The sequence below is a fragment of the Mastacembelus armatus genome, chromosome 3 (genome assembly GCF_900324485.2).
Source record: "Mastacembelus armatus chromosome 3, fMasArm1.2, whole genome shotgun sequence".
NCBI lineage: Eukaryota > Metazoa > Chordata > Actinopteri > Synbranchiformes > Mastacembelidae > Mastacembelus > Mastacembelus armatus.
In genome coordinates, this window is record NC_046635.1 from 13273768 (window position 1) to 13417946 (window position 144179).

Here is a 144179-nt window from a genome sequence, read left to right on the forward strand (position 1 = left end):
GTAGCAGAATTTTCTGTCAAGACTAGCATTTCTCAGTTGTGGTATTAGACATTGTGGGGCCCGCATAATACAATACATACACAGTTGGAAGTGATGTCAACTTCTATCTTTTTTTTTTATCAGATTTCTCCTCAGTGGGCATGAAATGTAATCTGTAAAGCTAAGAGGATTTATTATTTTACCTTCTTAATCATCGAAGATACAAACAAGGCTCAATTATGAACATCTCTATACCAAAGATGGCATGCATGGTTATTTTATTGCTGTGTATCAGCATTAAGATCCCTGATCCCTGAGCACTCCAGACCCTCTTGCTGTAATTACCTGCCTCTCACATTGTTCTGGAAGAGTTGAGGTGAGGTTCCTCCTGCTCCTCCTGCACACTTTGGGCATTATCATAAATACGGCACATTAACACTTGTTCCTGACTTGTCAGGATATAAATTAAGTCTGCAGGTGTCCCACCGAGGTTTACCCTTGATACTAATTAAGGCATGATAATTAGGTTTGTTAAATTCAGTCCTTTCAGCCCTGATACCCCCTTGGAATACAACAATCGCAGATTGCAGACAAGAGAAGAGCTTAGAGGATCCTCCCTTAGCTAACATACTAGAACAGACCAATGAGTCTGATAAATTCGTTCCTGAGTGCTGGAGGGAATATGTGGGCTTGTAATTATGATTTTGCATGTGGCAGTTCTCATTCATCTGACTTGAATGTGGTCCTGTTTTGTGAAGTGAAGAGAAAACATTTTGATGAGGCTCTTCCTCTTCATCTAGAGAGAGAGATAGAACTGCTCGTTTACACCAGAGAAATCACCACACCCCCCCTCTTCCTCCTCTCTTCTGTCTCCGTATGACCTTGGCGACTGGCTTGCCTTATCAAGGCAGAGACAAGAACAAAGAGCCAGAAGAATAACAGAAGGTTATGGCAGCTCTTTAGAGCATTTCAGAGGCTTAAGCATAAGTTGTGTCTCTTATAAGACTGAAAACAAAGCCTGTGTAGCCAGTGATGCTGAGCTCATTAGGTAAAGCCAAGATGTAGGCGGAGGACTGCACACCTTTACAAAGAGGTCAATAAAGGACAAAGTTCTGACTATCATTAATCATTAGTTTGCTTCCACAAAGAGGATCCTCACTATTATGTAGCCCTTAATATCTACTGAAAGGTGCTTTCGTTTTGATGTAATAATAGAGAATTTTTACTTTTATTTTCTGTATTACATTCCAGCGCAAACAGATTTAAAAAAACTTTATTTTTCAGTAGAATTTTCATTCATGAAAACACTCTGACAGTCAGCACTGATTAATGACCTAAATGTTGTTGTGATGTGTCATTTCAAATCTTGTCTGAGTGTCCCTGAGCTCCCTCACTCTGTAGCTCTGCCAAGACTGGAATGAGGAAGAGGTGAATTAAAGAGAAAGATTAAAGGGAGAAAGGGAGGAAAGGGAAGAGAGCTGAGAAGAACAAGGGGACACTCCTGGTGCTGAAGAGTCAACTGGCTCTGTTGTAGAGTGTTCTTTCCCCTGTGAATGGGATCTGTGAATGGGATCTGTGGACCTTTCCGTGGACGGTCACAGAAAGATGATGAGAGTAGAGAGGATGGAGAGTTGGAGTTACACATAAAGACAGAGAGAGAGAGAATGAGAATAAAAGGATCTGAAAATTGCAATAATACCTTGGTCCTATGTTGTCCAGATGTCAGACCATGTGCTGGCCTCCGCAGTACAGGCCTTTGGGACAGGCCCAGCTTGGTGAAGCCTACTTACAGCACGAGGAGAACAGCTGTGCACAGGTCCTCAGCTCTGTTGCTCACAGCTCAGATGTGCGACAAACAGATACCCCTCTTTGTTTATACATGGTTGTCGTTGTGTACCTATTGTGCTTGTTTACTTGCTTTCTGTGTACGTGTTGTTTTTTGATGGTCTCCCATGACAGCCATTGTTCTTGCATGGTCATCATTTTTTTAAGTTTTAGCATCTGGCAGCTGATGGCCCTCCTGAGATGTTGTGGGTGTATGCCACACTGAGCATTTTTAAGAGACTGTCACATTTTAGGCCTCTTACTGAGCAAAACTGCACCTGATGTCTGGACCTGTAATTCTTCTACCTGAAATGTGCTGTCATTGACTGCAGTCCACACCCTGTGCTATGTTTTAAATTCTGTTGCATCATTTTAGTTACATTCAGGGTTAAACTCATACAAGTAGACTGGTTAGGAAGTCATCTGGCCTCTGTAACCTTAGTTTTCTTAAGTTTTTAACTTAATTTGTTCTTACAATGAGCACCACAATGAGCACCACAATTAGCGTATTTTATGTCTGGAAGTGACTACTCCATAGCTGGATTTTCAGTCACTGACACTGATTTCAGTTACTTGATGACACCAACACAAAGAGCTATCCATTATGAATGAAGCCACGAGAAAGAAGACTGAGTTGAGTGAAACTGAAGAAGGCCAGGCAGAGTGCTTCACATGACTACGTGTTTGACTGAGACCAGAGACAGTATTGCTTTAGTAATGTCATACGAAGTACAGTGAATGTCTACATGTTCCCATTATGTAGTGGATGGTGATGGGGTCAGACTGTTTTCTGTTACAGCGTTGCCTCCTGGGATTCCTCTTGAATGCCAAAGTAGTATATGCAAGTATTAAAACTGAAATACTGCTTTGGTTATTTTTGTTTTATTTGATGATTTACAGAAGACAATGAGTGAGGAAAGAAAATTGGAAGTCGAGGTAAGTTGCAGCAAAAGCCCTAGGGTGAACTTGTGTTATGATTTGACAAACGGAGGACCCAAGTGCGGATTCAGTCTTAAGAAAGGTTTATCGTGAAACAGAAAATCACTGGAGGTAACCACAGGTAACTAAAAACTCCAGGTGGGACTGAGGTGAAGGTGAGCCAGGCGGGACAAGGCACACTGCTCATGGCAACTGGAACCAAGATACGTGGGTAACTATAGCAGGGTGTGAACAGATGAACCGGCATGAGACAAAGGAATGAGGCAGGTATATATAGAGACACGAGAAGAGGGAGGCAGAGCGGGGACAGGTGAAACTAATCAAAGGCGATTAACACAAAGCTACTAAGGACTACAAGAGGAGAAACAGAAACCATATACAATATAAAAGTCCTTAGTAGGAAGTCCCAATGTTATAAAGTCCCAAAGTTATACAATATTTGCAACAAATAACAGATGATGCCTCAGGGCTAGGACAGAACTTACCATTTCTTTAGGGGTTTTAACATTTAATGTAAAAAATACCTGCCTGTTTCATATTTTTAGTTTTTGTCTGACTTAACTTGAGTGCACACTGTATAGCATCTGTGGGCCTACTGTATGTGTATATTGTAGCACATTTTACATAGTGCACAAGTACATACAGTATACAGCCACACAATAAGTGGCTTGGAGAGCAAGAGAGAGAGAGAGAGAGACCAAGTACATTGTTGCAGCTTAATAGCCTCACTAACCATATTATCAGTGTGTGTGCAGGACCTGAGTGGTTCCTGGCTTTTTCCCCTTCAAATGCGATAACCTGTCCCAATCCCCCTCCTGATAACTCCAAGGTCCAAAGGGGTCTGCCAGCACTGCATCCTTGCAAGAGGAGGGGGAGTGGGGCCACAGGCATCCTGAAGACTGTCTTTATGGAGGGAAAGCACAAGCAAACAAACAAAGGGGTCTGCAGCCAGGAAGCCTTAATCACTGCCACTACCATTAGAGTAATGAGGCCTGATGGACACACAATCTAGTAAGAGATGGGGGGAATGAGGGAGCTTTCCTCACAGATGAGGGCTGATAACCCCTTCTCATTCTTCTTCTTCTGCCACTGTACTCTCAGGGGCATATTAATGAAACAACAGTGTCCCTCTCTTTGTTTCTTTTAAGGGTTTCCTTTTCTTCCTGAGATTGTTGTTTTAAAAGAGAACCTGATGTCATGTGTCAGTGTAGAGTTGGTAGGAGGTGCATATGAGAGAAAAGGTTGCACCTGTTACATTCAAATCACCTTCAGATGGTTGTGTCCATTAAATATATTAGTCACGATTAAAAACTAAAATCCAGAGTTACATTAATTACATTAATTAAACCACCATCTCATAAAAATGTCATGTCAAAATTGGACCAGTATATTAAAGATACTATTGATTTTAATACCAAGCATCATAAATCATGTTTGGCTGTGGTTATGTGTAACTGTAAGTCTTTGTGAGCTGTACTGTGGTCATCACTATCCAGGGACTGCCTGTTGTGTACTCTCCTGTTTATGGATCTCATAGCTCTTTACAACACACTTCAAAAATTAATCACCTCAGAGTCCCATACAAGTCTGTGGCATGCATCTGCTGAACTGCTCTGGCCAGGCTCACTTGCACTGGAAGCAGCCACCATTGAACAAACTGCTGCAGTACCTCCAAGCCTTTGTTAGATAATAAGCAAGAAAAAAATCTAGATACAGTATGGCTTGTCATGACACTGTTTGCTAATGCTGTGAGCTGCTGAACATCCTGTCTGCCTGTGTTGGCTAATATTTCCAGCAGGTTTCGGTTTTAAAGCTCTCAGGTGGGCCTTTAAATGGTTGCTCAGACGACGGTGAAGGCCTCCCTCTGATTTTCCATCTCTCTCTCCTCCTGTCCACTGTCCTTTTCAGCGCCTGATTTATGGCCCACATAAGTGTGCAAGAGACGAAAAGATTTCAGAGGAAGTCATAAATAGAACAAAACCAAGGAAGGGAAAGAGGAAAGAGGAAACAGACTGAAGCAGTGACATGCAGAGTGAAAAGTAGAGAGAGAACCTCTGACTGATTATTTCAGTCAGCTGGTTTTCTCTGCTGCTGTATCTACTGTACTTGCTGTCTGTCTAGTTGCCCTTTTTTCTTTCCTTCCTGTCAGCTGACCTTTGAACTCCTGATCGAGGGTATGCCTCCCTGTGGTTTGTTCTCCTAATTGGTGTCAGGATGCAGATGCTCTGACAGCTTGAGAGTGGTATATTATACACACCTTCTTTTTGAGATTGAACAAACATGGGGAAGGGAGAAGGAACTGAGGGAAGTAAGTGTTGGAGGGAAAGTCAAAAAACAGTGGGATATGTTGGTTTGTTTACAATAGCGGGGACTTTCCTTTGCATATAATATAGGTAATGCAACTGTTTTGAAAGCATTTGGCTTTCCAAGAAATTGTACTAAAGCTCACTTATAAAAAAATGAAAAGCCAATGACATTAAGAAAACTCTGCAAAACAATTTAGAAAATGTGAAGTTGAATTTTTCATTTAGTTTTAAGAAGAAGCATATTCACCTTGCACAACCCTTCAAAATGGGTTGTGCGTCAGTGTTAGACACAGTTGGTAACACTACTCTCACTACTCTGAGAAGGAGTCTCACCATAAGATAACTGCTTCATCCTAACGATGAGGAAGTTACTGCTCCTATGTGTCCAATAAAACCATAACTAGGCCTTAATCCAGGGTGGTGATTAATACATTAACCGGTAATGCCACACACACACACACACACACACACACACACACAGTACATTAATTTGTACCTAGTAGAGAGACTTGTACATAAATGTTTTTACAATTTTTTGGAAGCAGTGGATTTTGTCAAATTAGAAGTGGTTACTAATTTTTAAACAGCCTTTTTCGTGAGTTATACCCTACTGTAATGCTTTATGTGCAGAGGTAAAGAGGTTTAAATACTGTACTCTACCATAAGCTCTAACCAGTTGTAAAGAGGGTGTTACTGTATGTGTAGTCCTGTGATATTCAGTGTAATACCACAGTCTTTTTACTACTTATTTACTTGAAAGCAAAATTACTTGTGCAAATCAAGAGGGAGAGATGTTTCTGGCATACCAACACCTTGCTTATGAATGTGTAAATGACCTTTTTATTCATCCTACATGAGAGAAAACTGCTAATTCTTTTCTTATCTGATTCATTTGGAGCTGTTAAGTCTGTAGCTTGGTCAAAACAACGTTGCACAGATCTGCTTTCTCTATCTCTCATTACTCTGACTAAAAGAACTTCTGCATCTTACCAACTGTGTGCTGAATGCATTTATGGATTTGTATGTGCATTGTGTGAATGTCTCTCTAGCATCTTGATTTATTGTATTACACTCTAATCAACCACATTCCCTGCAGAGAACTGTTTCAAAGAGAAAAGATTTCATGAGAAATTATATTGTAACAGTGATTACTGTAAGATTAAGCACAATGCATGGACAGCACCAATCTAACATCCCTTATAGTGTCAAACATCAGGTAATGTATTTCATTTATATTGTTAATTATAGGAGGAAGAATAAAAAATGACAACTTCTGTAGGTTGTTCTGTGAGCTATTGTTTCTTGTTTGTGTGTTAGTTTTTGTGGTGTATGTGTGTTTGTGGTGTACAGACGACCCATACATCACATCCTCTTTACAGTGTTTCCCTGTGAGTCATTTGCATGTCATTACAGCTTTGTTTTATAAGTGAGTGGCTATTAAGGGAGCTGCTCCATAAAATGCCTGTTAAAATGGAGGAAGCGCAGCAATACGGATCTTAAAAAGCCAGGAGCATTCTCCATTTTCTCACCTTATGTGGTTGATGAAAAGTCTGTGTGTGAGAGAGAGTGTGAGCCCAGATGTCTTTCCTTTGGGATGCACACATCTGTTGGTTTTTTTTAATGCCAGCAAAATTCATGCACTCCCATTTCTCTTCCCACTTTTTCTACTCTCACTCCTGCTGCAGTCCCTCTGTTCTTCTTCTTTTCACACATCTGGACTTAGTTGTGCAAGCCCTGGTGTGGTCCCCATCTGTGAAGTACGGCACAACTGTTGGCAGGATTCTTATGAGCTGAGCCCAGTATTGGACAGGCCTTCCAGGAAGTCTGTGCATTCAAACTGTTTCTCCTTGACAATATAGTTGTGTGACTGCATCAACCTGATAATCTGTTCTTTGTGTTGACTTTCCTGTGATTGTTATGATTGAAATTCTTCTTAAAAATGAAAAAAAAAATCCACATATTTTTAGTATTATTTTGTTCATAAATGTTTTATTTAAGAATACACAGGAATAATAAAAATTATTTAAGCTAATTTCAGGAGTTAAATGACTTGCCGATGACTTTTCAATACATTTATACAATAACAAAGGTCAGTATAAGAATAGTATGACAAAATATTTGCATGGTTTCTTGTGAAAGGTGAAACCCTTTTGCTAATGAAACACCACCGCCTGAATTGGTAGACCTGATTCCAGTTGTTAAGGGTTAGGTGATTTGAGGTGCAGAAACCAAACCTCATCTTGGGATTGGAAGCATATAGTTCACATCTGGATCTGCTTACAGTGTCAAGAGGGGAGCTTTCCTGACAGCCAGACACGTGGCAACAACGTAGAACCTTTGCAGAGAGGAAAAAACATATCCCTGTAACTCACTTGTGAAAGAAATGTTAGTTTGGCAAGCAATTTTGACAAGTTGAGCATTGTAGTTACAACAGACAGAGGAGGAGAGGTTGTGCAAAGTTTAACAACTTTTGGCATAGGAGAACAGCTCTCCACTGCCAATACAGAGACAAGAGGTGTCATTTTTGATTTCCATAACAAATTGTACTTCCATCACACTCACATCTAGCACACTAATTAAAATGTACTTAATCCACAACTCCTTATAAATCTCTGGATATAGATTTCAAAAGTTATTACAACAGTGATGCCGAGTAAAAAAAGTTGAAAATTTATGTATAACCAGTTGCTTGCTGCCCAATACATGTTATATACATTTATATGTGTTACCAGGTATAAATTGTTATCATTTGAATGTTTCAAAGTGCTGCTTTTGGCTTAATGTGCCAGTAGACTATCCTCTTTGCAATTTCTGTCTTGTCAAATGGTTAGTAGGGGAGCTGTGGTCAGAACAACTGGTTCTCATTTAGCACAAAGACTGGTCTGTTTGCAAAGGGTGTATTTGTGAAATTAAATTCCTTTCCATCGTTATATTTGTATTGTGTACTGAACGAGGGTTACTTCCCCCACATATTTTCCTGGCCTTGTTCAAATGAAAAAACTTGTTTATGTCTGTCAGGCTGATGCACTGCATCTTATTCATATGTCCAGTTTGCACTTTGTCCTTCATAACTGTTCTTCACTAGCACTTTTTCCTTCTAACTCCTCTGTCCCTCTCTCAGTTCGCTCTCACTGAACACTGTTTCTCACAGCTATTTCTCTCCTACCCTCTGCCCCACTCTCTCTCATGGACATGACAGTGCGGGGGGGATAAGGGAAGAGTAATTATGGTTCAGTGAAGCTGCCAGGTGTGATAAATGACTAATAAGGGGAGCGGAGCCCTGGGTCCTCTAAGGAGGACTATTACAGTCTTATCAGCACAGGGCTGCAGCTCACAGCTTGGCCCGGGACAGAGGCCCTTGTAGCTGTGCTCACTCCTCTCCTAACCCCTCTCCTAACCCCTTCACCTCAGTCATCCTCCACAGCCAGCATCACTCCAGCCCACCCCAGAGACAAGATCCAGCATTAACACCTTAGCTGCTGGGTCTGAAAAGCTTCTTGTAGTACACATTTATTCTTTATCAGTGAATTTTCACACCCTATACATCATCGTACAAGCCAATTTGAGGAGACAGTTTGGTTGTTGTGCTTTTGCATATAAACTCAAGAAAATGCAGTTTCTAAATGTATTTGTTTTAAAAGAACAACCTTCAAAACTATGTGTGTTTGTTTGTTAAAGTTTACCATATTCACAGTTTTTACCATATTCAAAGTTTTCCCCAAAACCACCAATATTTCTGGTAAATAGAGAGACCACCCTCTGTGGCATGTGGACCTCCAACAAAGCATCACTAACATTTTTACTGGATTTTTAAGTTTTAAGTTTGCTTGCTGATACAGTATATAAAGTGTAATCTACAGTACTAGTGGTACTTATAAGTGACCTATTTTTTCCCACTGGATAGTTATCGTTCTGCTCCATGGAATTGCTAAGTTGAATCTCTGTTTATAATAGTTGAGAGTTTTGCAGCTTGTAGCCCTAAAAGGAGATTTATACTGACTGTATTGAATAAGAATCAAGTAAACTCAGGCTACTGAACATTTTTCCACAGTGACCTATTCCATACAGTCAAAGCATTGGAATACTTTCACATTCAGCCAATTGCAAAAGCTGATACATTTTAATGACAAGTTTCCTCTTTATTGCCGTCAAATTTTAATCTCAACTCATGGTAAACAGCTGGAAGAAATTTTGTCTCCTTGTGCTCTTACACAAATAAACCATACAAGCTGTCAATGCAACATGTTCATGAAGGCCTTGCTGCTCTGGGTGCACAATGCGTACATTTTTAGGCAGCTGAATGATATCACTTTCAGCTTAAATCTGGTTGAAATTGCCTTGCACCCAGTTTTATCTGATGGTAATATGGTTTTCTCTATGCATTACAACAGAAAGTGGGTATTAAAACATGATAAGGCCTCACTAAAACCTTCAATGTGACCAATTCAGCTATATGCTCCTGTTGCATTGACATCTTGTATGTCTTCTCCCTCCAGCCCTTACGATAAATAATTTCATATTCTAAAACAGCAGAAGCATTCTTTAATGATGTAATTTTCTGTCATTAGTCTTGACCCTTGCCCCACCAACATTTCTTACTCCTGAAAGCAAAAATGAGTTCTATAGGTGATAAAACCAATTTTTTTTTTATTTCTACCTTTTTTAAAAAATAATTTTGTGTAGAGAGGCTGCAAGTGATGCATGTATAAGACTGAAATAGATAAAGAGACAGCTACAACATTGACCAGCATTGACTGCTTATATGTAGTCTTAATGGCTACACATTAAGATGGCACCACACTAAACAAAGACAGCTCAGGAAGAACTGCAATAGTCCCCTCCTCTTCTTGGTCTGTCCTTGGGTTGAGAATATTGCAGCCTCAGATTAGAACGTGCAAATGCTGATCCCAGCAGATTCACACATGGCTACAAACCGCCATGAAAATAAAAGCCTGAGAAAGGCCATAAGATAGTATTTCAGTAAAGGACAGAGATGTAAGCCTGTGGCCACCAAACACTGCCACCAGACATTGCTTTACCACAGCCTGAATAACAGAATATGGGACAAATATGAAACCCACTGAGAATGAGTAAAGTACTATTGAGTACGTTGATACATCTCCCATTCATTGCTCAGTAGGTTTTAGCAGCATACCCCACAGGGGACACACCAAGGGAGAGAGGCAGTCTTTTGCCAAATCCATACAGTTAAATACAAATAGACTGGATGCATAAACTCTCATTACCCATTTTGTATAAAAAGAGCAATGATCAAGACTAAAAATAATAATAGCCACTGGTCTGGCTTTTGGGTCAGAGATTTCACAGGCAGTCAGATTTTTGAGTAGAGTTAAGCTGGCTTAAGCTTTCCCAAGCAGGTGAACAGCATATCATATCCATCCACTCTTATAACATTGGATCTGCCCACCTTCAGGCTAAATGTGCGCAAATTCTGGATAGATTTAGGATACAGGATAGTTAAAGGTCACTTGCAGATATTGCAATCAAGTGCAATTTTTAACTTTTTAACTGTAGGTTGGCCAGCATGAAGCTGCTCATAGCATCCACTCTGGAATGATGTTTTCAGAAAGAATGAACAACAAATGAGTTAAACGTGCACCCAATCCCCCCCCATCTCACTCACTCACGGCTAATTCATAGCCCCGTTGATTACCCAGGGGAATTCTTTTATCTCCCCCATTTCATTCCTGAAGCGCTCAGAGGACATTTTAATGGCTCCACTTTCATCATCTGTCAGATATTTAAATGGAGAAGTGCGTGTGTGTGGTGAGGACTAAGGAAGCATGGGGGCCCTCTCAGATTCTGCATGTCAATCTTTAATGCCTAGAGATATGGATGAGCTCTGACCTCTCGCTCTGTCATTTTGCCTCTCCCTTGCATAAATTGACCTCCTAATAATCATTTCCTGCTCCTGACTGCTGTAACAAGTGTTTCATGCTACTCTTCAGTCACATGACATAAAGAGAGCCATTAGGGCTGGACGAGTGACCCCTCTGCAATAGGCCACTGAGCCTCTGCCTGGTATGACCATGAACATTACAAAATCGCATGTAATAGAAGATGGATCCATTGACACAATGAACCTGCAAGAGGAAGTTATTTGCCATCACTGAAATCTGTTGGTAGTTAGAGCTAAAGCAATTTGTATCTGAAGAAGCAGGGTTCAAAAATGTTCAATTCTTTGTTAAATTTCTGCACATATTCATACAGTTTGAGGTAATTAAAATATTTTGGCTTGAAACCACAAGTATGTTAAGAAATTGTGCCTCGATGGTGCTACCTATTGAGCGCTGCTGCTTACCTGGTTTAACACCAATTTAATGAGGCTCCAGTTTCCTGTCTTTCTCCTTCCCAGGCCACACTGCTGCAGCCGTGTGCATATGGCTATGCACCTGCTCACAGCAGGGCTTGTTCACAGATGACCAGACAATTCCAACAGGGACTACAGCCAATACAGCCAGTAATAACGCTGCTTTATTTTTTCATAACAACTAATCTCTTTTTCTCCCTAATGATATCCTCTACTTTTCACATCATCTAATCCACAAGGGTTTTCATGTGCCCTGTTTGACAATTTTGATGATTAATTTAATCATATTTCTTACCTGATTCTTACCATCATTCTGACTGTAAGAATTTAAAATCGCACAATTATATTCCATGTAAATAGATGTATAAAACAAATCCCTGACCTTGTAAAGCTCTCCAATTCACTAAACCTATATATCCAATTAGCTCCAGATGCATATTTTGCTTAATTAGTTTACTTGATCCTTTCAGGAGTAATGGCCACATGCCAGTGGTCTTCAAATGAACATTTAATCCATTTGGGGGTACCTCTAATCTTTTCATATTAAAAGCTAAATAGTCAAATGTGAGTATCGATCTAATTACACATATATTTCTGTGGAGAACTGAAAATCAAATCTCTTCCACTTGTGGTACCCAGCCCATGCTGACAGATGTAGTAATACTGAGACAAACCAAGTTTTATTTTAATTTAGATGCTGGTGCTTTTGCTTTTTATAGTTGATAGTTGATGAGGCCATCACAGTTATTACAGTTATTTCACTGTATTTTATATGTTTTTACTTTGTTTTAACAAGGTTAAATTAAGTGTTGCACATGTAAGATAAACCTTCATAAAGTGTATCCCTTTGGCAATGCAGTTTCACTACATGCAGCCCAAACATTGCTAGGCAGTTGCTATATCAATTATGATAACTATGTTGCTAGTTGCCAGTATTCCGTGTTCCCTGCTGTTTTTATTTTTTACTGTTATTTGTAGAAACCTTCCAGTCAGTACAATCACTGTTCTGCTTTAGTTTATTGATTCAGTGAATTCAATGATAGGACCACATTGTATTGTGATGTTTCTAAAATTAAATTTTTATAAATAGAACAGTTTTCACAAAACATGTTTATTACAAGATTGTTGTAGTCGATTTCATAAGTAAGCTGGTGTTTTGTTTTTCTAGTCAGTCAATATAAAGCCTAAGCACAAGGGACACTCACCTCTGCTTCTCACAGATTTCACCAACACATTTTTACATCATTTAATGTTATTAGACAATATATGATGTTGCATGTTTTATATTCCTATATGAAGCTTTGAATAGCTAAGGAAAGAGTGGGACTTCTTTGTGAGAAATACATTCCACATAAAAACAAACATTAAATGACAGGATCTTTACATTGTGAATTTTAATTCCTATTTGCTATCATCCTGCAGGTAAAGACTTTTGCTAGACATTCAGAAACTTTTTAACCTTTCATTGCATGGGGGAAAGTAGCTTATTTTACTTGAAGACCTGAACCACCCAAATTAAGCTTTTTCTTAGTTTATGAAAGTGATTTTATTTTCTCAGTAAATTAGAGATAATGTTTGAAATATTATATTTGCTGAAGTGATCTTTAAGGGATTAAATTTCACTCTCTGTGGCAACCATCTGTGTCACAGAACGTAATGAGATCTCTGTTGTAGCTTTTATGAAAATAACAGTGTTTATTACATGAGGGTGACATGTTAAATTTAAAAGGGTTCATGTCTGAAAAGTGCTTAATGTTTTCATCTTTGAAATTTGTCAATATATTGGTACTGTAAACAAACCTGGATTCAAATATCTTGGGATGTACAGACAGTACAGATTTTTTTTCCTGTTAAACATTTTGTGTAGCGCTAAAGGGCACATGTTTTGTACCCTTGGTGGGAAGTGCACTGGAATGGAAATGTAATTGGTTTTGTTTATTTTGGAAGTAAATGCAGTTTTGTGCTTATGTAAGTGAATAATTTTTAGACAAATATGTACCCCAACTTGGCTGGCTCACAGGAATACCACAGCTGTGGTGCTGAAAAATAGATGGTTGATATAATCGCTGAGTAAGTATAATGCGTGGAGGCAAAGCTCAAAATCTTTTTAAGCAACTGTGTTTGTTCTTAGCAAGAGGGCCAAATACACCTATATATCTTGTACCAGTATTTGAAAGGATATTTAGTTTTTTTTTCACTTGATCTGATAAGTGTTTCCTGTCATGTAATCATGTATAGGTGTGTTTTTGTCTGTGATTAACTTAGTGGTGAAGTGGCAAACAGTCAAAACATGCTGTGCTAGGTTGCAGAATTACCAACACAGTCCTTTAAAGAAATGGAATGCTGATGAGGTCTGGGGGGAGTTCTGAGAAGGAGCACCAAACTGTTGATTCCTCCAGCTTATGAGTGCTCCAGAGCTGTCAGTGTGTTATCTGTTTCTCTCTGGTGGGGGGAGACATGCTCCAAGGGAAGGGCTGCACCATGGTCTGCTGCTGTGGAATCAGATTCTCCTATCACAGCCCCTGACCTCACTGTTATATGATAGAATGTGAAAGTTAACCTGGATAAGTGCCTGGGGACAGTGTCTGCCTTTGTCAAGGGAATATGATGTTTCACTGCATTCTAAGACTTTTCTCTCCTCACACTGTCAGCCTTGCATTTGTGTAAGCGTACTGTACACACTTCCACACATAAAATGCTAGAAGCAAAGCCAGTCGGAGGAATGGTTGGAGTCACTGCAGGCCACATACACTTTTCTGGCCACTGTTGTTTTTTTGTTGTTTTTTTGTCAAATCATATTTCTTATGTCATCACTCCCCATGTTTAATCACCAAATGACACACCTGTTTCACAAAATCTTTGCTCATGAAAAACTGATGAAATAAAGAGAGAAATTGATAGAACAAACTTGTGTCTTAGGAAATTATTTTCCTAATAGTGACAGCTAAATATTCCTATATGAAGCTTTGAATAGCTAAGGTAAGAGTGGGACTTCTTTGTGAGAAACACATTCCACAAAAAGAGACTGTAAAAGTTGATCCAGCTTTATTTTATTCTGTTGGTTTGATTATTATTTGATAGCTGTTGCCTTCACTTAGTACAGCTATATATGTTGAGCAAATGCCAATATTTAGTGCAAAAATTTAAAGTGATCAAGGTTATCACCAAAGCTGTACCCAAAATCTAGGAAAACAAGAAAGTTACTGATTATCACCTTAAACATTACACAACACAGTTGTAATTTTCAGCTGATGCATTAGAGGACTTGCTGCATACAATCCACTGGGAAGATCCATACATGCACTGTTCTGCATAAAGGTTAATGAAATTACGCAGGGGGTTACTACCACAGCTGCAGGTGTGCTCTCTCACACACAAAGGCACACCAAACTAACAGTGGAAAACAGAACAAGCATAGTTCCTTGACTGAGAATAAACTCCGTTCACTTGCATTTCGAGATTTCCAGTCTCTATGTCATTATTATTAAGCACAATGGGCAATATTGGCAAAAGTTAAAACACTGAACTGCAACTACCCAACTATGAATTGGAAGTATCATACTGGTCATTCACAACATAAAGTTTAATTTACATGAATTCAGTGATTAGCTGACCCTAATCTTTACCTCTATTTATTTATTTACAATTATAGGCTATATGTTTGATGTTTTTTCTTAATATCTTGGTCAAATAATGGTCAAAGGTCAAATAATAATGCCTGATTCTGTGCTTTGGTAGCCATAAGTGATCCAAGAATTAAAAGGAGCCTAAAATGACAGCAGGAAAACAGAAAAAGAAGTTTTGGTGTCTTCAGTCTGCTCTCTATTCTTAAAGCGCTTTCCAACTATGTCTGATCCCAGGGAACAGATGGTACTCCCCCCATTTACTCAAGCATGTTCAAATGCTCATTTTTGTGTGTATGTGTTATTTATTTATTTATTTATTAATTGTTGTTTGCATTTTTAAATGATTACTTGTCCAATGTTGATTGCAGCTTCTTTTTGAGGTGATTTTTTTTTTCAGAGTCTATGTAACTTCAACTTTGTTGAAGAAAATTATAATTAGCTACTACAACAAACCTGCTAAAAACTTTTATGGTTGAATCCCAGGTATAGTTTATTAGTCGAAAAAAAAAAGGCTTACACTTGATGACATGAGGTCCAGAGCAGGTGGGAAGCAAGTTTGATAACATGCAACACACAAGTCTCTGATAGTGTATAAAGCTATACTGTAACTGTTGATGAATTCAAACTAAAACAGATATTGTCATGGCATTGCAAGAAAAGAAATGAGACTGCGAAAAGAAAAAAATAAATCGATGGAGGGGGCAAAAGCAAAAACAAATGAGATAGAGAGATCGAGTTAGAGACAGGGAGGGCCGGGGGATACAGGCAGTGTTCTAATGACTTCACACCCCATTAGCCACTTAGTCTGATGCGTCACACCTCATTATGCTGCTGGAGCAGCAGTGCATGAATGCGTGAAACCATCTACTCAGCCAGACCTGTCCACCCACTCCAAGCACTCACTCACTTACAACAATTAGAGAGTGTCTGTGTGTGTGATTGTATTTGAGCTTCTGTGCAGTTTGCATGTGTGTATGTGTTTGTAAAGGTAAAATCCAACTGGTGTGCCTGTTTTGGAACAGACAGTTAAAAGTGATTGTTTAAATTCGAGTAAGGTCCTTCTCAGCAGAGATGTAGTGGCTCCCACTATGTGGCATTTCAACATAGGTTCGCCATGGTGACACCACAGCTCATGCTGGAAATGCTGTAAATAGGCCAGAGCAGTGCTTTCATTGTCAGCCTACATAAGAGAGGAGGGCCGTGTGCCGTGCTCCTTTTTCACTCTCCCTTAAACACGCGAGTGTATGTGCACATCCTCCTGCACAATGATGAATGTGCATGCACGCACACACCAGGACAAAGGGACGGGAGAAAAAAAAGAGGTCTCCCCATGCCATTCCCTTCACGGGAAGCCCCAGTTGGCAGAGTGTGAAGTGTTCCTCTCCAGGACAAGGCCTGCTAACTAAATCCCTGGCCAGCAGCCACACTCCTCTCCATTACAAACACTGGGCTCATTTATCCCTGTGTCCCCGCTCTCCAGTCACACTGCCACCCCAGAGGGAATGCCACATAATGACTCTGTAGCCACTGTAACTGACATCTCAATTCAGCTAATGTTTATTGTTTTGAGGGCTTGGATTGTTGATATTGAACAAAAATGAACAGCACAAGAAAAACATATTAAAGAAATAATTGTATCACTGGGCCAAGCTTTGTATAATTCATGAATCCCAGACAAATATTTCATATTTAATCAGAGTAGTCGTCTGTTTCCAGCCAAGTTAGACTATGTTAATACCCAGCAGATAAAGGAGCTGCTGCATTATGCAATTTCCCTCTGACTGGCATTTCACTATGAAGCTTGGATTGTCTTTTATCTCTTAAATTATTTGTTCTTTCTCATTATTGTCCATTGTCCATTCTTTCTCCATGTCAGATCTGAACTTGGCTTTGTTCATGCTTGATAATATTTAAGCATTGTTTACCTGACGTCAGCAGCCTTTGCTTGCTTTATGTTCCCTGTTCCTGCTGTGAGCAGAATTCTTCTCTGTCAGGTTCCTCCCAAGGTGACTTTTTGCAAGAGATTTTGTGAATCTGTTTCTTCATTTTAATTTGATATCCAGGGTCTCGGTATCCTTTGTATTTGTTTCCTGTAAAAACATTAAATACAACTGTTAGCTGTAACAAGAGCAAGTTCACCCCATCTGTTGATGCTGGTTCCTTCCAGGAGTGACGGTTAAGTTCAGAAGTTGAGAAGTCAGTTCACATTGTACATTTTTTTGTTAAGTCTGCATTATGGATAGTGTTTCATAGCAACATCCTCAGCAGTGTGTGTGTCAGTATATATAGCAGACTGAGTCATTAGTATCATCACATTCCTGACTGTATCAAAATAGGGCATTTCTAAATTTGTCACATTATGTCAAGTGAATCCAATCAAAACTCAGAAAACTTTATGATGATTTGAATTCTTTCTTGTGGTAACACTAAGATTTGCTCACTAGCTAGGGCTCTCCCCTGACCTTCAGCAGTACACCAAGAGATAATGTAATCATGGTTAGGGAGTAGCTGCTGTCAAGCACGTCTCCTGCCTGTGATGAACGCATGCTGTGTGAGCGTGTCAGACATCACACACCTAAACACCTGTCTGTTTCTGTCTCTTTCTCCCTACCTCGCCCTCATCATATAGAGTGAGTGAGGGGAAAGGACAAAACCAGGGGATGGGTTGTTCAAAAGTGCTGCGAAAGAGGTGAAATTGTCTTGCGCACTCCAAGCCAAAAGGATAGATTACAACTCATAAAAATAATAGTCTTTATCAGTGTGTGGTTCACATGCCAGGGTACATGAGCATCATTATTTGTTAGTTATCAAACCAGGCTGACTGGCAGCTGTGAAGCTGTGGGCACAGCTTGCAGTGTGTTGGCACCTGCAGTGTCCTATTACTGGGTCACCAAGGCCTTGCTGCAACTCTGTGTACCTCAGACAGGGGCTGGACTTCAGTGTAACAGACTTGTGTGACCTCTCTCTTGTATCATCCCCTCTTCATCCTCAACCTGTCCTCAAGGATTAAACAGAAGTTATGTATATATATGTATACTGCAGGAACTAGCATGCAAAATATGTCTCATGTTTCATGCTGGGACAACAGTGTAGAGGCAGTGGATTGATAACAGAGGCATACATATTGATGTTATTGTGTGTGTGTTGAATTGTGAGTGTAAAAGGAAAACAGTCTCGATAAATTGTATCACACTCTGCCATCCCTAAAAATTCTTAACAGGGGCAGGAGGTGACTTCTCAACCTGAACTTAACCCTCGCTCCTGGAAGGAACCAGCATCAACAAACGTGATGAACGTACATGAAATAAATATTACACTTTATTTTGTCACAGGCACTTGGGGGAGGGGTGGTAGCACAATACGGTCAAATATTCTCATTATCTCTCAGTTCATTACTGCCTCCATTCTTCCACCCTCTCTTTCTCTGCCTTCCTTCCTCTCTCACATTCACTCTCTCCTAGTCTTTCTCTCACTTACTCCCTCTTCTCTTTTGGCCAGAAGTATGGGTGAGATCATAATTATGTTTTGACACATGGCGTTAGCCCCTAGAGCTCTTGGTTTTTAACTCAAAGTGGGAGTTGTCAGTGCAACAGCCCTTACTGCTCTTAATTGAAGGGGAGGACCAAGAGGCCCACCCACAGACCAGGGTGGCAATTTTAATGAGGTTATGTTTGTACAGGAAGTCTGAGTTGTGACAGGAGGAAACTGTCACTGGCCCGTTAAAGAGAGAGGCTGACATCTTAAAGCCTACTGTGTTCATCAGTAGGAGGGGAAAAACCTCTGCACTCCTCTCTCTACAGGTAGAGGCAGGCAATTAAAACAGAAATGAGTAACTAAAAACACCCATGGCAGACACACCAATCTGAGTACATCGCCAATAAACACCAATCAGAAGGGGAAAGCTGCTGATAGAATAATAATTGCTAAATGAAATACTTATTAACCTCCTTGGCCTCACTTCAGCGGGAGTGAGTTGAAAAGGAGCAATAATTACCCCAGCTAAATGGCAATCAACACAAATCAGCATCAGTATGTGTGTGTTTCTCTCTCTGGGCATGTGTGCACACATTTGCAGTATCCATTGTTGCATGTATATCTACTTAAGTCTATACAGTAAGTCTGTTTGTTTGTGAATGTGCAGTCCAGTGGTAGTGTGTGCTAATGTTTTCCAGCCTTTGCTTCAGTGTTAGGAAGGGGGGGAGAAAAGGTGTTGAAAGCAAAGTTACAGACTTCTCTAGCCAAAACATTGGCCTCACAGTTCTCCAGGTGCACCCTGTTGAGAAAGGGAGCTATTGCCAGAGTTATGTGGCTGTTGGTATTCTGCCCTAACAAACAAGCAGTACATAACCATTGATCTGCACCACCCTTATAGTGAGAATTCCCCAAGTTCCCACTTCTAGGAAATGTCCATTTAGAAAATGTATTCCATTCTTTCTCTAAATAATAACCAAAGCCAGAATATTGGCCCAACATTTAATTTTAAACAGACATTTATTTGGAATAAGACCTGTGTTTATTTTCCTATGCAGTTTTTGAACAGGTTTGAGTTTCGCTGTGGCTTTTAAGCACACATGCAATACATGCTGGAGTCCAGTAAAAAATCATCACAGCCATTTCTTCTCGGTCTGTCCCTCCATGAAACTCTGCATGTTTTATACATATCAATTGTTTTGAAGACAAGAGTAATGTTGCAGGCAGGGAATTTTGTGGGAGAAAAGTGTTTTTATAAAAGAAAAAAAGATAAAATATGGTGCTACAGCTTTTACACTGTAAGGTGTATTGTTGGCTGTAATTCATTTTGTGCCTTTTCATACCAATAGTTTCATTTGCACTACCTTAACTATATAAGACCATTTACAAATTTGTGTGACACATGTTTCTAGGGCAGACACACACTGGCTTCTTTTTGACACCTCAGTCTTGGGTGTGCTTCACCTGGACCTTCTGTCATGAACTTAATAGACTGTATTTGTACACCATGACAATATGTGGCTTCACACAATTAGAGAGGACTCATTCCTGTCATACTATAGATAAGCATCACCTGCTAGTTATATAGATTGGAACAGGCTCTTCAAGGTTGTCTGGAGGTCTTTCCGTGTTCAGCTCCGCATTCACACAGAGCCTTGCTTCACTGAGGACCATGAAAGGAACACAGGAGGATCTGTCACAACCTTGCACTGCATGGGTCATGAGGAGTAAGATGGGGATGAGGTAGAACATTTAAAAGGTCAGTGTTTTTCGATTAGCTGGAGAGGTTGGTGACATGGACCACAACAAATGGGCTTATCAGGAGAAGTGGACACCAAGGTGAGAAATGGCCATATCCTATTTAAATGTAATATGAATTTAATCCCATGGGAACATGATTCCTTTTCATGCTGCACATCTAAGTCCTTCTGTGAATGTTTTCTTCTGATTTAGTCAGACAAGCAAGCAAGAATAACTACTTTACATTGGATTTCTATGATCTAATGAGTATACTGAATGGCTGCCCCTCTATGGCACACAGGATTGTTTGTTTTCAGCTTGTGACCATTGTTCTGCTGTTGGCCTAATCTGTGAGAACTAAGAAATGTGAAGGTGTGACTTTTCAAGTGAAACTGCAGCAGGAGAAGGATACATTTGTCCGTTGATTGGATGTGTGTAAAATGAAAAAATGAGTGTGCATGTAAAATGAATGTTTGTGTGTGTGTGTGTGTGTGTGTGTGTCTGTCTGTCTGTCTGTCTGTCTGTCTGTCTGTCTGTCTGTGCGTACGTTGTGTGCATATGTGTAAGCGTGCCTGTGGAGCTCAGAACTCATCCGACCTATGAGGTCTCCGTGCTGTGATCAGGTTTGACTGTGATCTTACCACAAGTCGGGCTCGCTCTGCACACATTCACCTCCAGAGCATTGTCATGAGTTTCGATGGGGAGCACTATTACCTAACTGAGTGAAAAGACTAATGCTTTTTGTGAGAGCTGCTTGATCGTGAGAACTGACATGTTAGTGCTGTTACACAGTACTTCCTCTGTGTGTTGAAGGTGGAAACAACTGTACTAGAAAATTGAACATGCACACTTTGCCAATACAATGGAAAGTTCTGAAAATAAAGATTCTCAGCTTTTTCTCACATATTTTGTTGTTTTCCATTATCATGAAACTGTCAAAATGTCATAACTTAGCAATTGCAGTTGAAAAAAAGACATTATACTTGACTAAATGTAAAATTCTTTTCTTATCAAGAGTAAAACCTGAATTGCAGAATCATTACTTTGAAGCTTTCCCATAAATCCTTCTGTCACACTGTTGTATAATCATGTTGTCCATAGACTTTGTGAGTCTCTACAGTGATCACCCCTGGTTAAACCAAGAATCTGTAATGCTCTACGGTCCACTTAGCCCTGCTTCTCTAACATTAATAATGCAGAACATTTTCCTAATGAAGGAACATATTTTTTCTTTTCCATTTTTCTTTCAACATGTTGGGTAACTGTGTTAATCAAGGTTTTACTTTCAAATTTTCTCTAATGGCATATCTACTGGAAGGAAAAGGTCATGGTGGTAATACACTGATCTGTAGTCCTCAGGGAAATTCTTTCTCTCTCCTGCACACTCTTTCTTTGCTGTTCCTTTGTCTCTTCACCTCTGTCTCTCTTCTTAGTCCCAGACAGACAGTCTCAATCCCACACATCCTCATCTGCCTCCCACTGCACTCAGACCTGCTTGCCATGATTTCAATCACAGGACCAAACGAAATTATTAAGAGGTGTTAAACTTATTAATCATTAAATTAGCTAAATGATTCTCCAAGTACAGCCCAGATCAATGACATGTCATTCTGTAATGCAATTTGCTTCTCCAGCAGGTGAAGTTCAGGAGAGGGCCCCCCGCATGTTATGGTATGGTTTTTTCTAAATTCTTATTGGTCTTCCTCGTGTTTCCTTGTGCTTAGAAGACTATGAATGGTACACAGTATGCTTTAAAAATTCAAAATGTAAAACATAATATAGAGAAACAAAAACATAAACAAAAGCTGCTAGAAACAAACTAATTCGTTTTATGTATACCTGCCACTTCCTGTCGTCATTTCCCCTTTGGTAATAGACACGTACCAAACCAGCTCTAAAGTTTCGGTTTCCTTCTTATCTTGATTTGATTGGTGGGAAAGTAGGCAAGCATATGTGCAACACACCTCCTACATAACACCTACTGTATGTTCTCTGTGTTCAGTATGCAGTGAGATTCTCTTGATATATTACAAGTAAACATCCCATGAGAACTAGGTAACAGATACTATGGTGTTGATGTCAGCTATATCTCACAGACTGATTCATCTTTCAGTGTCACCATGTATGATGTAGATTTAAGTGGTTTTGATATGAATATGTAAATTTAGAGTCTCTGCCCATAGTATCATTGTTACATACATTTTGTTTCTTAGTTTGATTACATCTATGTGTTTAGCATTTACATAGTCGTGTTTCATTTAGTCATTTATACAGTAATATTATGGGACTTTTCTCCTTTTAGTACCAGCACACCTTCCCTTTTTTGATTTATCTTCACTGTAACATAGCAGAGTCATTCAAAATATGACAGGCAATCAGCACCGTTATTACAGAATTTACAGAAGGCTAACAAAGCGTACCTCAGGTCCAGCAATTATAGCTGGAGTTAAGGTCAGTGCTGTGGATGAGCAGGCTGAGTGGATGGAGGATTGCAGTGGGACACACAAGGTCAAATCAGCTAAACATACGATGAAAGACTTTTTTTAAAGTTCAATCAAAATTTTTATGCCAGTGTCAATGCAACAAATCATAAAGTCTTGCATATCAAACACAGGCATGGTAAAATATGTGTTTGTGCATTCAGATCCAATGAGTTTTTCTATGATAGCTAACACTGAGGCAGAACTCCATAGCTCCGCAGATGCTTTGGGGTTACATGAATGTTTCTGCTGCCTGCAAATTACACACCTTGTCATCACCAAACATTTTAATGTAATATTTACTGCTATATGTGTGTGTTTGACATACACACCATTAGCGCAGGTTACAGTCCTGAATGGTTTAAATACAATTATAATGGATCCATTCACCTGGATTTAATGAAACGTCCAGGTGTTTGCATGAATATGTGTCCATGTATAAATGTGACTGAAGTTTGTGTACTGCATGTGCATCTATACAGTATGTAATTAATGTAGTTCTTTGCTGGACTTCAATTTGTCTTGAACATTTACATATATTACCTGTAACTTAGTCAGGAAGACACAAGAAACAGGATAAAACTGGAATCAATAACAAGGAGAATTTCTGTGTTTACTTAAAAATATGAGCTCCTTCATGTGAAAAAATACACTACTTTTATATAACAAAGGAGAAGAAATGAGAAATAATTCAATCTAATATAAATACTAGTATGATTATATAATTAGGCTGTGATCAATATGACATTGATTCCAATGCAAACAAGGGATTAGAGCTTTCTGTGTTCTCTGGACAGTCCAGCTGACATGATCTGAATGGCTAGCCGGTCTGTACAATCTTGTCCAAGTTTATATCAATATGTGATTGAACAGAACACAGAGGTTATGGGAAAATATAGAGTTGGAAGTTATCAAAAACAAATGTCCTTTAACATTATGTCAAGCAAATTCATAGTTTAACAAAATCATGTTATTTTTACTGATTAGATGGTGTAGGCCTATAGTAAATAGGATAGTACAAACCATGTTGAAATAGTCACAACATGTGAGAAGTTGTAATGCAGCTCATTCCGGGCATCTGCATGATTTCAACTAACACTGGCTTGTTTATGTTATATTAGAAAAACATAAACCTCTGGGATCTGCTGTATTTTGTGTGGAATTTTCTCTCTACAGCATTTCTGTGTCTGTATTTTGTGTGTTTCTCTGTTTGTGTTGAGGGTGACTGTTGTCTGAAAGCGGTTGTCAGGGTAAAAGTCGACAACAAACATTCAAGCACATTGCCAGATATTACACAATAGGCATACAGAAAACCCTCCCTCCCTCTATCACAGTTGCTTGTTTCTTTCTGTTCTGCTTTTGTTTCGTCCAGCCTCATTTGTGATGGTATTTATTTCAGTAAAGGATATAAAAACCTCGCTCCGGTCTGAAAGAAGAGTCATTTACAGTCATTTACATTAACAAAAACTGTATTTTACCATTACAATAAACTCTGACAATAGCATATATCCACCTCATTCATTTTTTGCAACAAATGAACAGAGGTACACACACTTCTATTGTTCTGCACAAAATGTGCCACAGTCTCTCCCTGTACAGTGTGTATTAGATAATGAGAAGATTCTGGTAAGTTCCTCTGTACAATCTGCTCCCCATTGGCTAATCTACATCATTCGGTATTGTGAGGATCACAGTGATGGTTTATTATTGCTCATTCAGAGCTCAACAAATTTAAACATTCACAATATGGGAACAAATAAACTGTCTCAGATCACTCATCCACTTAAGAGGGTGCCAGTTCTCCTTAGAGCAGCTGTGTGCTGCTTTTAGGGAACAGATCATTGTTAGTCTCACAGCTCTGCAGACGATACCACCTTTTGAAAAGATGTACTGTATAATGGACCAAGAAAATGTGTTTTAAGTCTGTTGAAAATATACAGAAGATGCCTGACATACTGTAGAGTAGGTGTGCGGTTGATAAGAAATACAAGCAAGCTTAATCATATACTTGAATGCATGTATGTTTACAGTGAATGGAGAAACAGAAAATGAAATGAGAATGGAACTTGGACATGATGTGGCCGCAGTAAATATTCCTATTTCCCCAGGATCTTATAAAGAGAGAACATCTTCTGTTTAGCTCATCTATCCCCTCTTCTGTCAAGCACCTGGGGTATTGAATTTCACTGACACTCAGGCCCTTAATGAGAAGCAGAACGACACCTTCATATTATAGCTTGTGCCCTACCTCTCTCCATTTCTATGACTTGCTTTAATAAATTACTGTCCAATAAGAACTTTTATGATCTTGGCATATGTTGCCTTTTATAGGTGAAAATAATTGCGTTCCCAGATCACCCTGCCCAGTCCCAACATGAGAACGAGACTAGCAGAGCCTACAAAATAAGATAGTTTTACAGTGTCTGCACTGGTCCTTCTCATTTAGGTCGTTATGCCTCCCCCTTCTTCTTTTTCAGTTTCCTGGCATATCTTCAAAAGCACCATCCCCCCATCACCACTCTCAGCTCCACTCATGCCTAGAGAGCCCTGCGCATGCATGCCAACAGGCACTCTTAAACCCACAATAGCATCCCCCAATTGACTTCACGCACACACATACACACAGTCCTGTTTTTGAGTTCCTACTGAAGTGTGACAGAAGCCAGTTGACAGGTGACACACACACTTGATGTTATCGGGTCAGGGCCAGAGATTCAGCCTCTTGAGTGATGAGAGACTGTCACTCGTGTTGTTTATCTATGCTACAGGAGGGGAGTGGAGGGACTGAGAGAAAAAGCGAGCACTTCTTTCTATGCCATATATTGCTCATGGAGAAAAGGTAGGGGGGAGAGAAAAACAGAACATACATGTGGAATTTCAGGCCACAACCAATGACTCAAACAATTTTTGAACCCTAAAATCTAAAAAGATTCCCTTGGTATATATGATAATATGGTTCATAATGTAGGTTTCTGCTCAAAGCAAATAAGGACTCACAGGGGCCTAAAATAGAAGTGCCATTCAACCATTTAGAGAAATGTGCTGGAGTCGTCTCATAAATTGATGTGGCTTTGTTATTGGCGCTGTCAATTGATTATATCTAGGGCAATAATGAAACAACCAATTGTATGTGTCCTCTTGTAGACAATTTGTTGAACCGTACAAAACACAAACAGCCATGTCTAGCCTCGCTCTGTGAGTGAGTGTGAGTGGTTTTTAATTGAATAAGGACTGAATCTGAACCTTCAGAAAACTATTAGGAGTGTCTGAAGTTGCAGGCATGGAGCAGTGAAAAACTCTTAAATACAACAACAAATATCATACACACCACTATAGATATCTGGATGATAATCTACTGTATGGGGTCATATTTTGTATTTGAGGAGTAAGAAGTGAGATATAATAACCAACTATGGTCTGTTAGGCCAAAGTAAAGTGAAACTGAACCCTTGAAGGAGCAGCTGGCAGCCACAGGTTAACTGTCATTGTGTCTGAGACTGTGGTTTCTTTGCATTTCATCATGGATGTAATGAGTGAAAAGACCAAGCACTTAAGTAGAAAAGAACTCATACTCTTCTACTCTTTAGTTCCTCTTTGTCTGTCTTCATTAATTTTGTCTTCTGAACACAATAATGGCAAATGTTAAGAGACAGAACAGAATATGACACAAAAAATCTTCTTATAATAATTATTTATTAAATTTAAAATATCTTTAGCACAGGTTAAAAATTAGACACTTCCATCTACCATGAGTGCCTTGGGATTTAACATGGTTCTAACATTGTTGAAAATAAACACTCTTAGAAACCATAAAGATTTTCTTTTTATGTCCTCCGTTGATCTCATCATGAAATGTCTCACATTAGACTTACTAGGGCAGAGGCAAATTTAACATACAGATAATCATTTTGACTGGTCATAGTATCAGAAATGAGAAAAACAAATCTGAAACGTTTCAAAATCTCTCCCTTGCAAATCATCATTTGGACAATTTGGAATGAGTCAAAATTGCTTATTGTACCAGCTTCATAGTTTATTTAATGGTTTTGCATGTTATTTATCAGAAACAAATGTATGCCATTTTAAAATAACAGCACACTTCAAAGCTGGTGATATATTGTTTTGGTGAGATAACTCAAATAGCAGCCAAGTCTCTGCTGCTTCTAAGCTAAATTGTTTTGCCATGGCATTGGCTGTGTTTGACACCAGGGATATGTCATTAATTATTACATGTATGCATGTGAATATGCAGTGGCAATGGAAATGGTCACATTGCCATCTTTCCCCACACCTTCTTACTCCCTAATTCAACTTTTATACAAACCAGTGATTTACGGTCTTTATGGATTATGGCCTCAGCCCTACCTTATGAAACATAAAAAAGATAACATGTAACATGAGCAGAGCATTGTAGTAAATGGCAGGGCAATACATTGGTTATCAGTAAGAAAACATTAACAGTAAACACATATATTTTCTAGATTTGAAGTTGTTTACAAACCATATCTGTGTTCACAATTTATTCTATTTTTTCATGTTTGCTTTTTTCACTTCATGCCATATGAGAAGTCTGGGTTACAAAAGTACCTGAACAAATTGCTTGTATATTAGCATGCATAGCTGTTTGGTATTTACAGTACATCCTATTTACAGACTTGAACTAAGAAGAGAAGGCTCTACAATATGTTTTTCTTTCATATGTTTCATTTACATTTCTAGGATGGAGAACAAAACATAGCCTCATATTTTCAGAGTACATGGGACATGCACATAAAGTAGAATGTGTGCTTGAATGAACAATGTATGTTGTTTTATTCCCTATCCAAAAAGCTAAAAACAGAAATAGCCTATATCTCTGATCAGTGCTACTGCATTGCATAACACAGATCTATTTTTTTTCCCTGTCTGTATTGCGCACCAGTCTCTGAGCACGGGGGCTTGGAAAGGTTAATTTACGATGTTAACCGTGCCGTGAAGGGAAAAGCAAATAGGAAAGAGCATGCACAGCACCAGAGGACATTAAGCTGCGGCTACATCTTTCTCTTTCTCACTCCCTCTGTCTGTCCAGTGACAACAATAGAGGCCCCTGATGTGTGCAAAGACACAGGGCTATCATCATCCATCTTTGCAGACATACTGAAAGGATCTTTCACCAGTGATCAGGATGTAAGCACGTGCACACCACTGACATCTCAATATTTTTTAGCCTTGTTTCGCTCATAACCACATGAAAATGTCCACATCAACAACTGCGAGGGAAAAAAGGACATCCGTTTGACAATTTAGTTAGTAGCATCAATATAACAAAAAGAAGACACTAAAGAAAGACTGTGTAACATATAGGATACAATAGTACTAATATAATTAATAACTCCAAAATGCTGTGTCATCTATAAACACATTTTACATCTCTTCTGTTACAGTAGTGTCAGTTTTTGTAGAAAGAATGGAAGACATGGATATATTTATACTGCAGACAATATTTGTAATCCAGCGGTTAGTAAACTGCTCATGGGGTCTTGCAGTCATTAAAGATATTGCTCATTTAGTAAGAATAACATCAGTATCACATCCTTAGTTCTCCTCACTACGAAAGGTCCTTTGTCCACCTTCAGCTCATTTACACTCAACCTCTAATATAGGCAATCAGCAGCACTATACCCTCACTGGGGGTCCATAAACACTTGATTTCACAGAACTGCCTTTGATAAAGTAGGAAGGTGACTGCCAGAGCATGTTAATGTGCTTTCCCATAAAGCTTATCTCTGACTGCGGTCATGGAGGCCAAGTGGCAAGGGGCTGATCGCCATAGCAATAAGACCCTAGTAGCAGTTACTGCAGCTTACGACCCCTCTGACAATAACAGAGCCAACCAAGGCCTAGCATTGGATAATCAACCCCCACAGCCAGGCCCATGTGGGAAATAATGTGGACATTTACTACAGTACAATTGAAATGAGGGGCAAGCACAATTTAACCTCTAGTAACAGAGAAGGGGCTCATTGTGATAGAAATTATAAAATTGTAATTGTTCACCAGCAACAGTCTTTCAAAAGCACGTAAATACGAAATCATGAGCTGACCCACACTAATGGGACACAGCCAACAAAGTCATTTCAAATAAAAGCAACTTGTTTCTTAACACCTGCTTTTTTTCAATTCAATTCAATTCAATTTTATTTGTATAGCGCCAAATCACAATACAAATCATCTCAAGGCACTTTACAAAAACTAAAACTAAAAACCCAACAATTCCCTTATGAGCAAGCACTTGGCGATAGTGGAGAGGAAAAACTCCCTTTAACAGAAGAAAAAACCTCCAGCAGAACTTTCTGTTTTGTTTCTGTCAGAACATTGAGTTTCATAATTATATTTCTTTTGTATTTACTAGGTATACCTGATGATACAGTCTAATTTAGTCGACTAAAGATGGGATCTTTGAAGAACACTTTGATAGCATATGGTCATCCCCTGCTGTCTCACATACTCTGCTCTGTAGGTGGCTCAGAAAAAAATGTATGTGTAACTTTCTGGACTCCACAAACTTTTCACTTCTCTAAAACTGAAAGATTACAACCAGTTCACAGCAGGGAGAGCAGCATGCATCCTAGCACATACCCTTGAGCCACTTTAATCTCTGTTTTGCACCCTAACGACAAACCCTAATGTCCCCCAAAGACAGACCCCGAGCAAGGGCAAATCCCATTAGTGCTATTACCTTTCTGACTGTTCCCTGCACCTGACCCTGAAGGAGTGCATACACTCTTTGGTTGATCACGATAAACGTGGTACAGCTACCAAAAAGTCCATTAGCTTCATCAATTGTGTTTGAAAGCAGGCAAATTGGAATCTAGTTAAGCTGTTTTTCCTGCAGTTAATTTTCTCTCTTGTTTCTGGCTCAGGTGCAGGAGACTAAATCAAGCTGTCAGAAACCAGACTGCACAGCTAAACGGTGCAGGCTGAAATGCCACCTGTCCATAGCTTAGGGCAATTTATTATTTCCACTATTTATTTATTGCTATAGTGGCAACCTGGGTATTTGTAAAAGCCCCCACTACTTGTAACAGTCTCAGTTTGCATGTAGTTTGGAACAGTAACATATATTCCTTACATGAAGACTTGGGACATCTCTCCACAACCAATGATCGTTAAAAGGATATGTATGATATAACGTTCCTAATCAGAAGGTAAAGATTTGGCACACAGCATTTTCAGCAGCATTTATTTTAACTGAGGCATTTTGGTTAAGCCGATTCTCTCCAACCCCCTTTAATCATCTTGGGAGGCCATCCCATTAGAATGACGGACTTGATAGCTAACTGCTCACCCTGAAATCAAGCTTATGTGGTTAGGTGGGAGTAGGGGCTTTAAAGGCTCTATTATTCATCCATGTCATTAGTGATGTGACATAAGGTGGTTTGCTCTGTCTTTGCTGCTGTCTGGCTGTTAGAGCAGTCGTCATCAGTATAGCTTCACATCAAAATCCTTTTTGCTTCATATGCTAAGTTTTAAGCATTTTTAGTTTCAACTCAATTTTTAATTGAAATGCCCTGTGATTTAGTATTACGTGACTAACGTGGTGAGCTCATACATGTGAATAATTTTTTCCAGTCTTCTTTTGGTCTGAAGGTCAGGATTTAAAGGATGGCTGTTGACATAGGTTTCCTCAATATAATCCCTTTAACCTTTGTCCCTACTGCCATGTCTATGTCTGACTTGAGGTAACTGTTAATAATACAAACACAGGAAAAGCATGTGTTTATGTGTGTGTATGTAGGTGTAGGGGTATGTGTGGTTGGAAGAGATATTAGTTCAATAAGTTTTTCTCCCATTTAATACTCCCCTTTCAATTTTCAATCCTCAATATTACACAACATGGAAAAATAATGTTATAAATAATGTTATCCTTGTGATCATGTTTATGCACCTCCATGACCACACTTTATTTTGTATGAGTGGCCCATCAAATAGTGTTGGACCACATCTTAAGCCCAACACCCTCCTTGTGCATATTGTCTACCTTGCAGGTTGTTTTCTCCCATGTTCTGCGTGTTTATTCTGTCACTTGGCCCCAGTGTGTATCTGCTTCAGTGGCCCACAGATGTATGCAGTATGTACCCAAGCTAGGCAGTGATGGCACTAATGGAGTGTTTAAACAAGAGGACATGGACTTATTAGCCAGTTCTGACAGTGGGCTAGATGGTAATCAAATAAAGCAGAGATAAGTTAATAAGTTCAAGGTGCAGTGGCATTAGCTACACACAGGACCTTTCCTGACTGATGCTGCACTCATATGCTGCTCCTCACTCGGATGCAGGAGCATGGTGCTTTCAACTAGGTTAAACGGAGTTTAGATTCATTTTTGTTGAGCTATATAGCTAACCTGTTGTCCCTATCACATTGTAAATATATATATATGTGGATATCTCCGATTTGATACTGCAAATTGCTGTCGTTCCTCCTGCTCCTTCCACTTGCCCCTTCCTCTTGCCTCTTTCTTTTCTATAAATCCGACATGGGTGAAACACCCCTCGAACTTTGAAACAAGATTTTGGAGCTGCTTAATCCTGCTACTGCAATGAGCACTGAACTTTGCTGACAGATTATTTCTCTCCAGAACAAGATGAATGGGAGGAGGATGGAATGAAAAAGACAATTATGAGGTATTAGAATGAGGCAAAGAAAGGAAGGAATCTGGTAGTGGGGCAAAAGGGGAAGAAGCAAGGAGCAAGAGAGGCTGAGGAAAGAAATGCAGTGGATGGGCCTCAACAGGGGGTAAATCTGAGTGAGTAGAGCTGTGTATCCTTCATATGCCTGACCCCCTCTTCTCTCCCACATATCCATCATGTTAATATACCTACAGCGTGGCCCTCTGGGTAATATATCTTTGACCTGTGATTACACTAACAGCTTATTGTTTGCACACTGAACAATCCCATTATGTTGACGATCTGTTTACATACAGCCTCGCTGTTTAGATTAGCATTGTGTTGGGTGTGTGTATATGTGTGTGTCTGTGTGTGTTTGAGAGAGAAAGAGAGAGAGAGAGAGTGAATGAATGAGTGAAACCTCTGTATTTGTGTGTACTCTGTATATGAGCATGTATGCATGTATGTATGTAAGGACATGTATGTTTCCATACATGTCCTTATCCTGGTCAGGGTCATTGCCAAATAAAAGGATACTCGTAACCTGAACACTTTACATTTAAAAAGACAGAAAACAAATCAACCTGTCAGATATTGCCTTCAGCTGCAGTTCTAAGAAAGTGGAACACCTTGAGGCTCAGAGAAGATCAACACTTGCTCAACAACTTGTTTCTTACCACATACAATGTCTCATATTTTCATGACATTTTCATCCTTCCTGTATTTTAAATCTTCTTTAACTAATCACTGCTAAGTCATACGTCCTAATTTTGTTTACACGTTGACTGTGAATATGTTTATGTAATACAGTGTGCTCTGTCAGCATTTGATTTAAGAAGATTTTCTCAAATAAATTGGCCAAACAAGGAGCATACAAAGTAGGTAACCACTTGTATTCTGCTGTTTTCTATGATATATTGAATGACTTTAATCCAACTATCTTTTTTTATTATAAATGGAAACACATCTGTTTAGAGTTTAGAGTATAAGATCCTTTATATATTCAAAATCATCTTTCACTTGGTGAGAGCATAGGTGTTTCTAGAAAGTACATCTGCACTAGGCAAGCATTAAAGAATTGCTGGGCTAGAAGGGTAACGGGTATTTAACCACAACGCTGAACATCTGGTTGAGCTGATGGCCACGCTCATTAACACAAGGTTAACCTCAGACAGGACATGAGGTCATGACAGCTCAAAGAGCTGAATGATGGTGTAACAGTTTGAGGTGAGGGGGTTATTGAACTCTCCAGGGTGGCTAAATACCAGAAACTAAAAATTTTTGCTTTTTAGCTCTTTTTTACCTCTCCCATCTTGTCTGCAGAGTCCCACTTCCATTCACTGCTGTCCTTTGCTCTGATCTAAGATTTCTTTGGCAGCATATAGACTCATTGAAATGTGAAAATCCCTTTGACATAGAATGAATGGACAGTTGCTGGCAGGATGCCTCATGCCACTTTCTGTGTTGCCACTTAATTGGAGCGCCCTAGTTTGCCTTCCTTCTTATCTTCTCCTATACCCACACTCACTGTGGTCAGGTTTTGACATCAAAGATAAGGTTATGTGTCCATTCAGCACTGCTGTTTGTCTGAAGTGGACCTTGCACAATAGGACCAGGAGAGGTAAAATTATTTCTGAGATTTGATTATACATTTTCTCAAACTGATTTAAGGAGATGTAAAGCTGACAAAGAGCTTGCATTGGTTTAGAGAGTCAATTCACTGACTAGGCCTACCTGTAGAACCTCTTCTATGAAGAATGGTCATGTTACATCTATTGTACAAGTCAACATGCAAATTACAGCATATGAGACTATTTATAGTGGATATACTGTACATATATACAGCCACATATTTCAGTGGTGCTGTGTATGATTGTGCATCTGTATGCATGCGCTAATATGCAAGAGTATGTTAATGTCAAACTGGACTAGCATTCAATTCAGAGCAACACTCTCCTCACAATGCCCTGGAATCATCAGTCCCCTCTACTGTCTTCACAGTACAGGGGTTTGAGAAAATCTTCTTCATAGTCCATGGAAGATTGAGGTCAAAGTCCTTATGTTTACTGTGAAGAGAGTAGAGGGGTCTACTGAAAAGTCATGGTTATCCTCAATTCACAATACACACTAAGAGGTAGAGGATGCGTTATGGTTGACATGAGGTGTTCAAAAAGCTTGCATTATTTCTGTTGTCCATGCAAAGGTTTTCTGTCTTTATCACTAGGGAGGGTAACCTTTGAAGTTGTCTTTTCATTGGCTTGGCATAATAGCAGTTCATTTGGTTAGCTTCATAGTCCATGGAAGATTGAGGTCAAAGTCCTTATGTCTACATTGCAATCAGCAAGGTGTTGTTTTCCCTATGTGTAGTCTCAGGACCAGAGTACAGTTTTATACAATACAATTAAAAAGAAAAACAAAAAAAATCACATGGAGAGGGAGAGGACAATTTTGAAATGAAAATAATAAAAGGTAGATATTCTGAGAAAGCTATAAATAGCAATATAAATGAAAATATCAAATGTTAATAATATCTAGATATTCCCAGGCTGACTCATTGCTTGGCTGAGTTGCCTGCTTTTTCCCCTCAGTTTGAGCTTTTATTTCATGCTGGGACTGATTGACTATACCAAAGAAATTGCTGCATTATAATCCTTGTAGTCAAATATTACCTATAGCTACTGCCTTTATGCATCTATTAAAATACATAGGAAAAATATCCAGATGCCTTAAACTATAGCTTTAACTATGAGAAAACAGTTCTAAGAATTTGAAACTTTTAAAAAGGTTTTGTGATCTGCAAAGGGTGTGGTATACACTATAGTCTGTTCCATGCTGTTGTCATCATTCAACTCTATTTACATGTACTAATGTGCATATTGGAGAGGAGGGATAGGCTGTTATGTAAAGAGAATAAGAAGAATATGAAGTACAATTGTTGAAGTCCAAAGAGTAGAGAAATTATATTGGAAATCATAATTACATGGTCTCTGAGGAGGTAAGAAGAATACCAGCTTCATATGGAAAATATTAAACCATGAGTACTGTATCCACAGTCATGAAGGTCTATGAGATGGTTAGTGAGAGCAACTCAGAATGCTTCCTATATTAGGAATAAGAATAGGGTTTTATTATGATCTATTTACAGAAGCATGCATTGGTGATCTTCCCACCAAAGAGAAAATAGTCCTTCCACTTATCTGGCATTATCAACCACCAGTATGAGTCAGTCTGTTTTTTTTATTTTTTATGTTTTGTAGAAAAAAGCTGGAAGTAAAATATTAAGTAGGGAAAAAGGAGTGGTAAGAAGCTTTCAAGAATTTCACTGCAGGATTTTTGAGGGATTTCAGTGGAACTTGTCTTTTGTTCTTCAGTGAAGTCATTTTTGAATGTTGTGCTTTGTAGGCATCTTCGTACAATTGGTCATTCGCTCTGATGTCATCACTGGTTATCTGTTCACAGAAAGAGAAAGAGAGAATAGAGGGGTTGGACAAGAAAAGAGAAAAAGAAAAAAGTCATCAAAGGGTGTATGCACACAAACTGATGTACTGTACAGTATCAGACATTGAGTAAAGTCCCCATTGTGAGCTGTATTATGAGCCACACAACACCCCTGTCTGAACTCTGTCCCCCAAAACAGGGCTTATGGTGACAAACATTGAGTCACAGTACAATATTTGGGGGGTGGGGAGGGCTCTGCTCTTACTAGTGCCAGTAGAAAAACAAAGGCAGAGTGACCACCCTGTGAGTGTACATGCCAAGCCCACTTGGCTGAGATTCAGAGTGACAGTGGCATCATCATGGGGGGGTGACTCGTTAATCAGCTTCAATTAAGGCCAAGGAGAGATGAGCAAATTCTCTAACAGTATCTGCGAGTCTCATCTATGTCTACTTTCCATTACATTAAGCAGTTTTAACATTTACAATACAAGAACACAGTTCTTCTGTTTTTCCTTCTTAAAATACAGAAAAATTTGGTGAGACCCCTCTGCAGCATGTGTACCAAGTAAGAATGATTCATGTAATCAGAAGGGTTGCTTTGTGGGTGGGTCATTAGACACAGGATTGGTAGTGAAATCCAGCTACTATCTATTGGAGATCCGGTTACATGACCCTACTGCAGAAGTGCCTATTATTATTCACCAAGAACAAAACAATTATTGACATTCCATTACATACTGTTACAGCTCCATTCACACCTGCAAAATGGGTATCATTGAAATTGTAACATCTAGGTTTGTCTATACAGTGGTTTCCAACCTTTTGTCTAACTATTTTTACTCCATGAGGCACACATATCCTTGGCTGATGATTACTGAATTTTAGAGACAACAAATATTGATAAAAGATACATTAGTGTATTTGTACTTTTACCAAGGAAATATAAATATTTACTTGCAATATTACTGTTATTTGTGGTATCACTGCATAAATGCACAATCTAGCCATGTAAGTACAGTGTTTTTTTGCTTTCCACCACTTACAGCACAGATCAGTACAAGTTATATGTCTGTTTTGTCCACCTTTCACACAGCAGTGAGCCATGTTTTGTGAGATAATATCCTTACAACTAAGATCACAGCCATTGCCCTGGGGCATGCTACATCCACTCTGAGAGAACAGTAACAGTCAAGACTCCAGCCGTTCAAGACTGAATGTGGTCCCAGGGTGTGTGATAACAGAGTGTGTGATGGGAATGCAAGGCCATTTAGAACTCCAAAGCCAGGTGTTAGCACTTCAGCTCACTGCCTCATCAATTATTGACAGAGGCAAACCAATCAGAACAATTTGCTCCCCACAGCGAAGTGCTAGAGCAGCCTAACGCCAGTGAATCATTAATGAGGCAATTAGCTGAAATGGTTAGACGGTTAGTCCTGTGACGCAACTGCAATGTGTCTCCTTGTACAGGAGCTGCACATGATGGAGTGATGTACAGGCCAACATAAGTGGAGAAGGAGTGAGAGGAATCACACAACACTGCCTGGAGACAGAGCTGAGCCTCCTAAAGGTTGGAGTGTACATTCTGTCAGTGATGCCAGCTCTCCATCTGTTGACCATGGCTCAGAGGGCCAATAATGGGAACAAACCCAATTGGCCATTACCATGGGAGATTGACCTTTATTGGTTGTTGTTACCATTGCACAGACCAACAGGACTCGTCTCCTTGGTGATTCAAGTGTGGGATAGTCCTTAATGGACATGGATAACATAGGGGAAGCAACAATAGCAGCAAAGATAAAGTTTGCCTTTGAAGGTGGAGATCCTGGATTGTTGTTTGAGAGGAAAATCAAAGCCACAAGGGAGCTGCTCACAAAGCCTCATTGATTGGTTGTATTGGAACCATTTCATAGTTTATCGATGCTCCTCTGCCTGCTCTCTCAGCCCTGGGTCCTGTACAGGCTCAATTAAACCAGCAACCTTGATCTCAGGAACAAACCATGCAAACACTACACAACTGCATGGAACACAAACTCCTCCACACTCCTTTTTGAAGTAAATGTTTTACATACAATCTGCTTGGCTTAGATGAAAATTTGGTTATTGGATTAATTACTGTTTCTTTCTGCCCGGTTCTTCTGGAGGTTTTTTCTTCCGTTAAAGGGAGTTTTTCCTCTCCACTGTCGCCAAGTGCTTGCGCATAAGGGATTTTTTGGGTTTTTTGTTTTTGTAAAGTGCCTTGAGATGATTTGTATTGTGATTTGGCGCTATACAAATAAAATTGAATTGAATTGAACTGAATTTTGTTAGCTTTCTACACATGTATTCTTAGTTTCAATATATTTTTGGAAGGATTTGGTATGACCTTTTAGGGTGTGTGGTTACCTCTACACAGTTTAGTGTTTACTGTGAACCTATTATTTACAGTTTATAAGCACATTTATGCAGACCAATAAATAAAATGTTTTCCTCACCTGTTGAAAATAATACCTGATTCAACAGTAAGTGGATGATTCTTCATTAAGGCACTGCTGTTAAATTAGTTATGATGACATATTCTTATGCCAACAGGAGATAAAACAATTTGCAGAAAAAAGAAAATAGCACTAATGATCTGCTTCATTATTTAGATCCATTATAATATTGTTACGCTTGATTTTCTGCAAAGTTTAGAAAAATTCCCTTTGGTGCATTCGTAAGTTATGCTTCAGAAAACAATTTTGGGGAGTAATTCACCTCAACCAGAGACCCCTGCTTATGAAAGAAATTTTCACATTTGGTGGGCCCACCTTTCTGAAGAACAGTTTTAGCTGCATTGAGACTGATTTTTAAACAACCACCTACTACAATACACAGTATTAAGTGTGAGAAGCTCTTAGGTTCATATTTACAGTCACTGAAACATTTGTCATCTAATCTGACAGAAATAATAATAATTATCATGATTTCAGTAAAATATCATGTTATCATAGCTACTTTGAAACATTAAAGCAAACCCAGGAATTCAAAAATCAGAAAATCTAGATGAAATAGGTTTTTCATCCTTTTTATTTTTTGTCTTTTTTTTGCTATTGCCCAATAAATATAATGCCTATCTTGTAAATATTTTTTTAAACATTCAACTTTTAAATGATTTATTTTGTGTTTGTGTCTTGATAATTATAGCCCTTGAAAAAATAAAGTAATTGATTAGTAGCTGGGTCAACCACTGTTGCTGATATTGACACTTGTGCAGATACTGTAGACAGCTACTCTCTGTTTAATGATTGCTATTCACTTTTATAGCCCTCTCAGGATGACATCCTCAATAAATATTTGCAAACAGGAAATTTGCAGAGTGACTTGAGAGAGTCATAACTCTGACACCTATGTGCTTTGAGATTAACATGTAATTAAAATAGTAAATCAATATTTATTAAGCAGTAGTACAAAATAAATGAGCAATGTTGTCTGGTCATATAATGAGTCACTGGATGCAGGAGGTTTTTTAAGTAGCATTCTGAAATAAGATTTATTTGTAAATATGCATGCAACTTAGATATTTAGAAAATTACTTTAATAAAATTGGGTTGTTTGTAAGTTACTATGTACACACACACACACACAGACATATACAATACATTCAGTGACTGCACATGCATAAGAACAAACACACAAATACAGGTACTGTAACCTTTTCACGCAAAGAGCTTTTCTTTCCAAACCATACTCTTCACATGTGGCATCTAAATGTATTTTTTATTTACTACTACAGCAATCATAAGACCTTTATTCTTTACATAGTTACAACTGCGAAGTGTAAACATCTGAACCCAGGCCTCCTCCCTTCACCTCTCACACAACTGAGGACAAAGCACAAGGAGAGTGAAACAGGCCCCATTGGCCGCGTACTTTCCAGCATCAACTGGGGTCTGAAAAAGAGAAGATGTTAAAAGCTTAATGGACTGCTCCTCTTATTGTTTAAAAATTGCTCGACATATAAATGGCTGGAGAAAACATTGGTTGGCCTCAATTATGCATTGAAAATAAAGTTATGAGCTAGTGGCTGAATTATTGATGCTGGCACCGGGAACAAGAGCATGTTGGCAATGTGTCACTGCTTTTCTGCTGATGCTTCATCTTGTATTGATAATTTTTCATCTAAAAAGCCCATGAAGTCTTGATCTGTGAAAGATGGAAAAACACACCATGAATATTGGAAATCTAATGTAATATTACTGGAAGAGGAAAACAGATAACATAACATAGAGTAACAATGAAAAAATAAAAATAAAAATATGGTTTTGAGACGAGATTTAAATACAGCCAGTTGTTAGCGCAGTTGAAGTTGTCTGAAATGTTAGATTTCCATGTTATATTTCCATTCCATGCCTCATAGAAGTGTTACATTAATATTTCTTATGAGTATGGTATGTCCACATACCTTATCTGTGCACACATAAAATAGGGCATAAAAGCACAAAAGTTCTGTCTTGGGACTGTCCCGCATAGCTGATACATTTCCTGAGATGCAAATGCTTGTGGTTCATCTGCTGATAGCCTCTCTCTATCCTACTTGTTTCACTGAGTTAACTGTTCTCTTCCTCTCATTCTCTGTCACACACACATGCACACACACACACACACACACACAAGCATTAGCGTGTAATATGCAATCGCAATTTTGTAACAATATTTCGCTGTGTTAAAGGCTGCTGATTGATTTGGAGGTAACTTATCAACATAAGCAGACATGACAATGTAAGGAAGAGAAATTAAACTGAGAAACAGTGGAATAAGGTTACATGTAGTCATGTAGGAACTTCATACATTTCACTGCAAACTGAATAAACAGCAAGGAGAGTTGAGCAAATGATGTGTGGAAAATTCCAGATGACCTTCCACTGATCCTCTCACTGATCTTTAGTGTTCGAAGTCTGATGTAGCCTGAATTTTTCTTTTTACACTTTTATTGTTTAATGGTGAACGTTACGGGTACTTGTTTTGCTCTTGTTTCACTGATTTGTTTGTGCATCAGTGCTATCACTGTAGTTTACAGTACAAAAGAGATGTATGGTCTCAGTCAGCAGTTTATTAGGTACCCCAAGTTAAAAGTAATGTGCAGTGTAAGCAATGTAATGTGACAGTCTTGCAATAAATCCAGCATTCATGAAGGCAATAATATCAGTATTTGGTGAAGCTTTTTCACAGCGCTGCTAATTCAATTGTATCATTCTGGGGGTTGTTCTGCATTATACAGAGAGGTGTTATTTATCAGATCCATAGTTATGAACAGATAGTGGACAGAACATGTCTATAATGCAATACAGTTTGACACCAGCACAAACTACATTTTCCAGATTTCAAGAGGATTTATTGAAGGACTATTGTATTTGACTGCATTAGATTTAAGTTGGTGTAGCGTATAAACTGTCAGCAGAGCATACATAAATGCACATTCTGTGCATTGTGCTGTTAACGACCTCATGGACTGAAAGAGGAGTAAAACATCTCTGTTTTGGAGTTGCACAACTTTGTAACTCATGGGTTTAGTTGAAGTGTCACTCACACTTCAGGGAGTTGTGTAGAATGTCTGCCTGACTCTGTCACTGTTCTATAAGGTCACCATGCCTCCATTTTTAATTCAAAGTGAAACACAGAAAGTCTGATCATACACACTTGTGCATGGTCCCAAAAGTCACAGATAAATATAGAGATAGATATAACTATTTACTTGTCACAATGGACAAGGAGCTGATACACAACTGCTATGGAAAATCTTTAGTAATATTAGTTAGTTAGTCCTATGAGTCAAGGAGTTTTCATCTCTTATCTCTGTGGATATCTTGAGTTATTCCAGAGAGGTCTCTCTAGTTCACTTAGGTAAATTTACAGTTAAAGAAACTAAAGTAAAAATACTGATTACCCAGTCAGATCCTGTGTTTATAGACTAAACCACAATGAGAGCGACACTGCGCTCATTTAGTGTTTCACAATTTGCGGCCATTTGGCAGCGTCTGCACAGCAAAACACATTATAAAGTGAATATCTTTCAGCAGTTGTGTAGCTTGAATAAGACTAATGTTTACCTTTGTCTTTGTTTTTTTGGGGTGTTTTTTATTTTTTTTATTTTAGTGCCAACTGCAACACACCCAGTTTCATTTCATTCTACAGTTTTGTATGTAGTTTTATGTAGACATAAAAGCAATGTTAAATTTCACACACATTCAAGTTACAGCAAAATACAATATGTCAGAAAAATATTTTTAATTTATAATATTTCTGTTCTCAATTTAAAGTCTGCATAATTATGGAGATTAATCATTTGTTAAAACAGTCAAGTTGTATCAAACGATTAAATTAGAGGACATTTTTTTAATACTGTCAAAATCAGGAGTAATTTTTTATATTTTCTATTTTTGGATTTTTTTAGCCGACATTTTTCACAGGTCATGATAGAAATATGTCACAACATTGTATTTTAATTTTTTTTGGTTTGTTTTCATCATACAATAGTAAAAATAAAAGATAAATGTAAATGTGTTTTCTAAAAACTACTTATGCAGGTAATTATATGAACACATAGGCATGTGCTTAAAGTAAATATATTTTAACTATTTAAGAGAACGACCTGTACAACTGTCAAGACATAGGCAGCTGACATTTTCAGCAGGCATCAAAAAAAAGCTCAATGAATCATCTGTCAGTGTGTAGATACAGAAAGTATGAAAGGTTGACAAAGACAGGGAGATCAAAAGTAAAATACATAAGTGAAACTGAGCTGAAAAGCCAGTGTCTATGATATTTCTCACGAAACATTATGACTCGCCACAGCCCACGGCTGACTTTAGGCCAGTAACAATCAAACATTCAGAATATCTCCTTGCAAGATGCACTGAGCAGCGCTAAGGTTTAATGCGGTGCTACTGGGATTATGGTGTAGTGGATGTTTGAGTCAAACCACCACAGGTCAGGTCTATGCGTCAGTTATTCATGCCCATATCTCTCCAGCCTACTCATGTGGATGTGCAGCACAGCCTAGAAAACAAGCATGAGGATATTTTTTTCTGCTCTGTGTCAGTTTCGCGCCGCCATGACTCAACTTCTGTCATGCGTTGGTCTTTCATCTCCGTAAAGGTGACTGTTGAGACACTCTTATTTTTATTTCCGATAAATGACTTGATTTCATGTTAAACTGGCAGTCAGAGGCCACTGTTAACCTTTCCACACCTCTGCAACGGAGTGTGTTTTTCACCTCATTTGTGAAGTGTGAGATGTGTATGTGTGCTGGCAGCCGCCTACTCTCTTCCTCACAGGGTCCCATGTTAGCCTGTGGAGGAGCCACTGAGGAGATCAATAGCTATCAGACTACTAAAATAAATACATTTATCACACCACACCCTGAAACTTGCTATAACACACTACCACAGAGTGTTACAGCTGATTGGAGGGAGAGATACTCAGCCTCAGATATACTCAGAGATACTTGGTCTCATCCACCAGCTATAGAAGCTATTGTCACACTTAAGCACTGCTGTAATAACAAAAAAAATAAAGGGCCAGAACAACACATAGATTGTCTGTGGTTTTCAACAAGAAAATGTCAGGCTTTTATGACTCTTCCCAGCTGAACAAGGCCAGCACTTTTGACTGTGCGCTTTGTCTGTTGCTGTGAGTTGCGCAAGCTCTCTGGGTTTTAAAATCTCATCTGAGTATAGTGTTCCTTTTATTCCCTTTGCTTCAGATAAAGAACAGGCATTTGAGTAATTATGGTGCATTATCACCAAGGAATGTTTCATTGCTACATTTTAAGCTGTGTAGTGAGCGGTGACAAACGAACGACCATTTTAATTTCTATCAGGAGGAAAAACACATGGCTGGAGCCAATGAAGTCAGCTCTCTCATTCTGCCACTGACTGAGACCATCTGGACCGAATAAAGTTTTTCCCTTTGAATCAACAGCTGTTGGAAATTACACGGGAACACTCCTTCTCAATATATCAGTTTTTTGTCTTTCTTTGCAGTCCTTTGAAAACCAGCCATATTTGTTTTATGGTTTTAGTTCAATGCCATATTTGATCAATGTTCACAGAACACACTAAATAAACCAGAGTTTCTAAATGCACCTGTTTCTCTTCACTCTCTGTTTCTCCATGCATGTCTTTCACTGTGTATCTTTCTGCAGCTAGGTCTAACACAGCCCTCTGTGTGGTAGTGATCGAAGAGCTGACCATGTCAGTCAATCTGTCACAGGCTGACAGTTTTACAGTTCATGCACTACACTGATGGGTACCATCACTCACATATCAATTGCCCTCCACATTGAAATCAAAAGACAGAGTGAGAGGGTTGGAAGTAAAGGGAATTGAATAAAAGCAATACCAATAAGCAGTGAGAGGAAAGGTTTTATCTCAATTTCATCTATGTGACTGTCTTTATATGTTTGTTTCTTCAAGATTTTCATAATATTTTGAACTCTACTTGAGATAGATTTTCCCCTCTGTGTCTCAGAGATGGAATAATTGTGGTTTTAATTTCCAATGGGCAGAAAAGAATCTCTTCCGTTCTGCTGGCAGATTTGATTTTTAACACTTCACTTGTTTGCTCTGTTATTCTTATTATATAGCCAAATCATTACCATATTTTTGACACAAACCTTTTGAAACACTGGAACAGTCTCTGTTTAACACTGTATTACCTATATTATTATTGCATTTTTAAATCCATATTGTCAGGAATCCACATATACAGGAATGAACATGAAAAATATAATAAACAACTAAAGCATATGAAACATTTGTTAAAAAAATAAGCAAATTCAATAAGCAGCTTCTTATAACCAGTAGTTAAGTTTTATTATCTGTGCCAACCACACCATGACTGGTTCTTAAGTATGACTGTGTGTTTATTATCTATTATCACAAAGTTCCAGTATCCCTGCCACTGTACATAGACTAGTTCAGGAGACACTGTGTATAATCTATATGGCTATTCAGGTTAGAGGAGCTGCTGGAGGAAGAGATTCGTGGAGGAACCTGATGGCACATGTCCTAGATGGCTGGGTCAGCAGAAAACCACAAATATGCACATTTGTGCCTGGAGCTGTACTTACATTTTAGCTGGTTTGAGCATATACTGTAAATGACCTGATGTTTTTTTGGAAAATGTATTTAGAATTGCCAAGACCTGTGCAAGAATATATATTTCTTACTAAAAAAATTAACACTAAGAATTTATACACCATGAAGAAATAGACCAGTGTTTGCTTCGTGCTAATATAACAGTCATTTATTAACTTATTTATGTTGAAAAATGGGAAAATAGCATGTCAAATATATAATGCAGTTTATATTTATATATATACAAAATCAGTTTATGTATTTGTCTCACTGGTTACAGGAAGTGCAGCAAAATTGCTGCTTCTTCGAGGACTAAAGAGAACCTCAACTTACATACCTACAGTTCTTTTACTATAATATTTCTAAATTTCACTAAGTCAAATTTTTAGTTAAATCAGTTAAATTTTTAATGTTGGCTATTTATGGGCAAATGGCTTGAGATTTACTTTCAAAATGAGTTTGACATTTGACAGTGGCGTAGATTAATTAAAAGAAGCCAAGATAGAAACAAATAACTAAAACTAGTTTTTGAAGGCCAAGTTGAGTGAGAGTCCTAAGTTACCCCCAGAAAGAAAGAAGGAAAAGCTGCCCATGAGAGAGAGGCAAATGAACCAATGTGCTTGTCTGTTTATGGGGAACAGCAGAAGAAGCACCCTGTCACCCTGCACTGTCATATGGGAGCCAGGCTCTCACAAACACAAGCTTAATGACTCAATTTATTTACCCTGTCACAAACTCTTCATCTTTGCTCTTCTATTTCCTGTAATGGACTTGACCATTATGCACTTGAGTTTTCTCTTTTTATTGGTATATTGAAATTATGGACAAAAAGTTCATCCTTCTTAGATTCTGTAGAGTGTGGATGAAATGAAATCTGAGTGGGTAAAGTGTGTCACATACCACAAGAACTTAGTGCAGGAGTTTGTTGTACTTCCCATTGATGCAGTCACAGAAGATTCTGTTGTTGCCAGGGCATCGATCAGACTGTAGCTCTGGAAGGTCTCCTAAAAGCTTTATTCTTAAATCTATGCTGACAGGTGATGACATGATGGAGACGGGACTGCTGAATTGATCATGTCCTCTCTCTCCTTTCACTGTCCCACTCCTGCTACCTCTTCCCTAGACCTTTCTCTTCTCCCTCGTCTCTTTGTCCCATCACTCTTCTATTTCTTCTTCTTCCCAGCCTACCTCCTTTCTTCTTCCTCCCTCCTCCATTGCTCATCGCTTGGATGTGTTGAGCACAAGATGTCAGATTATTTCCCAGCAGACACTGCACTGTGTGACAGAGGACTGGAGCTGTATATCACCGGGTGACACTTCCTCTGCCTCCACCCTCTCTCCACAGACATCAAATATCACCAGGGCTTTTTGATCACTTAAAAGGCTTGTATTAGGAGAGGAGCTGGTGCTTAAACAAAAGCAAACAAAGTGTTTCATCTGTCATGTTTGTCAGTGGACCGTATGTGCAGCATAACAGCTTTTCTATCAGACAGGTGGTAAACTACACATTATAGGATTCTAAAAGCAACTCAGCTCAAACACTCTTCAGATGTCAAAAGAGGCAACATGGCCATTGTTCAGTAACTTATATTTGATGCTTATATGGTAATCTCCATGAGCTTTTTAAACATACAGAATATGAAAGAGATAAATCTTTTGAGACTGAAAATAATGTTAACTTTTAATGATAAAACTTACAATATCTCCTCAGTTTTTTGCTTTTTTTTATGTTTGCTTTTCCTGGGCTTCAGTCCATAGCTTGTAATTCTAATTGAATGCACTGAGGGCTTTGGCATGGGTGGGGTCGGCTCAGTACGCAGGCCAACCGCTCAGCATATTGTTTCTGTGGCACCTGTCCCCACAGATTAATAACTCCAAAGTCTGCACCAGTGAAGCATACATGGATACCTAAAATTACAATACTAATTCAGCATGAGGGATTTATACACCAGCCTCTCACAGGATTTATGACAAAGTGAGCCAGAGATGAGGGGGAGAGAGGATGGGGAGAGGGAGAGGGGGAGGGGGGACGAGGAAGAGAGACTAATAATGCTAGCAAAAGTGATCAGCTCAATGGGAGAAATTGTGAATTTGTAGTCCTGCAATTATTATTGTGTTTCTCATCACATAATGAGTTTGAACAATGCAGTTAATGGCATTATTGGCGAGCCACCAGAAATGGGGTGTATATAAGCTTGATAGCACTTTTTCATCAATAAATCACTCCAGTGCACATGGCAATATTTAAATCTATGTTATTAAAATTGTTGGAACAACACTATCAGATTTATGTTGTGTTATTTTATTATGAATTGATTATCATCATCACAGGCATATCTGATTTGTGTGGAGGCAGCTGGAGCGTGGTTGGTTTAATCCATTTTGATTGCTCTGCAGAGGAATGCCACTTCTTTGCTTGAATGGACAACTACTTGCTGTTCACCTCTGATGATTGGCTCAAAGAGAAAATAAACCAAAATATTTTTTTCTTTCCTTCTTTCTTTCTATTGTTACCCAATGTTCCATAAAATTTATTTCTACCGCAAACAGATGTGATAATCTAATAAAAATCTTTGAAATATCTCCATCCTTTTTCTTTTTCTTCAGTGCTAAAAACAGTATATTTTCTATTATTATTTCTATGACGATCTTTTGTACTGTACTGTGGGTCATTTATCTTGATAAGACTTGACATATAGGGAGTCTTAATAGTTATTATTAGTTTGATGAAGGCATTATTATTCATTAAAAAAAAATCAAAACCCAATTGTATGCAGTGGAAGAAGACAAATGAAAAGTTACAATATCTATGAAAAGGACACTGATGTAACTGAGTAATTTCAGTTGCATTAAAATGGAAAATAGTCAGAATAAAATGTGTTAACCCAGAGAAGCACAAAAACAAAATAGGAGCAGAAGTGTGACCTGTATATAGACACATACTCTGCTCTGTTTACAAAGTAGCCTGATGTGAATCTAATTATTATATCAGTTTGTTTATTCTGATTCATGATGAATGTAAAAATTTAATTAGTCTGGACGAAGAGGGAAGGAATCAGTCTCAGCGTAGAGAGGCATTCAAGTGCATCTGCTCACCAACACGGCAACAGAATTACCAGCTCTCAGAACTGTGACAGCCCTGAAATTACAATTGAGTTTCAATCTTTCCCACTTTCATAGCTCCTTTTACTTTCCTTGTTCTCTCTCCCTCTACAATGCTCTCTTTCTCATTCACTCTCTCTGACGGCTCAATAACAGGTGCCATGCTAAGAGAGCTGTTAAAGCCGTCCCTGAGTGGTTGTGTCAGCAGCAATGTTAGGGTTGAGCTTTCCAACCTGCTCACCATGCAGGAAAAAGGAAAGAGAGGAGGAGGGGAAAAATCTTTGTGGTCCCCAAATGATGCCCTCAGGGAGCCATCGTGTGCTAAAATTTGCCGGGTGGTTCTCCCCTGTTTTCTGTCTTGTGGCCCCCGGACTCCGATTTACAGACAGAGCCATATTGGGCCTTTCTGCATGGTGGGGCTCAAGCAGCTGTGTTCAGCAGAAAAAAAAATGACAACAAGAAAAAAAAAGAAATAAATAAGCAAATCAACAATCACATAAGAAAAGCTTATTTCTTCACAAATGCTTGAATAAGGACTTTTTGTGTACCATCTGCAGAAAATGAACCGTATAGTTGGACCTTGATTGCAGTTAGACAGGTTTGGCCTGACTATTCAGAAAAAGTGTTAAATGTTGTAGAAAATCCACCACAGTGTTGGAAATCCTCTCATTTGCATCAATACAAATTCATAAAAGTGTGTGTTTTCTCTGACTTGAAGAGCCAATTTGCTGCATGCGACTCAGTTGATACTGATACTGCCTGCCTTTAACACAAACAAGGTGATCTGTCGTTATGATTGCTCATCTTTAACTCGTCTTTAAGCACACTCCTTAAGATTTGAGGGGTTCTTGGCAAAATCTATGCAAATGAAGCTGAATTGTGAAAAGACGTATCACTGTGCATGAAGCCTGAAGCGGGCAATAATCACAGACGGATTGTGTGCAAACAAGAGATGCTAAGCACCTCAAACCTCTGCAAGCGACAGAACCACACAGAGAGAAACACACCACAGGATGAAAGAGATGAGTCAAATAGTCAGGTGATTGCTCAATTTTGTTTAGCTAATGAGCAACAAAACAACATTTCACATTATGTTTACCTTTACAACTTTCTGATTCTGTGCAATTATACTCTTGAAGAAATGTGTGTAATTTTGCATTAAGTACACAGTTTAGATACACCACTGCAAATGCTATGACTGTGACAGTATGAGGACAAAAGAAGTAGACAAAGTCAGATGTCCAAGTCCTTTTCTTTGTTGAGTAAAGGATATATATACACACACACACACATATATATATATATATATATATATATATATATATATATATATATATATATACATATATACAGTATATATATATATATATATATATATATATATATATATATATATATATATATATATACATATATACAGTATATATATATATATATATGTGTGTGTGTGTGTTAGCATATAGGTAATCTAAATTTAGCTCCATACCATCTTGGGGCGTTTCGTTTTACACACACCAAAAAAATGATAAATTTCAAAGGTGACCTGATGGGTTTCATTACAGCTGATTGATCGGCTTATGTTTGGGTGTCACAAAATGGACAGAGAAGACATAGTACACCTTCAGGATTCTACATAGGACATATAGGCCATGGAGCCATGGCACCTATATACACGAAGCTAGAGATACATAGTACATCTGAATTATATGCCTTCAGAGCTATTTAAAAAAATTATGTAACAGCATTAGAAATATTATTTTTAAGTGTCTAAACAAGTGGCATACAAGTATATGATTATGATTATGAATTCAAAAATGTTAAAACATTATTTATAGCTGTGATATAATTGATATAAGTGATTTAATTTAAAGTTAAGAGTAGATCTGTCACATCTAAATACCATTCCAGTTGTAACGAAAGAAAACTTCTACATTTACAATTAGGAATGATGGAAAAAGTTTCAGAGTAGTTATATGGATGTCTCTGCAGTCTAGGCGGGGGTTGGGAACAAACCAGGGATCTGTGAATATCTCTTATGAACTACACTAGTAAGAAACCCCTGCAATTCATCATAACAACAAGAAAGAAATGTCAAGGGCACAGGAGTCCCCCTTTTTTTGTTGAGGTCACACACAAAACATAAACAGAATCACGCATGCAAACACACACACACACACATTAACACGCTGCATTGTGGCCACACTGCGCTACGTAGAAGTTGAGGCAATGACAAATCGCTGAGACCTGAATCTGGGGCCGAGGTGGGACTAATTGAAATGAACTTTAGAAAAGGGGGGACACCTAATTAAACATGAACTTTCTATCTTGTGTTTGTATTGACATCATGGGGCCTAACTTTAAGCTCATGTTTGTTTGGCTGAACCTGGCAATGCAGGCAAAAGGATAGTGTATAAGAACATGGAGAAGAAATAAGGTCATTGCTTTTACTCAGTGAAAACAAATTTTTCCTTGTCTCAAGTCATTTGCGGCACTTTTCTGGAGAGTGTGAGGGACCCATTCATTATCTGCTGCTTTTCCTCAGAGAGACTGTAGTGCATATGGTATCCTGTGTTGTGTGTTTGCATGTTTTTCTGTGCTGGTTTGAGACAGGTACCGCTAGTGCTTTACTTTAATTTATTTTGTTTGTGGGTAACTAACATGGGGCCTAAATTTAAGCTCATGTTTGTTTGGCCATACCTGGCGATGCAGGCAAGGATAGCTAGATCTGCGTATGCATGCATGTGTATGTTGGCATTTATTGCCTGTTCTATTTTCTGTATTACTTAGTCGGAGACATGGCCCAGTGCAGGAGCTGTGAAGTTTCCCAGTAACAGTCTAATTCCTCAGTGGCTGTTTAGAGTGTCTCCAGCAGTGCTAAGTGTTCTCCTCTCTGTGCCTGATCAGAAAACAGGACCACTTTAGTCAGTTTGTTTAAGGTCCCTTGAGAAGGCTCTCATATCCTCCCTCTACTCAGCCCTTCCTTTTCCCTGCTCAGTCTGTCTCAGATGCACACTCACAGTGCCTCTTTCATGCTCCCTAATTTACAAAGCATTAATAGATTGAACTTGATATGTGCAAATGATTGTTGGTCGACTTTTCCAAGTGATTGAATATTTCAGCATTATTATTTTTTTATATATCAATTTTATTTTATAATAAGCTTTCTTTAAAATAAATACAAGGGAAGAAGGAAGGATGGGAGCATTTTTTCTGATTCATTGTATAATTACTAGCCACATATTATTTGCTTTAGCAGGATGATGCTGCTACAAGCAAGAAATATGGAAAAAAAAAATCTATTACACATTTGATGTGAAGCCATTAATAAGTCAATTCAATTCAATTCAATTTATTTGTATAGCGCCAAATCACAATACAAATCATTTCAAGGCACTTTACAAAAAAAAGAACCTCCAGCAGAACTGGGCTCAGTTTGGGGGGCCATCTGCCTCGACCTGTTGGGGTGAGTGGATAGAGGAGAGATCATTTGTGTTTGTGAAAATAAGATTGACATTTTTTTTTTTTTTTTTTTTTTTAAAGTCTGTAATGTGTAATGTTAAGCTGGAGAATATCAGATAAAATCTCTTGGCAGGAAGGCATGATGGTGTGTGGACCTGACAACAAAGAATTCTTAATGAAAAATATTACAAGCTAGGGCATAATGAATTTCATCAAGGTGGTTAAGGTGCTGTTAAAGAAGTTCATGTCTAATTTGATATGTCTCATTGTTGAAGCTGTGTGTGTACATTTACAGTATTTAACATCTTCACTCTATGTCATCTGTCTCTTTAGAGCAGGGTGTGACCTCATTACAATTCCCTTAACACAATGGATTCACTAATAATATACCTTATAGTAATACATTATCTTTGTGTTGCAAAATGTATAAGGATTGGCAGTTCAGACCACATAGTGTTTTAAATGTTCCATATTTAAGTGCAAATCTTGCACTTTTTTAGAATTGAGAAGAGGATGTATTTGCAAGTGAAATTTTTTGCATAAGAATTTATCAAACAACATGAAGACATATTCTCTCTGTTTTCTATGGCCTGTTCTGTTCTGCTATCCTTGTGTAAAGGTGAAGTTTCCTCACAAGAGCTGACAAGTGTGAAATTACAATAGGAAGTGCTTCATACCCTGCCATTTACCTTCATTCATTACAACACACACACACATACATACACACACTCCTTACAATCCATAGTTGACAGGCCGATAAGGCAGTCACTTTTTGAACCTAGAGTCCAGGAAAAAAACCAAACACATTATGCGTGATAGTTTAGCCTTCAGATTTTATCAAACTTCAGAGTCCTGAAAAACATCAGCTTGCCTTTGTGGTGGTATTGAATACAGAGGTACAAAGGTACTGAAAAGCGGATTGGAAGTCGAGATACAGTAGACCTACATGGATTATAGCTCATCCATACATCTATACCAGAAGTCTCCAGTCCAGGAACTAGATCCATATGATGTTCAAAAGAGCTCTGGACCAAAGAGATTTCTTACCAGACCCAGTGAGGCAGGTCAGAGGGCATGACATTTTTTTCACTCTTTTCATTTGACTGAAATTCAAGTGCCTTAAAAACAAAAGTCATTAAATTAGGTACACAAAGACTTGTGCTGTATATGCTGTGTAGTATAATAGTTCACAACAAAACTTTTACACCTATTATTTCCAGAATCATCAGTGTTTATCAGGTGTGTATAGTATTTAAAAGGTAGAAATAAGACATTATTTTGTTTTGCAAATGTGAAAGCATATTTTCTAGAATCAAAGAATAAATAACAATTGTCCTGCTCTGTCTTTCTCCTCTCTAGTGTTTGTTGTCTGAAGGTTGTCGAGCTGACTCTGTGGCCAAAGAAACTGTGGAGACATTGGGCTGTCATACATCTTTGAAGACCACATGCTGTATCTGTATTGCTGTTGCACCTTAATTGATACAGGCTCACGCTGTTGAGCTTAACAGGGCCCCATCATGGCCTAACACTCAGATCTCTCACCGCTGTAAAGCTCAGAATACTGAGCTCTCACAATCACACAAGCATGTGCACACACGCACACAGACACACAACACCCAGCTGGCTTCTGGCGAGATCACAGCTAAAGAGATCCAGACTGGAGTTGGTTAGAGTAACACTAATGGAGATGAGCTGCCTGGTTAGTTCAATGGAAAATTGAGCAGATTTGATGCTTATTTCATCACAGCAGTAGACTGTTCCCTGGGGAATATCCAGTCAACTTAAACTGATTTTACATCTTTCTGAAAGAAAGAAAAAATATTATGGCATTTGTGAAGGAGCTGGTTGGCCCACCACAGAGGATGTTTTATGTTCTGTGTTACACGAAACCACATGTGATGGATGATTTTTTTTTAAGTAGCGTGAAAAATTTATACATTTGTAAAAGGATGCTGTGCTCATTCAGTGTTCTTCTTCTGACATGGTGCTTTCCTCACTTGGCTACTTGGTAGCAAGAGCTTTAAATCATGTCACCAGCTGGTCCAGTGAAATCTGGGCCACACCTGAATGAATATGTCCTGCCCGGCAGCACTGTAGCATGGTAAAAACTACAGAGGATCACTGGCAAGCAGGAGGAGGTCCTCTGCTTTTATCCCTCCACCTGACATTCTGTGACATTTAAGAAGTCATTAAAGGTGTGAGCATGTAGAGTGGGAGAGCGTAGCTCCTCAGGCAAAGAAAGACTGTCAGCTCTGTCGCCAAATAAAACCTTGTTGGATGAACTGATTATGCTGTCAGAAAAATCATAGTATTACATTACACTCTCCTGGAAAGATGTATTTATGGTGTTGACAAATCATGTATGGTGGCTTGCAGTATAAATGCCTCTGACAGTGCAGTGCTATCACTCAGCCCTGTGGCCCTTGAAGAAAGGAGGATGCACTGCAGTTATCAGATTGAGTGCAGTCAGTCTCTAGATCAGCCTGGTTGTGTTTCACTGTGGTCAGCGTTGGCTGTGACACAAACACAGAGGGTCCACAGAAGATAAGAGTCTCCTGTTTTTATGAGCGTCTTCCTCTCTACCAGCTATTTAAGTGCAGCCAGATCTGACTTCTGCTAGTGCTGCTGACAGCTCATCTCCTGCTATTTGTCCATCACTGGCATCTGTCTCCATAAAGGCCTTGCTGTAAAAAAAAAAAAACCCATGCTGACCCACATCATTAAGAGTGACCCTGTCTTTACAGCAGTAAATGTTTGTTTAGGGGCAGTCCCCTGTTCTGAAGTAGCAATTAGCCTCTGCTAGAGAGAGGAGCCCTCAGGTTCAAAACCCTTCCTCCACTGAGGGGCTTGTCAGCTCCAATACAAACAGAAAACACAGAAGGAGAACTACAGAGGCAGAGGCAGGACAGTGATTATCAAGCCTCAGCTCTATGCTCTAGGCCCTGTACTGCTTCTCTGGAAGCAAAAAAAACACTATTCTCTTCAAACCATTGAACTGACAACTGGATGTGCATAGGCACCGTAGTGGAGAAGTGGAAAGAATTTCTCTGCCAGAGATACGTGGTATATCCAGAGAGCACCCACAAAACAGACAGAGATTCTCAGCAGGTCTTACGCATGTATGCTGTAGACTCTCCATAGACAACAAATGTGACATTTTTTGTCTCACCATCATCCCATTTTACCAGTTCTTGTGTAAATCCAAATAGATTAAATAAAATAAAGGCTACATTGAAGCTAAATAATGCAAACAAATAATCTTTGTGCCATTATCTCATAAAACCACAAAACAAGTTTGCTTTTTTACTAGCTGTATTTAGGTAGCTAACAAAAAGGTTTAATTTAGGCTGATATCAAGGCATAAAATGTGTTATATGTATATGTATATATGTTATAAAAACTAAGCCTTAAGACAATTAAGTTAAGTCCAAATCATATACATATTAAATGTGGTCTTCTTTTCATACTCATTAAGTGCAATTCTGTACTTCCAATTTTTAATGCTTTCTAATGGTTTTTCCCCACACTCTACCATTTGACCGCACCCTAAAGTGAGAGTAGCAGCAGTTTGGGCTACTGCAGCTATGCACACCAGTGCAGGAATGTTCAATTTCTGACAGAAAATTAATATTTTTAATATTTTAATATTCAAATTCAAACCAAAATTAATCTAATATTTTAACATCTCACTTATAAGTAAATAGGAACCTTTAAGCTTAACAATAATAGTCTTTTAATGTGTATTGTAATATATAGCAATATCAATTGATGTTGAAAATTGTGCTAACATTTTTTCACATTGGCCAGCCCAAATAGAACAATTTTGTTTTCTGTTACACTATTTAATGACATTATTTAAATCATGTTTTGAGCATGTATAGACGTTCTAAGACACCATGCTTATTTTCAGAAATTTCAGGCATCCCGTATTCATAAAGTCATCTAAGCTTTCAAAACACGTAAGAATACAAAGCCCCAAGCCTATACCATGTAAGTCTGTCTGTGTGGTAAGAGTGAAAGTCAGCCAGGTCATGGTAAGACCTCTGCCCATCAATCTGAGACATACACTCTACACACAGGGAGGGCCTGACAGTCCTACAATACACGCAGAGGTAATGGAGTCCCAGCGATGCCTGAGGGGATGTACTGTAAGTCTCCAAGAAAAGAGAAGGTGACAGAGTGACAAAAGCTTTCTACAGCTGAATGCCTCCAGCCTCAAGAACAATCCCAAAGAAGTAATTCCTGTCCCAAACCCTTTGTGGTAGCTGGCCTACAGCTCTACGTATATCATCATCTATATCCCACACATGTTGAGGGCAAGAGGCTTTTATAATGCATTTTGAAAGGTGGATGCTGGAGGTTTAAATAGAGAGCGCGCCTTTAATATTCTGTGTGGCCTACTGTTACAGTAGTGCCGCAGTACAGTACTGTGCAAAACTTGTGCACTAAAAATACACAGGGGATGCCTTTAGTATAAATTACATAAATTGTGTTTTCATTTATAAATTAACTTCATACCAAATGCAGTGTATGGAACCAAACCTAAATCTAATCAGTATTTGCAGCACTCTCCTTTGTCCTTAAACCAGCAGGAGTTGGTTTAAGTCCTGCACACAGGACTTTTTTTGACCTGCACACAGTTTCTCCTGATACTTTGCAGCACCTTGGAGAAGCTTCTGCAGTTCTTCTATAGATCCAGGCTTTCCCAATGTTTCTCTTCATATGTTCCCAGATTGACTCCACACTGCCCATTTCTGATATCTGTGGGGGTCGGACCATCTGCTGCACGACTCCTGGTTCTTCTTGCCTCGGAAAATAGTTCTTCATAAACTCTAGTGGGTTCTTTATGGAAATGTTGTCTTGCACAATGGACTACACAATGTACCTGGGATTAATCTGATACCTGATGATGTTGTGTGATAAGAATCTAATACAGCTAAAGCACCTAAAACTTCTGCACAATACTATATATATTTAAAATTTCTCTACGATATGACAGCCACAGGCCTACACGGTGCCTAGTGAGCAGGTATAGATCAATCTTAGTTACTCTTCCCTACATGTCAGATATATACAGAAACCTGAGGACGTTCTTCATCTGCATTTACACATCCACCACTACATATTGAAGACTGAACAAATACATATTTAACAGCATCTTTGTGCATCATAAACAACTACAAACAACTGTACACTGCTCAACCACTGCATGTAGTGGCAACATCAGTGAGTCCTTCTGTTTACAGAAGACTGCATTCCATGATATTATGCATTTAGCTGAGCATCAAAAAACCAGTGCAGCTATGTCTTTTACAGTAAATATAGTTAGTCACTACAGTAAGGAACATTAAAAAATGGAATATAGCCATATTGAGAGCTCCCTTTGCTTTATGGCCACTTTTGATGAATAATTCAAGTAGCACTTTAAATTATTTACATAAAGGTTATAGTGTAATCTTATGCAAAATCTAGATGGCTGTAGCACTGTCTGAAGTTATGGGGTGATTTTTCGAACCCTCCATGGTAACATACACTGTTTTACATGTGCTCACTGTTGTTATGATATAGTTTTGATTACTTTAACTGTCAGCACCTGGAACACAATGACTTCTAATGGCATGAGATTTTTAAGAACATAGAGTTTATTTTATTGGGCAGGGGGTTGGAGGGGGGTTAGTCAAAACTAAATACACAAACCTCAATAATCTGTTTATAATTGTCCTCCACGACATGTCTGTGGTGTCTGCAGCAATGTGACATGGCAGTTATCTTTAATGTATTGACCACTGATTGTACAAAAGCAGCTTACCCTACCAAGGGTCCAGGAGCAGGCTTACTCTCAGCATTGAAAAAGAAAGATTAAATGTCAGTCACACATCAGACGTCACACGTCAGATCATGTGTGTCTGTGTGTGTGTGTGTGTGTGTGTGTGCGTGTGTGTGTGAGCGTGTGTGTGTCTCTATTGTATATACATTACACAAGCGAGTCCATGCATTAACCTACACTGCATATTTTAAAACATTTCAGCATTATTTTATAAAAAATATGATTTTGTCTGCTTATAGCTACACATACATGACTGTATAAAAACCTGTTGAAAAGCACCGATTATGCAGTACACCTTAAATTAACTGGCACACATATTTTCTAATGATGATACAACATGATTTGTTTTACTGCCTCTCTAGTGCCTGCCATGGGAAAGTGAGCGAGAGAATTAAATGTGACTTTTTCACACTTTTTCATGTGTTAAATAATTTTTCACTCATAGTCTGTGCAGATTTGATGTCCATAAAAGTTGTTCAAAAAACACATTTGCAAAGTGAATAAATGAATAAAAATAAAAATACAACCTTCTGCACTTTTGGGCCCAAATATACCCATTCGTTTTTTTTTTTATGTTTTGAACATGAAGAGCGAACATAATTTTACTCACCCCAAAAATTCATGTACAGTGTATACACTCAGCATCTAATGTGTAAAGCAAAGACATGCACTTTTCCCAGGAAAAGGGGAAAAGACAAGGAAGAAGCCTGATAGCAACAGGAAAGCTTGAGTGCGGGCTGTGAGACAATAAAGAGGAAACTGCAGTGTCCCTGCCATGGTACATGACCCTGCTGTCATGACTCACAGGAGGAGCATCCATCCATCAATCATCCAAGTTTGCCTCTTGTTGAACTTAATTTATTGCATATTCCACATGTTAAGTGTGCAAACCTCCAGGGTGCAAATTTAGCAGTGGCAAACTATCAACAAATCTTTGTTTCTCCCCTAGTAGAACGCTTAGTAGAAGCAATAAAGGCTTTTTGGGAGAAACAAACTGAAACAATGGTGGGGACTGCCCTCTAAATGGCTTCCTGTTGTGCTGCAGCACCAGATTGAGCACAGCTTCAGAAAAACAGAAAAAAATATTTCATATCATGAACACAGAGAACTAAGCAGAGGATGCACAGAGTGAATGAAAGTGAAAGAAATGAAAGAAACATTTAAAACAATTTATTGACTCTGCTGGGAAGGACTTGTGTGTGAAGTGAGAACAGTGTAAAGATGCATTCATGTCTACAGAGGCATGTCTTCTACAAGCCTCTTCCAGTCCTCTCAGCCACTTAGGACCTTGCCCGAAGGAACACAAGTGGTTGTTGTTACAATATCTCAGGAGTAAAAATACTTTATAACCAGAAACTTTGAATACAAAGAGGTGAACCATTTTAGATGTATTTTTAAATCACAAACAGTGCATATTTTGTGGTTTAATGAAGCATAGATTATACCCTTGCAGAGACTCAGAGACTGTCAGAACAAAAAAATGAAAGGCATGATAAGCTGCAAAAAACTGTTTTGAGGAAATGCATAAACTGTTCAAGGAACTAACAAATTTCTGCTGTTGGTATCTTTTTCACTTGGGTTTTAGAGTTTTGAAATTTCAAATGAAACACAAGAGAGCAGAACACAACTTTCTGTCCTTGTTCAGATTTACATCCCTGTGTCCTAAGAAATGATGTTCCTTTTTTTCTGATGCTGGGTGGATTTGTCTTTATCAGTATAGCAAACTGTTAACTCTCTGGCAGGGGTATTTCAATCCACCTGTAAAGAGACTTGAAAAATAAATGACATACATGAAGTGCATGACTAAAATGTACACAGAAGGGCCCACTCAACTGAAGAGACAATATATAGTAGGAGATGGAAGCTGACAGATATTTGTGGAGTGACAAAGAGAATTTAATATAGTATTTCTCAAATAATACAGAAAGAATGTTAATTTAGATGGGAACTGTGTACATAAATACATGCTATTCCTACTGTACATAATTCACTTTTAGCTACAAAGACATGATTGATAATTTTTATTCATTATATTTTTTATTTTACTGAAAATAATAAACAATATTCAGCAGACACTTTTCTCCTAAATAAACTTTAAGTGAACTAGCCACATAAACTGAAGATGTATTTTGTAGGAGAAAGGGTTGAGATGCAACATATATGGCATGAAGATATAGAAAACTGGGACATATTTAGCAATAGCCACATATATCTACACAGTCTCCTACCTAATTATAGCTGTGAACAATTCATAACTAAAACAGTGATATATTCAGTGTGGGCACCCATAGCCTAGAACCAGAATCCTTAACAGGGCCTCACCCAACTTAAATACAGGGTGTTCCTTATAAGCACAGTGCCCAAGATAGGACTAGAGGCTAGATAGGTGAGAATCCTCTCAGGGGGAATAGGAACGCTGGATGACACTTTAGCTTTGACTCAGACTTATTTGGATTTAGTAGCACTTTGTCACTGTCTTGACTTGCAGACATAAAAATGGAGTTGCCATGACCAGTCTGCCCCACATATCTGCTTAAGGAGAAACAAGCATGCATACACTGATGCAACAGGAAGAAAAAAAATATCAGTGTAACTTTAATCACATCCAGACCTATAAATGTAACTCTGAACTGTAGCAATGGTAATCAGAAACAGAGTAGTCCCAACAGGAGCCAGTACACTTTCTGTTTTTCATTAAAATGCTGGCCACTACTTCTCACATCTCTGTGTGCATTTAAATAGTTAATGGACTGCCCATCCACTTGGCTACTGTAAGTTGCAGGCTGGAGGAGGCAGGCTGAAACTCCTCAAAAGTTTTTCTTTCAGATCAGAAACAGGGACTTTACAATGTTGCAATATTCATCATGTGTTTAGAAACTCTATATGCTTTCCTAGCTTTTGAAGTTAAACCAATGCCAGATTTTATCTGTTTTTTGCAAAAACTTAATGACTGATCAATAATTGGACACCAACATAATACATACAGTATATATCTTGTTTTTCTGCATATGTTCAGAGGGAAGGGTGGACCTTCATGTGCTAATGCTACTTTTTGTTGCTCACTGAAAAGAGCATCACTGAAAGAAATCTGCTTGTCAGTACAGATACTGTCAGTTTTATTACTACTAGTTTTTAATATGTTGACCAAGTCCTTTCCACGTTTTGTTGTCTTCCCTGGCCAAAAATATGTTTGTTTATACATCCACTGGCTGTGTTTTGGTGGATTCAGGGGAACTGTGCAGTCATTGCTCTGGGGAGATACAGTAGTGTGTAAGGAAAGAGACTGGTAATTCGATCCAGGTCCAGGATACCAGGTAGGAAGTCTGAGTTCTTGCACTGGACCCATACAGAGACTTTAGTACGGTCGGCAGGACCTCTTTGAAGGAAACCATAAAATATTAAGGGGAAGTGGATACCTCACTTGGCTTAATGCGGACATAAGTCAGGCCACACATAGCTTTATAAGATAAATCCTTGTTTTCTTTCTTTATCTCTCTCTCTTGCATACTCTCTCTCTGGGCTTGTGTGGTAAGAAAAGAGTCAGAGATTTGAGGGGCACAGACTTCAAGCCTGTCTGCTGTTACTGCAGGCAGGGGGTCAAGTTATTTTTCTTCATCTTATCCTTAACATTACAGTAACCTGTGCTGTTTTAATTAAGCCCATTATATGGATTAAATAGGTACAAGTTTAGATAGTAATTAAGTCATTTTACTTTTAACATGGCAAAAGTGAAAGACAGAATGAATGAGCGAATGAGAGAACGCACTGTACAGAATACATCCATCAAATTGGTGCCACTGAGCTCTGGCTGCTTTTAACCCTACAGCTATCTCCGCCTCTGTCTCCATCCATCCATCTCCTGCCCTTCTCTCTCTAGCGGGACTGTTCAAAGTTACTGATACACAGTATGCCAAGCCAGATGGTCAGCCGCACGGTCGAAGCATGTACCACTTAGTTTCTACACCCCTCTAACAAACCCTCCTTCCAACTCCAGATGGCATGCCATGCCTGGTTCTAGTGCCACAGGGGGAATGCGACAATATCAGTATGACTCAAGTCCCTTGGGACATGGTCTGTGTGTGCATTTGTTTTGGTGTGTATATGAGAGTGTGTCCCTTAAGTGCTCTTGTTTGGTTGTGTGTTTTAGAGAGTCCCAACATTCGGATCCCTGTGCATCATGGGCTGCTGATTTCTGCCCTTTGGCCAGATTTGGCTGCTGTGGCTCAATATGGAGTTCCTTTACTAATAATCCTTCCCACTGGGTCTCACTGTTTAAGTAAGTGATTTCAAAGAAAAAAATATGATATGGTACAAAATTATGAAGACTATTTTCCTTTATTGTTAATGTTTCTATCGTTATGTCAGTTTCAGTTTCAGTTTCAGTTTATTTATTTGTATAGTGCCAAATTACAATTTCTCTCAAGGCACTTTACAAAAAAGAAAAAAACAACAAATCCCTTATGAGCAAGCACTTGGTGACAGTGGAGAGGAAAAACTCCCTTTAACGGAAGAAACCTCCAGCAGAACCAGGCTCAGTTTGGGCAGCCATCTGCCTAGACTAGTTGGGGTGAGTGGATAGAGGAGAGAGAAAAGAATAGCAACAATAAACAATAAATAGACACTGCAGGTTGGTGGGGCCATTAACTGCACATCAGCAATATACAGCTCCAGGACTCTCACAAAGAGAAATTGCAGTGGAGTGCTGACAATATTTGTTTTAATTATTAGGGATCATTTGGAACTTCTGTAAACAAAGAAAATTTGGCTTCTGTCAACACAGATACATAAAATATTACACCTCAAGGCGCATAATTAAATTACTATACTATGCTTTAAACACCTCAGTCTACAACTACAGATCTAGTGGATTTACACTGTCAAAGTATAGACAGATATAACACAATTACTAAGCCAGGGTCCTGAGATCCTAAGGCGATCCCAAAGTCCTCAGGTTACAGTAGATCACTGAAGCATTGATCCAGGCAGAACAATCAAGTCATATCAATCAGCAGCTCATTGGCACATCAATTAATCTGATATAGGACTAGTGACATCCAGTTATTTGTACAAGCATGATCTATATGCTGGCCTTTATAAAACAAGTACAAGGCAAATCCCACTGTTGATTTCTTCACGCTGACACCAATTGCAATTGCTCTCTTAGCCACTCTAATCTGCTCCTTCATATGTGCTAACGCTTTTTAACACTGTTGGCATTGCTATGATCTGGGTTCCACATTTTTTACTACAGGAATTATCTACTATCATTATTATTCATGTGTTAGTCATGTGTGAAACGCTTGATACTGTGGCCCCTCTGAAAATGAAGTTAGTGAATCAGAGGAGATTAGCTCCATGGTACAGTTTATATATTCGTATGTTAAAGCAGGCATCACGATGGCTGGAAAGGAAGTGGCATTCCACAAATTTAGAGGAATTTTATCTAGCCTGGTATGCTACAGTCTATTAACATATAAAAAATCTCTCTGTAAGGTTATGCATACTATTCATTACTAATAAAGGAAAATAAGAACAATCCCAGGTTTCTTTTCAGCGCTGTAGCCAGGTTGACAAAAAGTCACAGCTCTGTTGAGCCCAGTGTTCCCTTAGCTCTCAGCAGTGATGACTTTATGATTTTATGAGTTTCTTGACAAATAAAATCACAACTATTAGAGATAAAATTCATCAGATGCTTCCTATACCTCATGTAACTCATCTATACTAGACTTGGTAAATTTATCTCTAGTAGTAGTAATCAAACCCTTACTAGCCTAGTCTTGAACAAGAAGTCTTGGCTAATTATAGACCAATATCCAACCTACCATTTATTTCTAAAATCCTTGAAAAAGCTGCTGCTAAGCAGCTATCAGACCACTTACACAGGAATGAACTATTTGAAGATTTTCAATCAGGATTTAGAGCACATCATAGTACAGAAACAGCACAGTTAGAAGTCACCAATGATCTTCTCTTAGCCTCAGATAATGGACTTGTTTCTATACTTGTCTTCCTAGACCTTAGTGCTGCATTAAACACTATGGACCACAGCATCTTATTACAAAGGCTGGAGCCTGTAACTGGTATCAGAAGAACAGCATTAAAATGCCAGTCCTATTTATCGAACAGATTCCAGATTGTTCATGTACATGATGAACCTTCCACACGCACAAAAGTTAGTTATGGAGTTCCACAAGTTTCTGTGCTAGGACCAATTCTGTTCACCTTGTTCCTTTAGGCAATGTCATTAGGAAGCACTCTATTAATTACCACTGATATGCATGACACTCAGCTACATCTGTCTATGAAACCAGTTAACCAGACTTCAAGGGTGTCTAACTGACTTAAAGCCTGGTTGACCAGTAACTTTCTACTAGCCCTGGCCTCCAGCACTACTGTGAAAAACCTTGGAGTTATTTTAGAGCAGGACATGTCCTTTAACTCACACATTAAACAAATTTCTAGAACTGCCTTTCACTTGCCTTTCACTTACGCAACATTGCCAAAATTAGGAAAAACTAGTCCATGCATTTGTTACCTCAAGGCTAGATTACTGTAACACATTACCCTCTGGATGTCCCCGTATCTCCATAAAAAGCCTCCAGTTAATCCAGAATACTGCAGCCAGAGTCCTGACAGGAACTAGCAAGAGAGATCATATTTCTCCTATATTAGCTTCTCTTCATTGGCTCCCTGTAAAATACAGAATAGAATTTAAAATCCTTCTTCTCACATACAAATCCCTTTCCCTGATCAAGCTCCTTCATACCTCAAAGACCTCATAGTACCATATTGTCCCAATAGACCACTTCGCTCTCAGAGTGCAGGTCTATTTGTGGTTCCCAGAGTTTCCAAAAGTAGAATGGGAGGCAGAGCCTTTAGCTATCAAGCTCCTCTCCTGTGGAACCAGTTCCCAGTTTGGGTTCAGGAGACAGACACTCTCTATACTTTTAAGGCTAGACTGAAAACCGTCCTTTTTGACAAAGCGTATAGTTAGGGCTGGCTTCAGGTAACCCTGAACCATCCCTTAGTTATTTTGCTATAGGCCTAGATTGCCCGAGGACCATCGGTGCACTGAGCTCCCCTACCCTAACCCTCCACTCCTTTCCCTTCCCCTCTCCTCCTCTCCTCCTCCCTCACATGTATATTCCACGACTGAATGTCACTAACTTTGTGCTCTCTCTCTTCCCTAGTTTGTGCTCTCTCCCTCTCTCTCTGTCCTCTCTCCCTGTACCTTCTGCAGGTGTCCCTGGTCCTGGAGCTGTTTATTGCTGATGTGCAGTTACTGGCCCCACCAACCTGCAGTGTCTATTTGTTGTTTATTGTTGCTGTTCTTTTCTCTCTCCTCTATCCTCTCACCCCAACCGGTTGAGGCAGATGGCCGCCAAAACTGAGCATGGTTCTGCTGGAGGTTTTTTCTTCCATTAAAGGGAGTTTTCCCTCTCCACTGTCACCTTGTGCTTGCTCATTTGTTGGGTTTTTTTTTTGTTTTTTGTAAAGTGCCTTGAGATGATTGTATTGTGATTTGGTGCTATACAAATAAAATTGAATTGAATTGAATTAGTCATGTGTAACAATTGCAGATTATTTCCTCAGTAGATCTCACTGCTGCATTTGTTTTGACATTTGTCTAACCATTCTCAATGAATGTCCAGTTTATCATCATAAGTGTTGGTGTACAGCAAAATCTGGCTAATGCATTGTTGTATGCTATGATGCACCACTTAACTCATAGGCATAAATGCTTTGAAATTATAATGTGCCTTACAGGTCCTACAATATTATCAAGTATTTGAGGCCCTGTCTTGCAAACTGTTATAGACTAGTCATCTTTATTTAAACCAGAAACAAATTCATTAAAGGTGATAGCAGTGTATATTGTAATTCAGAATGGGTTGCTACTTGATTCTAGGACTGTGGTTAACATAATTTCCTGTGGCATAATAGATTTCTTGCTCTGGTCACCCTAAGGTTTAAACACACAGAAGACGTTGAACTGTAGTCTTTGTGTTTATTATTAAAACAACAGGGATTGCTCTCCCCTCCTGTGTTTATCCTCGTGTGTCTCCCTGTGAATGTCAGGGGCCTGTAAAAAGCATTGAAAGGGGAAACCAGTGGAGGGACTTTGCCTCTGATCTGGGGAATATTTCTACAGATCACCCTTCTAAATTAAAAAGCAGTTATGAATAATTCTCACTGGAGACTATACTTAAATTAATGCCTCAATTAGATTGGGAACATTAAAGGTAGTAATGATTCCACTCCTCTGTATTGTAATTTAAAGCCTGCTTGCTCTTCCCTGGGAAAGCGGCTCTTTGCAGTAAATGTATTAGAGCAGATTAATGAGCAAGGATATGCAGGTGGCTGGCAGTGAGAGCCAAGCCACTCTACATCCGCTTCTCTCACACAACCTTAACTATGTGAAATGAGAAAGTTTATCAATCACAGTCTTTGTCAGTCAGCAAGATGCTTTTGACAAAGGTTTTGTAAAGTATATAACTTTGTATGTACTTTACAGTATGTAAAGTACAGTATGTACTTTACATAAACTGCTCCCGATGCCTATTAAGCCAAAAAACAGCATATAATAATATATAATAAAATGTTTCTATCTGCTATATGGGCAAGTGCATAATTCAGTCAGGGTCCTCATCTCTCTGTGCTGATGTGAGTCAGTCCATTGTTTCACCTGAGAGTTGGGGTGGGGTTGTAACGATCCCTGCATGTAAGTGATCCATCCCTAATCAATACAGACTGTCACATTGGACTAGACATTCACCTCTGCCTGCTATCTCCATCTGTATGGAAGCTTGCCTCAGTGATGGCAGTGACCACAGCCTAACCTAGTTGGTCAGCTACCGCCACAACCAAATGTGGCAGAAATGAGTCTCCTGTGAATTCCATCCAGGTTCTTGTGGGTTCGGTCTGAGTCTAAAGTCAGATTTAACTTTAGTAAAATTAACAGCAGAGGGATGTTGGCTGGCTTATATTGTATTAATAGGTTAAATCTGTGGTGACCTTATTTTTGGAGTAGCAGCATGATAATTGGAAGTCCTGCACAACATTGGGGATTATCATGTTTATCCTCCTATAATCCCGAAAAGCATTAAGATACAACGAACTACATGCTGATTAGCTTCAGGCAGGAGAAATCAATCAGAGACCAATAAATAGCCTCCTGGCTTTCTGTCCACATGAAAAAAGAGTAAGTATACAGTTAATATGTCACTGCTTAGGACTTTATGTGGTTTTCCCATCTCTACATATAATGTGAAATGAATGAAAACACCCTTACTAGTTAATGTCAATAGCAGAGCCAAGTCACACTGACAATAATAAATATTTATAAATCTGTTTTGTAGTATTATTTTGGGTGAAGTTAGTAACTTTAAATTAAAGTAAATTTTTATGCCAGTAATACTAAATAAATTGTCGATTCTTTCTATAACTCCTACTTGACAATCAAAAGTGTACACATTTATCACATGTCCCAGACCTGTAGGTAGGATGGCTTTTTTGGCAGACAGGAGGCCATTTTGCCATGCTGCATATTCACCTATTCAGATGGGGAATGGACAGAACCTCTCAAGCAGAACATATTCAGGAGGTGCATTTTGAGGACTTCATGTTTGCAAATGACTTACAGGTACACACATAAACCCCCCTACCTGCTCTTGATAAAGAGACTTGCAGGGAAGCATGGCTGCTCAACTAGATGCAGGATGGAGGAGACAGGTTGCGTGGTGAAATGGAAGAGGGATGGGGAGGGGGGCATACACACATTGCTAGCCATGCGACGCCATGATAAGGAGACACTAGAGCTTGTTTACATGCAGCATTGGGAAAACAAATTGAAAATTCCTGCTGGGACACAGATGCATATCAAAAGAGGATTATTTTAGAAATAATCGTCCATGCCACAAACTGTCACCAGCTAATCTCCACTTTGTTAGAATTCAAATTACTTTCCCATGTTTACATTGCCATTACTGCAAGGGCAGGCACCAGGGGCTCTATGGGGGCCTATTTGCACAAGAGTGGCAATAAAAAAAAAAAATAATAATAACTTTCAATAAATATTCCAGACTAGAGAGAATGCTCAGGTCCTGTTGGTATAATAGGAATATCCAATAGGAGAAGCTTTAGAAATAATGTAAAAAGCCCAGTTTTAAAACTGAGGCAGATTGGAACAGTGATAGTCTGTCTATCTGAGGATGAGATAGACTGGCAAATGGCAGAGCAAATCAGAAGTGGTCAAAAAAACTGGTGCAATGGCCTCCACTGACCTCTACCTAGCAAGGCCTTGTGAGGTTCAGTAAGGTTGGGCCAAGCAAATCTGGACTGGCTAAGATTGTAAGTGCATGAAGTTTTAACTCTGTCGGAGGCAGAGGCGTCTCGCGTCTCTGGATCAGGTTTCCAGTATTTATCACTTCTAGCTGTGCTGGCACTGAGGGTGGATACACTATCCCTTATCCAGGGCTGTCAGTCAGCAGGCTGGGCCAGCTCACACGTAGCAACATGAAGCATCAGCCTGCTTCAGCACTGGAGGGAGTCATGGACAAACACACAAGGCTGATTGCTCTATATCCAACCGATCAATGGGGCTTGTCCTTAAGTGAGAACGGAAGTGCAAACCTGTGCAAAACAGTTTTTGTTTTTCACAAGCTTTGCCAAGTAATTACAATATTCTGAATATGCTGGAACAAATATATACATATATACAGTACACGGTTTTGCACCTCTTAATTGAATTGTAACAAGCCAGCTGAGACTCAGACTTTGCTTCACAAATGTCATAAATCTGATTTAAAGAGATTAGGTTCCACTTATGCAGACGCAAATAGTGTTCTGTACACAGCATTAAAGATACCATCAGTCTGAATGTTTGACTAAAACTCCTTTCTCGCAGTCTCCGCACCAGTCTATTTGTTGCTTTGCTATGCTGTCATAGAGGTTGGCCTTATGGTTCCCAAAAGGATAGGGGATGTGTCTTGTGGTGAAAACCACACAGTGTGACAGACACAGAGGAGACAGGAGGAAGGCAGTTCTCATCCATGTTCACTGCAGAAGTGGTCACATCAAAAGCTTAACTTTTTTTAGAGGTTTTTCATCGTTCTTGTTCTAAAATTTGTAACAAATTTACAAACATATTAATTTGCATATTAAGCAGTGGGGGGCCTAAATATTGTGATGACCAAGCACTTATTGATTGACTTAACCCAGTTTAGTTTAAAATGTGGGCCTATTTCTGTGAAAACATGCAGTCTGTAAGGAGGCACTGTGGCAGTGACTCGAATCTGCAGCTCTGCTGTGACTTTGCTCTTATGTTTCCAGCCCTTGCCTGGGGCGGCAAACGGCTTTGCTCAGCAAGGGAGGGAGAAGAGGGGGTGCGGTGTGGAATGGGAGGGGACAGCAGACTGAGGTAGGTTAGATTAGGTTTGACAGGGCAATACTTTGAAAAGGAGCTTGTTAGATGATTTATTCTCAAACACCTCTCCATAATGGGCTGCTGCGTGTTTCTATTAAACCTGATGGAGGCCGTGCAATGCTCACTTTCATAGACACTCAGTGGTCTGCCGTGGTGTCTCTCTCCTTCATATCATCATTCTCGTCATCTTTTTTTCATATCTCAACTTCACTTCCTTATGCACTCCCACAGAGATGCACACATGCAAGTTCTTGCCACTTCTCCTCCTTTCTTTCTTTAACAGTATTCACTCATCAAAGATTCCCAGCTGCTATTTTGTCAGTTAGTGCAACTTTGGATCTTTAACAGCAGAACAGACACGCATGATTGTAACTCAAGAGACAGAGCTTTGCTGGAGCGCACATCTTCTGTCCTCAGACCCAGCATGAGACTTAGCACCTACTAGCTGTGTGTGACTGCTCCTGTAACTAAGCCAAAGGATGCCTGTCTTTTTAAATTTTTTACTTGTTGTCTCACCCTTCAGCTGCTGGGCTAGAGCGCTCCGTGTGGGAGTGCAACGAGAAATGAAGGAGGCTGCAGGAGACAGTCAAATAGAAACCGTTTGGTGAATAAAACATGGTCATACCACAGACAGACTGCAGAAGTAATCAAAACCTTAAGCTGCTTTTTAATCAAAATGGGCAGAGAGATAAAATACAATACATACAAGACCATATTGCACAATATTAATTATATATAACTCAGAGAAACCAAAGTCACTGTATCTTTTTATTTCATCACTCTTATTTTTACTTTGAAAATCTACCTTTGTTTTTCTCTTCCCTTCTCTGAGCTCTTCTCTCTTAAAGTTGTACTATCCCTGACAGAGCTAGAAGTTTGCACTGCATTTTAAAAGTATTTTAAAAGTATTTACAAAGAACTTGTGTTAGATTTGTCAATTCAGTGTTTTTTGACTTTTACCTCTTTTGTGATCATCTCTGAGGCCATGAGTTCACAACATGACTTCCTGTGACTGGGTTGTACCAGGTAGATAGCAGTGGTTTCAGTTAAGTAGGGCCAAAGTTGACATAGGAACATTAGAGCAACGAGTAAGAGAGAGATGGCACTGGTTGGACAAACCAAACAGGAAGTTTCACTCTGTGTAGCTGACAAAGATATGGGTCTAGAGAGAGAACTATGATAGCTAAGATATAAATGCCTTCTCTAAGTCGTGGCAGGAAGGAGCAGAAATAGATACCATTCTTTCCGTGATGCTGGGAAAGTGCAGTTCATATTGGACAATCACATTACAGAGAAAAACACAACAGTAAGACAAGAAATCAAACATTTGAAGGTACATTCTAGGTTCACATTTAGTAAGTAATTCTAATCATTCTTTAAATAAAAACTGCACATAAGTGTATTTCTGTTCAATCTGATCACAGGTTTCCTTATCCCTGCACCTGTAACAATTCTAGCAGTGGCCTGCAAGCAATATTGACCATCTGCTGCAATCTGAAAATTAAAAAAACATAGGAGAGCAAACCCAGTGATCAAACTACATTTTGGTAACAAAATGAGTGATTATTCATTTTTCTAGGTGAGTTTATGTTTTATTTTTCACCCATTTGGACAGTCCTCACAGTAAAGATTCTTCTCCTGTCAATTCTGCTTTCATTTACAAACATTTTTGGATCCCCAAATATCATACACAATTGTACACACACTCCTATAAAGGTTTGCCTAACTTCAGCCCGTGCTCAGATGAACAGAATCTTTTCATTTATGGGGAAGGGCTATGTTGTCTTAATTGTGTCATGAGCGTAGATAATGCTAGAACCTCAGATCTACACTACACACTTTCAATAGTGATCTACACACATTCTCTTATTCTTATGTATAAACATTTGTTTATGGGCATAAAAGCAATTTCTTTCAGAAAAAATACAGCCATGAATGCAGAACCTTCGGACAACACACAAAAATGCACAACTACAAAGGCAGCACACCTACATAGTTAGATGCATTAGTGGTTTATTTGTAACAGTTGAAAACCTGGCTCACTAGGAACCATCGCAATAAATCTAATTAATTCATTGTCAAGACAGTTTGCTATAAATCAACATTCATTATGTAAGCTCACTGAGTGGAACATGTCAGCAGGTATTTTAAATGTTTGGAGCCTGTTAGTCTTTTTGTTTGCACAGCAGCAGTAGTAGTTGCAGTCATTCCGGTGACTTTTGAGGTGGTGAGAAATGATATCGTATCAGTGGCAACAGAAACTTCACTACCTACTTTTCTCTTCATTTTCTCACCCCCCACGGATGTAGGGTTATGCCTGCAGGCGCACGCAAGCACACACACCCAAACACAATCCAGCACTCTCACACATCTCTGAACCTCGTTGTGACCACCTTTACCACAGGTTTTCTTTGGAACCCCCCTCCCCCTTGGGCCTCAAGGGATGTCAGAAGCAGATGGAAGAGGTATTGTTGTTGTTAAGTGTAATGTAGAGATGAGCAGTGCAGACTACTCAACACTGCTCCTCATGGTAATTTAATTAATTAACATTTCCGGTGCTTCTTAAATTAAATGCTACAGTGTTCTAAAGAGAAGTCCTGATCATAATCTGTGTAAATTCTAATCAGCAGAAAAGTCTGAAAAGTAAATTGAAACTTGGAAATGTCAGGGACTCTGAAACAAATTTGTGTAATGAAAACTAAATACTATTTTGCAATAAAAATAGATTGATATTCTTCTAAATACACTAATAGTATTAAAGTTGGAGTGGAATTATTTTTTTCTTTAACCCTGCTCAGCAGAGAGCGTGAGGTGCATGACAGACAGAGAAGGGGGATTTTGGTTTTGGGAAATCAGACAGCAAGGAAGCTACAGTGTGCATCTTGGTTGGCTCACGCATTACTAGAAAACAAGGCTGGAGCGGTCACAACCCCCATATTGTTTTCCTGGGGAAGGCAGAGAGTGATGATGATGAAACAACTGATGAGTCAGACTTTACTGTCAGAGGTTGTAAAGAGAACGCTCACTCACACACCTAGAAAAACAGTGCGATTGCAACATTGTGGCTGCCACTGACTCTCATCTCTTCCACTGTGTCGCTTGGCCAGTTGCATTCAGTTGTGACAACAGGGATATGCAGCATTGCTGTTTTTAGATTCATATTTCTGCAAGATGTCCCCAAAACAAAATGTCTTTCAAACTTATTCTTCTTATTTCATCAGGTTAAATTTGCACTGCAATATGTGGCTCTAGCTACAGTATTTAAGTGTATGTGTCTAAGTGAAACTGTGAGGGAGTGTGTGTAACCATATCTCAGGACCTTCAATCTGCAGAGGGTAAAGTCTGCTCTCCATCAGTGGAATCTCAACAGAAACAGATGCTTGTGCAGGGCTCAGTGTGTGTTCCCATTGTGTCTAACCCTTTCTGTGTCTCCTCCTCAACCTGGTCATATTAACTCCTTATGATGAGGATCTTGGGACAATGAGGATTATCTGTAAAGCACTATTAAACTACCTACTAGGTCGGCCACCTGCACTCACAATGAAAGCTCATGGTCATATACACAGTAAAGACATCACTGGCCATGTTAAAAAAAGTAGTCTGCCTAATCATATAATTTGTTGGCGGCAAAACCCATGCCGTGAGTTTTAGTAAGCTGAGGAAATTACAAGCTTATGTAAAAGGGAATTTGTTATTTACAATAACGGAAATGATCCTAAGACAGTAAAACTACCCATCTGGGACATCTAGTACTAATTGACTATTGACTACATTGAGAATCAAGTTTTTCAGTTTTTTTTTTTTTTTTTTATTTTGTGGTCATGGCTTTTGCCTTACTCTATGAACATTGTGCCGACGACCTGATGATAAAGTGTGTGTCTTTTAAGCTCTGTAGTATCTGTCTAAACACTGATATAGCACTCTTAGAGCTTTGTCCTGTCAGCAAAAGCCCTGGCTGCTAAAACAAACACTGACCAATCACTGATGTCTTTCAGCAACAAACCACCGGTATGTGAAAATCAGGAAATAATTATTTTTGTTCCAATGTGTCCATGCATGGAATTGTGCCTGTGTATCACCACTTTTTGCATAAAATGTAGTTGTCTATTTATGTGCCTGGTGGCAGGTACAGTCAGTTTACTGTGTGAGTTTGAGGGGGAAATGTGTAATATGTGTATATAGCTGAAATGTCATGTACACAACAACTGTAGCATTCATACATCCAACCTTTAATGGGTTATAGAAGTAACCCACTTTCACACTTGCAGCTGGGAAAACCTCAATCAGATAAGAAAGAACTCTGACCAAACAGGCATCCTGTCCCAGTCGCCGGTGCTTTTGGAACCCTAACACAGGGAGCAGCTGAGGGCCTGGAAGCCAGTGTCTTTATGGTCCCGCTGGGCTCATAAAGCTGCCAGACCCAGGATGCAGCACACTCTTACTCCACCAACCATATCACTCCCAGCTCTGTCCACATCAATACAGTCTGCTGATGTCAAGTATGGAGCTGAATGTTTGATGTTTGCCTCCTGCATGCCGCTGCGTGTTAAGATAACAAAAGCAGGTAGTTTCTCACCCCTTGCTCTGCAGCTTCCTTCTAGGAAGCCCTTTGCTATCAGTCATTTCTTCGACAGAGAGGGAGGTAGGAGTGGAAAGGATGAGGAGGCAGAGTAAACAGGACTATAAAAAGTTTTTGAAGTAGGGAGATGACCAATGTCTAATGTCTTTCTAAAATATTTTTCAGTTTCTTATGTGAGTCCACCAGTGCATAGCGTCTACTTAAAATGACTCACAAGGCATTCAAGTCTGTCTTGGTTCACTAAACCCTGGCTATTTTTTTTAATGTTCTCAGGGGAGAAACAAGAGAAACATTGGACTTCTTAGGGAACTGCCTCAGTTAAAAATGAGGGTCCTGGCCATGCAAACCACTCAAAAACCCCTTACAAACTCCTCCTTAGATGAAGTGCTGAATGTCTGAAGACCATGAGTGCAGAGCCAAGAGCCCAGAACAGACTCTCATGGACCAGGTACAGTTACAGCTAAGCAGGCCTGGCTTATACACTTTCATTGCACATGCAGAAACACACATGGTGATAAATTGTATGCAACCCTCACAACCACAAAACAGATACATGGGTTTGGTTTTAATTAGTATACCAGGTTCAAGCTTAAGCTGGAATGCTGTTGACTGACCAATTGGACAGGCGATCCTTTCAATAGTGACCTGGGTTGGGTTGCTCTCAAATTAGCAAGCAGGTGGAAATGATCTTAGACAGGTACTGTGTGCTCTTACTTTTCCCAGGACATTGAATGGAAAATATGTGTCAAGAGGTGTTTTACGATTTTGAGATGATTTTAGTTAGTTGAGTTATTTTATTATTTCAGGTGGACTAAAATTGAGAAAAACAACCATACAAGCCAGGCTGTCAATGAGGATCAGTGATTAATATTTATACATGAGTTTGTTTTTTTAAATAAAGTACTGATAATAATAAATACATCCATCCATTATCTATACCTACTTATTCCTAATTAGGGTCACGGATATCTGATGGCTCTACCCTCTGCTGAAAAGGCAGGGGTACACCCTGGACAGGTCACCAGTCCATCACAGGGCTAATACACACATGTATAAAAATAAATAGATAAATAAAGTGCAATGGTGGGAATAAAATGTATTTTTTAAATATAATTAATTTAAAGTAGGCACCAATTTGTGGCATAATCAATATTGGTAAACTGTGCTATCGGGTTTGACAAACATGCACAACTGAATGGTGTATATATATTTTAGCAAGCCACAGTTCAAATCTCTGTTGACAATATGTCACCTTTTGAACAATATGGTGCAAAGGGATTCTGTATCAACTTAAAAAAAAACATGAAGCAAATCAAATTATTTTAAGGCGAGCAGATGACGAGAGAGAGCGAGAGAGAGAGAGAGTAAGACAAGCTGAAGGCCCAGGAAAAGCCTGTGCTTGGCAGTCTGTGTGATCAATATAAATAGCACCAAATGGCCTGCTATAAAATTGTCAAGAGTTGTAAATGATCCCCCAAAACAAAGCTGAAACATAAAAAGGCACAAACCCATAAGCACAAGCACAAACATGCAGCTACACATGTACAGTATTTCTAGTATTTTCCGGTCTTCATCCTGTAAGTATCACCTCCGACTACCAACATCACTTTCACACTCATGCAGCTGATTTCCTGATTGGCTGACCCATCAGAAATGCTAAAACTGACTTCTGCATAAGAAAATAGAAGGTGAACTCGACAAAAAAAATATTTTTCTCAAGTAAATTATTATTTTTTTTTCAGAATAAATAAATAACTAAATTAAAACTGCCAAGTGAACATGTATTTTTAAGAATGCACACATGCACGCACACACTGCTGCTTAAAGCTGACCTAAGGCAATACTTTTCCTTCAATAATGCAAACAAACATCTTTATTGCTGTTTGGTGGATGGCATGATTTATGAGAAAATCAGCAGTATTTCAATTTCCTTATACCCAGGGACAGTGAAAAGGCTGACTATAGGGTAGAGGAGAAGGACACCAAGCCTGGTATACCGACAGAGGTCCTGTACACACAGCCTCTTGTGGTGATATGCAGCATATTCAGTTTTAAAACTCATTAAACATAATGGACTTTTACTGATGTTTATTTTAGAAAGATTATTTTGACGTTTGCTTATTTTTGTTTTTCCCATTCCCTCTATCTCCCTGTTTAACCCATCCATTTATCCCAGCTATGTCGAGAGAAGGAGATCTGATGATTATAGGGACTTATTGTATTATAACTCAGCCGAAGATTAAAGGGAAAACGGGGGTGGAAGGATGAGGAAAGGGTAAAGTGCTGTGTTGGCATTTTATACTACACACAAAGACTTTTTAATGCATATGCATTCCCCAATTCTTCTTCACAAGTGGGTGCACCTTGAGCGAATATATTCCAAGATATCTTCCTAACTTTTGAGGTAAAACAAAAAAGGAAGAAAAGCAGAAGTTGGATTCCGGCTGACAACAGAGTGTGCGTAACCACTAGATACACTCGCTCCGCTAGAGTGCTCCCGGTGACGGTCGCTAACAGCAGCCGTGATTCGGCGGATATCACACAGACTGGCTAATGAGCATTAGCATTATAGCTAAGAGACGCGCAGGTAAAAACACAGAGGAAGGAACCTCCTGAGGATACGTCTAAGTTTTTAAATCCCCATTTTTTCCTCTCCTTTATTTTTCCCCTACGGACCATTACTCAGTATGTCCCTCCCACCTCACCGCTCCACCTTCCTCACTTTTTTCTTTCTTTCAGCACGGTGCAATTAGGGCTCTCATTGAATATTGAAGGTATGAAGAAGAATGGAGCTTTTTAGCCGTTTCTCTTCCGCTAAGACCATAGCTCCGCTGAGGGATGGCTGAAGGCTTCAAGTAAATCAGGATGCTGAGCTCTAGCAACAGCACTTAGAACCAAACAATCACTGATCATTTATTTAGTCAGCGTTATTTATTCATCCCACATTGATGTTGCTCGGAGCTGTGATTATTTCACTTACGATTATTCTCATGTGATTTTCTCTGTTTTTTATAAGGAGATAACTGGTCTGATCTAATCCAATTAATGGGGATCCTTAAACCTTGCTTTGCCAAATCTGATGATTTTCATCACATCTGATTGGTAGAATATAGGTAGTTTCCAGAAATCAGAAATGCCTTGAATCAGGGAAACACTTTATTACAATTAGGCCTATAAGTCTTCACTGTGTGAGTTTCTTTCTGTTTGTTGTGTGTCATTATGCTCTTACTTTCTAAAGTGTGTTGATATAGTGTTGCACAGTGTTAGGACGTATCTTGTCTCTGTTCTGTGCAATTCAGAACTGAATCATCCTACTGTACTTGGTTGTATTGAATGGAAGTTCACCTGAGGGCTTTATGGCAGGTTACTGGCAGAGGGGCCAGTATAGATCTCAAGACCCAACACACCAGTCCGCCTGCACAAAATACCAGCATTGTCTTTACCTTTTTTGTGCCCTGTGTCCATGAAAATTAGGCATGATTCTGATCACAACAAGCACAATCTAACATTATATAAAACCTCCACTTATGCAAACACACTGCACAAATATAAACATGAACACACACACAAACACACAGTGGTTTCCCCTCTTCCTTGCACAAGCACCAGACATTGATTCTCACACATGCTAGATTATAACATCTCATTCTCTCAGTCTGACCCTTACCCAGCTCACATTGCACTCTATAAATACATTTACAGTCTTAATAGGACTCAGTTTCAGGACTGGTATGCAGCTGAACTCCACCACTTGTTGGTTGTGGGGCAGATCTCCCAGGACATGGCTCTGCAGGGCAGGGATGGGTGGGGTAGAGGGGGAGGCAACTTTATCCCGGGAGGATCTGTTAGTGTCACTTGTCACATTGATTTGTTCTGCAGCCCCTGTGGATTGAGGCATCGTCTGGGCAAGTGTAATTTATCATTATCAATATTTAGATTGTTACTCAATGCAAGAAAACCTAATTCTAATCTTTTTGTAATCAATTCTGTAATTATCTGAACATGTTGATGTTTTTCTACAGTTTCTACTGAAATAAAATAAGGTGTTAGACTTATGATCTGATATTATGCACAGCACAGGAACATGTACACACATAAACATAGAGACACACTTATACTGATAAAGGAAGGAAAATGTTGCCGTCTTTGTCTCCTACCACTTCCTTTCATATAGCAGTGCTCTGTGGTGAAAGTCATAATGCATAACATAAATGCACCACACATAGACACTGATGCAAATACAGGAATCAAAGACACAGTCATTTCCAGGAAGTCATGTCTCGCTGCTGTGCAAATGGCCACAGGCAAAAGCAGACACTTATCACTCATTTCTTGAGATTTGACATGTCTCCCTATACTGAGAAGCATTTGCTGCGGACAGGTTCATTCAACCACATTTAAATAACCATAGCACTAGCAAAGATATAAATCGCAAAAGGAGGGAAAGAAATTGAAAAGAGACCGTTTGCAGCCAGAGAAGAGACTTGCTACAGGCAAGGGCCAGACCACAGTAGGAGACAGGCTCCAGCCTTCCCTTACAGCACCATCAATGTTTAATGCAGTGGGGCAGAGCCTGGGCTGCCACCCTCATAGAGGAGGTCAGTTCTGGAGTCGACAAGCTGGAGGGAGACCATAGCAATTTCAAAGAACTTTGACAGGAGACAAGGGTCTGTCACACAAGGGGTCTAGTGGGAGATGCTTCATCTCAGAGGTCACAGGCTTTTTTAACCTCTTAGTCACCCCACCCCTTTTTCAGCACATGGCCGAACAACACATACCCAAATTAAACTAGCTGTTGTCTTTACATTTTAAGCTTTGTCTCAGCAGAGCAAGCCTGTGTCCTGAAGACAATGTCCATGTATAACTAATCTGACTGACATGTATTTTCCACAGCCTACTTATCCTGACAAATAACAGCACATATGGTTTATTTTAGGCAACACAAAGCATTTGGTCAGTAGGGTAAATATGGCAGTCCTGATTAAATATCAATGCTGACTTGAAGTATTAAACAAACAAGTGTTGAGTGGTAACTTTGGACAGAGCCAGGTTAGCTTTTTTAAGCAAAGTTGGCAAAAAAAAAAAAAAAAAAAATTTCCAAAATCGATTTAAGTCCAAAAATGTAGAACTCTGTTTTAACCAAGAATAACCAAATATTTTAGTACATGAATCTTAACAAGACATGTGAAGTAGTTTGCAGACTATGTTCACAAAGTCAGGCATTTTGCATTGGACTGGCACAAACATTAGATATTGAAACATATTGATTTCCACCAACAAATAAAACAAATTTTCACTATGTACCTTTTATTTTGTAGGAAACATTGTTGAGTAGAGGCCCTAATAGGTTGTCTTTTAAATCAAGTGATGATTTTAAGTACTGACTCAAAATCATGTGACTGAAATGTGTGAAACAGTTTCCTAAACTGCAGTGACAACATGCAAAGTTACAATATGCAGTGTTTACCCTTCATTGTGAAGACATAATACTTTGAGTGTGAGAGAGTGAGAGGCTCAGAAAATTTAATTCTGTAAGTGAAAGGACATCCTGCATCCTTGTGGACTGCCAGACACATACTGATTAGAGAAGGGAAAGGCCCACTTTTTTCAAGTCCAATCCAACTCAGTTGGATATACTTCACAGTCATCGCCTCTCACAGTATGAAAAGCCACAGACACTCACAGATAAAGCTGTGATTACCTGGACTAGACTCTCCCTTTCCTGTCATTGGTGCCATCAGCTGAAGGAGGGTCAGTGTGTTTGTGATTGCGGTGGGTGTTGGGTAGGGGGGACATAAGCACAGTCACAGTGACCTTTATTTGCTGTCTGTATGGAGAGGGCTGTGGTTTTCGGTTGAGACATATACAAAAGACCGAAGGAGACAATGACAGACAAGATGGGAGGTATAGGTGGATGGATAAGCAGCAAGAAGTAGACACAGAGATGTAGTAAGCTGCAGATAACCTGACAGGGAAGTTAAATCTTCACTATAAATATATATATATATATATTTTATTTTTACTACTATTGTAAAATAGTAGCAGTTTGGATTTATTTGTTGAACTGGCAGCAACAGTGACACACCCAAAATCTCTGTCAACACACAAACATCCAGCAATGTACATATTAGCTCAGGCATATGTCCTGAAGGGATGTCAGGCCTGCGGCATCCGTGGTTGACAGGCAAGGAGGGATGGAGAAAGGGAAAAGGAGAGGGAAGGTGGGAAAAGAGAGGGAAAGTGCTGACTCTGACACCATCTCTGTGTGCCATGAACACAAGAACCAATTAGCTAGGAGCCGGCTTCCGTTGCCTGCGCTGTTATAGGACCTCCTTTTTGAGTCCCTAGGGCTGACTGTAGCTTCAGGGCTATGGTGGCACATATACTGTATACGGTAGACAAACTGTATAGGAGAGACACGGATATTCAGCAGACATGCAATGAACAGGGATGTGGTGTGGCCTTCCACACAGAAAGGGACAAACAGGAAGAGAGAAAGAAGAAGCAGATCGAAAAGGGAAAGGATAAAGTGTAAAGTAGCAGGACAGGCTTTTAATTCAGTGGCATGCTGTGACTGACCCATGTTGCACCTATACTTATATCGTATGTTTTAGCTCATCTAAAAATACTCTCCCTCACATACCGCACTGTCTCATTTCAGCTCATTTCCTTTTCACATAACAAACACATCATAATTTCTACATTATTTTTAAATTAAACCACTAGCACTTCTTGTCAAGCTTCCTGTAACAGCTCATCTTATTTTATTATAGGAGATGCAAATACATACACACTCACCTAATCCTCTCTCATGCTAAATGCTCACATGTCTCAGTTCAGCCAAAAATGTACACTTGCATATGCACTGTACACAAACTTACACATACCTGCCCAACCTACACACACCACCTCATTGTCCTGCTCAAAGAGGGCACTGGTGACGCAGTCTTTTTATGACAATTATTGATCCTCTGGAGCACAGTAAAAACTATCCCCAGACAGACAACAAAAATAACTGTAACCATATAACAGCTTCCTGCCAGGGGAACAGATCCCACAGAGCAACCACGTGACTAGACTATTCCTGGAGTATACCGTAGACCCCCAGCAGGTCCAGGGCACTGACCAGGCATACACTCACATACAGGGAGAGGAGAGGAGAAGGTTATGGAAAAGTATATGTTTAGACTTTGTCAGTTCTTCTGGCTGAAAAATGAGCATTTCATGGATTTCTGTTCACTGAGAGGCTTTCAGTTTGATTGTTTATGTGCAGCTCCTCTCCCTCACCATATGGTGCTGCTCACTTTTAATTATGATAATATCAAAGTCTTTGTCTTGCATAGTCCATTTATGTAATAACATTTTGTCAATGTAGTCCTCGTGACATGCACACCCGCTTCCTATTCATATGCACACACTTTTCCTTCTGTAGAAACATTAACTTATCAAATCTATTCTGACAAAACAGAAGAGGAAGCTGAATACAAGCCTTATTTCAAGTGTAGAAATGTCCCATTGAATTCATTGCTCTGTGGTTGAATTTGTATTGTAGGGACAATGGACAAGATAACTCAGTATTTCTCCCTCAGAACAATTTGGCTGTCGGTGAGGAGGAATTACTGTTATAAAGCTGTCTTTGATTCTGCCACCCTGCCATTAATAGTGTCAGCTCAAACACAGTTTGTGAATGGACAGATACTACCTGAGATGAATTAGACAGACAGTGAAGGTAGAAGCAGAAAAGCAGGTTATTAGACTAAATACCATGCATTGTAGTCTATGTTAGTGGTTTTGTTTGACATGTCTGACATCCCTGTCAGAGTAGTTCTACACATACCCTTCAATAGTCTGGGATGTCTTCAGGGAGTGGGATGGAAATATGTTTTATTTCAGAAAACCACAGTTGATATGGTGGATCTGTAGGTGAATATGTGAAATTATGGCAGACATATGATCCTAGATTTGCCATTATTGTCTCTTTTGTCTTGTATTGTCTTGTTTTCTTAAGTGTCACAGACATAAGTTGATGCAGCCAGGCTGAATAGTAAACACACTAATATATAATAATTATTTCTGATAGAAATAATTATGAAAGTTAACTGCCTTTCTGCAAGTCTAAGTCTGGCTAACTGTGATCATGACATCTGGTTGAGGAGAGAATATGAGAAGAGAGATGAGAATAACTTAAAGCTGCACTTAAAAAACAGTAGGGCAAAAAAGCAGGAAAGCTGAAGGGGTCTGGATATGATCCAGTTTCAAATACTGAGAGGTAATCTGGCTGTCAAACAAACAGTGTTCAGTCTCGTCAAACTCCATGCTCCACAGTCCACGTTAGGTTCTGGCTCTTAGCCAATCCAGTGACAGAAACCTCTCATCGATGGCGTTCCTCATCTGTCTTCAGTCATACTGTCTGCCATGTTTGGACCACTTGAGCCATGATCTTATTTCACACTAGCATATAACACATACAGAAATCTACTAAAATCATATTATGTATTTACATACTGTACAGACACCATTACATACAACACAGCAATATGTAAATATGACATAAATTATTTTTTTATTAATAACTTATTGTCACCACATTAGTAGATGTGGCATTGCCTCCACTGAAAGAGATATACACTGAGTACTGCTTTGTAGACCTCCTGCCCCTCAAGGGGAGCTTTCGACCGGGGAAGGTCTGTTTGATCTCAACACTTATCTGCTTCATTTCTGTTCTCTTATGTGGTACTCACAAGCCATCACTTTGATTTGTGGTCAGACTCAAGTCAAGTGCATTAACCACGTAACACACCAATGTGTACATTGAGCTGCATAAACACACACAAATACACACTCCATCAAAAAGAAATAGTCCCTTTGCAAACCTCAGGCAGAGGGAAATGAATGTGCTTGCTTGCAGGGCGTTTGATAGCACTTCAGAAACTGTTTGTTTAGACAGTATTTATGTACTTCTGAAGAAAATACCAGCCTCTGTTAGTGCTGCGTTACATATTTCAACAGGTCCAGAGCCCAGTCATTTCTTTTCTTCTGCCAATGTTCAGTATTGTCATTTAGACAAATCTGTAAATTGATCCCTTTCTTGCAGCCAGATGTGCAATCCCATAATTATCCTGAAAAGTTCTGTATAGATTATGTATAGAAAAGAATGATTCACATGTTTTATAAGCACTACTGAAGCTTTATAAATGAAGCATTTTTACCCAAACAGTGAACAGAAGCTGTAATCTGAGTATCAAAGGCAATGATTATGAGTTGTTCATTTAACAATGCACTGGGCACAGACTTTTTATGTCATAATGTACAATGTTTATACTTTCAAGTGCCTAAAAATGCACTCTTGTAATTACTGACCACATTACTATTTGTCCAACCATCATATGAGAAGCAACTTCAGGATTTTTGTCTTTCATCTTATGCTGTCTTATGCTCACCAAATGTCAGCAGAATGGGAAGGATAGGATTTTTTATCTTCAAGCCTTTCAAAATGATGATTTACCACAGGTCCCTAAACCTTCCAGATAGTAAAAAAAACAGAAATAAATAGAATTAGACAGCGAATAACCACAGCAAAATACAAAAGAGGATCAGTGAAATTGAAAACACACAATTTCCTTGCTATTCCTGTACACTAGCTCTGTGCATCTATATGTGAAATGGATTCCTATGCCATCCAGAGTCCTTCACGCTGCTTGGTAGCAATGTCCCTAAATATAAGGAAGGTAAGTATGCATGTAGATTAGGTCACACACAGGAGACACACCCCTAGAAGGAGATGGCCTGTTTTAGTGGAGAGAAGTATTTTCTGTTGGAGAAAGAGAAGCACTGCAGGGTATGGTAGGGTTTTCTGCAGTGTCTGCAATAACAGTGTTATTTTCTTGAGGTGTCTCCTTTCAGTGGGGTTTGTTGTTAAAGACTGCAAAGCAAGAAGAGGAGTCGGGAGATTTTGGGGATGCTCGGGGCCTCTGGTAGCAGGTTACCTGTTTAAATAATGTCCTGGGTAAATAGGGCGGAAAAACACACATGCAGAAAAAAGTGTAAAGGGATCCATGCAGTCTTAAGCATGTGCATAAACAGCAACGCATTTCAGTAGTTAAGATGCATGTAAGAAAAACAAAGGATATGTGTCATTTTTGGAAGCATTTTGAGTTATTGTTTCCACTGTTTAGAGACACTGTTTTCTGTTTGCCTACTGTGTGTAAAACATGTTCTATAGAAAGCTGAACAATAGTAAAGGACCAAGTTTGTGCAAGTGCAAATGTAGGCTGCAGTGGGAAACACCAGATTTTTGTGGTTTTGTTTCTTGACTTTTGTTTTGTTTTTTTTTCCTCTAACACATGCATTATGGTAATAAGCATGTGTTTACCTTCACAAATAAAGCAGTTATACAAGACAAAATTCTCATTTCACTGACCACAAACTTTCTGGTGTTTGTTTGATTTCTCTGTGTAAAAAGCCATGAAATGAAATCTTTTGTCTTGCTTATTATACACTTACTTGTCTTTATGTTTGCAAGAAGAGAGATAGCAAGAGAAAGACAGGAATCAGTGCAAAGGTACTGCAGCTAAAGAGTGGAGATTTCAGATATAGCCGTTAGCAGTTCAGCCATGATGGTGGCTGAACACAGCTGTCAGACCCAGATGGTGAGGTGCTAATAACATTCAGAGTTTTGCAGCGCACCGTTTATTTTCTAATAATAAAACTGTTAGCACTTGCTAATAGCATAGCCACTGCCTGCCAAGCACACGTTCCGGCTGACACTCACACCACTCCGCCATTTACGTGCCATACTGCCTAGTTGAATGGGTCTATAGTAGGCCATAACACAGTATGCCACGCACACACAGACACACACACACACTCTGACCAGCAGTATGTGTAACCAAGCAGAACAGAATGACCTACGATAATGAACAAGTGGATGTTAGTGTAAATACACATGTGGCAGTGAATGTAAACTGACACATTCTCACGAACATGTTTGACTTGTAAAATGTAAAATTTAAAAGTGTTTTTCAGAAACTAGTTTCACATATTGCCCTGCATTATGATGATGGCTTCTGGCTCTGGGAATACATCACATTTAAAGGAATAGTCTTTGCGTATTAGTTTAAAAATGATCTATGACAAAACAGCCAGTTTAAAAGCTATTAAAACATTAAAACAAGAAATAGTTGGCTTTTAATTTTAATGCTTAAATAATTCCAGAAATGAGAAGTCCCAGGAACCGTACTCTCTAAAGGCAAACTTCAAACGCATTCAAAATACCGTTAAAAAAATGAATAAATTTATGGAAGTACAGTAATAAATTAATCATTTTTAAAGAAACCACTCATGAGTGTATTGTGTCTGGGCAGTAGTTCTGGGTACCACATCTATACTCCCTGGGACAAAACAAAAGGTGCTATTCTGCAATAGTGCTGAGTCATCACAGTGTCTCCTACAATAGAAAGCAACTGTGGTGTGACACAGTATGTCACTGACCCTAAAAAAATGTTGTTTCTTTTTATACACTTTCCCATTTTAGGCTAGATCGATAATGTGCACTCATACCTAACTCAAAGTAATTTTATCTGCCTATTTCAATACCAATTTTACTCTTGCTTTTAAAAACTGATATATTCTGGCTTTTTTTTTTTACAGTCCTAGACAGTAGGCAATGACAGGAAATATACAGAGAGAAAGAACAGCGTGACGTGCAACAGAGGTCCACAGCTGGAATCAAACCTGTGACATTATGATTACATGCTGTGCGTGATGCCATCCATTTTTCTTCTCTTACAGTAAGCTGTTTATTGAAATAAAGATAGCTGTGTATGTTTGGCTGTATGTCAGAATCATAAGAACAAGGTACATTTGTCAGTATCATACAAGTTGTTTCACCTCAAAAATTATTCCTAAATATTTCAGCAGGAGCCAGCCAATTTCCCGTTAAGTGTCACTATGGTGTTTCTGCACACACGTACATCTGCAAAGTGCCACAATTAATTGGACTTCATTTCCGGGAGAAAATTTTTGATTGTTAGGCAGGCTGTAAAAGCACATCACCATACACATAATTACACAGGAAGGCGGGAGCAGCTTGCAGAATTTATCTACCGCCCCAAACTGGAGAGTATAGTGGGTCTGTGCTACGGCCTTTGAAGAGGCGTTTATGTCTGTATGCTAATGGTTACTAAATGAGCTAGCATTGACACATCACTGAAATGCAGCTTCATTTTGGTTTAAACTTACTGAGTCAGTGTTGCAGTATCTCAGTTTCCTTCAAATTGTTTAGCAAGTGAATAAATTACAAAGTTGATGATTTAAATTACATCACCTTGGTGGACACACAACTTTGTAAATGAAAATAAAACAATATGGACCAAATACAATAAACCAGAAGAGCAAAAAAAAAACAATGAAAATTAACTCTAAATTACAGTATGTCCGTATAATGTGTCAGGTCTTCAGCTGGCTCATGCAGCTGGAAGCAGAATCCGGTGTCTTGGATAATTGAGCTACCCTATGCCAAAGTTGTAACTTTTCATATTATGGAGAGATAAGTAACACAACAGCTAGAGTCACTCTAGTTAGCTCAGAAGTGTAATCACTCCTTTTATGCAAGGTTTGAAATGTACAACACTAAAGACAAGATGCTGGACGTGTGGAGGATACAGTGCAGGCCAAGTGACACAGTAAGGGTCTTTTAAAGATCTTTTCAGTCAGAGTTTGTGGATGAAAACTGGAATAGGATCGTTGGCTTTAAAAGGAAATCAAATTTTTCGTGGAAGTCTATGTGGTGGTTGAAGCACTGGTAGGTTAACATGGAATAGTCTAGTGTATTCTAATCTTTGTGTGTGTGTGTCTGAATGTATGCCTTTGCACATGCACATGTATGTGTGTGTGACAGAAGGTTCTGGGGCTGCTGTGTGCAGTACCGGCTGGCAGGGTGGCTGTCAGAATGGCCCTGTTTCCTGTGTCAGCTCTAAAATAGGTCCAAACACAACAGAGATGCACGACACACTCTGGCTATTTACAGCACTCGCACAGTGTGTGCACAGGATACTGCCAAGAGTATGGAACAAGACGCACTCTGCGTTGTACTGTATCTAGTCACAGACCTAAAAAAGGATGAATTCATTTCAAATAACATACAATCCAACAGGGCAAAGAAATAATACAGAAAAAATGTTTAAATGAATGATATAAATCATTAATCTTCTTTCAAGACATGTTTTACCTATCACAAGTGCAAGTGAGTCAGTGTGTCCATGCCCTTGACCCCTCCATATGTAGGTGTTATGTAAATAGAGTGTATAGTAAGGGCACTCTGTCCTGTTTATGTCATTGCACCCACCTCCTGTTCATTTGAACATCACCCTATGTGTGCCCATGACCAACCACAAACCTCCCAAATAATGTAGACATGCTGCCGCTTTGCTGCCTTGCTCTGGGCATGCCCACTAAAGATTAGCATGTAAACAACAAACAGATACTCTACATCCCACTACATAGGAATAGGTTATTACATGCTAAATTATGTTTTAACAATGCACAATAAATTTTATCACAGTTGGAAGGTGCTAGTTTTCTATCATTTTCTGTTTTTCGTACTTTGCTTTTACAGGCACACACTGATAGTAGCAGTCTGGAGTCGTGCATTTGTGTAAATGGTAGCTTCACCCAATACTACCTGACACACTGTGTTGTTACCAACACACATGCATTCATCCATAAATTCTACCATTTCCTGCCACAGTTGTTTATGTGAATTCTGTAGTCAGTTGTCACATCACATCAACTACCAAGACCAACGCCGACAGTTTAACCACAACAATTCATGACAAACTGTACGAGAAAATCCAGGCAATTATCTCAAATGAAATTCTATTATCTCAAGGGGGATACTTGGTTTATCATGATGATGGTACTCTTTGCCGCTCACTCCCCAAAGGCCTACCTTGTTAAAAGAGCTGCCATTTATAAAAAAGACTGACTCAAGTCACGTTTGATACAGGCTCAAGTTAAATTGTCAGGACACATATTTAATGACATGCTTCTGATGTGTTTAGAGAAACTCCACCCCCGCTGTTTCCAAGCAACACAACTTTGACTTGATCAAGTCCCATTTGCATCAGACATGCTTAAATATTTGTAAGGTGCCTCAGCTATTGTGTTATTTTGACCATTTAAGTTTTAGCAGTGCTTGTCACAGCATGCATTCCCACTACCTGAGTACTATGAGTTTTATCTGCAGCTCTGTCTACTTGTTTAACAAGTAACCCCGATAAATAGAGGCATTGACATTAAGTTTCAGGTCATGTTTGGTATCGCTTTGCCTCTCGCCCACACTTTCTCTAGTGTGAGCTCCTGCTACTCTTTGCTTCTTTTTCTTTGTCTAATTTAATCAAAATTTCCATCTCTAGTTTCAATTAGGAAGCCAAATGCTGAACGATAATTTCTTGGGTGAGGTCAGAAATCGCGAGAGAAGAAACGTAAAAACAAAAACTTACATTCTTTTTGAAAAAGCATGCTCTGATACATGAGAAAACCTTAATGTACACATTTTCTAAATTACATTAGCAAGTGCACAAGAAAAATAACAGGCTCACAGTTGCTGCCCCTTCAGAACTTTGGTGCTGCCAAACATGTTCATGTTTACATGAGTGTGTGCATGTGTCTATGTGCATGTGTGAGTGTGTAGTTATGCAGCCTCTTATGCAGCCTCTATCTGTGGTTACTGAGGAGCGTGAGTGCATATTTCTGTCAGCGTTTTATGTGTGTGTACCTGCTTGAAGCATGTTAATATACAGGGGTCATAGAGTCAATGTTTAACATCCAGGACATCCAGGCACTATATGACCAAGCTTTGAACCAGAAAAGTGAACCAAGAAATCTTGTCTTAGTCGTCTTGCATGTGTGTGCGTGTGTGTGTGCGTGCATGCGTGCATGTCTTGTGTGCTCTATGAACCAGAGAGATCGAGCCAGATGCCTCCAGTGTTGGACTTAAAGCTGGTTTGAATGGGCCAGGCTGTGTTCATCGTATGTCTAATCTTCCTGCTTTGGTGAGTGTAGGGAGGAGGAGAAAAAATCCATAGTCTTTTCATTCTCCTGTGACCAGTGTGCCTGTGAGACAGTAGCCGTGGGAATGGAGATGGATACAGGCAGCCCTGCCTCTGACCTTCCTCTACTCCAACAAGAATGGAGATAAACAGGGCCACAAGGATCACTAACATCTTTCTTTCTCAGGCACACAGATGCATGCACACACTCATACCAACACACACATACACACGACTCAGACAACTCATTAAAGCAATAGTAGGTGAATGTTGCAACAACAGTGTCCTACAGGGAGAGAGGTCTATTAGGGATACTATCAAGAGACGGGGGAAGGAAATGAGAGTTATTGTACCAGTCCTGTATGCATCTAATTCTGGTATGGTGTATGTGTTTGACATTTGTCTAATTTTGACCCAAAGGATCCAGCCAAGGATCCAGTATTAATATTTATTAGCTAAATCATTATAATAATATAGCAACTAGAGAATTAATCCATCCATCCATCTTCTTCTGCTTATCCAGGGCTGGGTCACAGGGGCAGTACCCTAAGCAGGGATGCCCAGACTTCCTTGCCTGGCCAACCTGCGAAGGAAGCTCATTTCAGCCGCTTGTATCTGAGATCTTGTCCTTTCAGTCATGACCTTCCTTCTCTTGTGAACAAGATCCAAAGCCACCTTTTTCCGGTTGAGAACCATGGCCGCTTCACACTCGGTTGCAAACCGCCCCAGTGCACGCTGAAGGTCCTGGCTTGATGGAGCCAACAGGACAACATCATCTGCAAAACGCAGAGATGAAATCCTGCGGTCCCCTAACTGGACTCCCTCCGAGCCCTGGCCCTAGAAATTCTGTCCATAAAAATAACGAACAGAACCAGTGACAAAGGGCAGCCCTGCCAGAGTCCAACATGCACTGCGAACAGGTCTGACTTACTGAATTACAATGCGAACCAAGCTTCTGCTCAGGTTGTACAGAGACTGGATAACACCTCCTACAGGATGTCATGAGGGACGCGGTTGAATGCCTTCTCCAAGACCACAAAAAACATCTGAACTGGTTCTGCAAACTCCCATGAACCCTCGAGCACCCTAAAGAAGGTATAGAGCTGGTCCAGCATTCCATGACCAGGATGAAAACTGCATTGTTCCTTCTGGATCCGAGGTTCTACCATCGGCCAGATTCTCCTCTCCAGCACCCTGGCATAGACCTTCCCAGGGAGGCTGAGGAGTGTGATCCTGAGGAGGGACCACCACCCCGGCCTGCCAATCCAGGGGTACGTCCACAATCGCCAATGTTGCAAAGGCGTGTCAACCATGACCCCAGCCTAGGCTGCTCTGGTGCCATGTGCACTGGTGGACACCCTTATGCTTGGACATGGTGTTCGTTATGGGCAAGCTGTGATTAGCACAGAAGTCCAACAACACAACACCGCTTGGGTTCAAATCGGGGAGGCCGTTCCTCCTAATCACGCCCCTCTAGGTTTCACTGTTGCTGCCCACGTGAGTGTTGAAGTCCCCCAGCAAACTGATGGAGTCCCCAATTGGAGCACCTTTCAGCACCCCTCCCAGAGACTCCAAAAAGGCCAGGTGCCCATAGGCCAAAACAACTGCAGAGTACCCAGCCCATAGGCCAAAACAACTGCAGAGTACCCGGAAAGTTAAAACAACTGCAGAGAGACGGCGAGAGACATTTTAGCGAGAGACCTGTTCCCAACCAGAAGGCACAGGGAAGCGACCCTTTCATTCAACAGGGAAAACTCCAATACCTGGCGGCTGAGCTGGGGAGCTATAATCAAGCCCACACCAGCTCGCTGCCTCTCACTGCGGGCAACTCCAGAGTAGGAGATAGTCCAGCCCCACTCAAAGAGTTGGGTTCCAGAGCCCAGGCTGTGCGTGGAGGTGAGCCAGACTATGTCAGTATTGTTTAACCTCCCGCACAACCTAAGGCTCCTTCCCCCCAGCAAGGTGACATTCCATGTCCCTAGAGCCAGTTTCAGCATCCAGGAATCGGGTTGTCGAGCCCCCCTGCCTTCAATTACTGCCCAATCCACAAAGCACTGGCCCCTTACAGATAATCCTGCGGGTGGTGGGCCCACAGAACGGTGGCCCCACTTTGCTGTTTCAGGCTTTGCCCGGCTGGGTCCCATGGGGGGAGACCCAGCTACCACGCATTCGCCTTCGAGCCCCAACCTGGTTCCAGGTTGGGGACCCAGCTACCAGGCAACGTCACGGTCCTCATCTTCTTCTTCTTCATAAGGGGACCATTGAACTGCTCTTGGTCTGGTCCGTCACCTAGGACCTGTTTGCCTTGGGAGACCCTACTAGGGGACTATAGCCCCTGACAACATAGCTCCTAAGATCATTAATTTTTTATTAACTCCAGAGAAATTTTTTCAATAAATATCTTTTACACAAAGTGTGTCGGTCAGAGAAACAACAAGAGACATGCAAGCGTGTGTGTTCAAAAGTGAGAAAAACATCAAAAACAGACGGCCTGAGAGTGCACGTATGGCAGATAGTTCATCCTAAATTACTCTACCCTCCACTCTGTTTCTTGGGGATTTTGGAGTGATATTCCCCTCTTGCTCCCTTGCTCCCTCAGCTGTCACAACCCATCACCACAACTATTCCACTTCAGCTGCAGGGATGCAGTGAAAGCTTTGTCCCTCTCCATCACTCTCCTTTCACATCCCTCTCACTAATGGCAGTTGTGGCATATTGGGTTGTATATTGAGAATGCATTTGCTTGTATACTTACATTGTTTTTAACCATGACCTATTGGTTTAAGGACACAGCAAGAAACTAAAGACATTTTAGTTCTTGCTAAGAGTGTAATACTGTAGAATGTGAAGCTGGAAAGTTAAAACACAACAATTCCTTTGGTCATGGCTTGTATCCGTAGAGATGCATGTGTCTTATTATGGTTTGTCAGGGGTCATTAGTGTAATCCAAGCGGACAGAGGTTTATATAAAGAGAAGTGTGCCAGTGTTCTCTTTCTGTTTGTGTTTTTTTTTTTTTTTTTTTTTTTTTTTTAGTGTCTATATGCAGCCGCTTCCGATAATGTCATCCTACACTGCTCTCTGCTTCTCGCAACCAGAGATCAGCTGTGAACTCATCGCTCTCCTTTAATGGGCAAGCTGCAGAGAGGGAACACACAAAAAAAGAGTGAATTTCAGAGCAGTTTCAGAGAGACAAGGGAGAGTATGAAGAAAGAAGACAACGAATGAAAAAACAGGACTGTAGGTCTCTACCACAACATTTTTCCCAGGGGTCTCACACCATTCCACATAAAAAAACATATGACAGTAAAGTGGCCAATGGGGTTACCAGTTTGGCCTAGCTTGGTGTACCTGTGCTACACTTCAGAGAGCAATCTTATAACATATGGCCTTTAACCTAATATGCATCTTTAGTACAAACATACAGAATTGAGCTGCTCCTCGGCCTCCGCACTTTTTACAGAAAGCCCTACTTTGTCAGGTCTCTGTGGCCATGTATTCTCCAAGGGTGATAGTACCCAAACTCTGTAATTATAAAATGCAAAGGGCATTCCTCAGCCTGGTTAACCAGAACTATGAGAGGGAGGGACAAATATTTACTCCCTCCACCCCTTCCCTCTGTTTCTCCTCCTTTAATGTGCCCACACCCCAATAATTTAACAGTAAGAGCAACTCAGCCTTGTAAACACAACTGTTATGTCTGTGCTCACAGAGCCATGAAGCAGACATACAGGCTCCACTACCCCTGCAGCTACTACTAATACAGGCTCCTCTTTTCTCCTCTCCTCAGCTCACCTCATCCGTATGTACATTACCACTCCATACAGCAAATGTTTGTGGTGACTTTCAGAATATTTATTTATGGATGAAATGAGGAATAGCAGAAAAGTATCAAAGATATTTACCACTATGTACCACTTGTCAGATTTTCTTTCCTCCCTGCAACTGGACACATTGTCCTTTCTAAAAAAAATAACAGAAACAAAACTATAACCTTGTTTTTATCTTTCTTCTGTAGTAATATTTATTTTCATATGCTGCATATCAAGTCTGTGAAGCCATAAATTGCCAAAGTTATTTAAACAACAGCATTTGGCAAAAAAAATACAAAGACATTGAAATCAAGTAATAGAGTTGTTTTTTCTTGTCTGCATAGACTAAAAATCCAGACAAGCTTAAAGGTCAAAGAGCAGTGCGCTGACTTTCACAGTACACCAATTGTGAGGAATTAAAGAGTTTCTCTATTACACGTGCAAATTACCCATATTAAATTTCTCTTATCGTAATTGTTTCACAGAAACTTATAAGTGCTATGTACTAATTTATTCAAACATGATTCTGAAGTTAAGACAAATACCTTGGTGAGGTGCCAGAAAATACCAGAAAATTAAGACCATTGGCCTGAATAAAATTTGTATGTTTATAATTGTGATAAAAAATACTGTCATATCAGTCTGAATCATGGAAAACATAAGTCCTGTACATGTGTATGTGTCTTTGAAATGTATTAATAGTACACTCCACTGAACTGTTTATCTCAACACTTTGTAAAAAGTGTGATAATATCTCTATTTTTTTATTTTCTGTGTGCATGTATTATGTTGATCCTAGATGGATTAAATAGCCAAGCTTGTTTTAATTAAACATATGAAATAGAAAATAAACTTTTGGCGCAAGCATGCCTGTCTGACAGGAAGAAACAGAGAGAATCGTATTGTCTCAGAGGCTATTTGTGTTTGATGTTAACGGACAAGCACAATGCATTAAGCCTGGAATGTAAGTAATGTGCACTTAGACATAGAGCCGCAGCCACACTGTGTGGACAGTATCGTTTAACGTGCTGCAATGACTGTTAGGCTGCTGCATCTCATTGCCTCTCTTTCGTTCTGCATCTTTTCTCTCTCTCTCTCTCTCCCTCTCTCTCTCTCTCTCTCTCTCTCTCTTCCCATTTTCACTCTCTGTATACATTTCTTAAATGGTGCGCTAGTGTGAGAGATGAAAGATGAGAGAGGACACTGCAGGTCTCTTTAGAGCTATTTACTTTGTACCATTCTGTCTCCCTCTGGTCCTGTTTGTCTGAGTGAAGTAAGATGCTGAAAATACTCCAGAAACATTTGATATGATGCAGTGCTACAGGACAACTTTTATCCATGCTTTAGAAAAACACTAAACAATGGTGTGATTCAAGAGTGGAGCTAAACTGTCAGTATAAATGCAGGCCTGGCCTCAACAGAAGACCCAGCACCCTGTGTGAATGACTGTGAGAGCTGGTGTATGGCAGGATGAAGTGTGTTCATTTCCTTATTTATTGACGCACTTGCTTTTCTCTGAGTGTTTGAAATTAATAACAGCCAGCAGAAATCAGACAGAGGGATGAAAATCAGCACTTTCCCCGCAGTGAAGCCATTCATCAAGCTAACGAGCGGGAGAATAGGAGTGGAGGAGGGGAAAAGTGACGTTTGGAGAGGGAGCAGGGAGCAGGAGGGAAGCAGGTGCAGTGTGAGGCAGAGGGAGGGTGAGAAAGTGATGCTGGGAACAAAGGTGAGGGGAAGGAAGCTAAGTTTGTTTGGGAGGAGGAGAGTCATTTGGATGATAGCACACAAGAGGAAACATGTGTCACTCTAAAACAGGAAAGAGAGAAACAGAGGCAGTTTCTTTTGGAGGGATTGGCAAAGAGCAATGCAGTATAGAAATTAATGATGGTATATTTATACATTTAGGTATACATACATGGATGTTTAAGTCCATGTCTTTACTAATTGCTAATCAGTGGCTCCTGCAGCTTTATAGCCTTTAATAACACAAATATACAATGACTGGAATTTTTAGGCCTCAGCAAGCAGCATCCAGCTCCACAAACAGTCAGTACTGGCTCCAACAGCACTATTACCTCATGATGATGAGGACTGAAGCACATACAACACAAAGCTCTTGTTCACTATTATCTCACAATGGCTTGATCCTATACTGCTCCACCTCCCCAAGGGCCCACCAGAAACCCAACAGTGTCTCACACCCAGAGCAGGGCTGACTAAGCACTTACCGCTGAGCCTCTCTTTTCAGAGTGGGAGAGGAGTGCCATGCTGAGTACTCTGCCACAGGAAAATAATTAGCAAAGTGGAGCTCTGCCCAAACACATTGGACGAAATTTAGTACTTACTTCACATACAAAAACTATAAATCTTTCTTGCTTGCTTGCTTGATTTCTTTCTTTGCTATGAAAGTATTATTCTTGCAACCAGCAGTGAAATTTTGTCTCTCCTTTAATTTATGAAACTAAGTATTTGTATTGCTAATGGAAGATAGATTTAGGACAACTCCAATGAATGGAGCTTCCAGTAAGTAATGAAAAAGTGCCCAGTAAAAGCTGCTTTGCACTCTTTCTTGTGCTTGCTGCCTTGTAGTGATGTAAACAGTGCCCATCTTGCTGTACATGGATATCTGTATTTTTAACTTTAACGTTAGACCACAGTGTCACCAAAGCTAAATATAGTCAGCTCCTCCCAAGACGTTTCCAGTTTCTCAATCCTTTCCAAGAGGCAGGTGGAGCAGAGAGAGGGGTGGGATGATGGGGGGTAACACCCAGTCTTGAATATATCATTCCTTGACTTTTGACCCATATGATGCAGTAGGTTGTTTTCTGCTCTGACTCCCTTTCTCTTTCTGCCCTCTGCACTCCTCCTCTATCCAATTCATTTTCTCCTCCACATGACAGGTCCATCTGGATCGATTTCATCTGTCCTCAGAGATGGAGACCAACATCCTGGCACCCAGAAATAGAGCTCTGTGTGACAGAAGAACCTGCGACCAACTGTAACTGTTAGCACACAGCTCTAAGCAAGAAAGGATGGAAGAACAAAATTATTTGGAAAAAATGACAAGTAAGTATTAGGTGATTAGTTGTGTGTATGGAAACTGCTTCTGTAAGTTTCACTCAGACTGACCTGACATACAAAACACGCTTGGTGGCCTCTCCTACCTGTTACATTGTGCTTATGTTGTCAGATGCACACACACACGTCTGCTTACCCAATCTATATTTGCACTCACCTCTCCTTCTCATAGCCTCTTTCACACATTTATATTGAGTATTCTGTATATACACCTGGGGTTTTATCTTTGTCAGCATTTTCTGGGTCCTCCAGCTACCTGCTGGGGTCTGAACTCTCTTTGCGTGGCAAAACCTTGAAGTGTGTCTGGCTTCATAACATACATACCAGTCACAGATAAGACACACTGGCAAGCTCATACAATGTTATGAAGTAAATACATTTGTGCTTAGGAAAACCTTTTTCTTATGCATTTGTCAGGTGTAGGCGCAGTGGTGCAGTGACACAGTGTCCTGGTGGTGTCTAGGCCATCCAGGCCAGAGTCAGGACACTCTTTCCTCAGGCAAGGACACCAAGACCTGGCTCTCCGTTTCCATCACTCAACCTGTCCTCCTGGAGCTACGTGGCCAGACTGCTCATCACCCTCCCCCCTCGTCATATGCATGGATTTGCATAAAACAAAGGCATCGCTCTGCCTGCAATGTCTGCCATGGTTTAAACCGCAAAGCACGGGATGGAGCAGACCACACCATATGCAGCCGCTCTAAGCTCGGCTGGCAGGTTGTCAGAGCACAACATCGGTATTGCGCACTAGCATGGACAGGGAACTGAGATTTATGAGGCTGACTAAGATAGACATCCTCATGGTTTTCCACTTTCATTTGTTTAACATCCGTTCCCTTGGCATTGTTTATATAATACACCCCCTAGCAGTGAGCAGAGGGCACCTAATTCACAGTGATGATGTGGGAGGAGAATCAGAGCACTTAAAACACTTCATCTAAAGATGATTTGTCCTTGTCTTTTCTGATGGCTTTTGTCCTGCTTCCCCTCCTGAAGTTAAGTGGACTTGGAGAAAGGCCAGCTACTGATCCCACCCCCCACTTAGATACAATCAAGTAAATAACACTGGATACAAATACATGCACACACAAGCACAGATGCATCCTATGCATTCTACTCCACCAAGGTGGAAAGTCATGAATAAAAGCCCAAACCTTTTCTCATTCTTACTTATCATGACCAAACACAGCAAAGAGATTTGCTATGGAACAACCATAGGGTTTGCAGTACACACTTGCCCAGATTGCTCTCTGTCTGTGAATTGTTTTCAGCACTAGAAGCGTACTCTTCACTCTGCACTTCTCCTGGAGCCTGAGGCCCTCTGTTTTTTCTATCTACCCTTTTCACACAGAATCATGTGACAGGTCACTTACATTTGAGTGAGTGGCTATAATTTGCTGGTTGTGCTGTTAATCACAGTAATGTTTTTTGTCATGGATTCAAATGGGGAGATACATACAATACTAGGCGTGCGTATGGCACTGGGATGATAGAGAGGTGCAACAGAATAGATATAAAGGTTGACAAAAAGATTATGTGTTCCACACTAATAAGATTAAACAAACTACAGTACATTATCGTTTTTCTGGAAGCCTTACAGTATACAGTAAATCCCTTAGTATCACAGCAAAATTGCCAGTGTGTTAATTTCACACTAAAAAATGTTTCCACTGTTCACATATGAAGACTTTTTTAGTGTGGATTTTCAGTGTATTATATGTGGTGACTTATAATGAATGATTTATATGGATTGGATCATGTAATGATAGAGGTAATATGGCCAATAATACTGCTGTATATATTAGAATTCAGTTTTAAATATACAGCTTTGATCATTTTTTAAAGGGCTAACCTTTGTGTACTTGTTTTGAAAATGTGACTTCACTCACTGTTATGAAGTTTCAGTATTAAGGACATACAGAAAAGCTTACAGAGATCAAGTAAGAAGTGTTTTACCTTAAGGAGCCAATGGTACGAAGGAATGGGGCTTGAAATCACAGATGGAGGAATTTTCTTGATGACCTAAAGGAGCAGATAAAATTAGACAAAACATTTCAAAATGCATAAATGGTTATCAAGGCAAATAGACACGGCGTCTTCTCTTGCTCTTCTGGTTCTTTTACTGTGTATCACTCCCTGACAGCCACACAGGCACCCACACATAAAGAAACACACAAACAATCACAAAAAAACATGTAGATCCATTCTGAGCGAGATTCGCTTTCACTTTGTCTGTCTGTTGAAATACAGTACATGTATTATAGTAAGCATTTGATGCAGGGGGAAATGTAAAAATTTGCATGCAAATAGATTCTAGAGGCAGAACCCATGCATCAAAATACTGTAACCACAAGAGACAAAGCTAAAATATCTAAGCATACAGTGTACCATTACACAAAAAGGCAAATAGTTTTATGCCAAAGCCTTTGTTCCTGTTCATTAAATGGCATAATTAATAGTTCTAAAAGAGAGGGAATCATGTAGACAAATAAATGGAGAAGGATGGTAACATCTGCCTTTTCTACTACCGCGTGGCTGATGCTTTCATAAGCACTCCCCTCAAAACACACGTAAATAAGCATGTTGCTCTGGGAAGGTCCACATAGTTATTTATATGGCCTATAAATGTTGCTACACAAATGAAAACATTCCTGTGCACCAATCAGCCAAGCAGGGTTCCTTTGGAACATTGGGGAAAATGACAGTTGTGAAAATACTTTGCCCAAACACTGCAGTGAAGGAATTTTTAAATCACTGGCTTTTCAAATAAGTGCTACATAACTCAGTTCTACAGAGTATCCTGAACTGCTGGATAATGGCCGGGATGTCGCATGATTAAAAAAGTCAGTGCATCTAAATCACATGGCGTAATCAGCGTTTGATCAGCATTACTGATAGCTTTGAGGAAAGTTTAAAAAGTTAATGGTACTTAAAAGGTGAGAGTTTATATTGAGAAAAGACAAAGAGCCTTCTTGACTGACAAATGGAAAGACAGCAGTTGTTAGAAATGTATGGGAACATGTATTGTAAAATATGCTTAGTTTCCATTTTTCTTGTCATTTTCTATTACGTCATTATGACACTAAAGTGCATTGTTGGTGATTTTCTATGCAAAACTTTGAGGTATTTTGGTCATTGTTCGTTGATTCTTCATTTGATCTGTTAAATGCATTGCTCTGCTGCAGCTCACAAACATGCTTTAAAAGTTACAATTGTGGGGGGAAAAAAACATTTACAGTAGTTCTAGTAAAATCTAAAGAGCACAACTGTGTTCTTTTCATATAGCTAGATTTTTCTCTTATTTGTAGGAATTTGAAAACTGTGTGCCACTTTGAAAGTGTTACTTTTTTTACTTTGTTACCTTGTGTGAAATGGTACTGTTAAGCAATGGTGTTGCATTTATTTAATTCAGATGCTCTTGATTTCAGTCCATATACAAGCATATACAATTACCCCAGCAAGTCCTGACCACCTCATCACCAACATATCCTGCACCCAGTCATTCAAGCACAACTTTCTAATGACACCATGTGTATCTGCTTAACGTCTATTTGAAACATCTGGTCAATTTGTGCCACAAAGAAGTAAAGAAGTGCAAGAGCCAAGTGTACTTTGAAAAATGAAAAGAATCGTAGCGGATCCCTAATGTCCATTTAATTTGGATCAGTGGGTGTTGCTCTGCTGCACCTTTCGAATGCACTGCAAAGTGAGAGGAATTTTTTTGTCTGCATCTGCTATGAATCTGGACAGACTATTTGTGGATGTGGCAGTCACCTGCTTGTGCTGAAACACCTGACTGCCGTTACTATTAATTATTTGATTCTAGCATATCTTTCGCAACATCAGCCTTCATGCAGAAGAATTTCACTTATACTTCATTATAAATGCACACTGGATTGTCATAGTAATTAGAATCTGCACTTACATCTTTAAAACAACCTTAAGAAACTACTTTTTTTGGCAACATTTGCAGTACATGAAGTGAGTAAGTGAAAAAAGGTAAGGGAATGATAACATTTTTTATTTTAAATTATTTTGAATTCATTGCACTACTTGAGAGAGCAAAAAATGTTTTTGCCTCATAAAAGGTTTGGGATTGTGTGTGCTTGTAATATTGTTTTTAATATTAATGTGTAAACTCAGGACTGATAATGTAAAATCCTAGTTTAGAACACGTAGTCTAACTCAGTGAATGTGGAGGAACAATGAATTTTGCAGAAGTATCACTGGTTGTTTTGTTGTCTCTTTGCGCTGCCCACAACAGAATCCTTGCATGATGTGGGTGTGAGAATAAAATTAACTGCTCTCTGTGATCATGGTGCCACGATCAGTACCCAACAATCTCCATTATACTGCTGTGATTAGTTAAACCAGTACAAAGACTGACTTATTTTTATCATTCCTATTTTCACTTGACAATGAGCTTTGGCAGCATGGAACTAAAGTTGGCAGGCTTGAGCCAAGTGCCACGTCTGCCCTGTTCTACACATTTTCATGTAATAGTTGTACTGCATACTGCCTAAGTACCTAAACACCTTTTGCATATTTAATTGTATTTAATTCTAAACTATTTCTGATTCATCTACTTGAAGCTGAATCACATTACCATGTTACATGATATAAGAGGTTTTATATAAAAACAAGAAACACTTCCAATAAAAGTTGCCTTAAAGAAAATTCAGAAACATGTAACAAAAAAATATGCCACAAGAGTATAACTCTCTAAGACAGTGGTGAAATACAGGAAATGGGTAAAAAAAAATGGCAGTGAGTTGTCCTGAATTTGCTGTGTATTGTGCCATGTCAGATGTTCATGTACATCTCATTCAGTGGGTTCTGGGCAGAGGAAATGAGCATAAGCTCCCCAGGGCAGAGATTACTCTAATGACTTTTAAAGCAGCCTTGTGTGCTGTAACGTTTGACCTCCGCTCATCCTCTTCTCCAAAATATGACAAGAGAGAGACGCACATGCCTGCAAAGACACATGCTCACACATTTACACATAATGAGCGCCCCTTTTTATCCACACAGGCACTCATCAACTTTTCACACCGATCTGTCTAAGTTAAGAGATGGAGAATCATACACAAGCAGCAATATAACAAAACCCATTTTCTGGTACAATCTAATGCTTTTAAGAATTCAGACACCAAACAAGGTCTGTCAACTGGTGCACTGCTACTTAAGTAAACATCGTGTTGCATCTTATGCTTTCAGTCCACATAGGGCTACCGTTCCATATGAGTGCATCACTACAAGAGTGATAGATTTATCACACATATAACCACTACAACCACTGCAAATTAGAACTGTCTTCACAGAAAAGCCAGTTAGCTTGAAGACTGAGTCATATATATATGCCAGACTAAAGAGAAATCCAAGGAATATAATGCCCTGAAACAAAAGGCAGGAGCAAATCTATGCAGGGCCATTTACTGTTCGTCTCTTGTGTTCATACTGATGCCGGTGTGTAAGGCTGCTGTGTATTCAGTTCTAGTGTAGGGATATTAGAAGCCGAACTGCTCTCTCCCAATAAGGAAACAATCAAAATAAACAAGCCAAAGAGTGTAACAGAGCAGCCCTAAACTGAAACCAAATTTTTTACATACCATTCAAAACACATCAAAAAAAAAAAACACCACATGAATTTATAGCCATTGGAAAAGCAAAGCCTAACTCCTAAGAAGAAATCATTTTGTGTTTGAAATAGTTAGTATGGAGAAATGTTCTTTAAAGGGAAATAAAGCAAACAGTTATCCTCCCTGAAGTAATTTAATACATTGTTGTGGTTAATATGAAATATCAAAATATAGCAGCACTACTGCTTAGATCAAATAAATGTAATTAGATAAATTGAGGAAGAAGGAGAGCAGCTTGGCTGTAAATTGCATGGTGTGTGCATGCTAAGACCCAACACTGGCACAGCTGCACGGAGCTGCACTCACGATTTATCATCTCTACATCGCAGGAGCCAGTGGGCCACACCACTATTAATCATCAGCAAAATCATTTAATTCAGCCCAAGCCTGACTATTGTCTCAGTCTCTCTCCTCACTCTGGGCAAATCAGCCACCACAGCAGCAGCACACACCTCAGAGGAAATCACACAAAACAGAGTGGGATACAAGTGTTAAAACTCTCTAAAAGGGTTAAGAGTCTCTTTCTTTGACAGGCTATGTAGCACATCATCACTGGCAGATGGTGCAGAAGGTGGCTTCTTTGTAAATTTACCCAGTCTGAAATTTATAACTGAAAGGACTACTGTTCATGGTGCAGAATATAACAGTTGATCACTCAGTGCTGTTAACACACTGACAGTGTGGTTAATTTTTATGAAAAGTGCTCTTTGTCTGTGTCTTTTGCTCATAGCCACACACACAAACTGTGGCTAAGTTGAAAGAAGCTGACAAATCCAAGCTGAATCTGTCCTCAGAAACCGTAGTACTTCTTCAAAGTGTGTCTTGGCACTTTGGTCTTCCTGTTTCAACAAACAAATAGTTCTGGAACAGTGAAACAAGATGCCCACAAGGCTATTCCTTGTCTCAGAATGAACTTATAGAAGAACATTTCCTCTTGTGTTTCTGAAAAGTGGCCTTTTCAGATAATACACCAGCACAGTGAAAAACCCATGCTGAAATGATATGTTTGAACATGAGCTAAAATGCAAGATTTGAGTACAGCAGCGCTTAGCCTCTTCTGCTTGTCGCAGTGGCAGACTTACATTGGCACCTTCTCTGGCACCCCCTCACATGCCTGACATTACTGTGCCCTCACTGCACCCCCTCACCGAGAGCATGTCTGCTCCAGATCAACATCCAGGCCCACTGACAAACAGGATAAAGCAGGGTGAAACTGCTAAAGCCAAACAATGATGTGCTAATGACAATAAGCTCACAGTATCCAAAAAACATGCATACAGACAGCAGGCACACTACACATTCACAGGTCAGTAACACAGCAGTATGAAATGAAAGGTACAAATATAAAACATGCATAGCCACACATCACTTGTACATTTTCCCATTCCAGTAGTAAAAACACATGCACATTTAAATTCAGAGACATGCAAACACACACACACACACAAAGAGAGACGCTCACACACATCACAGGCTACATTTTACATTAAAGTGATCATAATGTAGTTATAATATGCAAAACCACATTAGTCTTCTATAGTTAAAATGAGAAAGTAATTCTTGGACCATTTTCTTAAAGTAGAATATGCAAATATATTTTTACATTACACACAAAATTTGATAGTGAAGGTAATACAGAACGGAAATGGAGTTGAAATAATGAAACAAAACTGGAAACATGTAAAAGTCTACCACTATATATAACTATGTTTTGAAAATAATTTTTCAGCCTTGTAATTTGAGGATTTTTGAAGAAAAACTGTAAAACCTATCAGACTGTGAATTGTTTGTCAGGACAAAAGTACATTCAAATGTAGGCCACTGCGTGTTGAATTTTTTGTTTGTGGTTTTATTTGCTTGTAAGTAACACTGGACTTGTATCTCCACATTTTTACAGCACTGGTGCAACACAATTGACAGAATATCCTAATCTGAATTCCTTCCCAGTTTTTGCCTTCATTGTTTTGGATGAATTAATGAATGACTCTTGTTAAAATTTTGTTTCTGACACGTTCAGTTTGGGCCCGTTATTAAACTGGTGTTGGATTAAAACAAGTCAAAAAGGGTGACTATTTAGCAAACACAGACACTAAAATGTAGTGCAGAAATCTCCATCATGTTTTGAATCTAGTTTCATGTTTCAACACCAAAGCAAATATTCTCAGGACAAGTCAAAAGAAAAGTGAGAAACTTATTGAAGACAATTACATACATTTATTGCATATCATTTAATTGTATGAAATGAAAAACGAGCACATATGAACATCACATATGGTTAGTGAGTGAAATAATTTTGCACAGCAAAATATATAGATATATATATATATATTTATATACACTATATATAAGTTGAAAGATTAATTAACATATTTGCAAGATTTATTGGCGAATGATACTCCCTCATTTTACACATGCAGGGTGTCAATCCCTGGCGAGCTAACAATGTCCAGACATTATTAATTATAATAATTGTTATTGCTTTGCAAATATTGAGTTTGTTTAAAACAAAACAAGTCTCTCTTGAACTGCTAATAAAGTATCAAAACATGTTACGAATAAGTCGTAACAGAATGCCAAACCTTTTGCCAAAATCTTCTTGATATGTGAATAACTTTTCCTTAACTTCTACATGATTACAGGCGAGAATTTTTAGTGCATTTCAGTCCATAACAGGTCAGTTCGTTGAAGAAACACATTTTACAAAAACACAGCAATTTGCTTTGACTTGGGCAATGAGAATAATCTCCTTCAACAATACTTTTTGAAATACAATAAGAAACGCGTGATGGAGACCAATACAGCTCTCACACTTCTGTTTGAAGCTCATGCTGCACAAGCGCTCTTTATGCACTGCACAATACTGCTCAATGTATAAACTGGAGCCGAGCCAATTTCTCTAAACCATTGTTAAAATACTGTTGCAGCAGTCTCCTTATTAATTATCCTAATAATCTACATGTAGCACATTATCTTTTGCAATTTAGATTATCAACTTTATACTTAAATTACACTTTAAAATATTCAAAGGTTGACAGATGCACAATGGAATATGTTTAAATAACAATATAGGCTTTAAGCAACAGACTAAACTTCCAGGAAGGGGACTGGTGATTTCCTTAATAGTGAAGGCTTTTCTTTTCCCCTCGCACAAGGATCGCCGCCGATCAACTTCCATCAAGAATGCATAGCGCATTCACAGCTGCCTAATGACAGCCGATGATGGTGCACTTCAACACAGCTGAAATGCACTGTATAGATTTACAAGGGGTGGGAAGTCCTGTCACTTTTTTGTTGCTGTCCCAAAAAAGTGAGGAGGCCACAAATGAAGTATGAATGCCATGCTGGAGTCATCCGACAAAAAGGACATCTTCAAGCACAGAAAAAAACCATACATGTCCAGCATGCAGGGCAGTTCAATAACACATCTCTTTAAAAACAATGAATAGTTTGTAATGAGTATAGTCTTTTGTTGCTCAACACAATAACAAGCAAACGCATGAGATGAGGTGGCGTCAAACGACAGGCTCGCAATCCTCCACGTTTGGCAGACAAAAAAAAAAAGGAAGTAAAAAAAAAGACCAAAAACATACTGTCGATGGATATAGTTCTGACAGGAATCTGTACATTTAATTAAAAGAAAAATGATGAAAGGGGGCAAGTTGATGAACTTGAAAGGAGTATACTTGTGTTTGCATGCACACTTGGTATACTGACTCAACTTTCAAAAATCAGAGTTTAGCTACTGAAACACTGCAAATTTAATGACCAACGATGAAAAAATCCTGACAAACAGGCTAAGCATAATATACTTGTATGGTAGCAAAAAGTAGCTGAAAGTTTTCTGAATACGCCTCTCCAAAATTAAAAGCGCGGATGACTAAGCCCCCAAATCTAAAAACAGTCGTTGACATGAACAAACTCTTTGTTTTCAAAAATTGCATAAAATGAAAAAAAAGAAAAAAATCAAAAAGTTGACAAATTAGTTCTTGGTCTAGTAGGTTCTGAGCCAAATGAAGATTTAAAAAAAGTTTCATAACTTTTTAAGCGGGAGTAACTCATCTGATATTCTTTTTTTTTTTTCAGGATAATGTCGAGACTCACATGAAAAACTCCGGGGATGACGGGTTGTTGTCACTGCTGGATCCATTTTCTCTGAAGCCGTTGCTGATGAGCTTCTCATACTTTTCCTTGTACGCGTCCCTCTCCCGGACCAGCCTGGAGATCTCTTGCTTTAGGTGCTCAACCTGCTGCATGAGTTGAGTCTTCTCTCCCTCCAGGACGTGCCGCTGCTGGACCCGCTTGAACCGACAGGACTGAGCGTAGCCTCTGTTCTTTAGGGTCCTCCTCTTCTGTTTCAATCTGATCACTTCTTCCTTGCTGACCCCCCGTAGCTGCCGGTTGAGCTCCCGCACTGACATGGTCACCAGCTGTTCGTCTGAAAACCGCTCCTCCAGGCGCATGTGTGGGTGATTTGTCACAGAAGTGCCGTTGGACTGCACGCCGGGTGCCTGGTGATGGCTGCTGTTGTGGTGGTGATGGTGGTGGTGGTGGTGGTGCTGTGCTCCGTTCTGAGCGGCTGCCGCAGCGATAACTGCGGACACCACCGCCGCGGCAGACCCCATCTCTTCTCCGGCCATGGTGCTTGTTGCCCCGGCTGCTCCAGCAAACTGCTGGCCCCTGGCATAGCCATCGAATGACTGGAGCTGGTGACTGCTGTTGATCAGCGCCTCGACTGCGTCTTCGGGACTGAATCCCAGCGCCTCTGGATTCAACTGCTGTTGATAACCGGACATCCAGTAGAAATCCTCTATGTGTGTCTTCTGCTCACTCCCCGACCCCGGACTGGGCGCCGAGAAGCTTGGGGAAGGGGGCACCGAGCTGCAAGGCGTGCTCATCGGGGTGGAAGACAAGGATCCCCCGGCGATAAGGCGACTGCACTGGCTGATGTTGCGATCGGGCTCCACCGGCTCCTTTTTCACTTCAAACTTCATCAGATCGAAGTCATTAACATATTCCATGGCCAGGGGACTGGTGGGCAGGTCGGAGTTGCTCATTGCCAGCTCTGATGCCATCCTCTTGCTGCTGACAGTCCTCCAAACGGGGTGAAGAGCAGCTGTCAAACTGGGTTGGTTGTTAAGAACGTGAGCCAGTTTGATTTTTAAGCGTTTGTCTTGAAAGTGAAAAAAAAGAGCTTTTCAGTGTCCTTTTTGCAGCCACGGACTTGCAGGCGAGTACGAGTAGTTTTTCTTTGCAGAGTCTATTGCACAGACACAGCAGTGCCGCGCGCACGAGTAGCGGAGTCCTTTTTCAGCATGTGAAATTCGGCGGTTTAGTATTTCAAACATTTAACACTTGACGGTTTCTTCGTAAATACATTGCACAAGCGGAGAGGGAGAAAAGCCGAGAGTAAGGGAGTGAATGCAGTCTCGCACGTTATAAACCGCTGACTGGTGGGGAGGTTTTTTAGAGGGATCACACAGCAGATGAGTTTAAGAGCATTGTAGCTGCCCTGACGTCAGGCTGGAAATGGGAAATTGACTCGGACGAAGAGCCAATAGGGTCGCAGACTCCGACAGCTAATTAACATATGAGTAGTCCAAAGAAACAAAACTTTTCTCAACTGTCAAGGGCCATCAGCTGACTGTCAGCTGGGACACAGCCTCCTAATTCTCTGGCTGTTATCTCTAAACCTTTAGAGTCCGAGACAGGGATTTATACCAGTTTAGTTTATTTTCGCTTTTAGTCGAAGAAGTAGCCATGCGTGCATACTTTTTACCAGTGGACTCCCGGTGCGTTTAGAGAAAAAAGAGAAACACAGAGAAAAAGATCTATCTATCTATAGAGAGCGATTGGTATTTATTTTCTTTTTTTACTATGAAGCCTATTCAAAATTTTCTCCAAGAAAATGAAAATATTTAAATCCCTGTTAAAGCTGTGTTAATTTATAACACATGTAACTATACAAATATTACGCGCATATAGACGAAGTTCAATTGTAACTTCAGAGACAGTTGACCGAAAATATGGAAAATGAATCGAAGAGATTTGTCATGACTTTGCGCACCATTATAAAACTCAACACTGCCACCTTTTGGACATGCCACCACATGTGATTCCCCCCTCAATCAGTCTGGACTTCTCACACGTTTCAAACAAAGAATAACCGTTGTTTAATGGTGGGGAAAACATGTTTGCAAAATACACTATGACTTGCATTGTTTATTAAGGAAATGATAATAAACACTTGTGAATTTTATTGGAGCTATGTAACAATGTCAAACATGTATTGTGTGGTAGCGGTCATGTCAATGAAACTGAACGCCAGTGAACCCGGTGTTCCAACCAAAGTGATATTATGTCCCACAGCCATAAAAATCACTTTATCTATGCACTGATCCAGGCAATGCTGTACAGTCATATAAACTGCTCTCATACATTGCACTTTATCTCAGTTCAGAGGTCTCCTGTTTTTAATTGACTCGTGTACAACAGTAACACAGTCACATTAAGATAGTCTAGGTATTCATGCTTGTAACCACATGTCCTGTATAGTCAAAAAGTAATGGGTTCACCCACGTTGTTTAAGCAGGGTTTTTGTCAACAAACTATGTGTTTGTGTTTGTAATATTTTATTTTAGCCAGGGGCTACAGGGACCCCTGTGATGCTTTTTTATTTTATGTTTTATCCCATACATGTACATAACAGACCACTGAAGTCACTCCAGGTGTGAAGTGATACAGACACAAACTGGCTGGTGAGTGCAACTATGATAAAGACTGAAAGAGAACTACCTAATGCCATTTTATTGAGCTTAACAGCATTAGCCTGAATTTATCAGAAAGGTAGACATTTGTATGAGATTTATAGCCAAAAGATGAGATCCCCATTTTACACAATAAGGACTAAAACTATTTATCGATGACTTATAGTAGTTTTCTCATTTATCCCATTTGTTAGGGAAAAGAGCGATGAAAGCCTCCTAAGGCCTGGTCTCATTGACCACTCAGAGTGTTGATTTCTTTTGTGACCTCTTTTGACATGATGCCGACAAAAAACATTTCTTTCCTGTGACAAAAACCTATAATCATAGTGTATGTCTGCTCTCCAAGTGTGTGATCTCATCATTGTAATGGTGCATATTTTTAGAGTCCTGGGTGCACACTATGTAATGATTGGGCAAATCATGTATGTTCATGCTGCCAAAAGCATTAGAAGACAATCTTGACAACCAACCAGATATTTTTATAACTATAAGGACTTCAGCATTTACTATAGTTGTCCAAAACTATAGCTCAGAATATGTCTTCTGTTCTTCCCTGTTTTCTGTCACTGTGATGTCACAGCTGCCATAATAAGTGTGCAAACATAGGTAGTGAATGTTCTAATAAAAGTGTAAATGGATGCATCTTCTTGCAAGTTAATACGCCAATGTGTGTGGCTCAGACAAACTCAAACAGAACCCTATTGTTTCTATTTCCATTCTGTTGCCTTGTCATCTGTTTGGGCCTACCTGTTCTTTGGAAGGCACAGCAGTGGCCTGTTCCCTGGGGTATGGCGACAGCAGAGCGAGACTAATACACAAATGAAGGGAGAGCTCATTAGTCATGACAGGAGAAAGTGGCAGACCCAATTTAGCTGCTTTTTTTGCCTTTTGAAGTTACTGATGATGCAGGGCTGAGGGAGATCTACATGGATAGAGATCAAGCTGCTAGGAAAGGAACTTACCAAACCAGGAAGGAAGAAGTTTATGCATAGGTCTAACAAAATGTGAACCATTACTATATCATTAAAAGTCTCAATCCCATATTTCATACTTTTTTTAGTCATTGGTAAAACTCAAAGCTTTCTGAAGCCATAGTAACTACATTAAACTGAAGATTGTGTTTTGAGCTCTCTAGCGAATATGGTGTTCTTGTCATCAGTACTATTCAGGTTCAGTGACCTCATCATTACAAATTTCAGAAGTAGTCAAAGTTAACACAAGCCTTTAACATAAAACACACATTTTCAGGTTGGTTACATGTAAAATCCCTGTGTTTTACATTACAAATACACCAAATCCACCATGTACAAGATTGAGTACTGACAAAGTGGTGATGGTTGAATTTAAATTTGGAAATGCAAATTAACATCCTCTACAGTCACGTATCTTGCTGTTACTAACACTGCTTCTGAATAGGCCATTAATTCAATTCAATTCAATTCAATTTTATTTGTATAGCGCCAAATCACAATACAAATCATCTCAAGGCACTTTACAAAAACTAAAACTAAAAACCCAACAATTCCCTTATGAGCAAGCACTTGGCGACAGTGGAGAGGAAAAAAACCTCCAGCAGAACCGGGCTCAGTTTGGGCGGCCATCTGCCTCGACCGGACCCATTAACCCATTGCAATATACAAATTGTGTTACATACACGTTTTCTGCCATGTAATGTGGCTCTGACACTAAGATGACTTCTGGTTTTGTTGGAATGGTTTATGGTCAGTTTATAGAGGTCCCAGATTTAAACCCCTTTCTAATAAGCCTCTTGTCATTGTATTAATATAAATAATATACTGTAAGTAAAGGTACTCTAGGTAGACCAATCTTTGTTTTAAAGTTATCAGGGAAAAGTTTTAATAATGTCCATCCTTACGTGCTTGTAAACTCTGATGTGTACTGCTTATAAGTGCACTACAGCCTAGGACTGTCTCACTATGAAAGTGAAAATGTTTATGGGCTCCTACAATACATATCGTACAAATATTAAATTGTGTGTTTTATTCTGTAATGATTTGCCAATACTCCAGCAGATCCCCGTGACCCTGGTTCAGGATAAAGCGGGTATAGAAGATGGACGGATGGATGGATGGATGATTTGCCAATAAACAAACTGATATCCTTTTACACTAGGACAGATGAGTCAAAGGGTTTTAAATTAAATCATAACCACAAAATTTAAAATGCACCTTATTGAAGTAAACATGAGTTCTACAAATATTCTTTTTGTCTTGGGTGAAATAAACTATGACAGGAGTCAGAATCTAATGTCAAATTTACAAAGCAATTCTACATACTGGCAGCTAGTCTGTGGATGACACCTGCAACACATAATATCTTGTAATGATCATCACAGAAAAAACTTTGAAATGTAAACAATTTCAATCATTAAACCTAACCTCAGCAATAACATGAAGAGTGTCACTTAGATTAGAGTATTACAGCTGGTATCATTCTGAACTCCTCAGTGTGGGGAGCGATAGAGATGACCAAGTGGAAAGAGCAGAGGTCAGTGAGTTGTTTGTTCAATGTCTGTTAGGGTGTGCATGTTTTTGTGTGGTGGATGCAGGGGTTGCTCAGTTCTAGACAGGACTCAATAAAGCCATCTAATCAGCCTCTTTGCATTCCAACACTGTTGTAAGCCACCTCTAACCTCAGCCATTATTGTAACCATGTCAAAAAGCGTGTTTAAGTGAAAGAATGGAGTCACAGCTTTTCATATGACAAAAACACTGAGTTTTTATTAATATATTATTATTACCTTACAATCTCTAAAATGTAGAAGACAGAAACACTACACATGTTTTACATCGCTACTAACATGAAAAACTGGTATTGCTCTAGGGCAATGCAATTTCATCAACAGTTTAGTGAGAACAACAAAGCTGGAATATCAATTTTCACCCCACCAACAGAATGTGGGAAGGCCATGTTATAATTACCTAAATCCATTAGTCAGAATGAGGGAGAGGCTAAAAAGGGTGCAACAGAGGACACAGCAGACAAAACAAGGTCAGGAAGAGAGCAGCTCAGTAGTCTGAGATGGATTTTGAATGGCTCCTGACACACCGTTGGAAAGTATTTGGTAGCCTACAGCTAGTGGGCTTTGGGTGACTGGAGCACTCTGGTGTATGACCTCCAGCTACTACCAGTTCTATGGCTTGATGTTGACGGACCAGCAGTTAACGACTGCATGTGTTGCAGGGCTGCAAACAGCAGATTCACAACTGTTTTTCTAGACTGTCAGTCATTTTTGTTGTTTATTTTTTTGTATTGCTGCTACCTGTATATATTGCTGCTATATACACATACTCTCTAGTATAACCCATAAGTATAAGACTGGAACAAGGAACCAATCACATCCATCTCTTTTTAAAACACTAAACTGTTGCCACACTAATGCTTATTTTAAGTGTTTATTTTTGGTTTTTATACTTAGTTTTTTTATATTATTTATTACAGCTGTTTACTATTTATTATTCATGATCTTGTTATTCATTGCCCAATTAGGCATCTTAAGAGCTGCTAACTTCATTTTGTTGTTTTGTGTTACTTTGTGCATACAATTCATTCATTCATTCATACATTCATTCATTCATTAATTCAGTGTCACATGACCTGGACTAATGAAGCGTTTCGAGGTTTAGCCTTTCATATTTATTACCCGTCCAACTGAATACTTGTCAAATTAAATAAGATGGTTTCTAATTAACACTGTGGCTCTTAAATGTAGGCTACTTTGTTCACCACATGTAGTGTAATCGAAGAAGACTGGTCAATATTGCACAACAGTTGGCAGAGTGGATTGCATATTAGCCATAATTACATTCACATGAACATAATGTATTGGTTTACTGTCATGTGTAAGGTTAATGTGTATAGCAATTTAATGATATATTAACAGTTGGATAGCTTTCTAGGGTTATCTTCTTTGGATGCCCTCAATGCGTTCTTGCCACAGACTTTCATCTTTATGTGAGTGTGTGTGGATGGTGTTTGAGTGTGTCTCTTTACCTGCATGTGTGTGCCAGTGTTTGCATGTGTGTGTGTTTTGACATAACTTGATGTTAAAGCAAACACATTACAATGACACTATTTTCTGCCAGAGTTGATCAAATATGTCAATACAGATGATTGATTTGGTGAAGATAAAAAAGAGTCTACACTAAACAACAATTTGATAAAAGCTCAGAATTTCTGGAGGGATTGCCAAACACTTCACTTCAAGTCTTATTCTCCTCTTATACAACAGAGAATGTACACTTAAGATTGGATAATTTTAAGAAAATAACTTTTGTGTACATGTGATCAGGATGCCGACTGCCCTGCTTGGCTCATGTTCCTCTGATTACGGATGTTTCCAGTCACAGTGACACCACTAAGTAAACAGTACCAGATACAAACAGACACACAATGACACAAACCTATTCCCAAATGCATGCATGCTTATATAAATGCACATAGAGGGAAACGATGCGCATGCTCATAGCCTAATGAGAGATTTTCTGACCTTTTGTCATGTACCCCTGGAGAATATTGATGAATCCCCTTTTAAAAATAGCTCTAGCCTTGTAGGGTCATTAAATGATTTACAGTTATTTCAAGAACACATAATTATTGCATTTATTATGTTGGACTGTACATTCTTAGTTCATTGTGGTAGAAGGTGAACCTTTTTAACACACAATAAAGGTGATTAAAAGTTTATTTTTCATGAAAACTCATCAAAAATAAAGTTTTTGCATCTTTTTTAAAGTAAACAGTTTACAGCATTTAAAGTGGTGCATTATCCAGAACTAAACTTGTAGCATTTATGGTGCATGGTTTGATTAGGCAAGAAAACCTATTAGTAGAGGAGGAAAGAACACAAAAGTTTAGTATGGGCTGGGATTAATCATATTTAACTTTCCCATATTGTCTTGCAATTTTAAAATTCTGGTCCTGAATTTCAAGCATTTCTAATTGTAGGATTTGTAATGACATTTAATCATTTTATTGTCACAGTAACTTTATGAGGTAAACCTTTGTCACAATGAGTGAGTGAATTTTGCCCCCCATCAAGTCCTTTATATTATCCATGCCAAATCAGACATCTAAGAAATCATCACATTTGCTCTCATGACAGAAGGAGTAATCACCATGTTCAAAATGCAATGTTATGGAATTATCTTCACATCTATCTTTGACCTGGAAATGCACATCACTTGCTTCACTGTGCTACTAATATTATTTCCAATAGTAGGCCTTTGTTATTAGGAAAAGATCCAAACTGCAGGGTTCAAAAACACAATGCCTTCTAAGATGTTACACTGCTAAGCTGGTTAAAATGTCATCTGTCTGTGTCTGTGAGCATGGCCCCTTATACACTCCCAGTGGGTAAGCAACTTAATGTTCATTTGAGCCCTGTGTTGAGGACCTCACATTAAAAATCCGACTGAAGCCCAAATGAAGATGATATAAATGAACTAATTTAAAGAACATTTAATTACCACTGGAGTGTAATTGAATGTTTCTCTCAAGTGCTGAGTGATTCCTAATGAATTGAGAAAGGCTGGGGAGATACTGATGAAGCTATACACAGAGGATGATAGTCAGGCCCATTTTCAGCCCACAGGACATATAAAAAATAGAGAAGTGGAGTATCTAGTATATATCCATCCATCCATCCATTTTCTATACCCGCTTTTTCCTGAAAGCCAGGGTCACGGGGATCTGCTGGAGCCTATCCCAGCTCTCTCTCGGGTGAAAGGCAGGGGTACACTCTGGACAGGTCACCAGTCCGTCGCAGGGCTCGTATATATCCATCACTGCTAAATTATCTTCCAAAGTGCAAATAAATAAATAAAAAATCATTAGTGACAGGTTGGCAAATTTTCCCAGTGAAGGTTACCATTTGTAGTGACTCAAATACTATTGGCTAATATGGTCAATACTAATTCGTGATACAGCGTCTAAGTAGCTGTTTCAACACTTATTTTACTGTAGAGACAGATGAATGTGGTGGAGTCACATAGGAGTGGATTATGTAAGTAAGTAACATTTACAGCACAGGTGTGCTGCTTGGCCAGTAAAAGCCTCCTTAGGACGCATGTTGTTAAGCTAAAACTGATATTGACCCTGCCATTATAGCCTGCATTTTTATGCAGCCTTTGGAAATTCTCATATCACAACATCCTCACACCTGCACCATCCATTACAATCGCATTCTCTCACTGCTCTCCAAGTGTGTATTTGTGCATGTGTTTGAGCGAAACAAAGAGATAATAAGTGTCTCCATGTGTATGAAAATAAATATACTGTAAGTCTTTACGAGTGGGATAAAACAGCAACTACTCTCCCCGTGGCACTCAATATCTAAAAGGCCAAAGGCTTTGAGGAAGAACATGCCAAAACATTGTAAGCTTGAGGAAAACTGTCAAAGACACACATGCCTTGCACTGGCAGTTATTTATGCACTGTTACCTACTTATTTTTGTCTTATAAACTGTCTCTATTGACTTTTTCTGTAAAAGCCTAATTACGTGTCATTTGTCAGTGTGTTTTGTATTTGTAACAGGGCTTCAACATAAAGCACAGAAGCTGTTTGGTTAAATGCTGGTAACTCTATTATAAGGTTAAATCTAGATAATACACGCCTGCAGCCTGCAGAAGCAAAAAGAAAGATCGTCATTGCACAATTACATTGCACATTTACATCTATTCCACTTGGCAAGAAACCTCATAAAGTTCATATTTCTTTAATTGAAGCATGATGATAATTCTAAGTCAGTGTGATGATTACTGTACTATTTCAGAACATCTTGACATCTTTTATATCCTGGCAACACTATGCAAGTAAATTTATTAACTCAGAGTGAAGTGATAAAAGAATCCTGTCAGCATTATTTAGATCTAATGCTAAAATTCAATAATGCAATCACAGCTTCTATTCTCCAAGTCAGGCACAGATCTGTGAAAAGACTGGCAAGCACAAACTCTGTAGTATTGACTCTGTTGCATCTCACATATATTAATGCACAGGTTATACCACTAAAGATTAACTTTTTTACCAACTAATGTTTGTGCATTTGCATGCTTGTCAACCTCAAGTAAAACAAGACATAATGTCATACACTTCTGAACCTCTCACTAACTTTGTGAACTTTGTGAGTTTATTAGCCAACCCAAAGTTTGACAATCCAGAGTGGGGACCAGGACGCAGAGACTAAGTCTAAAACGCCTCTCTGCGGTTTCTTTAGAGCCGTCACCCCCCTCAAAACACATAGAGATTGTGTCTGCTCCTCGAACATATAAATCAAATAAATCAGATGTTAACAGAAGAGGAGTTATTCATAAAAATCTAATAAAACTTAAGACCACTCCTCTTATCGAACAGAAAAACAGAACAGTCAGATGTGGATTATTAAATATTAGGTCTCTTTCATCTAAATCTCTGTTAGTAAATGATTTGATAACTGATCACCAAATTGACTTAATCTGTCTTACTGAAACCTGGCTACAGCAGGATGAATATGTCAGTCTGAATGAATCAATGCACCTCAGTGATAAAAACTGTCATGTTCCTCGAAGCACAGGTCAAGATGGAGGAGTAGCTGCAATCTTCCACTCAAACTTGTTATTAAACTTTCATCCTCAGAGCAGTTATGACTCATTTGAGAGCCTCTCTCTTAGTCTCTCACATACAAACTGGAAAACATAAAAACCAGTTCTACTTGTCATTGTGTACCGTCCACTTGTCCCTTACTCAGAGTTTTTAACTGAATTTCCAGACTTCCTATCTGATTTAGTGCTTAGTTCAGATAAAGTCATTATAGTGGGAGATTTTAACATTCATGTAGATGTTGAAAATAATAGTCTCAGCACTGCATTTAATTCAATATTAGATTCAATTGGTTTCATTCAAAATGTTAATAAACCCACCCACTGTTTCAATCACACCCTTGATCTTGTTCTGACCTATGGCAATTGAACATTTAATAGTTTTTCCCCAAAATCCTATTTTGTCAGATCATTCTTTGATAACTTTTGAATTTAAGATGATGGATCATGCAGCATTCAGAAGAAAATTCCACTACAGTAGATGTTTATCTGACAACGCTGTTAATAAATTTAAGAAGATGATTCCATCTTTATTTACATCTATGCCAAGTGCCAACACAGTGGAGGGCAGCTGCCTCAATCCCACTCCCTACCAAATTGATCATATTGTTGACAGTGCGTGAAACGCTTGATACTGTGGCCCCTCTGAAAAAGAAGTTAGTGAATCAGAGGAGATTAGCCCCATGGTATAATTTACATGTTTGTACCTTAAAGCAGGCATCACGAAGGCTGGAAAGGAAGTGGCATTCCACAAATTTAGAGGAATTTTATCTAGCCTGGAAAAACAGTCTATTAGCATATAAAAAAGCTCTCTGTAAAGCCAGAACTGCATACTATTGATCACTAATAGAGGAAAATAAGAACAATCCCAGGTTTCTTTTCAGCACTGTAGCCAGGCTGACAAAAAGTCACAGTTCTGTTGAGTGTTCCCTTAACTCTCAGCAGTGATGACTTTATGAGTTTCTTTACAAATAAAATCACAATTATTAGAGATAAAATAATTATAGACTAAGGCTAATTATAGACCAATATCCAACCTACCATTTATTTCTAAAATCCTTGAAAAAGCTGCTGCTAAGCAGCTATCAGACCACTTACACAGGAATGAACTATTTGAAGATTTTCAATCAGGATTTAGAGCACATCATAGTACAGAAACAGCACTGTTAAAAGTCACCAACGAGCTTCTCTTAGCCTCAGATAATGGACTTGTTTCTATATTTGTCCTCCTAGACCTTAGTGCTGCATTCGACACTATTCACCACAACATCTTATTACATAGATTGGAGTATGTGACTGGTATCAGAGGAACAGCATTAAAATGGTTCCAATCCTATTTATCGGACAGATTCCAGTTTGTTCATGTCTATGATGAACCTTCCACACGCACAAAAGTTAGTTATGGAGTTCCACAAGTCTCTGTGCTAGGACAGATGCTGTTCACCCTGTACATGCTTCCTTTAGGCAGTGTTACTAGGAAGCACTCTATTAATTACCACTGCTATGCAGATGACACTCAGTTGTGTCTATCTATGAAACCTGTTAACACAAACCAGTTAACCAGACTTCAAGCGTGTCTAACTGACATAAAGGCCTGGATGACCAGTAACTTTCTACTTTTAAATTCAGAGAAAACAGAAGTTATTGTATTTGGGCCTAAAAACCTCAGAATAACCCTTCTAAAATTATAGCTACTTTAGATGGCATAGACCTGGCCTCTAGCACTACTGTGAAAAACCTTGGTATTTATTTTTGACCAGGACATGTCCTTTAAAACAAATCTCTAGAACTGCCTTCTATCACCTGCGCAACAATGACAAAATTAGGAACATCCTGTCTCAAAATGATGCTGAAAAACTAGTCCATGCATTTGTTACCTAAAGGCTAGATTACTGTAACTCATTACTATGTGGATGTCCCAGTATCTCCATAAAAAGCCTCCGGTTAATCCAGAATGCCGCAGCCAGAGTCCTGACAGGAACTAGCAAGAGAGATCATTTGTGCTCTCTCCCTCTCTGTCCCCTCTCTGTACCTTCTGCAGGTGTCCCTGGTCCTGGAGCTGTATATTGCTGATGTGCAGTTACTGGCCCCACCAACCTGCAGTGTCTATTTGTTGTTTATTGTTACTGTTCTTTTCTCTCTCCTCTATCCACTCACCCCACCCGGTCGAGGCAGATGGCCGCCCAAACTGAGCCCAGTTCTGCTGGGGGAGGTGAGTCCAAGTCTTAGGGTCCTCATGTCTCTGACGGGACAGAGTGCAGGGTTTCTCAGGGGATCAACCCCTGGGGTGAACAAAGTCCAGGCAAGTAAAAGTCCGAGGCCGTTCAGGGGGACGGCCTCTCATGCAGGTGTGGGTCTGAGGCCGTTTGGGTAGACGGCCTCTCCCTCTCAGGCAGGCGTAGGTTCAAGGCTGTTCGGGTGGACAGCCTCTCATTCTAGACTCTGGTTCCGCAGCGCTGGATTCTGATTCTGGCTCCGCAGCACTGGACTCTGGTTCTGGTTCTGCAGCGCTGGATTGTGGATCTGGTTCCGCAGCACTGGACTCTAGCTCTAACTCTGGCTCCGAGACTGGACCTCGGAGTGAGCACCCTCGCCCCAACGCCGAGGAACTGGAACAGACTGGACATCGGCGCGGAGAACCCCGCTCCGCCACCGAGGGACTGGAACTGGCTGAAGCTCTGAACCTTGCTCCGCTGCTGAGGGGCAGGAACTGGAGGCTGGGCCTCGGCACAGACGACCACGCTCTGCCTCCAAGATGCGGGAACTGGGATCTGGTGTGAAACCTCAGCGGGGACTCAACGGGGCACTGAGGTTCTTGACGCTGGGGAAGGACCTCAATGGGAACGGCCTCGTCGGCACGCTGAGGTTCCGGACGCTGGGCAGCGAGGAGGGACGCTGGCTGGGCAGCAAGGAGGGATACCGGCTGGGCTGCGAGAAGGGACCTTGATTCTCTGGGCTGGCAGCAAAGAGGGACTCTGGCTGGGCAGCAGAGAGGGACTCTGGTTCTCTGGGCTGGGCAGCAAAGAGGGACTCTGGCTGGGCAGCCAGGAGGGTCTCTGGTCTCCTAGGCTGGGCAGCCAGGAGGGACATTGGTCTCCTGGGCTGGGAAGCCAGGAGGAACTCTGGTCTCCTGGGCTGGGGAGCCAGGAGGGATTCTGGCTGGGAGGCCAGGAGGGACTGTGGCCCCTGCGGAGACTGGGACACTGGCGACTGGGGCACCAGAGACTGCGATTCCGGCACACTGGCCGGGGATTTGGGCAGACTGGCCTGGGGTTCGGGTTCTGGCATTCTCGCCGTGGGTTCTGGCACACTAGCCGGGGGTTCAGGTTCTGGCATTCTCGCTGTGGGTTCGGGCACACTGGCCAGGGGTTCGGATTCTGGCATTCTCGCCGTGGGTTCTGGCACACTGGCCGGGGGTTCGGGCTCTGGCATTCTCGTTGTGGGTTCAGGCACACTGCCCGGGGGTTTGGGTTCTGGCATTCTCACTATGGGTTCAGACTCTGGCGTGCTCGCCATGGGGTTGAGGGGCACCACTGTCTTGCCTCGCAGAGGGAAAGCCAGGCTGTCAGGCACGTCCCCAATATGGCGTGCAGGTTGGAGAAGAGGGAAGCCATCATAGCTGCCCTTCCCCTTGTCACGTACCAAGGAGGGAGACGAAACTCCTGTTCCAACCGGCAGCACAAGTCCATGATATACTCCTCAGACATTAGTCTACAAACGTTAAACCGCTGTACGTTGTACACACTACAATGCTCCAACACAGAACAAAGAAAAAGAGGGAGTATATATAGCTGGGGAAAATAGAACTGATCAAACACAGGTGACACAGACTGAAATAATCATCTTTGGGCCACAGAAACAAAGAGAAAGTGTCAGCAGTCACCTTGAGTCTCTTTCTCTAAAATCCAAAAATCAGGTTAGAAATCTAAGGGTAATCATGGACAGAATCAGCGTTTTACCATCTCAAAATCATCATCAGAATCAAAGGGATCATGTCTAAACCAGACTTGGAGAGACTCATCCATGCATTTATCTCTAGCAGGTTAGACTGCTGTAACGACCTACTTACGGAGCTCTCAAAATGAGTTGTAAGGCAGCTGCAGTACGTTCAGAATGCTGCTGCTTGGGTCCTGACTAGAACCAGGAAGTACAACCACATTACTCCTGTTCTCAGATCTCTGCACTGGCTTCCTGTTGCTCAGAGAATAGACTTTAAAACAACACTGCTTGTGTATAAGTCTCTTCATGGCTTAGCACCACAGTACATCTCCAATATGTTGATGTCATATGAACAATCTAAACATGGAGAAGCAGCATTTCAGCAATCTGGAATAATCTTCCTGATGATGTAGACCATATACACATATATATAAATATATAACATTCAAGTGTACTATCTATGCTACAAGTATTAGCTTAATTCTCAAGATGGGCATCACATGGTTGTTGTATATTCAGACCAGTCAGACCAATGAGTCAAATGGGTCTCTGTGCTCAATACATTTCCCATGGATACACAGGGAGTAAATTGTCTGATAAAAGCTCATAATCTAAATTGTGGTTTGTGACTCCAGAGTGCTGGCATTGGAGTGCACACGGACAATGACACCCAGTAGTCGAAGCACATCTCCTAACCAGGCTCACATTCCAAACAGCAATTACAAAACCAAGCCCACCAATCCAGACCAAAACACCTACTCACAAACACAATGGCAAACACTGTTCGCATACAAGGGCCACCCTCTTTAGACCCTCTTCATTCCTCTGTGCCTGCTCCTCCTCTGCTCCTACCCCAATCTTGTTATTACTCTTAACTCATTCATTAGTCAAATTCACAGTGATTGCGTGTTTTCACATTGATCTAATTACCATGACATGTCATGTTCTGCCAGTGCAGCCTCTCAAGGAGTACAATCAATGTGAATTTTCTTTTCAAACTCTCTGATGGAGAAATCAGAGATTTGTGTATAGTCCCATCATTTTTGCATAATTGCTTTTTTAAGTCTTAATATATACTATATAACAGAAGTCACATCTTTCTCGGTAGAATTGAATTTGTCAGTGAATATACTTGTTATAGAACCACAGTACATCTGTATCAATACATTGAATATTAAAGTGTTTGATATAAAAATTTAAGGGAGATATAAAGTAATGTACATATACGAAGTCCCAGACATATTGTTTTTTTTAAGACATAACACTAAAAAAGGGAATGCTGCCAAAATGCTTTTATGTCACACAGATGGCCATTATTCACACTATGTAATTATGTATTAATGGCCTGCTCTGCAATTTTTGTGAGCAAAAATCTGGTTTGTAATTCAGTGTGAGATGAACTATACCAGAGGTAATGGAAATAACTGAAGTCTTTTGAAATGTTTTATACCGTTTCTCTGAAATCTGTCGATGTTTACCAGGTACAGTACTGTTAGCATTTTTTAATAGCACTGCATACACAAATTAATATAGACAGCATGTAAAGCTCTTAGAGAATGCAGCAATAGCTCCTATATTTGAGGTCAATGATGATGTTGAAAGAATGAAACTGATTAGTTCAGTATTAACTAGCCCATGTCTAAACTTCTCTAATCAATGCAGATCAATCAGCAAAATGATTTGGTGAGTGCTTGACCACAAACAAAGTGAAAACTGCTGTAAAGCAAACATGTATCCCCCTTTCAAGTTGAATTGCATCTCAGATTGATGAAACAAGTCATGTTTGCCATGAGCATGTTTGTTGGTGGCTTCTTTTCAACCCATCTGCAGCAAAGCTGTTCATTGCTGGGCTGTGCAAGAACCAAGTCTTGTGCAATGCTCCCTCAAAAGAACATTTGTTCACCATCTGTGAGTGCTGCTCCCACTCCATGCAGAGTTGAAGCAAAGACACAGTGTTGCTTGCTTTCGTGCAATGAAGATGTTGCCACTGGATTTTTTAACCTTCTCTTCTACAAAAATATAAAATGAAAACTATAAATCAACTCTTACTATCACAGTGCTTCACCAACCTTTTCTGGGATCATGAAAACAAAATCGCTGCATAATTTAAACCCTTTTTTAGAGACCCCTGGCCAGTGGAGTGTGTTTTGATGACAGATGTGTTTCCTGTTGTGCCTCATTCAAGCTGCAGCTGGCTGTTAAATGCATTAGTCCAGGCTGGAAGGCTGCAAGGCTGCCAGGTAGACTCACATGTCCACACACAGACTCACAGACAAGACTCAGCTAAAGAACAGCAGAAGAATGGATCCATTAGAGACCATTACATTTTATTTAATATGTATGCAAGTGTTGTGATTAAAAGCCCTGTGGAGTACAGTATTGATTTCACCTGCTGAAATTCTGCACAAAAGAAAATAGCAAGGTTTAACCCACTAGATGTTATATTTTAAAGCATTTACAAAATACTGCTCAATTTGGAATAATGCCAGGAAATTATACAAAATACTGATAAATGCAGGACAGTTGTTAGAAAACCAAAGTCAGTATTTTACTATTGCGAGTAGTTAAACCTTGGGTCAGAGGACCTGATTGTCACTCAGACGTGTGTGACATTGCAGCAACATGAACACAGAAAGCTAATACAGGCATGCCTCTTCTGTTGGCATTGTCTTTTTCAGCACACTCACATTCACACATTCAATCTACACTGTGTCATTGTCCGGCACTGTGGGATCCTTCAGCTCATTCTCTTTTGTTTGGTTAAGCGGGGGCCAGAGGTTTGGCTTTGTCTGTGTAGGTCGAGTTGTGAGAAATCTGACTGGCTTAAACTGCCTAGTGACAGTTTGCCATACACCAATCGGTGATCTGCATAACTTTTTATGGGCCTGTTCCTCATTCAGTTTATTCTAACTCTTCTACCCGTAACTCTGTTTTTGCATATGATCTTGCCTAAAGTTATGATTGTGCATCAGCACTACACAATTAGAATTACAAAAGTGGGATACATGTACAGGAATCTGGAAGTTTTGTCCTGTAGATTGAACAAGAATTGGATTTTTCATTACAAAACATGTCCAATAAATGTCAAGACATGCTGATATCTGACTTCGCTAAGTAAACAACCAAAGTTCAGTTATATTGCAGTGTACTGATTCTTTGATTGCATGAGTTTAGTTACATAGGTTTTTGAGGGGGGAAATTAACAGTCTTCTCCATTTGCATTTGTAAACTAGGTTGTGTAAATGTGAATGTCTGACCACATGACAATCCTTTTTTGATCCTATAGAGGTGTTGGCTTTTCTGGGTTTCCCTCAGTCAAAGAATCTTTTGCCTCTTATTTCTCATAATCACTTTTAATTTCCCATAATTCCTCTTCATTACTCAGCTTGTGGATGATGAGCTCAATTAGCGATGGCAGAAGTTAAATCACCCTATGTCAATCAGAATTTGCAACAAGATTAATTATGTAAGCTACAGAAAGGCAGTGTTGCCTGTTTTACTGTTAGGGATGGAAGACTTCACAGGTTTGACTCAAACAGCAGCAACATGATACTCAACCCTGAGATGAACAGTCATACTCAAAATTAGTAGCAATAGATTTAATTTCCCCTTCATTTCATAGTTTACACCTGGTGCTGATCATGGTGATTCTGTTTGGATACCACCAGGTATTAGACGTATTGCCACACAGACCCAAAACTCATAGCAAATCCAGCAATACAACACAACCCTAACTGACCTCACTAAATATGAGGATCCATGAAAATCTATATTGGGGACTTTCTTCTAGACCCATACAATACCCATAGTGAGATGTTTAATTTTTCTATTCAGAAAAATATCTACTGTTCACCCTGCACAAACAAACCACTTCTTTATATCATCTATATTAAAATATTATGAATTCAGAAACTTATCAGCACCAAGTACAAACTGATGGGTATTGTATGTATTGAGTCATGCTGAGCCATAGTTTTGCTCAAGCACAGGGTTACAGTCAAAATTACATTGGTAAAAGGATGCTGATGTTAGAGCTGCCAGGAACAAGGCCTAGAGGAAGACCAAAGAGGAGGTTCTTGGATGTAGTGAAGGAGGACATGAGGATAGTTGGTGTGGGTGAGGAGGATAGAGAGGATAGGGTTGAATGGAGGCATATGATTCGCTGTGGCGACCCCTGAAGGGAGCAACCAAAAGGAAAAGAAGAAGAAGACTGGGTTACAGTCAACAGTGGCAAAGTATTATATTTGGGCCGGAGGAGCATGGTTAGGAAAGTAAACCCTAGCTTGTTTAATGAGAGGTCAAAGTTCATTTTGGGTCAAGCACCCTGCCTGGGGGCTACATGTTAAACACCCTCCCCAGGGAAAGAGAGGGACAACACAGTGTCTGACAGGATCAACAATGCTGGCCTAATTGGCACAAACACAGACGCTGTATCTCCAAAGAACAAAAGAAAGAAGAAAATCTCCTCATGTGTTGTTATTGTTTTAAAATAAACTTATTTTTTAAATTATTCTTTCTTTTCCAGTTAGTGCAGTAGTCTTCACCACCAACAAGGATTTACCGTCTGGAGTGCAATTTGGGAAAACTCCTTGAGGAAACAGCCTCCTCAGGGGGAAAGACAATTAGTCCTTCAACAAACAGCACAGATCAGTCGCTTTAATTAAACACCCTCCCCCATCATTGCCTCATCCCTCTTCCCTCCCAATCCCTCCCCCGTCTTCATCTCTACTTTTTCTCATCTCTTTTTATTCCAAGTCTTGATTTTAATCCTAGGCCAGATGACACCCTAATAATTTGTTGTGTATCTTGATGAGCTTCTAACCAGTGGATTAGATGGATATTGGTTGGTGGGGTAGTTTGTGGAGTTAGCACTAACAGGATTTACCATCTACTGAGTATATCAAAAGCAGAGTCCTGCACTAAACACTAAGCACTTCACCAAATTAAAAAGTGACCCACAGGTGGGCTCTCTGCACTATTTGTGCAGATGGGTCATGACGCTAATAGCTTTCTAACTCTGTTACGAGTGCCATCAAATTACACTCATCAATTAGAGTGAAGAGGAGTGTACGGAGGACCTGAGTGCTTATTCCACTGATTGCTGTTATGTGCTTTACCTGTGTCAGTATTGTATACTGGGCATTGAGTCAGATACAGATAGAGCAAAACGGATCTCTCTCTCTCTCTGGATTAAGTGTTCCATTTATATAAGTGTCACTAAATTCTGCAGTGCCCTGTTGAGAAGTATTTTAATGTTATTTACAAGTTGAGTCATCTTTTTATGTAGGTCAGTTGGGATAGCTGTTGAGTTGAGGTCATGGTTTACAATATTCACATTGTATTCTACAAGATCAGAAGCAGGTTAAAGAGGTTAAGCTGCTACAGCAAACACAAAAGCCTAGAAAGTAGGTGAAGTATTGTACAGTAGCAGCGAACACAAAACTGAAACACCACAAGAACCTACTCAACTCATCCTATGTGTGGGCGCTTGAATGTATGTGTATCTGATGGCTTTGTGTGTGTGCATTTTCTTCAATGTAATGTGGTAAAGCAGTGAGAGGAAGGCAGGATGTGATGCTGCTTGTTCATGTATAACATCCTGTGTGATGTTGGGGAACCCCGTTTCTGTCTTTCACCTTTATAAAGTGTTAAGAAGCTACAATATTTCCGGTGGTAGGATAGCAGTGTAAGATAACCATTTCTGGACCGTAGTCCCAGCATTGTGCATCATTATACCAAGGGATGCAGAGAGTGCAAAGATGAAAACTGAATCGCAAAATGAATCCGAATCACTTCATCTCACCACAATAGTGTTTCCTTTTTCAAAATTGTGTTTGTCTGCTTTGGCATGCTCTATCTCAGTTGGTTATGCTGATGTGACAAAGACTTTCAGGGAAGTTTTCTTGTACCTGAACCTCAGTTTGTGAGTGACATGAGCTGTGTCGACGGATGCGGGTGTGACATCTTTACTGGCAATACAAGGCGTACCTTTCCTGGAAGAGTAACAAAATAATAGGGGAAGAGAACAAAGAGAGAACAGACAACCAGATCAGACAACACACCTGTAACAGGCGATGACTGAGGTGATTGGCATTGTGAGAGTAGTAATTCCACCTGTATTGTACTCCCTGTGGGCAAAAATCAACTCCAATAGCCTTCAAATACATGGATTTATTTATAGATGGAGTGAGATCACAGGTGGCAAAAATAACTCATTTCAAACAAATCCTCCATATCTCAGATTTACTGTGTTACACGCCAGCAAACTATCCCCTTTCAGTTTTCTCAGTTTCACAGAGCAAGGCGTATGCACAACAGCTGCTTCTCTTTGCCTCTTTCAAGTGTTTTGATTTTCATTTACTTGACTGCTTCAGGGCACTACACCTCTACTGTGGCATACTGCACGTCTGGCATAGGAGGCCTTAAATAAACAAAAGGCCCTTGTTATACACTAAATAACACGTTAATTATCTTTGGAAAGTGGAAGAGAGAGAGGAAGGGAGAGAAACTAAATCAATCTATCACATAAATTAGTGGATTACTGGAACCAACCCATCAGTTGTTTGTCATAAAACATATAAACTTTGGTATTTAGCATTAATTTTACCAGTTATAGTTGACTCCTTATCTTGATAGCCAGGGGTTGCAGTAAGATGGCTAGCCTCTATACCAAGAGGAGAAATATGTTTTCCAGTAGCACTCCAACAACTACAATTATTATGGTCACATGCTGTTCCCTCTTAGCTGGCTAGTGAACCACTGGTGACCCTACTTTCAAATTCCATATATATATATATATATTCTTTTGCTTAAAATATTTTCCTCAGTACTGTGGAGGAATGCTAACAATATTTTTTGATAAAAACTAAAAAAGAGTACACTCAATTCTTCTGTGATAGTAACTGTTAAAAAAATAATTTCTGGAAAAAAACTAAGTAGTTTTTTAAGACACAATCAGCTTTTGAAAAATCATTTATTATTTGATTATTAAAAAAAAACATTTTTAAATACATAAACACATATCAACCTGGCCACACCAGTACCTTGTCTTGTTAGACTGCTAAAGCATCTTTCTTATTTCTCGACATTCAGAGTAGCTTCTCCAGTATCTAGTTTCACATGACTTGACAGTTTGCAGTATGAAAAGCTCAGTGTTCTTGCATCAGATTTTATAAATTGATGAGTCACATGAATGCTGTTATCTTAGCATCTTGAAATATGAAAAGAGACAAGCAAGAAGAAGGATTTGTGGGGGTGTTTTGCACATACACTACCACAAAAGTGTGTATATGCATGTGTCGCAGTGCTCTTACACAGATGTTTCACAGTCTGCACTCACTTCTACATGCAGAGGCATGTCCTAGTCTGGGATTGCTGCCAATACAGGAAGACTCTGTGTTAACCCATTGTGTTCTGGAGGCACTAAGGGGGAAAATACATCCAATAATCTTTCAGTGAGGAAGGGTAGGGAGAATAGTATTTCCAGTGGGAATGGGAAGTGTTAATTTTACAGTAACTGCTGCATCCATTGAGCTGTTGCATCCTGGCTTGTCCTTTCTCCTAGGGTCCACATCTGTAAAGCTTGTGTAACATAGGTGATTGAATTTTGATGGCAAATTAGGACCAGAGAGTTTTTATGTGATGCTTCTCTGAATGTTTTCCAATACCATGGGCTGAAATCTGGGGTTATCCATGAGGGTTTTGTGCTTGTACCATAAAAACTACAAAGGATATGGTGGTACAGAATGTTAGAATTTTTGATTATTAACTAAAAACAATAAGTGCAACAATAGAATCCTAACACATAGAATGGACAAAAACATTGATTATATACACTGACAAAAATTAACAGGATTGGTTCACATTTATCGAGACACAGAGTAGCCCACTATTTACCACATTCAAGTTCAGCAATTTATTAAGAGCATATGGGTTTTCTAACTGTGCTCCAATACAGGGTTTTCTCGAGTCAGTAGCCAAACTATACAGTATGATTTGTCATTAAGGACTTTCTTTCACTCTCTCCCATGGAGATTCACCCTTTCCCTCTTTATACACAGTTCTGTCTCATTGGTGTGCAGTCCTCTGGGCTACCACTATGGTTCCTATCCCACTCAAAAGAAAATTGTCTACATCCACCTGTGAGAGGGCACCACTACCGCCCCAACATTTTATCTCAATCATGTACGCATTATCCATGTGGCAGTTTAGATAGGATCTCCTCCTTCCTTTTCTTCAGCTACAGCACTAAAAATCATTATTCCATTCCAAAGAGCCATTTTTCTTAAGATGGCAAGGCACAATGAGAAAATCAATGGTGAGTATGGCTCCAACTCAATTTTTGGGGACAACTGCACGCTGCTGCATGTGTTCCATGGGGGCCTAGCATGCTAACATGGCTCTGATGCCCTGGGTGGAGTGCTTCTTCTGTAAGTGGCTGTCTCTGGCAGAGCTCTGCCAGCATGCTGAGTTCTTTACTCTCGCTGCCAAAATGTGCTGGATACCAAGATGGTGTCTTCACCCTCTGCCTCCATTGCCTGCTCAGGCCCCTGACTTCTCTGGACATTCATCTTCTGCCTCCCAGTGATTAGCTGTCATGAGCATGGGGCTTGCCTGCTGTCCCATAATCTCCATGGAAGCAGTGGAAATTCTGCCGGAGTGTGGACAGTGTGTATGTTCATGCATTTACTGAAGAATATTTTAATACTAATAAAAATGGTAACTTCTTCAAAAGAGGCACATGTTTCTCTCTAGTGCAGCCAACTGCTGCTTCTCATAACACAGCCTTGGCTGTTTCACATGTATCCCCCACAACATGCAGCCCTCCTGCTAAAGCACGCCAGGTACAGGCAGCACACATCACTTACCCCAATATCTCCAAAGTTGTTTCATCTGAGCCCTCTAGGAGCCAGCCTCTGGCTGGCCTGTCAGAAGGTCCTCAGTGATAATAGGTTGGCATCCCTACAGTTCAATCTCACTTCCTCTCAGCCCTTCTAAGCAGGGCTGGGAGGATTGTTTGCAGTTTTGTTTTAGGTCTGGCAACAGTAGAGACAGCCAAACAGTAGTCATTAGTAAGGGCTTCAGAGGGACTTCATACCATGGCCCACACCTTCCTGGACTCCTATCCAGTGGTGGCAGCACTGTGTGATGGATCAGCGGATGTATAGACTCATCCACAATGGCTATGTTCTCCAATTAACTCTGATCCTGCTGCCATTCAGCATGGTGTGGAGTGCATGGTGTTCACTATGTACAGTTAGCTGGGCTCACCTCTTTCAGTTTTTGTCACCGACTGTGACATTATCACTCTTGCCTAAACTGTGTCAGGGAGAGAGCCACCGGTTGGTGTCCATGTGGACTCGACTAGGTGAGTCTTCCTCTGCAGGTCTTCTCTGGGGGACATTGGAGGACATCTGCTTGGTTCCTTCTTGGTCCTCTCTGTGTTCCTGTTTCTGTTTTTATCTGTGGGACATTTTGCATTTCACCCTTTCCCATACAGTTCGGTGTGCTTCCCACAGTGGAGATGCACGCATACGACTTACCACTCACTGCAGACATACAGGCATGTGGGTCTGGACTTTGTATAGGTCTTTGTTATGCGTGTGTTTGTAAGCCCCCCACCTTGGGCCCAGATCATTTCTGGCTATTGCACTGGGTCAAAGTCATAGCCAGGAAATCCCATGCACCAGTGAGACTCGTTGGTTATATATTGTAACCCAAGACTGTGAATTGGCCCCACTGGTTCCTGAACTAGCTGAAGAAAAGGCAGGTTCTTTTTGGGGAAAATCCCATCCAAATCGCTACATATGTCATGAGGTGGCCGGACTCTCTCTCTTCCGTTTCCCTCTGGTTTCTTTTCCCCTTTTCCTCCTGAGTCTGTTCGTCTATTGCTGTCCTAATCATTCACACGTGCACGAAGTGAGATGGCCCGCCCTACTACTCAGCCCTCTCAATATAAGTTCCGGACTTCCTCATTCATATCGCCAGTTCATCAGTCTACCTACACGGTATTATCGTACCTTTGGCTTCCTTCAAATCTAGTTCTCTCAACTAATTGAAGGAAAACTTTTTCTCAGGTCGCCAGCTCCACCTCGCCACCTGTGTCTTCTTTGGACAATTGTCTCCACTCTTCGCTAGTGGGCTGTTTTCAAACAAGCTGTCTCGCTCCTGCGCCACAGACCAGAGAACCCTCCTCACTGCGGGATTTTCGGCATTGCTCGCCAACCCTTCAGCTCAATCCAAAATAAACTCTGTGTAATTTTGTATCTGCGTGTGGGTCCTTCATTTTAATACATATCTGAGGTGCAAACAATTGATTTCTGGACATATAAAAGTACTTTAACCATATTGGCTGAAGGAAGCCTTTCAGTTTTAGGCATCTTAGTTTTCCTTTGTTGTACATGCCATGGCAGAAATTCTCCTTCCAAATGTTTTCAAACGGAGAGCATGCAAATTAACATGACATAATTATTAAACAAATCTGAAAAAAAAATAAAAACAACCAAGTTAATGGAATATATAAAAAATGCTGCATGGCTGTTTATACAGTTGTAATTCTTTTGGGAAGATGACAAGTGATTTCATTTACACCCTCATTGCAAGAAAAACAAGCTCAGAGAAATGAAAATATTATACAGAGTGAGTGGATGTGAATTGGGGTTTGACAAGAGAAAGGTCAGATTTACCAGGATATGCATTAAATTTGCAACCAGACATACTACACACCACTGGGATGCATTCATCTCACACCTCCACCTGCTACCAGGCAGAAAAGAAGAAAAAGAGTGAAATAAATACTGCACAGAATATGAAAACTTACAGGATGTTGTAACATATACAGGCGGACTGTCACGGATCGGCCGGATCCCCTCAGCCATTACACTCGCCGCTCCAGATCCCCTGAGTACCCTGAGCACCAATTCCCCTCACCTGCGCCTGGACTTTCCACCGCACATAAGGGCGTCTCCCTCACTCAGTCATTCGTCTGTTCTCGTTAGAGACACTAGAGACTCATCAACCCTTCTCTGAAGATCTTTAGTTACTCACCAGCTTAAATAAAGTACCTTACCTGCACTCCTCCTTTGCCCCTGTCTCAGTACCGCAACAGAAGAACAGACCGCTAACCATCAGGATGAGTGAGACAGATCCCATACCGGAATTGGTGGCGGTTCTAAGGGAGGCGTTTCGTCGCCTTACGCCGACTCAAGATCCCGGCACCGCGGCGTCACCGACCCTGCGTTTGTCACCCCCACTGGACATTATGAGTATAAAGTTATGCCCTTTGGACTAGTAAATGCCCCAGCAGTGTTCCAAAACTTTATGCACGAGGTTTTCCGAGACTTCCTTAATCAGTTCGTCATCATCTATAGAGATGATATTCTCATTTACTCCCGCACCACCCACAAACATGTGGAACTAGTACTCGGTCGCCTACAGGCTCACAATGTGTTCCTCGCCACTGTCTCAGTACCGCAACACGGACTCAGAGGTAAGTGAAGTCACCCAAGTGTTTTATTAATTAACCCTCTGGGGTCGACGCACGCGCCGGCGCGTTTTGACGCATCATTTCCTGATAAGGCCGAAACAAACTTAAATTACTCCGTCAATTCTGATCGTACAGATAAAAGAAGTATATCATTCAAATCTGTAAAGGGTCTAGTTTTAGTGGTATACCATCATAATAACAACAAAACCTTGTGCTTTTTTTAAATAAAGAAAGCCGACAGGGTGCGCTCTCGGACTTTTCTGTCTCTGCCATTTCTCTTCACAGACGCGTAAATAAAACAACCAGAATCTCAGCGAATACTTGGCTCATAAAAATAAGAATTATATGGCTAGAAAGCTTGAAATGTTTTCTTTTGAGTGAAACAATTCAAGTCAAAAACAAATCATCACTTTTTATTTAATCCGTATGAACGTAAGGAGAAGTCCGTTTTTTCCCGTCTCACCTCATTACAGGTAATGCGGTCCCGCCTTGTACACTGTCCACTGTTCACATGTAAATAATCTCAGGTGAACCAGATAAATATGTGCAAGCCCCCGAGAAATGACACAAAATATCAAACTTCATCATAGAATTTACTCACTTTTTCGACGTGTTTGGATGATGGCGCGTTACGCACGTGAAGCGGCGCTCCTTACATTCCACACAGAGACAAATAGTTTAGCTTGTCCTCAGAGTAAAAACACTGATTTTAACTCAAATGAGGATCGTTTGCTCCTCATTGTGTTGTATTGTGCTGCACTAATCCGTCCCATCTACATTGACTGAAAGGCTCATTATGCGCGCCTTTGTCTGGACGTTCAGTGCGTCTTTTGTGTTCTCAGGTAAATCACATGACTATTCATCCTCAGACACACCCTCTTGCATATGGCCTTTCTGGACAAAAAGTGTCTTAGAAAATTTAAATCAGTGTATTGTTTACTGTGAATGTGTGAACAAGATGACATTCACAGCACTCTGAAGTAAACACTTTAGCCTACAACATGCTGGTCTCCAAAGTCTTGTGAACCAATGTTCAGTTTGTGTTTTATGGTCTTATTTCAGTGAGTAAAAAATTGTAGTTTTTCACTAGCCATGCATAAACACTTTTTTCTCAAAAACACAATAATGTATAAACTCACATATTATTGTAGCCAATTTTGTGCTGATTACAGTGTTATTAGACTTTAGACATTAATATGTTTAAAAAACACTGAAAAATGTCATGATTTCGGTATCAATTTGTATGGATCGTAACCTTGTCTAACACAAGTGACCAGGAAACGGAAGCAGATTAAGCCAAAGTTTATTTAATGAATAACAACAGAATGTGAAGTGGGAATGCAGGCCAGTGGGAATGTGTTGAATCCAAGAGGAGTCGACAGGAGATGGTTTCACCGACGGTCAGTTCCGGTACCGCCGGGCTGGTCCTCGGAGATGGGGGGTGGTAAGTCCGTCACGGGTCCGCAGAGCAATATCTGACAAGTATGGGTTCCTCTGGGGCCAACCAGAGGCCGGGCTCTCTCCGAACTCAGAAAACAGGAAACAGGAGAAAACTAGGTTAATGTAGGAGTGACACAAAACAAAGCACACAGTGTTCGCACCCGAGACTCCTCAGGAGTGAGAGCACAGAAGGTGCCTATATAAAGGCGACAACAGTCAGCAGGTAATCCATAATAGAGAAAAGCGTCCCCCACGTCGAGTCTATTCCTCTTCGTGGAAAGCACAGTCATGAGATAGCTCATCCGAGCTTTCACAGGGCAGGCGACAAGAAAAAGTTCATTAGCCGTAAGCTCCAGATTCCTCCGATCTGAGCCAAAACAGACACACAGTACTTAAACAAAAGCTGTTACTTGCCGTAGCGTGAATCCAAACGGGAGTCAAGGACAAACAATCCGGCGATCTGTGTCACCACGAACCCAGCTACTTAAGCTGGGCATACAGGTGACACAGATCAGCAATCAAAACAAGCTGAGGGCAAGTACCCCAAACACTTCCCCTTGTCCCTACAAACTAAAACCCTGGCACCGGAAACCTGGTTTCCGGGACCTGACAGTATCCCCCCCCTCAACGGTCGGCTCCCGACGACCCACCCGGCTGGTCCGGGTGAGCCCTATGAAAGTCCGCAATCAAGGTTCGATCCAGGATGTCCCGTCTGGGGACCCAGGAGCGTTCCTCCGGACCATAACCCTCCCAGTCCACCAGGTACTGAACCCCCCTTCCCCGCTTACGTGACTTCAGGAGGCTCCGGACCGTGTATGCTGGCCCACCGTCCACCATCCTAACTGGTGGGGGCGGCTTCACGAGCGGAGACAGGGGGCAGGAGTTCACCGGCTTAATACGGGAGACATGGAAGGTGGGATGTATCTTCATCGTGGGCGGTAGCTTCAGCGTGACCGCCACGGGGCTTAACACTCGGGAAATGGGAAAGGGACCCACAAACCTCGAGTTCAGCTTGGGCGATGTGGACTTCAGTGGAATGTCTCGAGTGGACAACCATACCCGTTGTCCCACACGATACTTCGGGGGTGCCAGTCTCCTCCTGTCAGCCTGTGAGGAGTAGGAAGATACGGAGCGGAGGAGCTGTCGTCTGGCCTTCCGCCAGGCCAGGTGGCAGCGCCGCACCGCCGCCGCAGCAGATGGGACCGTGGAGTCCAGGTCTTGATTCTCGAACAAGGGGGGCTGGAAACCATGTACCACCTGGAACGGGGACAGACCAGTGGCTGTGGTGGGAATGCTGTTGTGGGCGTACTCCACCCAAACCAGCTTCTCCACCCAGGAGGCAGGGTCGTCCGCACAGAGGATCCGCAGCCCAGTCTCCAGCTCTTGGTTGAGCCTCTCCGCCTGTCCGTTGGACTGCGGATGGAAACCGGAGGAGAGGCTTACCGAGATCTGCAGGAGCCTGCAGAACTCCTTCCAGAAACGGGCGAAGAACTGCGGCCCCCTATCCGACACAATGTCTTCGGGTAGTCCGTGGAGCCGGATCACGTGCTCCACCAGGAGCTTGGCCATGGCTGGGGCTGAAGGCAGCTGCGGGAGGGGCACAAAGTGCACCATTTTAGAGAACCGATCCACAACCGTTAAAATAGTGGTCATACCTCTCGATACGGGCAGTCCAGTCACAAAATCCACAGAGATATGAGACCACGGGCGTTTGGGTGTCGGTAGCGGGTGAAGCAATCCTGCCGGGGGGCGATGGATAGCCTTGGCCCTCGCGCAGGTTGTGCAGGCGGCGATGTAGCGTCGGACGTCCGTCCGTACCGTAGGCCACCAGAACCGTTGCGAGAGTACTTTCAGCGTTCGGTTGATGCCCGGGTGGACGTGCAGGTGGGAGTCGTGACAGAGCCCCAGGACCCTGGAACGGAAACGGGCTGGGACAAACAGGCAGTTAGTCGGGCAGGCACTTGGTCTAGTGTTACCTGCGGCACGAGCGATGTCCCGTTCCAGGGGGATTCTGGCGACCCCCAGGCGTGTAGGAGCCGGAAGGATGAACTTAGGCTCCTCTGCAGACTCAGGAGGGGCGTGGATTCTGGACAAGGCGTCCGCCTTACAGTTCTGTGACCCCGGTCTGAAAGATAAGGTGAAGTCAAAGCGTTCAAAAAATATAGCCCACCGGGCCTGGCGGGCATTCAGCCTCTTTGCAGACCTTAAATATTCCAAGTTCTTGTGATCAGTGAAAACAGTAAAAGGGTGTTTGGCCCCCTCCAGCCAGTGTCTCCACTCCTCTAAGGCAAGCTTAACAGCTAACAACTCCTTGTTGCCCACGTCATAATTCCTCTCCGCTTCAGATAGCTTTTTAGAAAAAAAGGCACAAGGGTGAATCTTGGAGTCCTCTGGGTCCCTCTGGGAGATAATTGCCCCTACTCCAGTGTCTGAGGCATCTACCTCCACCAGAAACGGCAGGTCCGGATTCGGGAACCTGAGGAGAGGAGCAGAGGTAAACAGGTTCTTTAAAACATCAAACATCTCCTGGGCCTCACTGGACCAGGAGAAGCGGTTTTTGGTGGAGGTGAGACGGTGAAGAGGGGCAGCAACCCCACTGAAGTTCTTAATGAATTTCCTATAGAAGTTTGCGAATCCCAGGAAACTCTGCAGCTGCTTCCGGGAACTGGGGGTTGGCCAGTCCTTTACAGCCCGGACCTTGTCTGGGTCCATAGAGATCTCACCTGGCTGGATAACGAACCCAAGGAAAGAGGTCTTCTGGGTGTGGAACTCACACTTCTCCAGCTTAGCGTACAGGCGATTCTGCAGCAGCCGCTGCAAAACAGCCCGTACGTGCTGGATGTGTTCGGCCTCAGAATTGGAGTAGACAAGTATGTCGTCCAGATAAACAAAGACGAACTTGTTCAACATGTCTCCAAGTACATCATTGACCAGATTCTGGAACACGGCGGGAGCGTTGGTTAGCCCAAATGGCATTACCAAATACTCGTAATGACCTGAGGGAGTATTAAAGGCCGTCTTCCATTCGTCCCCCTCTCTGATACGTACCAAGTGGTAGGCATTCCTTAAGTCCAACTTGGTGGAGATCTTTGCATCCTGGAGGAGCTCAAAGGCTGAAGCTAGCAGCGGGAGGGGATACCTGTTCTTTACAGTAATGTCGTTCAGCCCCCGGAAGTCTAAACAGGGCCTCAAACCCCCGTCCTTTTTATCCACAAAGAAGAAACCCGCCCCTACAGGAGAACGGGAGGGCCTAATAATTCCTGAGGCTAAGGACTCCCGAACGTACTTCTCCATAGCCTCCTTCTCCCCTCGGGACAGGGGATACAAGCGGCCCTTAGGGGGAACCGCCCCGGGAAAAAGGTCTATGGCACAATCATAGGGTCTATGGGGTGGAAGGGACATTGCCCTGTCCTTGTTGAATACCTCCTGAAGGTCGTGATAGCACGGTGGAACCAGGGATAGGTCGGGGGTATACCCGGCCGACGGCTGAATCCGTTCAGCCGTGACCGCGTTGTGTAGACAGGTACTGTGGCAGGATGGGGACCAATTCAGTATCTTGCCCGAGTTCCAGTCTATATGGGGGTTGTGTCTCTGTAGCCACCCGATCCCCAGCACCACCGCAGGACTGGGGGTGTCGATCACATGAAAGGACACCTGCTCCTGGTGATTATCTATAACTAGAAACACAGAGTCAGTAACCTCGGTAACACGATGTAACTTGGCTTCATTGAGAGACCTCACCTCCAACGGACGTGAAAGTCTAGTAGTACCCACCCCCAACCTGGGTAACAGCGACCTGGAGATAAAATTTACGTCAGCCCCGGAGTCAATTAAAACCTCCCACCTTAACTGTTCAGGTGCTGTTCCTAAAAACACAGTTGTAAGGACACGGGTCCCAATCCGAGGGCTTTCTGCGTGGCTCAGCAGGGCCCCCTCTGGTCCCGCTGAGCCTTCCCTTTTCCTGGACAGGTGGCTGCGGTGTGTCCCTCCCCACCGCAGTAGAAGCACAGACGCAACCTACGCCTTCGGTCCATCTCCTCTGCCCCCACACGACCCCGGTCGAGCTGCATCGGCACCGATTCCTCGACCGGAGCTGCTGATCCCGGTCCCGGCCTATATGGGTCCCAACCCTGTCGGCGTCTTCCAGACCCACGAATCTCCAACTGTCGTTCTAGGTACCGTTGATCTAAGCGTGAAACAGTGTCAATGAGGGCATCTAAAGTAGTGGGTTTTGGTTGATGGGCCAAATCGTCTTTCAATCGTTCATTGAGACCTAAATAAAAATGGTCATATAGGGACGCCCGATCCCAAGGGCTCTCCTCCGCCAACAACTGAAACTCAACAATGTACTTGCGTAAAGGTCGACTTCCCTGCTTGAGTCTGGCGAGACGTGTGGTTGCCTCCACCTCCGGCCGAACCGGGTCAAAAATGCGAACCAACTGTAGTCCAAACGCCTCGAACGAGGCACAGCACGGTGCTCGGCGTCTCCACGCCGCAGTTCCCCACCTTGCCGCCTCTCCGTCCAGGTATGATAGCGTATAGGCTACCTTAGCCTGTTCATTAGGAAAACTAGAGGGCTGCATAGAAAAGTTCAGTTCACATTGGGTTAAAAAGGTGCGACTCACCCCCGTTTCCCCACCGTAGCGGGCTGGGTGAGACAACTTAAGGTCGCCAGTTCCTCGGGCGCCTCCCTCCGGTAGTGGGGCAGGACCCCGGGCAGCTACCGGTTGCTGAGCGGAAAAATCCCGAAGCAACTGGGACATCTGTCCAGCAATCTGTTCCACAGACTGGGAAATGCTACTTAGTTTTTCTTCATGGTCAAAAAGAGCAGACTCCACTCCAGATTTCCAGGGCACCGGTGCAGGCGAGGCGTGATCCATTTTCTGGCCGGATTGTTCTGTCATGATTTCGGTATCAATTTGTATGGATCGTAACCTTGTCTAACACAAGTGACCAGGAAACGGAAGCAGATTAAGCCAAAGTTTATTTAATGAATAACAACAGAATGTGAAGTGGGAATGCAGGCCAGTGGGAATGTGTTGAATCCAAGAGGAGTCGACAGGAGATGGTTTCACCGACGGTCAGTTCCGGTACCGCCGGGCTGGTCCTCGGAGATGGGGGGTGGTAAGTCCGTCACGGGTCCGCAGAGCAATATCTGACAAGTATGGGTTCCTCTGGGGCCAACCAGAGGCCGGGCTCTCTCCGAACTCAGAAAACAGGAAACAGGAGAAAACTAGGTTAATGTAGGAGTGACACAAAACAAAGCACACAGTGTTCGCACCCGAGACTCCTCAGGAGTGAGAGCACAGAAGGTGCCTATATAAAGGCGACAACAGTCAGCAGGTAATCCATAATAGAGAAAAGCGTCCCCCACGTCGAGTCTATTCCTCTTCGTGGAAAGCACAGTCATGAGATAGCTCATCCGAGCTTTCACAGGGCAGGCGACAAGAAAAAGTTCATTAGCCGTAAGCTCCAGATTCCTCCGATCTGAGCCAAAACAGACACACAGTACTTAAACAAAAGCTGTTACTTGCCGTAGCGTGAATCCAAACGGGAGTCAAGGACAAACAATCCGGCGATCTGTGTCACCACGAACCCAGCTACTTAAGCTGGGCATACAGGTGACACAGATCAGCAATCAAAACAAGCTGAGGGCAAGTACCCCAAACACTTCCCCTTGTCCCTACAAACTAAAACCCTGGCACCGGAAACCTGGTTTCCGGGACCTGACAAAAAAAGCACAAATGTCAGGACATGTCAAAATTTGTCCAGGCCCCAAAAACCCCCTCAGACCCCAGAGGGTTAAACCAGGATACATACACCGACAGGAAAGGAAAACATAGGAAACTGGGAAAAGGGGGAATCGTGATTTCGCTTTATCGTCCGGGAGTACGGTCCACGTCGTGTTTACGAGATCAGACCAGGAGAGGCGTGTGGGGAGTGCTTTTATGCGTGGCTGTGGTAATGAGATGCAGGTGATTGTGGTAAGGACTCAAACAATCAGTTTGAAAATTCATAACTTGGCAAAACATGTTTTTCTATTTGTATTCAAGATCATTTTTTTCTTTTTGACTTGTCCTAAATATAGAACAGCAACAACACTGCTGTCCACCCATGCACACAAATAAGTAAATGAACTTAAGTTTTATGTACAGGTTGAGTCACAATTCACAGATATAGTAGTTAAATCTGTTATTTCCAAATTCAAACAACAAATTTCCAAAAACAGATTAACAGGATAAGACAAGAGTAAGGGAAAGATTAAAACAGGGTAGTAAGTAAGCCATAGTTAACATTAACCCTTTAACATCCCCACTAAGAAAAACAATGTTTTTTATCTCCATAGGGCAATAATAACAAACAGAAAATAATCACTGTTTTTATTTTTTTATTTTATTTTTTTTTAGACCCCACAGTCTTTTTGTATGAGTTCTGTGTTCAACAAATGGAGAAAACATGAGGTTTGTCCTCACAATTTGGACCAGCCACATGCTGAGAATCAACTGGCAGGGCCCCTTTAGGCCATGGAGGGTCTAATATCATTTCCCTTTGCTAGCTCATATCTTCAGTACCCCTCCACCACCACCACATGAGGCCAATTTGTTGTGGCAAGCGTGCATCTCAAAGTCCAGATCATGTTACACAAATTTAAGTTTGGCTGGAGGATTCTGGACTTGGTCCAGACCAGATAGATGAGTGTGTGATGTGATGAGTGTGTATCTCCCCAGGCAGAGAAGACATGATATGGGCTGTTATGTCTGATGGGATTTAATAGGGTGCCCTTGTGTGGTGTACAAACAGCATAATCTGTAGGCTATAATGTTACAAATCACTTACGAAGTATCATCTGAAGAACATTATTCCCCTTCATAGATCAAATTACCAAAAAAGATCTTTGATAATTACAGCCAAAGTTACACATATATAAAACCTGTTAATAATCAATTTAAAGTACTAGTTCATTTTGACATTTTCGCTGCTGTTCATTTTAGCTTGTTTTCATGACAGTCCCGTGGTGCTCATCAGGCTTGTCCAACCAAAACTACAGAACTAGGATTAGCTCAGAGAATATTCATCCTTTCCTGGATGAAATCCTGCTGCAATCTCTGACATGGGAAGTGGTGGCCATAGATTTTGTGCTCAGGGGGAAGAGAATCTGCTGTGGTTTACACAGCACTGTTTTTATTAACCCCTATTGTTTCAGGGATTGGTTGGTTGATGAGGGAGAGATGCAGTTGAAGTGCTGTACAGGGATGTCAGACAGTGATAATCATCTGTAGCCAGCATATTTCAAGAATGACTGCCTACTCAAATATCATACTGCATTCAGTCAAAACCGTAAGTTTGGGGCATAACCCATTAGATCTAAACCAAAAGAGTATTTGAACTCCATAAACTTGCACAAATATAAGTCCTAAATCATATTCTTTCATATTCTAAAGAAATTCATACAATATAAAGTAAATTAAGTAAATATTGATACAATGCAACAAAGTGTTCATCTGTTGTTGCATGCAACACAAGCACTACAATCATAGATAAAAATTCTCAGAACATTATAAACGTGGTCATCTGATCCAATGCCTAATACCTGAACATTGTGCTTCCATAGGATATCTGTCTTATACCATAACTCTCATTAACACCAAGTGGTCCTGCAGCTACTAGAGTCTTCATTCCTCTTCTACAGGACAGTGGGCAGAAAGGCTGAGAACAGAGGGCAGAGAAAGCCCTTCAGAAAGTAAACAGACACATAATTGAAGAAACAAGGAAGAAGGAGGCATCTGAAACATGTGGGCATTATGGGAATGTCAGATTGAGTAGACAAAGGCTAACTGTGATCGCTGGAAAGTATAGAATTGTGCCTCCTTGTCTGGAAAAAATTACGTGATTATGACCCTAGTCATTTTCCCATAGACCTTAGGTAAAGCATTGTGAGTCCATTTCACTGACAGACCTTTCAGTGGACAAGCAGAGAGTGGGAAGACGTTGCTAAAGTGTGTGTCCTTTGTGAATGAACTTGCTGCCTGAATATGAATCAGTTCACAGTCATATAAACACATTTTCTTTGACTCCTTGGGCTTTTTAAGGCCATATCGAATTCTTTCATGTGGATGCAGCCTTTGGCCTGACATAACCATTCACACAGCATCATGTAAGCTTTATTTGAAACAGCTGAAGTAGGATGCAGAGCATGAACATCTGCTGAAAATCTGACATATTACTTTACTTATTACATAAACAGCATTATCATTCTGGACTATAGTTATAATGCTGTTACACTGGTTGACAAGTAGAGAATTTAAAGAGAGCTGTATTTCTCTCCCAGCCTCTTAAACATCTCATTTTCCATTAACATGAGACCTAGAGCAGCATGTGTCACAGAAGGACATAAATCTCCTGTTTCCCTTCCCCCTCTCTGGCCCCTCACAGCATGGAGGAAGAAAATAAAATCCAGCCAGAGCAGCGCTCAGCTTAACCTTGCATCGTTCTCCTGAACAAGGATGTTACACAAAGATATCATCTGTTCACACACTTGTCCCCAGTGTTTCTGTAAACTTTGCATTCAGCTGCAGTTCTAATCACAGATGCAGTCAAAATCACATCAACTCTGCAAATCTCAGTCTGTACCCCCAAAGAAGGCCCAAATATACCAGTGCTCCATTGGCAGCCCCAGCAAAGCAGTCATTAGCTGTTTATCCTCTTGCAAAAGGGCTTCCCAAAAGCAGTGATGGATGATTCCTCCCTCTCAATTGTCTCTCCTGTGGCAGAAGGGAGCATGCTGCTCTACCAACGACACTGCTGGCTGCTGTCTAATCTGCTCCAGCACTGACACACTATCAGGTGGGAAGGAGCCCATTTAAAGCATTAACGCTGTGCTCTTAAAAGGCTGTAAGGTTGTAAGAGACTGACAAAATGGTCATCTTGGGTGTTTTTAATGGGTGTCTGGTTCCATCTTCTCATGGGGACACCAAGCACACTAAAAAATAGAAAATTCCTGGGGATCTGGTCAAGTTCTAGTCCAAGACTGACTTCCATGTTTCCCATTTTAAACAGATTTAAAGAGCCATAGGATGAAATAAAGATTGTAAAGACACCACAATGCCCTCTCTTATGTGTCCTCACACACATTTACACAGATGTTTAATTTCACTCTTTTATTGTTTGTGTCTTATTGAAAAAAGTTTTTCAAAAACTCAAACATTTTGTGGAGATTTGTAGAGATTTGTTAGTTTGGCTTCATTTCTTGACATAATAGATTTTATACTTAATACTAGATATTTGAATTTCAAACATTTCACACCAGCAAGTGGAAGCACCACAAAGACACATGATGTTAGAGTTCTATCATTGCATACAACAATATTGTTAATCTGCAGTCGCCAAAGGCTCTACGAGCACCCTGGAACTACAGTGGGTACGGAAAATATTCAGACCCCTTTAAATTTTTCAGTCTTTGTGTCATTGCAGCCATTTGCCAAAATCAAAAAAGTTCATTTTATTTCTCATTAATGTACACTCAGCACCCCATCTTGACAGAAAAAAAACAGAAATGTAGAAATTTTTGCAAATTTATTAAAAAAGAAAAACTGAAAAATCACATGGTCATAAGTATTCAGACCCTTAAGCCACTCCTTTGTTCCGAAGCCACTCCTTTGTATTTAGCTGTGTGCTTAGGGTCATTGTCCTGTTGAAAGGTGAACCTTTGGCCCAGTCTGAGGTCCTGAGCACTCTGGAAGAGGTTTTCTTCCAGGATATCTCTGTACTTGGCTGCATTCATGTTTCCTTCAATTGCAACCAGTTGTCCTGTCACTGCAGCTGAAAAACACCCCCACAACATGATGCTCCCACCACCATGTTTCACTGTAGGGATTGTATTGGGCAAGTGATGAGCAGTACCTGGTTTTTGGTCTCATCAGACCAGAGAATCTTATTTCTCATAGTCTGGGAGTCCTTCACGTGTTTTTTGGCAAACTCTGTGCGGGCTTTCATTTGTCTTGCACTGAGGAGAGGCTTCCGTCGGGCCACCCTGCCATAATGTCCCGACTAGTGGAGGGCTGCTACCTCTCTCACCAAGGCTCTTCTGCCACGATTGCTCAGTTTGGCTGGACGGCCAGGTCTAGGAAGAGTTCTGGTCGTCCCAAACTTTTTCCATTTGAGGATTATGGAGGCCACTGTGCTCTTAGGAACCTTGAGTGCTGCAGAAATTCTTTTGTAACCTTGGCCAGATCTGTGCCTTGCCACAATTCTGTCTCTGAGCTCCTTGGGCAGTTCCTTCGACCTCATGATTCTCATTTGCTCTAACATGGCACTGTGAGCTGTAAGGTCTTATAGAGACAGGTGTGTGCCTTTCCTAATCAAGTCCAGTCAGTTTAATTAAACACAGCTGGACTCCAATGAAGGAGCAGAACCATCTCAAGTAGTAATCATAATAAAGTGGACAGCATGTGAGTTAAATATGAGTGTCACTGCAAAAGGGTCTTGAATACTTATGACCATGTGATATTTCGTTTTTGCTTTTTTAATAAATTTGCAAAAAATTCTACATTTCTGTTTTTTTTTTCTGTCCAAGATGGGGTGCTGAGTGTACATTAATGAGAATAAAATGAACTTTTTTTGATTTGGCAAATGGCTGCAATGACACAAAGAGTGAAAAATTTAAATGGGTCTGAATACTTTCTGTACCCACTGTAAAACCACAAATTGTCTCCTTGTTCAGTAATATATTTTACAATAAGATAAACTTTATTTTATCCAAAGGGAAATTCAGGTAGTCTTATAGTTTGTTAGTGGGTGAGTATTGAGAGTATTCAGTTATGTGCCATTGACTAAGGCGTTGTGGATACCTGACACCAGGGATGTTGTGAAGGGTATGATCAGTGTATTCCAGGATGACGCCTACCTTTTTCTGTGTGCATTTCTTCACCACAGTCTCCAGTGAGTCCAGCCTCATTCCAGTCACTGAACCAGCTTTTTGCACCAGTTTGTCCAGCTGCCTTGCATCCTTTTGCTTTCTGCTGCCTCCCCAGCAGACTACAGCATAAAACAGCACACTTGCTAACATAGTTGGTAAAACATGTGTACTTAAGGAGGAAAAGTCATCTCTGTCCTTTTTTATAGAGAATATAGTCTGTGCTCAGCCCAACCTATTGTCCAGGTACACACCTAGATATTTGTGGGCTGCAATAATCATAGATCATCAGAATACTTATAAATGTGGCAACACTCCTGACCTGATGAACTGTGGCCTTTCTGTCAGGTAATCTGTAATCCACAAACCAAAGGAGGGGTCCACATCACATGAGGATGAATGCTCTTGAAAAATCAAAAAACATAATCCTCACATAACTTGCAGGTTCTTGCAGTTGAGACAAAACACAGTGAAGCATTTTGCATATTTTTTTCATATGTTCCATTTTCCATCATCATTTCCATCTTTAATAGGCTAGGTGGGAGGTGATCCATCACTGTGAAAAAAGATGTAACAGACATATCTGGCAACTACTTGTTTGTTCTGTCTGTTTTCCACATTGGGTAATGCTATTCATGCTAGAAACGGACTTTCTCATAATTTGATTTTATCAAAACTAAAGCTGCATCTGCTAAATTTGTTCTGCCTCAATCAATCATTAAACAAGAACACATAATGTATTTCAAAATGTGCTTTACCTGTTAATTTAATTTTGTTCAGGTTATTTTTCCAGGCTTCATGTCTCAAGCTTTATGGATTCCCCACCTTACTGACACACTGACCTACGAATGCAGACACAAACACATTATTTGATCATTAAGTGTATTCTCATTAGTGGTGAATGGGTCTTGATTAGGGGCAGGTTCACCCAATCTATCTGATGACTTTCCACAGGGACTGGGGGAGGGTAAAGAGAGGCAGGAGAGCACCAGCCAGTCAATTAGATAGCCTTTAGAGTTGGAAGGTTCTGCTGAGGGGGTCACATTTGGACACATCTGCCTCCCATGGCAGATTTCTTCCCTCCCACAGGCACACATATCCTTCACTCTCGGTACATAAGCACCTACACTTCAACAATCCTCTGTGGCACATTTAGGGCCAGAATAGACCAACATTGTGGTAGAAAACACCCAGTGTACAAGGTCGGAGGAGTCAGAAGTTATTGACTGGTTTTGACATTTGTATGTTTCTGTAATACACCTGTTTTTACCTACGTTTGCATAGGTACAGTAATATTATCTCTATAGTAAAATTTAAATTTTCTTCTTCACTTTCAAGCTGTCTCATGTTTTCCAACTAACTTTTGTGAAAAACATATTTGAAAGAGAAAGAGAAATCATTGCACAATTATGTATCACCATCTAGTGTATTTTGCAACTAGTTTAGTTTGGTACTAGTAGCTTTGTTCTGCTGCCAAACAGCAAAATTTATTTTATTTACTAGGTAACAAAACCTGCTGCATAAAGCCTGTTGGTTTGTTTAGTTTTCTGAGTGGACTCTTCAAGCTTGTGGCAATATTTTGTATTATTTACTAGCAAGTGCCAATTTAGTGTTCCAGCTTAGTTTTGTACCAGTGTACCAGCTTAGTTTTTTTGCTGAGTAGTCTGTCCAAGCCAGCAGCAATCTCTAAGGTATGCTTAAGACCTACTAGGCAAGTTTGTTAAGCATATTGGGTGTGTGGATGCAGGCAAAGAAGGGAGTTGTTCTGGGATTCTGGAACACAATGTTGAGCCTTCTCAGTGTTGTGGGGCCAACTCAAGAAAACACTGTTACTGAGAGAATTCCCATCTGATAACCCTGTACACTTGCCCGCACTGTCACACCCACACAGACTATCCACAGAGCTTGTGGATTTAGTCCAATGAAACTGCTATGTGTATCCATCCTTACAATAATGCATCTGATAGTATTAGTAGGATAGTGAGCAGAGGGCAGAAAGCAACTTATATGATATGATATGCATCCAGGTATATGATAGATAAGGATTGGAGAGTGGGCCTGTTGTGGGGCCCTCAAGATTTATGATGGCATGGCCTGATAACCCCCTCTTTAGGGTGACATGATAGAGCAATCTAAATAGGAAGCTTCCATAGGAAGATCCACCCATTTCTTGGCACGTTCTATTGTGTAT

At 40.4% G+C, this 144179-nt stretch overlaps 1 protein-coding gene across 3 annotated transcripts; it reads right to left on the reverse strand.

The window, feature by feature from the left end:
- Positions 1-34449: 34449 nt before the first annotated feature.
- On the reverse strand, positions 34450-105340 carry mafa (MAF bZIP transcription factor a). 3 transcript variants are annotated; one of them, XM_026319651.2, is made up of 3 exons: positions 103951-105340; positions 96167-96232; positions 34450-34793 (listed from the first exon to the last, which is right to left on the reverse strand). In XM_026319651.2, the coding sequence occupies exons 1-2, from the start codon at positions 104919-104921 to the stop codon at positions 96205-96207; spliced, it is 999 nt and encodes a 332-aa protein (XP_026175436.1). In that variant the 5' UTR covers positions 104922-105340; the 3' UTR covers positions 34450-34793; positions 96167-96204. The 3 variants fall into 3 exon arrangements, with proteins under 3 accessions (XP_026175436.1, XP_026175437.1, XP_026175438.1); XM_026319652.2 differs by lacking the exon at positions 34450-34793 and adding an exon at positions 38590-38943; XM_026319653.2 differs by lacking the exon at positions 34450-34793 and adding an exon at positions 81774-81789.
- Positions 105341-144179: the final 38839 nt, after the last annotated feature.

Excerpts from the sequence above, each read along its gene's own strand:
- mafa (XM_026319651.2), bottom strand. The coding sequence starts at position 104,921 with ATGGCATCAGAGCTGGCAATGAGCAACTCCGACCTGCCCACCAGTCCC. Across the intron at positions 96,233-103,950 it reads TCATCCCCGGAGTTTTTCAT|GTCATCAAGAAAATTCCTCC; the intron begins GTGAGTCTCGAC and ends CTGCTCCTTTAG.